Source organism: Octopus sinensis, linkage group LG4, assembly GCF_006345805.1.
Source record: "Octopus sinensis linkage group LG4, ASM634580v1, whole genome shotgun sequence".
Taxonomy (NCBI): domain Eukaryota; kingdom Metazoa; phylum Mollusca; class Cephalopoda; order Octopoda; family Octopodidae; genus Octopus; species Octopus sinensis.
Genome location: NC_043000.1, coordinates 21,691,384 through 21,811,383, shown reverse-complemented (window position 1 = coordinate 21,811,383; position 120,000 = coordinate 21,691,384). Strand labels below are relative to the sequence as shown.

The 120,000-nt window shown below is 38.8% G+C and overlaps 2 protein-coding genes and 1 long non-coding RNA gene across 4 annotated transcripts; 1 reads left to right on the top strand and 2 right to left on the bottom strand.

Annotated features, from left to right (window-relative positions):
* Window positions 1–23,748: 23,748 nt before the first annotated feature.
* On the bottom strand, window positions 23,749–57,048 carry LOC115210847 (beta-1,2-xylosyltransferase RCN11-like). Its single transcript, XM_036501887.1, has 4 exons — window positions 56,646–57,048; window positions 56,261–56,533; window positions 30,756–32,412; window positions 23,749–24,678 (listed from the first exon to the last, which is right to left on the bottom strand). Exon 3 carries the CDS (start codon window positions 32,388–32,390, stop codon window positions 30,978–30,980), a length of 1,413 nt encoding a protein of 470 aa, XP_036357780.1. The 5' UTR covers window positions 32,391–32,412; window positions 56,261–56,533; window positions 56,646–57,048; the 3' UTR covers window positions 23,749–24,678; window positions 30,756–30,977.
* Window positions 56,136–105,689, top strand: LOC115211045 (uncharacterized protein C3orf84-like). Of its 2 annotated transcripts, none has more exons than XM_036501888.1 (4): window positions 56,136–56,266; window positions 97,023–97,139; window positions 101,960–102,037; window positions 104,972–105,689. In XM_036501888.1, exons 2-4 carry the CDS (start codon window positions 97,125–97,127, stop codon window positions 105,425–105,427), a joined length of 549 nt encoding a protein of 182 aa, XP_036357781.1. In that variant the 5' UTR covers window positions 56,136–56,266; window positions 97,023–97,124; the 3' UTR covers window positions 105,428–105,689. The 2 variants fall into 2 exon arrangements, with proteins under 2 accessions (XP_036357781.1, XP_029635775.1); XM_029779915.2 differs by lacking the exon at window positions 56,136–56,266 and adding an exon at window positions 89,364–89,603.
* LOC118762894 lies at window positions 91,884–108,395 on the bottom strand. The gene is made up of 3 exons (XR_004998645.1): window positions 108,385–108,395; window positions 93,952–93,957; window positions 91,884–92,032 (listed from the first exon to the last, which is right to left on the bottom strand). It is a non-coding gene; the product is annotated as an uncharacterized LOC118762894 (long non-coding RNA).
* Window positions 108,396–120,000: the final 11,605 nt, after the last annotated feature.

The following is a 120,000-nucleotide window of genomic DNA, read 5'->3' as shown; positions in this document are numbered from 1 at the left end:
TTCAGTTATCTCTCTTTGACACATTACTCTCTCTGTCTCTTCGCACACACTAACAGAAGCACTTCACTTACACAACATACTGTCTGTCTCCCACACCCCATCAAACACACACACGGAGACTTCAAAAAGAAATTCCCTCGTCATAAAATCGCTTCCTCTTAGTCTTTTTCGCTCTCATTACTTCAAATATTCCCACAAAGCCATATGTAAAAAAATAAAAGTTTTTTACGGAAATCGACGGAAACGTGTGCTACGACAAACGAAACTTCGCCCAGACAAGAAAAACATGTGACAAAAACAGACAAGAAAAACATGTGACAAAAACAGGACGTAAAAACGATACAAATGCAAAATAAAATACAAGATAAAAATACACGTACAAGAAAATACAAAACGAGAAATAAAAAGAAAATACAATACGAGAAATCAAAAGACAAGAAAACAAACGAGAAAAACAAAACGAAAAGGCCTTTGTTTGGCAAGACGAGGATGTTGTAGTAGTAGTGCAAGGGAACACGTCCTTTCAGCTCGAAAGCAGGAGGCAAAAGGAAGTGGCCAGGAGTGTCGAAGATGAGGAAGAGAGAGGGAGAGATAGAAGAAGAGAAGCGGCAAGAGAGAGAAGGGGAATACACATGCATATATATATATATATATATATATATATATATATACACATGCATATATATATATACACATGCATATATATATATATATATATATATACACATGCATATATATATACACATGCATATATATATATATATATATATAGGTGTAGGAGTGGCTGTGTGGTGAGTAGCTTGCTTATGAACCACATGGTTTCGGGTTCAGTCCCACTGCGTGGCAACTTGGGCAAGTGTCTTCTACTATAGCCTCAGGCCAACCAAAGCCCTGTGAGTGGATTTGGTTGACAGAAACTGAAAGAAGCCCGTTGTATATATGTATGTGTGTGTGCATACATTTGTGTGTCTGTGTTTGTCCCCACAACCGGTGCTGTTGTGTTTACATCCCCATAACTTAGCGGTTTGGCAAAAGAGGCTGACAGAATAAGTACTAGGATTTGATCGACTAAAGGTGGTGCTTCAGCATGGCCGCAACTGAATAAAAGAATGCAGTGCATGACTAGCATATCTCAACTGCATACCACTGATATATATATATATATATATATATACATACACACACACTGTATATATACACACACACACACACACTGTGTATATATATATATATATAAAAGATGAATATATATAAATTCCTTTCGAGTGTTGGACCTCACAGATGCAAAGTGGCTGAGTTCCTTTTGAGTGTTAGGCCTCACAGAAGCAATGACCGAGACCTTTGGCATTATATCATGCTTGAGAAGAAGACCCATCAACCCGAGCAAAATCGCAGTTGTGGCAGATACCAGTGTCATGCAAATTGGCACTCATGCCAGTGGCACATAAACATATATATATATATATATATATATATATATATATATATATACATACATACATATATATATATAATCATCATCGTCATTTAACGTTTGTTGTCCATGCTGGCATGGGTTGGACAGTTTGATTGGGCTGGCATGCTGGAAGGATGCACCAGACTCCAGTCTGATTTGGCATGGTTTTCTACAGCTGGATTCCCTTTCTAATGCCAACCACTTTGAGAGTGTAATGGGTGCTTTTATGTGCCACTGACATAGAGGTACCATTTGCATGACACTGGGGTGTGTTTATGTGGTAAATACTCTAATGCTTTATAAGACAAAGCATTAAATACCACACCTGTTTTTTCTCTCTCTCTCTCTCTCTCTCAATATGTGTGTGTGTGGGGGGGGGGAGGTTGAAAAGGAACACACGAGTTGATATATATGGAAAAAAAGTCAAGATAGAAAATGCTAAGATGATTTTATGAAAAACATTTCAGTACCAGTTTCAACTGTAAGTATGGAAGACAATTAAATTTTGGAAAAATTAAAAGAAAAGTTTTTTTAAAAGAATATTTACATAGTCTTCAAATACAAGTGGCATTTTCCTTGTTTCTGCCCGTCTCTGTCTCTCTTGTTTACATACATACATACATACATACAGCAGCAGCAGCAGCACCATAGTCAACTGCTACAAAGGTAAAAGTGATGCTTTAGATACAAATAATTACAGAGGTACCAAGTTGTTGGATCAGGTAATGGAGGTCATGGAGAGGGTCATAGCCCAGTTAATTAGGGAGAGATTCAGTTTAGAAGAGATGCAGTTTGGGCTTGTGCCACTGATGCTATATTTCTGGTAAGGCAGCTGCAGGAGAAATACCTAACCAAAGATAAACCTCTGTACCTGGCTTTCGTTGACATGGAGAAAGCCTTTGACAGGGTCCCCCGATCACTTATCAGGGGGTCAATGAGGAAACTAGGGATAAATGAATGGTAAGTGAGAGGTGTGCAAGCCATGTACAGGGATGCTGTCAGTAAGGTGAGGGTTGGCAACAAGTGCAGTGAAGAATTCCAGGTAGAGGTAGGGGTCCACCAAGGTTCAGTCCTCAGCCCCCTCCTACTTATCATAGTCCTCCAGGCAATAACAGAAGAATTCAAGACAGTATGTCCCTGTGAGCTCCTCTATGCTGATGACCTTGCTCTAATTGCTGAGTCACTATCAGAACTAGAGGAAAAGTTTCAGGTGTGGAAGCATGGATTAGAACCGAAGGGTCTTAAGTCAACCTAGCTAAAACCAAAGTCTTAATAAGTAGGAAGGTAGACAAACCACAAATCCCTTCGGGTAGATGGCCCTGCTTGATCTGTAGAAAAGGCGTAGGTAGAAACTCTATAAGATGTACCCAGTGTAAGCTATGGAGACATAAGAGGTGCAGCAATATCAAAGTGAGGCTAACTGGGAAGATATTTTTTTTTATGTGGCAAATGCTCAGGTGCTATAAACACAGAAAATGTGCAGAGAACAGCTTCTGTCACATTCCAGGGAGAAAATTAATTACTCTCTTTTACTCTTTTACTTGTTTCAGTCATTTGACTGCGGCCATGCTGGAGCACCGCCTTTAGTCGACCAAATCGACCCCGGGACTTATTTTTTGTAAGCCCAGTACTTATTCTATCGGTCTCCTTTGCCGAACCGCTAAGTGACGGGGACGTGAACACACCAGCATCGGTTGTCAAGCAATGCTAGGGGGACAAACACAGACACACAAACAAATATATACATATATACGACAGGCTTCTTTCAGTTTCCGTCTACCAAATCCACCCACAAGGCATTGGTCGGCCCAGGGCTATAGCAGAAGACACTTGCCCAAGATACCACGCAGTGGGACTGAACCCGGAACCATGTGGTTGGTTAGCAAGCTACTTACCACACAGCCACTCCTGTGCCTATATTTAGATATACCACAGCCACTCCTGTGCCTAATGTTACAATTATTAGAGAGTTTACATTTAGTCTTATTACGGCATGAACATTTTTCTATATGTTGATCAAGACTTCTATCACTATCGGTTATATTATTGCTAGAGCTATTATTTATTATGCTATTATAATAATTATTTAATTTCTTATTATTTATAGAGGAAATGATATTACCTACATTTCTTGATATTGAGTATCCCACTCTTATGGTTTTATTGGAAAATATACTTGAATAACTTTTTAAAAACCATTTTTACAATTTTAAGTGTTTCCTTATTATTATTCTGAAATATCGTATCAGACTATGGATGATTAAATTACAACAGTTATTATAGTCCGTTGTTTGTATTATAGGGCATTGTTGTGTCATTCAAAACATTTTATTCTTTACAAACAATACACAATGCTTCAAGCGAACTACAATACTCTCCTATATATATATATATATATATATATATATATCTTTTACTTGTTTCAGTCATTTGACTGTGGCCATGCTGGAGCACCGCCTTTAGTCGAGGAAATCGAAACCAGGACTTAATCTTTGTAAGCCTAGTACTTATTCTATCAGTCTCTTGTGCTGAACCGCTAAGTTACGAAGATGTAAACACACCAGCATCAGTTGTCAAGCAATGGTGGGGGGACAAACACAGACACACACACATATATATATATACATTTATACGACGGGCTTCTTTCAGTTTCCGTCTACCAAATCCACTCACAATGCTTTGGTTGGCCCGAGGCTATAGTAGAAGACACTTGCCCAAGGTGCCATGCAGTGGGACTGAACCTGAAGCCATGTGGTTGGTAAGCAAGCTACTTACCACACAGCCACTCCTGTGCCTATTATATATATATATAATCACAAGCAATTCAAATTTTAAAGTGAATTTGCATGTTCTAGTAAATAGGGCAGATTTTCTATATCTCAGGAAATGCACCTTGAATAAATAAACTTTAAAGTGACAAAGTCAAAAGGACACTTAAGAGCTGATCTGTGATCAGAAGTATTGTATTTGCTTTTTTCCTTTACACATACATACTCATTAGGTACCAACACTGTTTGATTTTTTTTATTCCTTTGTGCATGTTTCTTTGTTAGATAAGTAATTTGTTAACCTAGTTTGTTGCAAACTTGTGACAGGATAGGTTGTCTTTTGTGAGCTTGAGATCATCCTGAAAATGGAAAACCAAAATAAACATTATTAACATGTCATACTTCTTTATTTAAAAAAAAAAAAGAAATAGGCACAGGAGTGGCTGTGGTAGGTAGCATGTTTACCAACCACATGGTTCCGGGTTCAGTCCCACTGCGTGGAACCTTGGGCAAGCGTCTTCTGCTATAGCCTCGGGCCGACCAAAGCCTTGTGAGTGGATTTGGTAGACGGAAACTGAAAGAAGCCCGTCGTATATATGTATATATATATATATATGCGTGTGTGTGTTTGTGTCTGTGTTTATCTTCCTAGCATTGCTTGACAACCGATGCTGGTGTGTTTATGTCCCCGTTACTTAGCGGTTCGGCAAAAGAGACCGATAGAATAAGTACTGGGTTTACAAAAGAATAAGTCCCGGGGTCGAGTTGCTCGATTAAAGGTGGTGCTCCAGCATGGCCGCAGTCAAATGACTGAAACAAGTAAAAGAATAAAAGAAAAGAATAAATAAAGCAGCAGAAACTTGCCAGAAGATATGTGTTGCATATAGAGAAGATGACTGGTGTCCGTGCTAGCAGGGTGCAAAGAGCACCATACGAGCGTGATCACTGACAGAGCGGCTAACCAGCTTCCATGCCAGTGGCACTTAAAGGGCACCATTCGAGTGTGATCATTACCAGCATTGCCTTACTGGCATTTGTGCCCATGCTAGCAGGGTGCCAAGAGCACCATCCGAGCGTGATTGTTGCCAGAGCAGCCAACTGGCTTCTCTGCCAGTGGCACGTAAAAGGGCACCATTTGAGCGTGATCATTACCAGCGTCGCCTTACTGGCACCTGTGCTGGTGGCATGTGTAAAAAGATTTGAGTGAGGTCATTGCCAGTACCGCCTGACTGGCCCCAGTGCTGGTGGCATGTAAAAAGCACCAACTGATCGTGGCCATTTCCAGCCCCCCCTGGCACCTGTGCTGGTGGCACATAAAAAGCACTCACTACACTCTTGGACTGGTTGGTGTTAGGAAGGGCATCCAGCTGTAGAAATTCTGCCAAATCAAGATTGGAGCCTGGTGCAGCCTTCTGGTTCGCCGGCCCTCAGTCAAAATTGTCCAACCCATGCTAGCATGGAAAGAGGATGTGAAACGACGATGATGATGATGATGTTATGGAACACGTGTGCCAGAAGTGATTTTCAACATTTTAGCCAAAAAAATTTTCTGTTCAAGATGCATCTTGCTCAGGCCTACTAAGATTAACAGTGACAAAGTGAAGGAATTAGTTGAATTGAACCTCACTATATGACTGGGATGATTGCAGATATTCTCCAAATATCCAAATTGAGTGTTGGTTTTTTCAAAATTCATTGAATAGACAAACCTTCAGTTCTGAAGATGTAAAAATTCACCTGAAAAAGTTCTGCACCAGGTGAGACAGGAAATTCTTTGAGCAGAGAATAATAGATCTGTCCATAAGATAGCAGAAGATACTAAAACTAAATGTCAATTATATCACTGATTGAATAAATGCTTTATGTTTAAAACTTGTGTCTTATTTTCTATTAAAAAGTGAATGGATAACATTGTAAACAAAATTTTTTCCCTGCATTCTTTCGCTAAATCAGTTATTGATAACTGCTGTACATAAAAAGGTTAGCTTCGAAACTAGGAAGCTTCATAAGGAATACTTGTTCAATAAAAATTAGTCGACTAAGAATGATAGATTTGAAATTCTTTACTGAAAGGTTATTCCATGTTTATTTCACACACACAAACACATGAAGGTGTGCACACACACACACACACATGTACACAAAAAACATATTTTAATATTTTTTCAGTCAAAAGTTTAAAAGACCAAACAAAATTGCACACTTTTTTTTTAATGTGAAAGGGTTTATTGCATAGATAAATGTTTGAAAAGCAAATATGAGAAAATATAAATATTATACTGATGAAGTTCAATGGCTGTGAAGATAAGATGCATGTTTCTGTGTTCAAACCTTATTATTACAGTCATTAGGTTATGTTTGCTTCAGTCTGAATGATTTATAAGTAAAAATACCAGTAAAAAAAAAAAAAAGGAGAAGGAAAAATACTAAATTTGGATAAGCTATCTCACCCAAGCTAGCATGGAGAAATTGATGTAAAACAGTCAAAAATTTAGACAGTGATCAAATTTTAATTATAAATCATAAAAAGAAATGCAAGAGGTTGTTGAAGCCAAAATTTCAGGTTAACATAGGCACTGCTGGTAGTAAATAAACTTATATAAAACATGACCTGCAATTCTCTATGGTGAAAGCTGGTAGTATCTTATTAGTGACTACAAGAATAAAAAATTGTAAAAAGTTTCAATAAACTTTAAAAAAAAAAAACAATTGTTCCTAAATCATTTTCTAACAATGACCTCATTATCTATTATTGATCATGAAAATAAGTAGTATTAAAATATAAGAAAGAATTAGTTGAATTCATGCATGTAAAAGGATGGCACTCTTTTTTTCTTCAGAATTACAGCATGATAGCCTCATATTAGTCATTCAGAAGCACACAAAGACTGTTAACTTTCGTTAAACATTTATTATTTGCTGCCAACATTTTTGTTGCACCAACTGCAACCTGGTCCCTGATGCAGTTCCACTGAAATGCAGTGAGACTAGATCAGTGACCAGGTTGTATGTGGTGTGAGGAAAATTTTAACCCCAAAGAATAAATGCTTAACTCTTTAACTGTGAAATTAAATTTCATGGTTAATCTTGTAATATTGAATATCAACCAAAAAATAAAACTGATATTTTCTGCAAATCATGTTATTGCCATAAACTTGACATACCTCAACACGATGTTGCTTGACAAAAGATAGCTTGGTGGGATCTTTTCGGTTTGAACAGCAGTTTTTTCTAGCGGTGTCATATGAAATTGTCACCATAATTATGACCCTAGTATCGATCTATTGCATTTCAATCCCTTTTAGGGTTAGTGTTAGGGGTGGGGGGAAGGGTATCTATTTTTCTTCAGAAATGTAAATAAACCCAATCTGTTCCTTAAACAAGAGACATATTCATACGGCACAGAATGCTTTTTACCTCAATGGATGTCAGTGATTGGTTGAAATTGCAGAAATTGAAGAAAAACAAATATCTTAGAAACTATAGAATTTTCTCAATAAAGCCAAGAGAAAAAGATGTTTTATAAACACATTCTACCAGTATACGAAGTTTAAAATTTTTTAGTTACCTAGAAATTATGTTAAAAACTGCCGTTCAAACCGAAAAGATCCACTTGGTGTATAAAACTGCTTTCTGCAGTTAAGGATAATATAATTTTGAGTTGATACATATCTGATTGATGCAATAAGGTCAACAGCCTTTGTGTATTTCTGAATGGGTACTGTGTGTTGTTCATGCTGTAACTGCTTTAATTTCAGTCTTAGATCAAATCACTTGCCTGGTAGCTACACTACCAAAATCCGTTTTTTTTTGTTTTTGGAAAAAGTCAACAGAAAAGAGCCCACACTTGAAAATCTAGTTTTCGAGATAAACTATCTTGGATTTGTGTTTATATTTGTTATGAAAAACCTTAACAAGATTATTTAGAAAAAAAGACAAGAAAAACAAACAAAAATAGAAACACCATTTGAATTGTGGTATAATACTGAATATAAGAACAAGAATAGAACATATACAAGAAAGAAAAAAATGTAAAATAATACATGGAAAAAAGTGTCAGGATTGTTATTTTACAAAATTAAGTGTAACTTGACCTGTAAATTAATTGGATCCTTTGCAGGAAAATAATTATTTCTAAATATTTCAAAAATATAAAGCTACATATATATATCCTCATTTAACATCCATGGTTCCATGGTGGCATGGATTGGACGATTTTACATGATCTGATTGGTTCAAGGACACCACTGTGCTCTCAAAACAAGAGCATATATATAATTTTTTTTATTATTAATTGGCAAAAGTTACAATATGGCTCAAAAGCTGAGAGTTTCATCAAGTAGCAATTATCAACTTGCATTTGATAAGTGCCAAATCGTGAAACTCTTGGCTCTTGTATCACTCTGTAACTACTGTTGATCAATAATAATAATAACAACAACAACAACAACAACAACAACAACAACAATATAAATGTATATATACACATACATACACACACGAATTACAAATGACTTAATCCTGAATTGTCAGGTTCGTTTTTAGTGACAGTATGTAAGATCAAAGGAAAAGGAAAATTTAGTATTTTTGTAAGTGCTAGAACTTCAAGTGGGTCGTCATCCATTGACATTTTTACTTGGGTCTGTTTGTCTTTCATCATGATTTTTGTTCACTTTGTCAATTTGATTTCACTATAGATATCATTTTAAACAAGTATAAGATCATCTAACTATATGGATGGGTAGAGCTAACAGAACTGATTCTAGTGCCATCATCATTTAATGTTTGTTTTCTATGCTGGCATGGGTTGGACAGGGCAACAGGAGCTGGGGAGTCAAAGGACTGCATCAAGCTCAAATGTCTGCTTTCGCATGGTTCCTATGGTTAAATGCTCTTCCAAGTGCCAACCACTCTACAGAGTCCTCCATGTGGGTACTTTTTACATGGTACTGTGCATTCCACAGAGTCCTCCATGTGGGGGTTATCAAGCAGTTTGCAAGCAATATCGCTCAACTGAGGGTTGGAGCAGTATTAACCCTTTAGCATTCAAACTGGCCATGTCCGGCCTGGACATTTTGCCTGTTTTATGTTCAAACCAGTCAGATCTAGCCTATCACACCTATCCTACAATGTCCTTCTAAAAATAAACAATCACACATCGAAAATCTCAAAGCTACAAGATGATACATGACTAATTCAAAACAATGTGAATAAATAAGCATTAGATTTGACCCTTTAGATGTGAATGCTAAGAGTCAAGGGAAGCAGCTTTGGTGCCAGGCAATAGTGATGAGAGATTAAAGTATGATAAAGGAACAGAAACTAGTGTCTTGCAGTAGAGGGCATATATGGCTAAATAAAGAGAGGTGGTATGAGTAAGTAAATTCATTGGAGTGTGAGGGGTAAATGATAGATGGTTAGGGGGAGATGCAGCAAGTGGTCAACACAGATGAAAGCAAAGTTAAACATGAGTATTTAATTGAATATAGAAGAATTGATAATAGGCAGAGTGGTTCCAGGCTTCATTGGAACTTGAAGTTAATACTTAAGTGGTGTCTGGTATTTTAATGATTTGAACAGCTTGCTGTGTGATTACTTTGTCTATCTTTTATAGTTGGGGACAAACCAACACTGATTGTCAGGTGGTGGGATGAACAAACATTAAAACACACAATACAAAACTGATATTTATTTTGTCCACCTCATAAAGATGGAAGACAAAATTGACCTTGGTAGGGTATAATCCAGAAGTGAAATATTGACAAGAGACTTCAAAGTTAAATAGCTTGGGGCTGAATGGCTAAAACCTATGCTGTTACCACTGTCACCACCACTACCACCACTATCATCATCTTACATCAGACTTTCTATATCAGTGGTTTTCAATCAGTGTTCCTATGACCCTTTGTGGTCCATACAAGTAAAATAGTAAATTGGGTCCACAAGTAGTATGTTATGGGTTCATAAAAATGTTTTGCTTTCGATGTATTTATTACAAAAAACAGCTAGGTTTCTTTCTCTGAAGTTTTACATAATTCAATCTACACAAATCTGTTAAAGAGAGTAGGCAAAAAACGTAAAAGATTTTCTCACCTTCCCGAGTGTTAAACTAAAACACCTGTTTGTTGTTTATACACCTGCCTTTGTCTTTTGTCTTTTGTAAACAATATTCATACATCACAAGGATAAACATGTGACTGATAACACATAACTCTAACAGCACAATACGTGCTTGAAGGCATGAAAATCAATGGTAGAATTCTGGTGGTAAAGTCTCTATAAATAAAAGTTTTCTGTTATAAAAAGAGGCAGAAAAGAAGCCAACAATATTTCATGTCCTGATAATGAGGCTGAGATAGTTTAGAAATGTCAGTGATGTTGAATTTAGGAAGTTTATTATTTCAACACACAACAAGGAACTTAAACATTATATGAGGTTATTTTCAGATGATCATTTGTAAACATTGGTTTAATATCCATATGAAATAAATACAAAGATTAAAACCAACAAAATTGTTTTCTGTATACATTTTCAAAGAATCTATCTCCATATGACTGTGGAATAAAAGCTTGGTAAATATTCCACCATTGTCAGACATGAAGATGGAAAACCTGTTTCTGTATGCTAGCAAAAGGTGATAGCTTTGCAATATGGTGTATCATGATTATTGTTACTAAGGTTTAATGAAAGTGTACGGCTTAATGGTTAGAGTATTTGGCTCATGATTCTAAGGTCTTGAGTCTATTACTCAGCGATACATTGAGTCCTTGAGCAAGACACTTTATTTCACATTGCTCCAAACCACTCTGCAAGCAAAAATGTATAGTACCTGTATTTCACACCTTGTCACGATGAATCTCCCTGCGAACAATGTTAAGGACATGTGTGCCCGTGGAGTGCTCAGTCACATCAACTGGAACCCTATTTATTGTAACTGACCCCGTGCCAGTTTACTAGAGTTCAAAGTTGTTAAATTAACCAGAACAACTTCTGATCTATTCTTGATGGTTCCCATACACTGAAGTAGTCTTCACCATCAATTCTCAGCAGGTTTTGAGAATACAGAAACTTGCCAAATATTGTTTTCTACTCTAGGCAGAAGGCCTGAAATTTTTGGGGAGGTGAGCGGGGGACAGTCAATTAGATTGACCACAGTATGCAACTGGTACTTAATTTGTCAACCCCGAAAGGATGAAAGGCAAAGTCGATCTCGGTGGAATTTGAACTCAGAACATAAAGACTGACAAAATACTGCTAAGCTCTTCCCCTGGCATGCTAACATTTCTGTCAGCTTGCCGCCTTGAAACTTGCCAGATATTGGTGTGAGTGTATATGCCACATGCATGCATGTAACTTATTTTGTCAGGGTGTGACTGTGTTTAAGAAGCTTACTGGCCAACCATTTGGTCTTAGGTTCAGTTCCACTGCATAGCACTTTGGGCAAGGGTCTTCTACTATAACCCTGAGTATATCAAAGCCATGTGAGTGGATTTGGTATACAGAAACTGAAAGAAACTTGTTGAGTGTGTGTGTGTGTTTGTGTATACCCTTGTCCAGACATTGTGTGATAGTTGTAAATGAGCAAATATCATCATACAACAAAGGTTATTCCTTTCCAGTCTTCCATGAAAAACGTATCTAGCTATGAGTCTGTCACCTTGCTTGAAAGCAGATAAGGGCTGGTGACAGGTAGAACATCCAGCTGTAGAAAATCTGTCTCAACAAATTCCGCCCTGACCCTTGCAAGAATGGAAAAGTGGACGTTAAATGAAGATGTGGTGGTGATGATGATGATAGTGAAAATAAAAGTTACTTCCTTGCAGCTTAACCAGAAATATCGAACTTCATCTATTATTGTTTCCTCAACCATGTTAATTACCTAATGCGAATGAACATATCGTCTCTGTTCTTGCTCTGTCTGCCTGGATGAAATTAGGTTTCACATCTTGCTCATGATTGCAAGATCTAAGCCAGTGGTTCCCAAGGTGGGCGGTACTTCCACCTTGGGGTGGTGGAAAGATCTAGGGAGGTATTGAAGGAAAGTGGGGCGATGGATGTAAAAAAAAGCCTAAAATTATGGGTTAATAAGGGTAAGTTTTATTTGTGAAATACAACTGTTTTGAATTTGCTACAGAAAGTGGTCTATGCTTGTGGTAGGGGTAGGGGTGGAGGCGCTAGGAATGCGGCCCGGGTGCCAAGAGTGTGGCAGCCTGAAAGAGTTTGAGAATCACTGATCTAAGCTAACGAAGTGTCTACAAATATATTTGTCAAATTCCTGATGTTAAGTAGTATTGTCAGTCATTCCAATGCTTTCTGGAACTTAGATATCCTTCCTAAATATCTATTATAGATCTATTTGTTGATATGACCAAGATGAGGTAATATCTATATTGTGTCTTTTATATCCACTGTCAATCTTTCAATCATAAGGACAATTATTTTCCTGTTTTCTTTTTATTATTCTTATAATTAAGTGGATGGTGTTTATAAGCCATTTAAGAAACACAAAAACCGTTAAATTCACTTCAACATTTAAATTTAAGGGAGTTTTGTCAGCGAACAGGTCGTGGTCTCAAAGCGACAAAAATATTTTGACAAATTAAATTTAAATGTTGAAGTGAATCTAACAGTTTTTGTGTGTTTCTTAAATGGCTTATAAACACCTACCATGCTGCAATTGTTTTCGTTCCAGCACATGATCTCATATCAGGTCACTTGCTATGCAAGTACATCTCCGTAATTATAATTAAGTGTTGAAGTATATATCATAAATGCAGTGCAAAGACGTTTTTAAGGACGGATTATGGCATGCTATTATAATTACCAGTTATATATGTGTGCAAGAAAAATTAAATACAAATATGAAGGTTTTTTTGGTGTTGAAAAAAAAAACAAAACAAAACAGGAAGCTCAATCTCCTTTGTTATCAAAATAATTACATCACATTTGAAAGATACGAGGTGGTATCAAAAAGTTCCTGGACTAGTTCTGTAGCATGCCAACAGATAGCAGCACATGTTTGTGTGTACAATGAGAACTAGCAGGGGCCTTCATGTGTGCTGAGTGACATCGCTGCGTTGACTTTGCAAGTTGTGAAATTTGTGATCATGTGTACGCTGTAGTCAGTAATTTTGTCATGGACGGGAACAAAGAACCAATGTGAAGTCTGCTGCAAAGACATTCAGTATGCTTCAACAAGCTTACAGTGACGAGGTAATGGATCAATGGCAATGTCTTGAGTGGCACGGGTGCTTCAAAAGTGGAAGAATATCCTTGGAAAATAATGAGCAGTCTGGAAGACCTGCCAGAAGTGTCACCCCTGGAAATGTGGTATTGTGCATCAAGAATTTGTCCACTATGAGGTGGACATTTGAAGAAAGTGACCGGATCTGTAGAGTGCGAAGAATTGAATTCTTCATGATGACAATGCATCCTATCACTAAGCTCTCCTCACTCGTGAGTTTCTCGCCAAAAACAACATGGCATCGCTTCTGCACCTACCTTATTTACCAGATTTTTCTCCTGCAGACTTCCATCTCTTCCCCAAGATGAAAATGAAGCTCAAAGGTTGCCGTTTTAATACAGTTGTTATAGAAATTCCTTGTCTTGCTTACAGAAAATGACTTCCAGGCCTGATTCCAAAAGTGGCAGGAATGCCTGAACAGATGACTACTTTGAAGGAGATGTTAAAATTTAGGTAAATAAGTTATTTTTTATTAAACACTACTAGTCTGGGAACCTTTTGATACCACTTCATATGTATGCATAATATGTATATATATGCATATAAATATATATATATATATATAAATATATATGCATATAAATATATATGCATATAAATATATATATATGCATATAAATATATATGCATATAAATATATATATATATATATATATATATAAATATATATGCATATAAATATATATATATATGTATGTACGTATATATGTATGTATATATATGTGTGTGTATATATATATACACATGTATGTATATGTATATATATATATATATATATATGTATATATGTGTGTGTATGTATATATATATATATATATATATATATGTTATAAAATGAGATAGGGGTTGAAAATTCAACCCACCATGGGATAACATATATCCAATATACTGCTAGAGAGGTACCCAACAAGACTAATACATAGATGTTAAAAATTGCCAAGCAATTAGTTCATCTACTGTATTATATGGGCAAAGGTAAAAATATTACCGTAAATTAATACTACAAAATTAGAAAATGGAGAAACATACTTAAATCAATAAAACATCAACCATCAGATGATACCCAATCAATACTTTATTACACCATTACATAACAGTAAAGGCATTATACAAAATATATTGTAAATATAAATAGACAAATTATTACAATATATTTTGTATAATGCCTTTACTGTTATGTAATGGTGTAATAAAGTATTGATTGGGTATCATCTGATGGTTGATGTTTTATTGATTTAAGTATGTTTCTCCATTTTCTAATTTTGTAGTATATATATATATGTATATATACATGTATGTATGTATATGTATGTATATATATATATATATATATATATGCATGTGTATCTATATATGTGTGTGTGTATGTATGTGTATATATATATATATATACATATTAGAGAATATAAGTAAGAAAAGTTATATCTTAAAAATCACAGTAGAGGTAAATTCATAATATAAGCAATATTGTACAGATAAAGTACAATATTGTATAAAGTACAGCTATGATCAGTAAAAAATTTTTTTAAGTTTTGAAAGTTCTTATGATTGTTACATGAACACTACACCTGATTTTCTCCCCTCCATACACACACAAGCATGCATCTGACTCATACATTGTTCGCTTTCCAGACATTTGTACATTACTGCATATACTCTGACAAGTTGTGGTGCACCTGAGCACTGTATACAAAAATTTCATTTGAGCTAAAAATTTTGAAAAGTAAAATAAATCCATGGTAAAAAAAAATCTGTGTTAAGAATCTGTAATGGCTGTGAAGAGACAGAATTCCCATAATCCATTTCTTCTTCTGTGTATAATCCATAAATGTAAGAGAAATTTTTTAATGAACATAGCTCTACTTTATCTATTTATTTCTAAATACAATAATGCTTATATTGCATTAATAAATAAATTGCTTATATTGGGCAATAAACTGCACTTGCGGAAACCTGTTAAGTCAGGTGAAGTTATTGGCGTGGCCAATGACAGTACCACCTGATTGACACCTGTGCTGGTGGCACGTAAAAAGCACCATTCGAATGTGGTCGATGCCAATGCCACCTGACTGGTCCTGTATGAGTGACACGTAAAATGTACCATTTGAGCCAGTGCCGCTTGACTGGCTCCCGTGCCAGTGGCACATAAAAAACACCATTTGAGTGTGGTCATTGCCAGTGGCACCTGACTGGCTCCCGTGCTGGTGGCACCATTCAAGGGTGGTCAATGCCAGTACTGCCTGACTGGCCCTTGTGCCGGTGGCATGTAAAAAAGCACCCACTACACTCTCAGAGTGGTTGGCATTAGGAAGGACATCCAGCTGTAGAAACTATGCCAGTCCACAGTCAAACAGTCCAACCCATGCCAGCATGGAAAGCTGACGTTAAACGACAATGATGATGATGATGATTGCTTATATTATGTACTTATCTCTATTTTGTGATTTTAAGATATAACTTTTCTTACTTTTATTAGTATGTAATTGCTCTCATTGAATTTCTAAATATCTTTTTAAGGTTTTTGACATTTCTCATACCAAGAGCACTTATTTGAAATCCTGTACAACCTGTTTTCAAAGGACATATTTGATTTACTATATATATATATATCATCATCATCATAACCCATGCTAGCATGGAAAGCGGACATTAAACGATGATGATGATGATGATATATATATATATGTATATATATGCACACATACACAGATATACATAAAGAAAGACATTAGATTAAAAAGTTTTATGAAGATTAGGTTAGGAACAGTATAAAATTTTAGCAAAAGCATATTTTCCTGTCACATAGCATAAACAAATTGAACATATTAAAATTTAAAATTAATAATTTTTTGGGAACCGATTTGGATGGTACTTACGATAACTCAATGTTATATTTAAAAAAATATATTGCTATTTTTAAAAAAATGTAACAAATAAATCATTTGCAAAAAAGAAAAATAGAGTAAACAAAATACATCAGTAACATTCAAAATGTCATTCGTATTGGAAATAACAACAATAAAATAGACATATGTTCAGTAACACATGATAATGTGAAAATGTCTTTAACAGTTCGTTGTACTGTGTAAATTCACACAGATTAAAAAAAAATACTAGGAAATGAATAAACCAAATAGTGAAAATAACAAGTAAAAATCTCAGCAGAAATAAAGGAAGTGTGGGTTTCTACAGATATAATAATGTTTCTAGCGCCATATGTCTGGTGCTTAGTAAAAGGCAAAAAAAATTTATATTTACATGCTGTTAGGTGTTAGCAATAAAGTTATGTATAGATTAGTGACTCATAATTAAGGCTGGAATATGACATATAAAGGTGCTTATAATTAGAATTTTAAATTTGGAATAAATCTCACTAAGGATGTTTTCTAATACAGAAGAATTTGTTTTAGTCAAGATTTTATCTCCCCAAAACCCAAGCTCAGGAACATCTTATTTTGTTCTTGTTTTAGAATATGATAAACAACTGTTCAGAGCATTCAGATTACTCTGTCAAGTTTGAATTAATCATGCATTATCTCCTAACTCTTGAAATTTTGATGAAATGATCACTTATTTTTAGAATGTCATTGCTGGGTAAGTATAAGAGGCTGGATCTTGTTAGTTTGAACATAGAGCAGGTAGAATATTTGAGTCAGGTATGGTTGGTTTCAATGCTTAAAGAGTATTGGAATAAAAGTTTTGAATTAAAGGTGATAAGGGATATGGCATGAACAAAATATTTTAAATTTTAAAAACTAAACGAAAGTGACTCATCTCATCTTGACCACTGAGTATATTGTTCCCACAATAAGCAATTTATGGTGTATAGTTTCACCAATGATCCGGCATCGTTCACTTGAAATAATGATTAGCTTATTAGAGAAGATAGTAGCTCAGTGGTCTGTCATCAACATGAGTTATATTAGTAAATTATTTTAAGGATCTGAGTTTTAAATCTTCTGGTACTGATAATATTTAATTTTAACTGGGATAATATAAAATAAAACCAGAGTAATTGATTTAATAGGCCAAGGAATAATTCTTTTGTACTTTTAGATTAAAAACAAAAAAAAAAGGGAATTTACTGGTAATTTAGGGAAATTAAAATACTGTTAACATGACAAGTAGTCAAACTTACAAAAACATATAAATCCAAGTCTTTTGGAAGATATATTTCATGAAATAAAAATTATATGGTAGATCACATAAAAAGCACCAGACGAACGTGGCCGATGCCAGCGCCGCCCCGACTGGTTCCTGTGTCGGTGGCACATAAAAAGATCATCTGAACGTTGCCAGCGCCGCCTTGGCTGGCTTCCGTGCCGCTGGCACGTTAAAAGCTCCAACCGATCGTGACCGATGCCAGAATCCCTCCTGCACCTGTGCAGGTGGCACGTAAAAAGCACCCACTACACTCGCGGAGTGGTTGGCGTTAGGAAGGGCATCCAGCCGTAGAAACTCTGCCAGATTAGACTGGAGCCTGGAGCAGCCCCTGGCTTCCCAGACCCCCGGTCGGACCGTTCAACCCGTGCTAGCGCGGAAAACGGACGTTAAACGATGATGATGATTGTTAAGAAGTGAAAAAAAAAATTAATATAGAAGAATGATAAACATCTGATGTAGTTGTTATTGAGCTAAAATAGTTGAAGAAACACAATTTTGAAGAGTGTGGGGGATGACATCAGCATACAGCGTACATGTTAATACTGAAGACAATGAAGAATAGTAAAATGACGCAGCAATAATAATAACCACTTATATACTTTATATATCAAATATAAGTTGTTTGTTCAAAATAAATTTGCTTTTATTTTATTTTAATTTAGTTATTTAAATAGTCATTGATATTTTGAGTATAGACTATTTGTTAGGGTGATTTTTTCTTCAGGGTGGGGATTCAGTTTAACAAGTGGGTAAAAATATAAAAAATAAAAACAATAGAGAATATTAATAGGATTTAGTATATCTTTTTAAAGAATTTCAATATTCTTGCTTATATTCTAAGAGAGGCAGTGTAAATAGTTTTGGTCAAAAAAAAAATTCAGCAATGATAAACAACAAGTTATGAGATTGGTATATATAATCAAACAGTTGTAGCCGAGAAGTTTGCTTGCCAACCATGTAGTCTTGGGTTCTTGAGATCAATTTCAGTGTGTGGTACCTTGGGCCAACAAAAGCCTTTTTAGTAGATTTAATAAACTAAAACTGAAAGATGCTTATTGCACACTCACACACACATGTGTGTGTGTATATATATATATATATATATATATATATATATCACATGATCGACCAGACTATCAGATGTTGTTATACATCGCTGGTTACAATGCACTTTGCATCGTTTTAGCTTTCGAATGATGCCACCCCACTGGCTAGATGAGTAGGCTAACATTAACCCTGATCAGAAGACTAGTCTGTCACAGGGTTACGGATTTACAGGTTAGTGAACTGGAGTAACGTGAAATGAAGTGTTTTGCTCCGTTTGGGAATTGAACTCACAATGTAATGATCATGAGGGCAGAACCTTAACCACTAGGCCACACACCTTCATACACACACACACACATATCCAATTACTGTTGGCTGTCAGAAAAAAGAGTACACAAAACCATAGCAAAGATTAATGATATTATATTCCCGTGAAGTCATTCTCTTGAACTTGTCTAGGTGAAACTCAGAGTAGCAACAGACTGACTTGAACAGAATAATGTGTATGTGTGTGTACCTTTGCCTCAGCATCATGTGATGGATGAGAGCTGAACAGCGGGTCTTCAGAGAAGAAAAGGCTTCTTACCACTATCCATCATGTGGTATCTATACAAGAGTATGCAAACGAGCATCACAATCATACAAGCAATGTTGCTCATTACCAATTCTCTATGTAAAACATAATATGGGCCATGGGGGCAATACCATTTTGCTTGGAAACAGGTGAAGGTTAGTGACAGGAAGTATATCCAGCTGTAGAAAATCTGCCTCAACAAATTTCATCTGACTCATGCAAGCATGGAGAAGTGGAGGTTAAAATGATAATGATGATTAATAACAAGTTCTGATGTTTGTACATAACCACACATTTTAGGGGAGAGATAAACTTCATAGAATCAACCCCAGAACATGTTTGGTACTTGCATTATTGACCTCAAAGCAAAGTCAACTCTGGTGGCAACTCAGAACTTATCTGAGAACTTATCAGATAGGGTGAAAACTAAATACTCAAGGTATCTGGTCTTAGAGTCATACATTTGCCACAATGGTCAAAATTTCTAAGCTTCAAATTTAGGGAAAGAGGACCAGTCAGATGAAATGGATTGCAAGTACTTGACGAGTATTTTATTTTACTAATTCTGGAAGGATGAAAGGCAAAGTTAATCATGGCAGGATTTAAATTCAGAACATAGAACTAGGACAATTATCACAAAAACTTTCTTTCTGGTGTTCTTAGATGCATCATCATCATTTAACACCGGCCTTCCATGCTGGTATGGGTTGGACAGTTTGACAGGAGCTAGCCAAGCATAAGACTGCACCAGACTTCTGTGTGTGCTTTGGCATGGTTTCCTAGCAACAAACACCCTGCAGAGCGAGTCACCATGACACATTTTATGTCACTCAGATTGGTGACTAACTTTCCCAAGATGTTAAATAAAGCTGTAGGGATTTTATTGATCGTTTCAACTTACCCTTATACCTAAAGTTGGGTCTTTCTTTAATATGGAATCTCTTTACTTGTTGGCCATACAAAGAATTTTCAGAATGCTATCATCTTGCATTCAAACAACATGTCCAGTGGATTTGCACTGAATTCTCAACAGGATGCTTTTAATACTGGAAATATCACATTTTACTAAAATCTGGATATTTGATATTTTGCAATAATAATAATTAGTGCATCAGTTGCAACATCCAAACTACTACCTAACAGAAAGGTATTAATACTGAGACATTGTTGGCCTGCAGAAAGGTGCAACCTTGTATTTAGTAAGAATCCTAAGTAAGATTTGAGGAGACTTGTTGTCAACAAACTTCAGGGCAACACACCTGTTAACTAATAAAGCATGTTATGATGTTGATGATGATGAACGATTATGATGATGATGATGATATGTGTATTGGGATGTTAACTGAGTGTGTGGCTTGAAATAACAGGAAAGTGGTATGAGATTGTGATAGAGAGCAAGGGTGAAGGATGAGGGTGATGATACAAAGACATAAAATGTGGGGTTTACATATAATGAAATAATAAAAAAAAAGGAGAAAGTAAGTATACATGGTATACACTGAAAAAGAAGGGATATATATATACATAGCATACAAAGGTTAGCAAACAGAAGGTGGAGGGAAGGATAATAGAGATGTAGCCCTCCTGATACAGGAAGACCTCTAGGGATAATCGAGAAACCCAACTGTCCAAGATTTCTCTGAACACCAAGGGCAAGTGCCCTCTCCAACTTAATAATTTCTAACATAGGCACAAAAGGCCTGATATTTCAAGGTAAGTGATTTAAATCAACCACTGTACTTGATTGTGAGAATAGAGAAGTTAAAAGTCTTGATCCTGCCAGTTATCACCGGGGCCTTGAGAACTGTGACAAAAGATTTAAGAGCAAGTCTTGGAAAGCTGGACCTTAAACTGGGAACAGATATAAAAGTAGAATATCTATTTATTTGGTTCAACAAGAATTATGTGGAGAGTCCTGGATACAAAGTAAGAACAGAACGAACAACATAAAAGAACTTCTATAGGAGATGGAATAAACAAGTGCTCTTCATCCTAGGCCTTGAATTTTGGTCTGATAGGAAACATAATCAAAATGGTTATAACTTCAATACCATGTAACAACAATATCATCGTCATAACAACAACAACAACAGCAGAGAGAAATGACGATGAAGATGATTCTCTACATTAGTGCAAGGCTATTGAGCTATAGAAGAAAGACACATTGAAATTATTATTATTAGTGTTATTTGGCACAAGGCCAACAATTTAAGGGCAAGAGTAGGTAGATTACATCAGCCTCTGTACTCAACTGGTACTAAAATAAGTACCAGTTAAGTACTGGGGGCTGATGTAATAGACTTGTCCCTTCCCTCAAAATTGTTGACCTGGTGCCAAAATTTGAAATCGAGCTGGCAGAATCATTAGCACACCAGGCAAAATTCTTCGCAACGTTTTGTCCGTCCTTACATTCTGAGTTCAAATTCCACTGAGGTCGGCTTTGTCTTTCATCCTTTCAGGGTCGATGAAATAAGTACCAGTTGTACAGTGGGATCGATGCAATTGACTGGCCCCCTCCCACAACATCCAGGCCTTGTGCCTATAGTAGAAAGGATTATTATTATTACGATTTAGCTGTCTTATTTTTATTGAATGTGGAGGCACAATGGCCCATTGGTTAGGGCAGCAGACTTGCAGTTGTAGGATTGCGGTTCCAATTCTCAGACCAGGTGTTGTGGGTGTTTATTGAGCGAAAAACACCTAAAGTTCCATGAGGCTCTGGCAGGGAGTGGCGGCGAACCCTGCTGCATTCTTTCACCACAACTTTCTCTGACTCTTTCTTTCTGTTTCTGTTGTACTTGTATTTCTGGGGCCAGCCTTGTCACACTCTGTGTCATGCTGGATCTCCTCAAGAACTACATCAAGGGTACACGTGTCGGTGGAGTGCTCAGCCACTTGAATGTTAATTTCATAAGCAGGCTGTTCCATTGATCAGATCAACTGGAACCCTCGTTGTCGTAACTGACGGAGTACCGTGACTTTTATTGGCTGCTTTCACTGCATTACTGAACAAAGTTCTGTGTGCTTTGAGCATGTTTGGTTTGGTATTTTTTACAATGTTAAAAGTACCCTACATGTGTTATGTTTATTACTATTATTGCTGATAGAATTGTTAGCACACCAGACAAAATGCTGCTAACAATTTTGTCTAACTTTACATTCTGAGTTCAAACTCTGCCGAGGTTGATAAAATAAGTACCAGTTGCACACTGGGGTCTATGTAATCAACTATCCCTTTCCCCATAAATTTCAGGCCTTGTGTCTATAGTAGAAAGGATTATTATTATTATAATTTATCTCTCTGATATATCTATTATTTCTCAAATAATCCAAGCAACAAGGAGTTTGGGAATTTTCTGTGAGAAGAGAAAAAACATTTTGAAAGGAAAATAGTGTTAGAACAATTAAAAAAAAAAAGATCAAAGGAATTGGTACTAGTATATCACAGGTACTCATTTACTCATTTTATCATGCTCATAGGGTTGAAAAACAACAAATGGGGACATCTGAACTCAAAGAAATGTAACCAAACCCCACAAAAATATTTGGTTTAGCACTTTGCCATTTCTACAAATACTTGACACTGGGAACTAAAATAACAGAATTTAGAATTGCTGTAAAGTTGTTGTCATCCTGGTTGTAATAGGAGCTTCAGGAACTGTGGTAAGAAGTTTAAATGGATGGCTGAAGGTGCTGCATATTGAGGTAAAGTACTCACGTCTAGAGAGATTGTTTGCTTTGCATAGCGAGAACATAAGAAACTGTACTAAATAACTGCTGGATGCAGCTTGTAATAAAATAATCTAAATATTGCCAGAACAACAATAAAGAAGGATGATGATGATGATGATGATAATAATAGTAATAATAATAATAATAATAAGGCATATGATATGATGTCTCTTTCTTGGATCGTTGAATGCCTGCAGATGTTTGGTGTTACTGACATCACAAATTTTCTGATGCATAACATGAAAGAGTAGAAAACCAAATTGTACTCAAGTAGTGTATTCCTTGGCGAAGATAATATTAAAAGAGGAATCTTCCAAAAGTACACTCGTTTTCTCCACTACTTTTTGTATTAGTGCTAATACTCATAACAATGACACTTAGGAAAGTTAAGATGGGTTACTGATGTGGGAAGAAAGGCCCATCATTGAACCATCTTCGGTTTATGGATGACCTGAAATTGTTTGGGAAATCTGAAAAACAGATAGATTCCTTAACCAAAAACAGTCCAGAAGTGTGGTAGGGACATCGGTATGGAATTTGGGACTACAAAATGCTCAGTACTTAATGTGGAAAGAGGCGATGAGCTGTCAGAAATGTTAACACGCTGGGTGATATGCTTAGCAATATTTTGTCTGTCTTTACGTTAGTCTGCTGGTTGTGGACAGCTGACAGTTTCCATCATACCCAGCAAAATAGAGATGAGGTTTTTCATGATGAAGATGATGAAAATAATCCTTTCTACTAAGGGTGCAAGGCCTGAAATTTGATGGGAGGGGACTAGTCAATTACATCGACCCAGTGTTTCACTGGTACTTAACTTATCGACCCTGAAAGATGATGGTAATAATAATTAGTAATAGTGTAATAAAAGATAAAAAAGCAGAGAGCTTTTTACAATGCAAAGAAAGAAGTTGGAAAATCTTTATATATTTCAAGCACAAAGGTCCATTAATAGAAGAATATTCTTTTCTACTTTAAGCACAAGGCCCAAAATTTTTGGGGAGGGTTCCAGTCAATTAGATCGACTCCAGTATGCAACTGGTACTTAATTTATCGACTGCAAAAAGATGAAAGGCTAAGTTGACCTCGGCAGAATTTGAACTCAGAACGTAAAAATTCCGTCATATGGATAGCCAAATGGGCAGTAGCCCTGTTGAGTCTTGTGACTGTGATAGCAGCAACAGTTTCCCAAAATATGGTGTTGCTGGTGGCCACAGTAAGGGTGGTAGTGGATGGATGGCTGTAGAGGGGAAGGTAATTGTCAACGGTGATGTTGTTGGCAGTGGTGGTACATGTCCTTGTAGTAGTTGGTGACAAGGTGGTGGTAGGTAGCCGCAATAATCCTTGTCATGACAGGCAATGGTGGTGGGTTGTCATGGTGGCACACAGGATAACTGTAGGCAACAGTATCAATCATCATTGTAGTGGAAGGTGCCACTGGCCCAACAAGGATTCTTTGATATGGAGAATTCCTATATTCCTCTCTGTGACCAGTTGATACTGTTGCCACATTTAAGTATGTGCTTGCAGAAATGAGATACATTTATTGCCAGGTTTTCCTTCAGTTGGATGTGTAGGGTTGAACCGTACTGCTGATGCAATAGATGCTGCATTTGGGACACCGTATCTGGTAAACTACACATGCTTGCAGACGCTTGCTTGTGTTGCTGATATGACAGTTTATTAAGCATGCTTGGTTGTCGTTCCACATGAGATCTCTTCATTGACTGGTGTCAATGCAGGGATGGTCCCAAGTGGGCTAGCAAACTGTCAGATCTTTCCTGCAAATGACCTTAAAGATGGCAATGATGGTCTTCTCGTTAAAGTGGAGAAATTTCAGGAAGCAGGTGCTAGAGAGATTCCTCTTGCCATGTTTATTTGGCTTGTATCCATGCAGGGTGTTTTTAATGAATGCTGGGTACTTGTTGATTCCAAGAATCTTGAACTGTGTGATCCTCATTGTCCTGGCTAGCACCATCACTGCATCTGTTATGAATATGAGCAATCTCATTTTGTATGTAACTGAACTTAGCAATGAGAGAGAGAGAGAGAGAGAGCATGAGCGAGTGAGAGAGAGGGAGAGAGAGTCAACTTGTAGTGAATGAAGAGGTTAGGTCAGGCTGATTCATGGTAGATCACTGTGTCAATTTTTACCCATCTATAATGCTCAATTGAAAAGTCAAATAAGGTTAGGGATCCCTCATTGTAGGGGTGTTCAATGGTGAATTTGTTGTGTTGGTCTAAGCTATTAAAGGTCTCCAGTATTGGCGAGACATCCTCTTGAGAGAGAGTGGACATGAGGATGTCATCATGATGAAGAAGGAGAATGAGTGACAAGTACTGAGTGCTCTGCATTCTAAACCAGTCTAAGTAATAGCAAATAGACAGGCTGATACACTGTTTGTATATTGGGCTGAGGAAATAAAAGTGTGTTTTAGCAACTATGACTGACAATAGCTGAAGGCTATTGGAAGTAGTAAGGCCAAAACAGTGTAAATCCAAAGAGGTGATGCATTTTATCAACAGGTCAACTGTGAGAAGGGTAGGTACTGAGGAGCATAGTGAGACCATGTTCAGGCTGAAAATGTATCTGTTGCATCTAAGGGTGTCAGTCTTGAGTTAGTGTAACCATTAAATGACCTTATCTGGGCATGATGATAGTAGGGGCCTCAGGATTCTGAGGAGGAGCTATGAGATTTTGTAAAATGCTGGGGACAAGGAACTGAAGTGGAGATTAGGTCTCTGTTTATGCATCAAAACTAGATGGTAAAATGTAGGTATCCTGCTACTGACAGTGATAGCAGCAGCAGTTCTCCAAAAGATGGTGTTGTTGGTGGCCATAGAGAGGTCACAGTGGGGGATGGTGGTGGAAGGCTGGCTGTAAGTTGGCAGTGGAGAAGATGATTGCCAACATTGATGGCGATGGTGGTAAAAACAATGGTAGTAGTCAGTGACAAGGTGGTGGCAGGCACACTTGGAATGGTAACTACTAATCTCAAAGCATGGTTAGATAAGTTATAACTCAAACATAGTAGTACATGGAGCTGCCGTGAAAGGAGGCATTTCAGTAAGGATTGTAAGAAGAGTGTTTGAGACTTGAGGCAGTTGGGCATAGCATGCTCTTAAAAAGAAATTATACCAGTTCAGTATTCTCACACTCAGATAATTCAGTAGTAGTAGTAGTAGTAGCAGTAGTAGTAGAAATAATAATAATAATCCTTTCTACTGGAGGAACAAGGCCTCGAATTTCATGGGAGGGGACGAGGCGATTACATTGATCCCAGTGTTTCACTGGTACTTAATTTATCGACCCTGAAAGGATGAATGGCAAAGTCGACCTCAGTTGGAAGTATCAACACTCAGCTGCCAACATGACTGAAAAAGTTTGGTACAAATATGAAGACAGAACACCTACAAAAATCACCATTGCTTGAAACTGCAAGAGTCCTCCACAGAGTTTTTGAAGCATGAGCAGTAAACAAATGTCACCTTAGTCTACTGGTTGTGGACAGTCAACACTTTCCATCACATCCAGCAAAAAAAGTCGTCAGTTTTCATCAAACAACAATGTTTTTTTACGTTGGTACAAGGCCCAAACTATATTTGGACAGAATGAAGATGTAGTCAGCCTCACAAGTATCTTATTTCATCAAACTTTAAAGAATAAACGGCAAGGTTCACCCAAGTGGGATTTGAACTCAAGAAGTAAAGAGCCATAATAATCTCTAAATCTAGGCACAGTTCATACATTCTGGAGGATGATGTAGTTGATTGTCTCAGCTCCAGTACTTGACTGGTTTGTATTTTATTGGCTCTGAAAGAATGAAAGGGAAAGTCACCACTTGAAAAACAAAGAAAAGCAAGTAAGGAAAGTAGGGAGCCGATAGCTCACAAAATGATTGACGTGAATGAGTCAATGGAAGATAAAAAATAGGGTCAAAATTATGGAAGGTAAGGGAAGGATCAATTGAATTTATCTCAGTGTTTAATCTTATATCTTCTATTTGTTTAGTCATTAGACTGCGGCCATGTTGGGATACTGCTTTAAAGAATTTTTAGCTGAATGAATCTACCCCAATACTTATTTTATTTGTCTCTTTTGCTGAACTGTTAAGTTATGAGAACATAAACACACCAATACCAGTTGTTGAGTAGTTGGCAGGGGAGGAGGAATGATACAAGGACATATACACACACACACACATGATGGGTTTCTTTCAGTTCCTATCTACCAAATCCGCCCCCAAGGCTTTGGTCACCCTGAACCCAAGATAGGAGATATCTACCCAAGGTGCCATGCAGTAGGATTGAACCTGAAACTATGTGGTTGGGAAGCAAACTTCTTACCACACAGACATGTCCGCACCTATAAAAATTAGGTAAGGAATTAGTTAAGTAGAAGATTATTCTATTGGCCTATTGGCCCTGGATGGATTAAAGATTAAATGGCAGGATTTGAACTTATCATGTAGAAGGATGTGATGAAATATTGCATGGCAAGGTGTCTGACATTCAAGTGATTCTGGTACTCATCAAACGTTTTTTCTACTCTAGGCAAATGGCCCAAAATTTTTGGGGAGAGAGCCAGTCAATTAGATTGATTCCAGTAGGCAACTGGTACTTAATTTATCAACCCCAAAAGAATGAAAGGCAAAGTCAACTGTTATGGAATATGAACTCAGAACATAAAGAGGGATGAAATACGGCTAAGCATTTCGCCCCGCGTGCTAACATTTCTGCCAGCTCGCCGCTTTAATCCTTTCTACTCTAGGCACAAGGCCCAAAATTTGGGGAAAGGGGATGAGTCGATTACATCGACTCCAGTGCATAACTGGTACCTAATTTATTGACCCCTGCAAGGATGAAAGGCAAAGTTGGCCCCGGCGGCATTTGAACTCAGAACATGAAGACAGAGAAATACCTATTTCTTTACTACCCACAAGGGGCTAAACACAGAGAGAACAAACAAGGACAGACAAACGGATTAAGTCAATTATATTGACCCCAGTGCGTAACTGGTACTTAATTTTTCATCGACCTCGAAAGGATGAAAGGCAAAATTGACCTTGGTGGAATTTGAACTCAGAACATAGCAACAGGTGAAATACTGCTAAGCATTTCATTCAGTGTGCTAATGATTCTGCCAACTCACTGCCTAATAATAATAGTAATAATAATAATAATAATAATAATAATAATAATAATAATAATGGTAATAATGATTCCTTTCTTCTATAGGCACAAGGCTTGGAATTTGTGGGAGGGTGGCTAGTCGATTACATCAACCCCAGTAGTCAACTGGTACTTATTTCATATTTCATCGACCTTGAAAGGATGAAAGGCAAAGTCAACCTTGGTGAAATTTCAATTCAGCTACCAAACATTTTGTCTGGCATGCTAACAATTCTGCCAGCTTGCAGCTTGTCTTTCTACTATTGGCACAAAGCCAGCAATTTTGTGGGGAGGGAATTAATTGATTATATTTTATTGACCCTGAAAGAATAAAAGGCAAAATTAACCTCAGTAACATTTGAACTCAGAATGTCATGAACTAGAAGACTTACTAGGTATTCTGTCCAATGCTCTAAGGAATAATCACAGTATTGACCAGACCATCAGATGTTGTTATACACCGCTGGTCACAATGCACTTCCAATCCTGTCTTGATTGCACCATTCTTTTCCATCATGGTCCTAATTGCCTGACCAAATCATCTTCCTGTCATCATGGAGGCCTTCCAAGTGACTTTTTCCAGTCTCTTGGTGGCAATTCGGCAACTGCATGGGTCCACCTGCTGACTGTGAACCTTGTGACATGTCTGGCCCAGGCGAATTTCTGCTTTTGGTATTCTATGATCCCATTGTTTATTCTACTGTGCTCTAGAATTATCTCATTTTGAATGTGCCCTCAGACAATACTTCTAGCAGAGATCTTTCCATAGCAAGGAATAATAATAATAATAATTCTTTTATTCTTTTACTTGTTTCAGTCATATGACTGCGACCATGCCAGAGTACTGCCTTTAGTCGAACAAGTCGGCCCGGGTCTTATTCTTTGTAAGCCTGGTACTTATTCTATCAGTCTCTTTTGCTGAACCATGAAATTACGGGGGATGTCAACACACAAACACCGGTTGTCAAGTGATGGAGTGGGGGACAAACACAGACACACAAACATATATATATATATATATATATATATATGTATGTATATATAATACATGTATATAAATTAGAGAAGAACCACCATGTAGCAATTCAACAATGATATACTTAAATCATACCATATAGAAAAAAATTAAAGATATGATAAAACATTTACTTAGAACTAAATAAAGTACAAAATAATAAATATATAGTACATAATTAGTAAATAGACTACACATGTTTCATGGTTATATTTTCAAACATGTATATATATATATATACACGACAAGCTTCTTTCCATTTCTGTCTACCAAAATCCACTTACAAGGCTTTGGTTGGCCTGAGGCTATAGAAGAAGACACTTGCCCAAGGTACCACACAGTGGGACTGAACCCAGAACCATATGGTTGGGAAGTAAACTTCAAACCACACAGCCACATAATGATTTCAGATTTTGGCCAGCAAGTTTGGGGCAGGGGATAAGTTGATTAGATCGACCCCAGTGATCAACTGGTACTTATTTTATCGACCCTAGAAGGATGAAAAGTAAAATTGACCTTAGCAGAATTTGAACTCAGAACATAAAGACAAACAAAATGCTGTTAAGCATTTTGCTTGGCATGCTAACAGTTCTGTCTGGCATATTAACAATGCCTTAATAATAATAATAATAACACTACACAGCTAATAATAATAATTAGAATAGGAAAATTGAAAAGGTTGTGCCTGTTATAAGTGGAACACTAAGGATTGTGAGTAAAGATATAGAGAACTGGTTGAAAGAGATTGGAATAGAATGTCCTGAAGAGCTTCTGCAGAAAGTTTACTTCTTAGGGGTAGGAAAGATCGTCAGAAGGGTTTTGAGCACTTGAAAGATTATTGAATGCTTGTGGATATTTAAGTTCACAAGTCGTAAATTCTACAAAGAATACAAACAAACCTGAGTCAAATTGACTAATAAATAATAATAATAATAACAACAACAACAACAATAATAATGATAACAAATCACAGCACATACCCAAGACACAGAGCTGTGCTTGGTAGTGAAGTGAAAGCACACTATAAAAATAAAACTACTGAATAATAATAATAATAATAATAATAATAATGATAATAATAATACTAATAATAATAATAATAATAATAATAATAACAATAATAATATCTAACTGCAGCAGAAGGCTACATATTTTTGTAGGGGAGAGGTAGTATACATTGGAGTGGGATAATTCCTGCACTTGCCTTTTACTTATGTTATTGATCCCTGAAGAATAAAAGGCAAACTTGACTCAGTGGGATTTGAACATGGAACATAAAAGTATATGATTGAAAACACAGGTATTTTTTTCCAGCAGTGTGATTCCTGTTGAAGTAAATTGAAATGATTCTGAGCGCAGATTGAAACTAGATTATCATACTAGTTTCTTAAGAGCTTATTGCTCGCACACATATGCATGCACACACACACACACACACATACACACACTCATACTCATACAATGAAATATAATGGTAAAAACATAATTGAATACATATTTTGATATGTTTGGAAAAAAAAAAGAATTAATTAATTGTTGGCAAGTTCATGACTCAATGCCACATAAAAAGCACTAAGTCCACTCTGCTGAGTGGTTGGTATTAAAAAGGGCATCCAGCTGTAAAAATCCTGCCAAAACAGTCACAGAAGTCTGGTGCAGGCTTTGGCCTGGCTGGCTCTTGTGAAACTGTCCCACCCATGCTAGCATGGGAGGCGAACGTTAAACACTGATGATAAGTCTTGTGCATCATTCTGAATTTGAGATCTTTCATTGTACAAACTATTTAGATGATGTCAAATGACTGTTATAAATGAGGACATAGTTTATTTTGGGCTTCTTTGACCATTTTGCCAAGAACAACAGGTGGAATATAAGTGTAATAATATTTTTTTTCATACAGGTAATCAACATTTTGCCAACTAAGATATGTAAGGTTCCGCCAATGTGCCATGCTGCGGAAATGAAGATTGGTTGTTGGCCAGTAGCGGGGATAGAGTTCCAAAAGAGCAGCATGGTCTGGCAAAAAAAGGCTAAAAGATAAAGCAGCACCGTGCATGCCAATCAAAATATCAGTTGTGGAAATTAAAGAAAGTTGCTCCTTAACAGGGAGTTTATCAAGCTGTACCCCTCTTACAAGATGTCCTTTGAGAAGATTCTGAATCTTTACTGATAGTTCATTTTCATTTTTTATTTTTCTAGTAATGAGCCCTGAAGGATTATATATATGTGAAATATAGTCCCGGCGCCATATAAATAAAACCGAAAGGTTTTGACAGTTCAGATTCTTATAGTCTCGAATATGGTACTGTCCAAGAAAGAATTTTTTAAAATGAGACAAATATGAGATTAATGAATTTGTGTACATCCATAAGGGTGTCCAGTCATTCAGTATACTAAAGGCTATTTGAGATAATATTGGTGTTTTTCCACAAGGATAAAGAGGACTGTTGTAGCCCATAATACTCCAAACTAGATTGTTATATGTAGTAGGTTCCTTGATGTCTTTAGCGAAGATAACATTGTTAAACAACTGGTCCCATATGCTATAAAGTAGACCTTTAGGATGGTAATCAAGAAGTAAAATATTTGTTTCAGCAGGTGTACTATTGAAAATCTTCATCATTAAAAAGGCATTGTAAAAATCAGTCATGGAATGAAAAAGATTTGCATATTCATAACGTTCAACAGCTATTGTAAGACGTGGTTCTATCTTTGCAGTTTTACTAATGTCTGGCTGAAAACGAGTAACAGAAAACCATTTGTTGAGATGGTTATTTCCTCTAAATTCATATGATGGCTTTTTTTTACATTTTACAGAGAAATAGCCATCAGAAAAAACTATTTTTTTTGGTGCTGTCCACTGTTTGTCAGCGGTTTCCTGAACAAATTCAGCATTTTTAAAAGGGTTCAAAACAATATTTTTGAAAAATGCTAACTCATTTCCATAGCCAACAAAAGAGCCGTCACATGCAGATACATTTTGTTTTAGCAGAGACAAGATAGCATCTCCATTGCCATCATAACCAAAACCTTTGTTTTGTCCAGAATATTGAGATTTCCTTGCAAAATCTACAATTGATGTCACATTTACCTGTAACAGAAGCCATAGTACGAAGAAAAGAAACAGAACACCTGCAAGGTTATGATGTTTGCGTCCAAAGTGTTTTGCAGCAATGCCAAAACATAACACCTGAGAATATTTGTGGAACAATTTCATTAGAATTCTCTCACTTGGATCACTGAAATGAAAAAAAAGAAAAGAAAAGATAAAGAAAATTAAATTGTAAATATATAAAGAGATTAAGAGAAGCAACAATACTTATAAGTCAATTTTTATTATTCTATTCATTAAGCAAACACACTTACCAACCACTTAAACATACTAAGTAGATAATATATTGGTAATTAATCATAAATAGCTCAATGGAATAGAATATAAATATAGTAATAGAATATAATCGAAGTCTGGCTCTTGTAGGAGTGGTTTACAAGGAAAAAAAAAAGAAAAAAACTTTCCAAATCATTCCCAATCTGAGAAGATTAAATAAGCAATATATTGATGTGACTGAATGTAGTATATAAGCTTAAAACAGGAATAGAATCACCTGCAAAAAAAAAAAAAAAAGAATTATGCAACAGGTGTAGCTGTATGTTAAGAAGCTTGCTTCCCAGCCACATGGTTCTGGGTTCAGTCCCACTGTGTGGCACCTTGGCCAAGTGTTTTGTACCATAGCCTCAAGCTGACCAAAAACCTTGTGAGTAGATTTGGTAGATGGAAATTGAAAGAAGCCCATCATATATGTGTATGTATATCAATGTCTCTGTTTGTTGCCCCACTGCCTTCTGTCTGTGTTTGTCTCTCCACCCCCACCTTCTGCCTGTGTTTTTCCCCACCCCACCACTTGACAACTGTTGTTGGGGTGTTTGCATCCCTGTAACTTAGCAGTTTGGTAAAAGAGACCAATAGAATAAATAATAGGCTTAAAAAATAAGTATTAGGGTCAATTCATTTGATCAAAAATTCAAGGCAGTGCTCCAGCATGGCCACAGACTATTGACTGAAACAAGTAAGACATAAAATAAAATCAAAAAATAATACTAAAAATATCAAAAATTGAACCTTAAAACTCAAACAATAGGTTTCATAGAAATATAGATCCTTAACCCTTTGAACCCCTAATACCAGTTTACCGGTGGATGGCTTATTTTTCTCTATACCATAGTACCACTCTACCGGTGGAGGACTGGTAGAGTGCCAGGTATATGGTCAAACAAGGAGGCGAGCTGGCAGAAATGTTAGCACGCCGGGTGAAATGCGTAGCCGTATTTCGTCTGCCGTTACATTCTGAGTTCAAATTCCGCTGAGGTCAACTTTGCCTTTCATCCTTTCGGGGTCGATAAATTAAGTACCAGTTATGCACTGGGGTCGATGTAATCGACTTAATCCCTTTGTCTGTCCTTGTTTGTCCCCTCTGTGTTTAGCCCCTTGTGGGTAGTAAAGAAATAGGTATTTCGTCTGCTGCTGCATTCTGAGTTCAAATTCCCTTGAGGTCAACTTTGCCATTCATCCTTTTGGGGTTGATTAAATAAGTACCAGTTACACACTGGGGTCGATATAATCGACTTTATCTGTTTGTCTGTCCTTGTTTGTCCCCTCTGTATGTAGCCGCTTGTGGGCAGTAAAGAAATAAGTACATGGTCAAATAAGGTTCAGGAGGTCAGGGTTCAAAGGGTTAATGAAGGCAAGAAATTACATTTTAATTGAAGCTGGTACATAACTCATCACAGCCACATTATACAATGTTGGGAATGGAAAAAAAACAAAAACAGAGAAACGGTTCCAAATGTTGGCGGAAGGGGCTAAGTTGGTTGCATTGATTACAACGTTCATTGACCCCCGCAAAAAGATGAAAGGCAATGCCAACCTTTACAGTATTTGCACTCAGACCGAAATGTCAGAAGAAATGTCACTACGCATTTTGTCTGGTTATAGAAGAACATCAGCTGACAAGAGTAGTCAGTATAGAAATGGTTTAGTTCCAGTGCTTTAGTTAAAATACCAAAACGTTTATTGTGTAAGACAATGATATAAGATAAATCATGATAGGGCGGAGAGGCTACAATGGCAAGTAATACTTGGGTTCAGAGATGAAGATGCATGGCCTAGTGATTAGTGTGGTGCACTCACAATTGAGAGATCATGGTTTCAATTCCTGGACTGGCTGTATGTTGCATTCATGAGCAAAACACTTCATTTCATATTGCTCCAGTCCATCATCATTGCCGTTGTCATCGTTTAATGTTTTTTTTCCATGCTGGCATGTGTTGGACAATTTGACCAAGAACTGGCAAGCCGGGTGGTTGCACCAGGCTCCAGTCTGATTTGACAAGGTTTCTACAGCTGGATGCCCTTCCTAATGCCATCCACTCTGAGAGTGTAGTGCCAAATGAGTAACCCAGCAAGGGTGAAATGGTGACTCAGGAAAAATCACCTGAAAGGAAATTTCATGATCTTGATCTTGAGACAGCATTCACCCAGGGTGGGTTGAGCTGGTTTCATTCATTCTTAATGCTGCATCTCTCACAAACGCCGACCAGACCTGGCGATTTGAGGCTAACGACCGCGTGATCTCCAACTACTCCCTATTCCAGCGGCGAACACTGTAGATATGGGAGCCTAGGTTGGGTTCCAGATCAGCCTTGACTGTCATCAGCCAGGTTTTTCGTTGTCCACCACATCACTTTCACCAACCCTGAAGGGGAGCTGGAGCAATTGTTTCGTAGATGAATTCTCCTGGTTGACGATGGAGGGCACGAGCCACATTTTGTATTCAGCAATTGAAAGGATGAATACAACAACCCATACTGAGAATCCTGAAAAGTCATCATCATCATCATCATCACTGAGATGAGAAATAGGTGAAAAGTATTTGTAGAATTGGTGAGTTGATCACATAAGGATACTAACTGATGTAAACAGATAAGGGTAACAAAAAAGATTTGATTTCTACACAATCAGTGTCAGTGTGAGAGAACCAAAAGGAGATGTGTAATTGAAGGAAGTCACTGAGAATGATAATTCCAGTGAGAAGTAAGCTGAAACACAGGTCGACAATGCCAGATGAGGGGGCAGTAAAACAACCACTGGAGGTCAGGGAGTTGTTGTTTAGATCTAAGTCCATCCTGGTTGAGCAGATGTATGATCAAATGCATTCCAGTGGGGACTGTCTGTCTTTTTAGGGGTTATCTGAGACTGGAATGAAATGATTAGGTGCAGCTTTTTGGACACTTGACTATTTGACCTGGCTGGACTGGACATTCATCCTATTTTAGTGACAGTCCTTTTTGGCACTGGAGGGAGACAAACATACACTCACACAGATAGAGAGGGGGTGGGGGAGAGAAAGAGGGAGATGGGAGAGAGATGAGAAAGAAAGGGAAAGAGAGAAAGATAGAGAGGGGTAGGAAAGAAAAGGGGAGAGAGAGATGGGAGAGAAAGTGAGAGACACTGCAATTTATTAAATGAACACAGTTGACATAAACACTTTCCCATCCCCTCAGACACAGAAAGAAATAGGTCCACACACACATACATAAACAGAGAGAGAGAGAGAAGGAGGGAAGCATTAAAATGTCAGTTGTCAAATAAGTCAGTATCAAGTCCGCAATAAGAGGTGCTAAAATGGCTGCAGTTGAGTGGGATTTGGCTGCTATTTCTAGCAGGTCAAGTGACTATGTAGACGCTCCTTTGTAGGGATAGAAGATGATTTTAGAGGTTTAAAGCTGACAGGATGTAAGGCAAAGAAGACATTAGTAGAATTTGAGCTCAGAATGTAAAGACAGACGAAATACTGTTAAGTATTCTGTTCAGCATGCTAATAATTCTGCCAACTCCCCACCTTAATAATAATAATGATATAATAATAATAATAATAATAATAATAATAATAATAATAATAATAATAATAATAAAAGAAATGGAGAAACTTTCAAAATACAAAGACCTGGAAATAGAGGTAACTCAAATGTGGAATCTAAAAACAGAAACAATTCCTATCATAGTAGGCATATTAGGTATGATAAAAAATATTCTGACATATACATAACAAAAACACCAGGACTTACAAATATATATAACATACAGAAAAAAAAAAAGAAAATTGCACTACTGGGCACTGCACACATCCTACGCAAAACACTTTCAATACAGTAACCATTAGAGCATCACAGCAAACCACAGCACATACCCAAGGTACACAGAGCTGTGCTCAGTAGTGAAGTGAAAGCACGCTATAAAAATAAAACTACTGAATAATAATAAGGTTTCAAATTTTGGCACAGAACCAGCAGTTTTTAGGGGGGGGGGGCAAGTCGATTACTTTGTCCTCCCCCCCAGTACTTAAATGGTATGTATTTTATTGACCCTAAAAGAATAAAACGCAAACTGAGGAAGAAATAATGAAATAGGTTGCATCAAGAAAGTTATCAAGTATAAGATGGGCACAGATGTGGCTGTGTGGTTAAGAAGCTTGTTTCTTAATCATGTGGTCTCAGGTTTAGTCCCATAGTGCAGAACCTTGGGCAAGTGTCTCCTTACTGAAGCTTCAGGCCAGCCAAAGCCTTGTGAGCAGATTTGGAAGACAGAAACTGAAAGAAGCCCATCAAACACTTACAATGAAGAAATTAGTAAAGGAACAATTTTTCAAACCCAAAATGTCTTGGAAGATGAAAGGTGTCTTGAGAAAAGAACATTCAAGCTGGCAACAACAGTTGGCAACAAGCTGGGAGTATCAGCAAGAGAGTGCCATTTGCTGTCTGGCTTTTACTCAGTACACATTTCTGCATGAATTTGCCAGGCCTTCTCTTGGAAACTTGTGCATTAAAACTGCTTGGAGATTTCATCAAGTTGTAATTCCACTCTGTTGACTCAGCTTTCAAACTTATGCTCAATTAGCCTAAAAGCTGCACTAAGTGCAGACTTTTGAGCTAAGAGAGCTAAATAGCATGACTATAATACATCTATAATGACTACATGCTCCTGGTGGTGTTTAACCAGCAGTTAAGGTCTGACAAGAATTAATTCTGTAATGCAATCATTATATTGTTCCAGTCTCAAGTTGAATTCCAACTGTCGGCCAATTTGTCCCAAAGTTCTCATCTCAAATGTAAAATTAATGAAGCAAATGTCATTTATCTAACCCTTGATCTCTGATGCCATCTGAGAAATGCCAACAAAGATCACATGAATCAGCCAAGCTTTACCAGCTAGAAATATCAACCCAAATGCTTTTAAATCAGAACCCAATGCTAGATGTTCAAGAACCAAACGTAAGGTAGATTTTCAATCCTGGGATCATCCTGATTCCAAAAAGGTATATGTCTATTCAGACAGGGCTGGCTCAAGGTACTGGCAACTCAGGCAGTCACTTGGGGTGCCATGTGCTAGAGGGCACCAAGGAGGGCATGACAAAGACAAGGAAATTTCCATGACCGTCAGCTTGCCTGGGGCACCAGCAACCTTAGGGCCGGCCCTGCATGTAAAGCAAGTGTACACTGAGATACTGGGGTCCCAGAATTCCACTTCTATTATCATAGAAGAAATAACAGTTGCCATAGTAATGGTGAAACATGAACACGATCATAATGACTCACTCAGTCACTTCCCTTAAGATTAAAGGTTGTTTTTATTCTGCCCTGACTAGACCCTTGTGCCTGTGTGCATATATGTATGTATGTATATACAGGCGGCGAGCTGGCAGAAACGTTAGCATGTCGGGCGAAATGCGTAGCCGTATTTCATCTGCCGTTACGTTCTGAGTTCAAATTCCGCCGAGGTCAACTTTGCCTTTCATCCTTTCGGGGTCGATGTAATCGACTTAATCCGTTTGTCTGTCCTTGTTTGTCCCCTCTGTGTTTAGCCCCTTGTGGGTAGTAAAGAAATAATATATGTATGTATATATATGCATGTATGTGTGTGTGTTTGCCTCTCCTTGTCTTGACATCACGTGATGGTTGTAAATGAATGTCACCATCATACAAGCAGTGTTGTTCATTTCCAATCTTCCACAAAAATCATGTCCAGGCATGGAGAACTACACCTTGTTTTGAAGCAAGAGAGTGTCGGCAACAAGAAAGGTATCCAACCATAGAAAATCTGCCTCAGTGAATTCCATCTGACCCATGCGAGCATGGAAAAAGGGATGTTGAAATGATGATGATGACGATGATGATGATGATGACGATGATGATGATGATGATGATGATAGAAAAATAGATCAACTTTCAACTTCCAACAAGAAAGATGGCATCATGTTTATTGTAGATAATGAGCTTGATGACATCCTGATAACGTAAGTTGCAAATAAAATGTCATAAGTCACCTTGTATATTTGATGCTTTGCTGGAAATTGACATATACACAATGTATATTTTAATAACAATTATGCACAATCTTGGGGTTTCTGCTATGAAAAGAATAGCCATCTTTGCAGCGAAATGTCTAAATGTCAGAGAAGTTTAGATTATTAATAACGATTAAAAATCACAAAAACAACTCAAAACAAATCAGCTCTGAATTTCTATGAAGCTTTCAACTAGTGATTCATAACTATATGGTATAGGTTGTTGTTTAGCCCAAGGTCAGTATGACTGAGCAGACCTATGATCAAAGCTTTGATGTTTCCTATATTCAGTGTATTCTTTGTTTCATATAATCCGAAAGTGATTTGGTTGTTATTTTTAGCAAGTTGAGTGTCTGAGTAAATGTTCCCATTAAGTGTGGGTGTTGTTTAGCCACAGGTCATCCTTATTTGAAAAGACCTTTGATGAAAGGCAGTCTTATCATTTTGACTACCTTTTATCAAAATGATGACCATCTTACCTTTTTATTTTCCACGAACAAGGTGTGAGGGGGTGTTGAAAAGTTCCTGGCTTAAAGGGTATCGTGAAAGGCCTTGCTGGAGGCCCAAACTTCCAAGTTCTTTTACAGGGCTTAGAAAATATGAAGGACTGTTGCGAAAAGTGTGTGAATCTGAGTGGGGAATCATCATCATCATCATCATCATTTAGCGTCCGCTTTCCATGCTAGCATGGGTTGGACGGGTCAACTGGGGTCTGTGAAGCTGGAAGGCTTCGTCAGGCCCAGTCAGATCTGGCAGTGTTTCTACGGCTGGATGCCCTTCCTAATGCCAACCACTCCGCGAGTGTAGTGGGTGTTTTTTACGTGCCACCTGCACAGGTGCCAGACAGAGCTGGCGAATGGCCACGAACGGTTGGTGCTTTTACGTGTCACCGGCACGGGGCCAGGCGATGCTGGCAATGGACACGAACGGATGGTGCTTTTACGTGCCACCGACACGGGGCCAGACAGAGCTGGCAAACGGCCACGAACGGACGGTGCTTTTACGTGTCACCGGCACGGGGGCCAGCCGAGGCTGGCAACGGACACGAACGGACGAAAATCATTATTAACTGATCCTCCTGTATTTTTTTTTACACAAAACCAAGAACTTTCCAGCATCTCATCATATATTGGACTACAGTATCCAGCATCTCCTTTTATTGTTTTTATCCTCACCTATAGTCATGAATGTCGGATAATAATTGAAAAGATACAATTACCATAAATACTAACGGCTAGAATGAGGTTCCTCTGAAGGATCTCTGGAGTAACATTACTCGACAGGGTGTGTAGCTGAGAAACCAGGGAGTCTCTCCAGGCTGACTCCTTAATTCTGCATCGTTAGATCATAGCCCTGGTACTATGGACATGTGATTAGAATGTTGCAAAAAAGGATCACAAGAAGACAGATTCTTCAAGCCAAACCAACCTGCAGGACCAAGAATAACAAGGTTGAGCAATATACATAGTCTCAGTTTGCCATGTTTGGGAATCCAGCTGGGAAGTGTAATGGCAGTTGCTTCTGAGAGGAACCTACGGAGAAGATCGCTTGAGGACTTTACCCTTACAACCCTCCCATGAATAGTGGATAGGGAAAATGGATGGATGGAAAGTGTGGTTTGAGAAAAACTTGACTGTTTATAGGTGTAGGAGCGGCTGCGTGGTAAGTAGCTTGCTTACAAACCACATAGTCCCAGGTTCAGTCCCACTGTGTGGCACCTTGGGCAAGTGTCTTCTACTATAGCCTCAGGCTGACCAAAGCCTTGTGATGGAAACTGAAAGAAGCCTGTCATATATATGTATATATATCTATATATATGTGTGTGTGTGTATGTTTGTGTGTCTGTGTTTGTCTCCCAAACATCGCTTGATAACCAATGCTGGTATGTTTACATCCCCGTAACTTAGCGGTTCAGCAAAAAAGAACTGATAGAATAAGTACTAGGCTTACAAAGAATAAGTCCTGGGGTCGATTTGCTCGACTAAAGGCGGTGCTCCAGCATGACCACAGTCAAATGACTGAAACAAGTAAAAGAGTAAAAAGAGTCATTTCCAGCAAGTTGAGTAACAGTATAAATGTTCCTTCTCTTGCCCAATATTAATTATGTGACTGTATTTCATAGAAATAAAAATATTTGAATGTAAAATTGTTCATAGTACCATTTAGATGTTGCTACTGACATTAGTAAATGAAAGGAAAAACAACTGCTGCTACATAGCAACTTCAACTATGGACAAGCTCATATTTTAAAAAAGATATTATCTCTATTATTCTTTTATTTGATTCAATCATTTGACTGTGGCCATGCTGGAGCACCACTTTTAGTTGAGCAAATCAACCCCAGGACTTATTCTTTGTAAGCCTAGTACTTATTCTATCAATCTCTCTTGCCAAACCACTAAGTTACGGGAACGTAAACACACCAGCATCAGTTGTCAAGCGATGTTGGGGGGACAAACACAGACACACTAACATATATACACACACATACATATATATATATACACACCCTATACGATGGGTTTCTTTCAGTTCCGTCTACCAAATCCACTCACAAGGCTTTGGTTGTCCTAAGGCTGTAGTAGAAGACACTTGCCCAAGGTGCCATGCAGCAGGACTGAATCCAGAACCATGTGGCTGGTAAGCAAGCTACTTACCACACAGCCACTCCTGTACCTCCATACAGCTACTCCTGCACCTATTGTTCAAAATATTTTTCCTTACCAAGTGTGAACCAAACCTCTATGATCTCAGAAGCATCTAAGCATGTGGTTCTGTTAGAACTCTTCATTTCCTCAGATGACTGCATCAAGAAGGCAAACAGGAGTAAGAGGAAGACATATGTTGAGCAAAGGGTAGCAAGTATGGTGAGAGCCCATCAAGGTGGAATGCAGAGAGTTTGCATGCCAGTTCCTCTGCAGAGCTTACAACATCCTTGGCAACACAGGGGCCAATAGGCAGAGGGCTGTAGAGGTTGTAGATCAGAGGTGCAAGCCTTGGGAGGAGCAGTGCTACCAAATTGGACACAAGATGGAACTTGTTCAAGCCTGGCTGAGGGTGTCAGATGTTGAAAGACCTGAAACACTTACTGACCCCAGGAAACCTCACTGATGATGGGTCTAGGTGCATCATAGAATAATATATAGGAAAACTATCTGATGGGAAAAGAGAGACAAAGAACACAAAACGCAGTGAGCTGGCAGAAACATTAGCACGCTGGGCGAAATGCTTAGTGGTATTTCGTCTGCCGTTAAATTCAGAGTTCAAATTCTGCCAAGGTCGACTTTGCCTTTCATCCTTTTGGGGTTAATAAATTAAGTACCAGTTACACACTGGGGTCAATATAATTGACTTAATCCGTTTGCCTGTCCTTGTTTGTCCTCACTGTGTTTAGCCCCTTGTGAGTAGTAAAGAAGTAGGTATTTTGTCTGCCATTACATTCTGAGTTCAAATTCTGCTGAGGTCGACTTTGCCTTTCATCCTATCGGGGTCGATAAATTAAGTACCAGTTATGCACTGGGGTCGATACAATCGACTTAATCCCTTTGTCTGTCCTCTCTATGTTTAGCCCCTTGTGGGCAATAAAGCAATAAGAACACAATAGGTAACTCAATATCAAGTTTAGATCCCCAGTTGACTGTTATAACTGTGTATTACAGTTAACCGATATTATCTGAGCAGCACCCTAAAACTATTCTCAAATGGAAATAGCAAACATTTCATTCATGTCCCTTGTTTACTGTGAATATGTACCAATTAATGAGAGAAAAAAAACCCAAAAAACATGGAATTATATAGAATATGATAATAAATATGTCAGAATTTTTTGATTGTCATCCTCAGCAAAAAATCATTAAACTCATTAGAATTCAGTCAATATAATGCTTGTATATTCACTTTGTTTAGATTTAATCATGCCTCATCTCATAACTTCAAGATGCGTATGATGTGATTGTTTATTTTAAGAGTGACATTATAGCATAGATGTGAGAAGCTGGATCTGGCCAGTTTGAACATAAAACTGACAAAATATCTAGGCTGGATATGGTTGGTTTCAATGCTAAATGGTTAAATTCTGCTGTTTTTCTTCTTAAAATTGTGACCTGCTAATGGGCTGATGCCATACCTTCCCCATACCAAATAATTCCATTTTTTCTTGCTTTACTCTCTCATTTGTGAAGGCGCATGGCTCAGTGGTTCGAGCGTAGAGCTTATGATCATGAGGTTGTAAGTTCGATTCCCGGACCGGGCTGTGTGTTGTGTTCTTGAGCAAGACACTTTATTTTACGTTGCTCCAGTTAACTCAGCTGTAGAAATGAGTTGCGACATCACTAGTGCCAAACTGTATCAGCCTTTGCTTTTCCCTTGGATAACATCAGTGGTGTGGTGAGGAGAGGATGGTATGCATGGGTGACTTCCATAAACAATCTTGCCCTGACTTGTGCCTCGGAGGGTAACTTTCTAGGTGCAATCCCATGATCATTCATGACCAAAGGGGGTCTCCTCTTCCTCCTGTCTTCCACTCTCTCTTTTACTAACAGCATTATGCTACAATTCTAGTTGTGCGTACAGACATTGTTGACTAAGCTACCACTATTTCCTTCACCCAGAAAGTTGGCAAGTCAAGCCATACTTTATTATCTTATCATACAATATTGTCTCTAATGTACAAAAAGACTGGGTGGTCATGGCTGGAATGCCTGTGATCAGAGCTACCTTGAAGCTAAACAACAAATTTTTATCTCTTGAAAAACATAATTTAAGCTTAATGGTTTAACTAATTACGGGACCAAAGGCTAAACTGAAGTAGCTCTGGTAAAAAAATGGATTAAGTTAGTGGCAAAGAAATCATAACACTGTTAAATGAAGAAAGTATCTGAGAATCCATGTTCACCTCACACTGTATTTTTCTCTATCACTGTCTCTATCCATCAGCCGCTCTCCTTTCACACTCTCACATACTTACTTACCAGCTCACTGACCTTGTCCAATTCTCTGGTCTTCTCTTTATTCACCTTCCTCTAATTTAAGGGTATGCCTAAGGCGGTGAGCTGGCAGAAGCGTTAGCACACTGGGTGAAATGTTTAGCGGTATTTCGTCTGCCGTTACGTTCTGAGTTCAATTTCCGCTGAGGTCGACTTTGCCTTTTATCCTTTCAAGGTCGATTAAATAAGTACCAGTTACGCACTAGGGTCGATATAATTGACCTAATCCGTTTGTCTGTCCTTGCTTATCCACTCTGTGTGTAGCCCCTTCTGGGTAGTGAAGAAATAGGTATTTTGTCTGCCATTACGTTCTGAGTTCAAATTCCGCCGAGGTCGACTTTGCCTTTCATCCTTTCAGGGTTGATAAATTAAGTACCAGTTATGCACAGGGGCTGATGTAATCGACTTAATCCCTTTGTCTGTCCCCTCTATGTTTAGTCCCTTGTGGGCAGTAAAGAAATAAGAAACATTAACATGCCAGGTGAACTGCTTAGCAGTATTTCGTCTGTCTTTATGTTCTGAGTTCAAATTTCGCCAAGGTCAACTTTGCCTTTCATCCTTTTATACAGGGGTCAATCTAATTGACTGGCCCCCTCCCCCAAAATTTCAGGCCTTGTGCCTAGAGTAGAAAATAATTTAAGAGTATGCCTTAGCACATCTTCCTCATTTTTTCTCCTTTTCCAACTGAGATGCTGGCATCCATGCCGGTGGCACATAAAAAGCACCAACCGATCGTGGCCGTTGCCAGCCTCCTCTGTCCCGTGCCAGTAGCATGTAAAAAGCATCCACTACACTCACGGAGTGGTTGGCATTAGGAAACACTGCCAGATCAGACTGGAGCCTGGTGCAGCCTCCTGGCTTCCCAGACCCAGGTTGAACCATCCAACCCATGCTAGCATGGAAAATGGACGTTAAACAATGATGATGATGATAGCCATATCTCTCTACTGCAAGACACTTGTTTTTGTTGCCTTAGTCATATCTTAACCTCTCATCACCCTAGAATAAAGCTGATTCCTTTAACATTTTACCATTCAATTTGGTCACATCTGGCCTAAATAGTCTACCCATTTCATGTCCAAACTGGCCAGATCTAACCTCTGACACCTATCCTACAGTGCCATTCTAAAACTAAACAATCACATCATTGAAATTTCAAAGCTTTGAGATAATACCCGATTAATTCAAAGCAATGCATTTAACAAAGTAATCTGAATGCTAAAGAATTAATACTACCCCCACTATCAGCTGAGTGGGGGTCTTGTTTTGCAAGTCACATGGTGACCTCACTTGTGGGAGTGCCATGTGCGAGAGAACATCTGGCTATAGAAACCATGCCAAAGCAGACACTGGAGTTTAGCAGTCTTCTAGCTCACCAGTTCCTATCAAATCATCCAACCCATGCCAGCATGGAAAACAGAAGTTAAGAGGTGATGATGACAATGATGAAATTATTCCAAGAGTAGTAATGAGAAATAGGAAGTATCTAGTCAATGAGATGATGTAGAGTATATATACATTACTTGGATCTTTTCAAATTTGTGGCCAGGACCCCAGATCTTTCTAGTTAACTAAATAATTTGAAACTTTGTGTACTCATAGAGTGGAACTAGTTTATTCGCCAGTTGGAACTAGTTTATTTGAGAAAAATCTATTTTATGACTTTAATCGTAGATTAAAACTGCGAATTTTAACCAATGAGATTGCTTGTTTTCATATCTAAAACGTTACTGCGATCTGTTAGTGTGACGTTGAAAGCAGTTTTGTGACGTAGTTGAAGACGGCTTATAAGCACGTCTGCTATTTCTAAAAAGCTTTGTGTGTGGTAAAGTAATTTTTTTACTTTACCATATTTTTATAACATATATCGGAGAATCCATGTGATTTTTCGTTGTTTTTCTCTTATACGTATGTGAATTATTTCTGAGTATGCATTGTCTGGGAGACTTTTTCTTGCAGTTGAGAAATTTTTGGCTGCTATTTCTAAAAAGCTCGGTGTGTGGTTAAGTAATTTTTTTACTTTACCATATTTTTATAAATTAATATATATATAATATATATATATATATATATAATTTTTTTTACTCGGTGTATGTGTATATGTATGTCTGCATGTGTGTGTGTATGTATGTGTGTGTGTGTGTAAGTATGTGTAAAAAATTACATTGAATTGGCCATACATACATACATACATACATACACATATACATACACACATACATTCAGGCATATACACATACACCGAGTAAAAAATTTCAGTTATCTCTCTCTTTCACACATTACTCTCTCTGTCTCTTCACACACACTAACAGAAGCACTTCACTTACACAACATACTGTCTCCCACACCCCATCAAACACCACACACACACATATACATCAATGCTTCCCCTAGACGGTAACTTCAAAGACAAACTTTTGTTATTAGAAGGTGGCTGACTATAGCTTGTTTACATTTAAGATGTTTAACACGTCACGAAATTGGTGGTCGAGACGGAGTAAATAAAATAAAGCCGAATGACGGAATATCATTGGTTAAAATTCTAATTATAAACAACGTTAAACTTAGAAGTTACAATTCCGTTTTCATTCTGGTTTACAATTAAGTTTACTTTTGACACATTCTACCAGTATACGAAGTTTCAAATTGTTTGGTTCAGTAGGAAAAATTTGAAAAAACTGGCTTCAGAATAGAAAAGATCCCATTACTTTAATCCACAGTGAGTGTCAATACAACCATGTGCAAATCATAAAGCAAAATTATGAATGAGTCAAAAGTTCATTTATCTAGTGCAGAGCAGTGATATAATGAAATAAACCAAAGAATAAGAAGAAATAAAGCACAGAAGTAATAAGGCGGCCTTGAAATGCCTTCTTAATCCAGCTGCAAAAATAAACTTATGTTTTAAACTAACAAATCCTGACTGCAGTTGAAGGATAATCTATAAACAACACAGCTGACATTGCAAGGAATATGTAAAGACAGACGAAACACCGCTAAGCATTTTGCCTGGGGTGTTAACATCTCTGCCAGCTCGCCGCATTACGAAACCAAAATATTAAGTCTTCAGCAATGAGGTAGTGCTTATGATGATGATGATAATAATAATATTGAATACTCTGATGCAGTACCAGGCAGTGACTCTCATGCCTTCTGATCTTAACTAATTGGAAGTGTTATCATGTACATTGTTTTGTCTTGGTATAAAAGATGGGCTACAGCAAATATTCTGCTCAATACCAAAGATTTGCTTGTCAGTTGTTTGACCATAACCAGTTGAGCATGTTCCTTAGTGGCTGACAATATGTGCATCTCTGATCATGAGCAGGAGTGGGGGAGCATCACTGCCAAGTGTTGAGAGGAATTCTTTGGGGTTTGGATAATTCACCTCTGAAAACATGGGTGTTTTGTTCAATATTTTTAAACAACCTTTATTCAAGGACCTTTTGAGTGGGATGGGCTACTCAACCTGAAGAAAATTCTAACTGGGACCCACCTGCAAGGTCATGTGCTGTTTATCTTGATACAAGATCACGATGTTGTGCACATATGGCCGTGATGCATGTGCCTAGAGTACCCTTATCAGACGGGTAGTCATGATGGGTATACTGGGCTTCGTATATTTTATCCCAGTGTTACTTTGATGGCATGCTCTGCTCTCTCACTCACTCAATAATAATAATAATAATAATAATAATAATAATAATAATAATAATAATGATGATGATGATTATAATGAGGATGATGATGATGAGGGCTGTGGTGGCAGTCTTAAGAGGCTGAAGAATATCAGAATTGATACTTCCGCAGTTGGATTGCTGCTTTGTACATCGACATTGAGTCTGCAGCCAAAGTAAATGGATTCTTCTTGAAACCATTCAGGATCGAATGCTCAGTGCATCAGGGATGTCCCCTGACTCCGCTTTTGAATGTACTAGTTCTTGAGCTATTGCTGCAGAAGTTGGAAGCACTAGGAGGCGCACTGAATGATCTGTGGTGCGGGGTGGAGCTACGGCATATGCGGATGACATCTCCATCATCGTAGTGGATGAGAGCCAGCTTCCAGTGGTGGAAGAGGCCACCAAAAGTTACGAGGTGGTGGCAGGAGCAAAGATTAACAAGGACAAGTCAGTCGGTTTGCAACTCGGCACCTGGAGAGGCAAGCCGATGACGTCCAATAACGTCATAGGGCATTGGACAGAAGGACCTCTTAAGCTGCTTGGGGTCTGGTTTGGATCAGACCTCCAGATAGAGAAAAATTGGAGTGAGGTAGCCAGTAAGGTGACTGCTCTAACCCAGACTTAGTCTGGATGGGCATTATCCTTGCTAGGGAAGGCAGAAGTGGTGCAGATGTTTATAGCATCTGTTATCACCTACCGTCTGACTGTGGTGCCTTGCCCTGATTTGTGGCTGAACAAGTTGGAGAGAATCCTTTCTGTGGAAAGGAGGAAAGCCTCTTGTGAAGCGCTCTGTCTGCTGCCAGAAGCCACTAAAGGGTGGGCTAAGGATGCCTTGGCTGAGGATGCGAAAATTCGCATTAAGGCTGAGGCACCTCTGGCTTTACCTGGATGGAGAAACAAGTTGCAGCATCACTGATGCCAAGTTGTATCAGCCTTTGCCTTTCCCTTGGTTAACATCAGTGGCATGGATAGGGGAGGCTGATATGCATGGGTGAAAGACGGCGAGCAGGCAGAAACATTAGCATGCCGGGCAAAATGCTTAGCGGTATTTCGTCTGCTGCTACGTTCTGAGTCAAATTCCGCCGAGGTTGACTTTGCCTTTCATCCTTTTGGGGTCGATTAAATAAGTACCAGTTATGCACTGGGGTCAATATAATCGACTTAATCCGTTTGTCGGTCCTTGTTTGTCCTCTCTGTGTTTAGCCCCTTGTGGGTAGTAAAGAAATAGGTATACATGGGTGACTGCTGGTCTTCCACAATCTTGCTTGGATTTGTGCCTTGGAGGGGAACTTTAAAGTTGAAATTGCACCGTCATTCATACTCGAAGGGGGTCTTTAGTCTTTACTCTATCAAATGTAAGGCTTATTTATACATATTGCTTTGCAGTAATCATGCATTATCTCACAGCATTAATATTTTGATGGTGTGATGGTTTACTTTTAGAATGACATTGTATGGTAGGTGTGAGAGGCAGGATCCGGTTGGTTTGAACATTAAACAGGAAGAATATTTGGGCTGGATACGACCAGTTTAAATGCTAAAGGGTTGATGAAGAAGAAACACTGGATGCCTTCCTGAAGACCTCCCTCATCTAATACAGAACCAAGATGGATGGTGTGTGCGAGTTAAAAATGATGATGAATGAAGAAGAAAGGAAATGCTCATGACCATTTACAAAGCCTTCTAAGCTGGTGGAAGTGTCAGGTGAGGTGACTGTATGAAATGACAGGGACTATGAGGCTTAGCAGTTGCGGTGGCAACAAGATGTGATCCTTGCATGTCCAGGTTTGTCTTTCATCATCATCATCATCATCATCGTTTAGCGTCCGTTTTCCATGCTAGCATGGGTTGGACGGTTCAACTGGGGTCTGTGAAGCCGGAAGGCTTCATCAGGCCTAGTCAGATCTGGCAGTGTTTCTACGGCTGGATGCCCTTCCTAACGCCAACCACTCCGTGAGTGTAGTGGGTGCTTTTTACGTGCCACCCGCACAGGTGCCAGACAGAGCTGGCAAACGGCCACGAATGGATGGTGATTTTTATGTGCCACCGGCACGGGGGCCAGGCGAGGCTGGCAACGGACACGAACGGATGGTGCTTTTTACGTGCCACCGGCACGAGGCCAGTCGGGGCAGCGCTGGCAACGGTCATGAATGGATGGTTCTCTTACATGCCACCGGCACTGGTAGCACATCTGCAATTTCCATTGATCGATTTCAATTCTGATCCTCACTTGCCTCAACAGGTCTTCACAAGTAGAGTTTTGTGTCCCAAGAAGGGAAGGTATGCATACGTAGGCTGGCTCCATCCCATGTAGAAGGCCACAGGTTATGGTCTCACTTGTCCTGCCGGGTCTTCTCGCGCACAGCACACTTTCAGAGGTCTCGGTCTCTAGTCATTTCCTCAGTGAGACCAGTGTGTATATATATATATATATACTCTTTCACTTGTTTCAGTCATTTGAATGTGGCCATGCTGGAGTACCACCTTTAGTTGAGCAAATCGACCCCAGGACTTATTCTTTGTAAGCTTAGTACTTATTCTATAGGTCTCTTTTGCCGAACCACTAAATTACGGGGACGTAAACACACCAGCATCGGTTGTCAAACGATGTTGGGGGACAAACATATACACATATATATATACATATATATACACATATACATATATATACACATATATACACATATACATACACATATACATATATACACATATACATATATATACACATATACATATATATACACATATATATATACATATATATACCAAATCCACTCACAAGGCTTTGGTTGGCCCAAAGCTATAGTAGAAGACACTTGCCCAAGGTGCCATGCAGTGGGAATGAACCCGGAACCATGTGGTTGGTAAGCAAGCTACTTACCACACAACCACTCCTGTGCCTATGGGATAGAATATATATCTATCTATATATATATATATGTAAACTGGAGAAATTGTACAAAATGTATAAATGGATGATATGTAAAGCATGCTCACAATGAGTAGATAGACAGCCGACAACTGATGAAGGGTCCTTTCTCTGTTTACTTGTCCTGTTTGCCATTTTTTCTTGTTTGTGTATTTCATGCTATTAGCACAGTTGGTGATGTCCTGTACCCATATATCCATGTATATATATATATATATATATATACTCTTTCACTTGTTTCAGTCATTTGAATGTGGCCATGCTGGAGTACCACCTTTAGTTGAGCAAATCGACCCCAGGACTTATTCTTTGTAAGCTTAGTACTTATTCTATAGGTCTCTTTTGCCGAACCACTAAATTACGGGGACGTAAACACACCAGCATCGGTTGTCAAACGATGTTGGGGGACAAACATATACACATATATATATACATATATATATACACATATACATATATATACACATATATATATATATACACATATACATATATATACACATATATACACATATACATATATATACACATATATATATACATATATATACCAAATCCACTCACAAGGCTTTGGTTGGCCCAAAGCTATAGTAGAAGACACTTGCCCAAGGTGCCATGCAGTGGGAATGAACCCGGAACCATGTGGTTGGTAAGCAAGCTACTTACCACACAACCACTCCTGTGCCTATGGGATAGAATATATATCTATCTATATATATATATGTAAACTGGAGAAATTGTACAAAATGTATAAATGGATGATATGTAAAGCATGCTCACAATGAGTAGATAGACAGCCAACAACTGATGAAGGGTCCTTTCTCTGTTTACTTGTCCTGTTTGCCATTTTTTCTTGTTTGTGTATTTCATGCTATTAGCACAGTTGGTGATGTCCTGTACCCATATATCCATGTATATATATATATAATATATATATATATATATACACACACACATATTTAGTAACTTCTAAGCTGAAGAGATGACAACATGCTCTTTGTCTATCTCCTTACCTTCTTGGAGGTTTTAGGTAAAATTATACAAATGTGTCCATCTGTTTTAATTTGATTTAATTCTATGTATTTATGCAACTGAGGATTGCTCTGCATTTAAACTGATGTAATGGCTGCATTGTTCAATTAAATGGAGTCGCTTGAAACGATTGTACTGCATTACCTCTGGATATCCTGTTGCTTATTTTGATTTTAATCACCTTATTTTGAAACTGTATGGATAATACTGTACTAAATTCTGGTGCCTCAACTTATGCAGCTAATTCATCTAAATCTAAATTTTTGCTTAACTACACACATATATATATTTGAAAAAATGAATAGAAATGGCTTTACTGATAATTTTCCCACATTAATAGAGGTGTATAAATATATAGAAAGGTGACTGACTGGAATTTATAGCTTAAGATCAGTTTTCAAACTGATATTTGAGAGTTTGTTACTCATTGTTTAAATAGGATGTATTTAACTGCTAACACACACACATACATACATCACACACCCACGCACACAAATATACATATACCCATACATAAACATATATAGAGGGAGATGTACACACACATACATATGCACACATAAACATGTACACACACAAAAATATAGGACTTCACACAAACATAAATGCAGAGAAACACAAACACATAGGCGCAGGAGTGGCTGTGTGGTAAGTAGCTTGCTAACCAACCACATGGTTCCGGGTTCAGTCCCACTGCGTGGCATCTTGGGCAAGTGTCTTCTGCTATAGCCTCGGGCCGACCAATGCCTTGTGAGTGGTTTTGGTAGACGGAAACTGAAAGAAGCCTGTCGTATATATGTATATATATATGTGTGTGTATGTGTATGTGTGTGTGTGTTTGTCCCCCTAGCATTGCTTGACAACCGATGCTGGTGTGTTTACGTCCCCGTCACTTAGCGGTTCGGCAAAAGAGACCGATAGAATAAGTACTAGGCTTACAAAGAATAAGTCCCGGGGTCGATTTGCTCGACTAAAGGCAGTGCTCCAGCATGGCCGCAGTCAAATGACTGAAACAAGTAAAAGAGAGTAAAAAAAAAGAGAGTATATAATAAAAGAACACATACATATGTATTCATTCACATATATTCATACACATACACAAATAAAGAAAGAAAAAAGAATTAAGTAGATCAAGAAGAAAGAAAGGGAATTTTTTGGTGTGGTCATTTTGATATGAAATCTATATATATAAAACTGTAGTTGTGTGAGTGTCTGTCCCCTTCGATTTAGATTCCTAACTACTCCCACATTTTGCGGTGCAGTTTAACCAAATTCGGGTATCTTATAGTCGTGATTCATATCGAGCCCGTCTGGGTATTAGCGCGCGTCTACGATGAGTCTACGATTTTAATGCATAATTTTTTATTCCATTTTAATGCATAATTTTTCGTGTGTCGATGGCGGAGGAGTTGGCGTCCATGGTCACACCTGCACCTGTTTGCTTCTCCCCCTTCTTCCCTCCCTCGTGAAGCTGTGGGGAAGGGAGTGTAAGGAAATCAACGTCGTAAAGCGTTGTCAAGGAGACCAGCGTTCTTTTAGAACAACGACTTCATGGCTTGAAGACACCAAAACAGAAATGGCTAAGAAAGCCCGAATTGGCATCTATATGGGAAGTAACTCTCTAAAAATGCTTATATAGTCATTTCCCTTACAAACCCGAGCAACGCCGGGCGATACTGCTAGTGGGTCTATAAAATGTTTACGAAGTTTTATAGACCCATTTCAATGTTTATACAATGGATTCCTTCTACAAGACCAGTCAAGTGTCCAAATGTTTGTATCAAAAAATAGTACTGCAAAAGCATTCTGGGATATTATCTTAGAAGGGGAAAGTTCTAAGTGTCATATTTTTCTAAGTCTGGTGTAAAGAATATTACACCAGACTTAGAAAAATATGACACTTAGAACTTTCCTCTTCCAAGATAATATCCCAGGTCTTCGTGTGATATATTTTCATCAATGCTTAGATATTTTTTTTGTTTTATTCTTTGAATAGAAAAGTAATGTTAGAGAGACCATTGTCGTACAGGTTGGGCATTTGGGGGTGGGTGGATGATTTTTCACATTCAACAATTGAATACAAATACTTAATTTGACCGAAATTTCTTAACTAGCTGTTTTTGACATTCTAAATATTTTTTAGTATAAACCTTCAGGTTATCCACAAAGAAATTATGAGTTACAAGTGTGTGTGCATGCACGTGTGTTTGTCCTTCCTACAAATTTCGGAAGAGAATAAGTATGGGAGTAAATTTGATTAATTGAAAGCCTTCAGGGTGGTGCTCCAGCATGGTATGGCCACAGTCAAACCACTGAAACAAGTAAAATAAAATAAAAAAGCAAACGAACTAAAAGAACAGAACAGATGCGATACCATATCTTGTTTCAGTTATTGGACAGCAACCACGCCGAGACAAAGCAATTTCAAGCCCGCGAACAGAAGAATCTCACTAATTTTTCTCAGGCATTGTTTACTGTATCTATGACTACAATATCTAAAGGGAGTTTCGAAAAAGCTGCCCTTTGAAGTATCATACCTCATTCGAAGAAAAAAAAAAGGAGTACGGAAACCAGGGATCAAAAATGCGAAAATAATCGAAATATTAGGAAAAAATTACATTTGGAAAATTTATGATTTTTTTTCAATCCTCACTCTCACCACCCAACTCTGGACTGATTTTGGCCAATTTTTTTGGCACTACGCAGTTAAAACCCATGGGTGAAACCTTTTCGGTTAAAAACAACAAAAAATCTGTGAATATTTCCAGAGGAAAAAGTGTGTGATTTAAGGGAGATTTGGCTGTTGTTTCTAACACATCCTAAGACCACCACATAACTTCCAGAAAAATGAATACTTTTTAACGAAATTTTCAACAAAATCCGAAGGTACATATCGATTGCTTAACGACCGGGTCACCCACTACAATAACTATTGTTTATTATTTATCTATTTATTCATCGGCAATAGGAAATCTGAAATGAGTCATAGCTTAAAGCTTTAATCAATGAGTTACATATAATAGAGGAGTGGTTCATAAGCTATGAGTGGCTCAAGTTCGTCACGCTGACTGTAGTCTCTTCAGCGGTGCATTAACGAACCCAAAATGTAAAGGATATTTTCTAGTGTACGACTTTCTAGGTTATACGGTAATTGTCCTTTTCCATGCCCCAATAATTATTCTTATAATTAAAGACTCATTCAATTCGTGCCCATCATCTGATACTATTTTTACATAACCTACGTAAGTGACAGATATTTAATGAAAAGTAGACTGCTTCGTATGTGCTGAAAGAGTATGTTACGAAATCTGAGTGTGACACTACTGAAATTGAACACACACACATACAGAGTCTGTGTAGATTACTAGAAAATTTAGGAACAAATCCAGCAATTTTAAGGAGCAGGGGATTATTTTGTACCACCATTCTTACTTCATTGGAAGGTACATTATTTTATCGACTCCAGAAAAATGAAAAGCAAAGTCGACCTCGGCTTGATTTGAACTCAGATTGTGAAGACCCTGTAGAAATAGCACAACACATTTATCCTTGCATTCTAATGATTCTGCCAACTCGCGAGACCTTCCCTATCGGCGATCTTTAATTCGCACTTTTATTTACATAAGAAGCAAAGATCGCCGACATATCTTTTTGACCTTATCCTTAATGTTATTATTTTAAGGGCCGGCTAAGCTGTATACCAGGCTATTTAATTCACTGACTCCGGATTGACGCAAAATAAATTCGATTTCATCGAAATATAACAAATTAAACACTGAAACTTTTATTCAACTTCAATTATTTAGTAAAGCGGTGAATAAGAACTTCGGTCAATTTCTCCAGCCCTTTTACACCCAAAAGAAAAGGATCTTTTCTTAAGACTCTCTCGTATTTGGCGACACGAGTTGTTGTTTAGCCCTAGGCCTGCCCCAAACTAGTAGACTTATAAACATTTCACAGATGACCAGCCTATCTGTGACCATCCTATTTGCTTTTTTTCTTCAGGCCTATGTTTTTCTCTTTTTTCAAAACAGCAGGGTCTGACACAGAAGGAAATTGGCCGATATTTTTAGCAGTCAGACAACCATATAGAGGTTTCCTCGAAATGAAATGACAGGCATTAAGAATTAATATTTTAGAGTAGTCCCACAAATCTCAGAACAAACATAATTTCCCGAGCTAAACCCAATAACTTTGCCGCTAAATATAACTTTGATACCAATGCTTTAAATCAAAGCAAATCATAAGACGATGCACGAGGTTGACCTGCATGGCAGGGTTCGAGTCACATTTGTATAGCAGCCGATAGAGAGAGGATGAGGAAGAATAAATGGCTACAAGTAAAATACAGGATAAGCTGATAGACAATTGTTAATTCCCATCCTCATAAATAAACCTGGAGGTACGTTAGGATAAATATCTCAGAAGCAGTTATGAACGTAGCGCGAAGGGGGAGGGTAAATAAAGTTGGAATTACAATAAAATTGACCAGAGGAGTCAAGCAATTAAAACGGCACCGACTCACTAAAGTGCGATGATGGTGCGATAAGAATTGCTAAGTACTACATGCAGTTACGTGGTCTAATTCCACAGTCAAAAGTTGTACCCTTTTCTTTGTTAAACTGGTAAGAAATAACTAAAACAAAAACAAAAAGGTATTTTTGAAAATGAATACCATCAATTTTAATTAAGGAGTAAGAAAACACATTTTCGCAGGCATTTCTAAAGTGCTGTGATGATATGAACAGTTTATCATTTAATTAGAAACAATCAACACGGAATATTATATAAATAAAGCAGCTTCCAGCTAATTATCATAATGGTAGAAACCAAAATAGAAATTTAGACGTCTCTGGCAGACAGTCACTATATACATATTTCAACCGTTGTCACCTGTTAAGTTTAATCATTCCTAAATACCCACCAAAGAAACATCATCAAATTGTAAATAAACCATGTTGAATAATATCTTTAGATTGGTTTATTTCACACAAGAATCCCAATAACAGTGCAACGCAAAAGTATATGAAGAACCGTATATTAAAAGACAAACTCACCGTAAGGTAAAAGATTTCTTTATTAGCCACGCAGGTAAAGATAACCTTCTAATGTATAAGCAATCCACATTTATTTCCCTCACAAATAAAATCCATTGGTATGGAGATGTACTTTCACGGCAAGTGTTTTCATGCGAGATAGTGTGTTGAAAGTAAAACCATCACAACGTGCTAGTACATGTTAGCCTTCCAGAAACCGTTAATTTCACTTAAACATTTGTTGTTAGTAATATGGTACCAAAATTTCCGTCGCGCGAAATTGCGACCTGGTCACTAGCTGTTTGTTTTATTATTACCCACTAGGGGCTACATAGATGGGACAATACAATCGGGAAAATGAATTATGAAGTTAGTACAATGTGGTGCAATGCCCACTTCTGGTCACTAGCTGTTGCGCTGCATCCAAATTGTGGGCTTATATGGTGATATATATACATATAATTTGTAAGATTCAGTGATCTGTTTTGTTTTTGTTTTATTGGCATAGGTCAGTCGTTCTGGTTGGATGCTCAGCTTATCAGTTACCATTGATTTATTATTTTCTTTTTTATATTTAGCTGCCTTTCATGTACTGTTATTTTTTCTCTTTCTTTTTTCGCATCCTGTTTAGAAAAAACTACAATGTGAGAAGGAAGATTAAAGGTTTCAAGTTGCGGCTTTATGAGCAGGGCAAGTTTTAATAGTAGTAGTAATAGTAGTAATACTACTAGCAGCAGTAGTAGCTGTTGTAGTTATCGTGGTGGTGATAGTAGCAGTAGTAGTAGTGGTAGTTGCTATTGCAGTAGCGGTGCCCGTGACGGCGGAAGCAATAGTCTACACACACGCACACACATACGCACGCACGCTCAGACGTATCTATGTATGTATATGTGTGTGTGTGAATGTATTGATTGATAATAATAATAACAATAATAATAATAATAGTAATAATAATTCTTTCTTTATTAGCCACAAGGACCGACAAAAATCAGATTGGACATTACAAAACCTGAAGGACAAAGTGGGGTTACTTAAAGTGTCGCGTAAAAAGTCGATAACAATGAAAAATATGACGAAAGAATGTCAACAAGAGGCAAGCAACTCAGAGCTACTCATGGAGACCCCCCCCCCCCACGAAAATACACAAGTGCTCCGACCACTAGGGCAAGAACCCGCTCCCCATCTTTCTTTCTCTCTCGTCCTTGGAAGCTCAAAAGCGCATGCTCAAAGTAGGCCCATTGATACGGACCATCTTCGTGACATTCACCCACCTTTTAACAAATATGCTGGAAGTTAGCACTTCTCTTTCAACCCTCACTTTCCTTTTCTGATGATATCTGAAAAAGTTGATGTGGGGTAGGTCAAAGAAAAAAGTACCTGTCTTCAGCCTTTTCAGTCTCGACCACCACACAACCTCTTTCGCTACAGCCACAAAACAGATGTAAATTGCCTCCCCTTGCCGGCCAAAGGAAGGCGGCAGGGCAATTTTCATGATGGAATCAGCTGACAAGCGGACACATCCTATATGTGACAGCAGGTATTCAACATAAAAGGCAGCGAGCTGGCAGAATCGTTAGCATGCTGGGCGAAATGCTTTATGGTATTTCGTCTGCCGCTACATTCTGAGTTCAAATTCCGCCGAGGTCGACTTTGCCTTTCATCCTTTCAGGGTCGATTAAATAAGTACCAGTTATGCACTGGGGTTGATATAATCGACTTAATCCATTTGTTTGTCCTCTCTGTGTTTAGCCCCTTGTGGGTAGTAAAGAAATAGGTATTCAACATAAACCCCTATATCAGATATGCTTGGGTATTGGACAAGTGTGTGCAGAACGGTTTCATCGCTCGGTACACGTCTTGGGCAGGTCTGACTGACGGCACTTCCATGCCTGTAGAGTTTATCTCAAACAGGCAAAGCCCCACCCCCTGGTAGCACTGCCAGGCCAGGGATTTCTGGAAGTCATCCATATGCCCCTGCCCAAAAGTCTTCTGGAACAGACTGGTGAGTTGAAATTCATCGACGCCTAGAGTCTCCCCGAGAATGTCATCGTTTCCTTTCACCACTAACTCTCTATACAATGCCATATAGAACTTCCGTGAACCGCATTGCTCGACTGGCTGAAGAGCGTGAGCGCCTGGTGACACTCAAAGTGTCAGACCCCCAGCCTCAGTCTACGCTTGATCTGAGATTGCAGCTCAGTCAAAGAGACGAGCTGTGGGAAAGCGAGTCTGACAAACGGCGACCACACCTCCTCACTGTTGTCGAGGAAACGCTGGATGTGCCGCAGCCTTAGCGCAGGTCTGCCCATCAATAGTCACAGCATACTCAGCCCACCGTTTATAGAGTGTTGACAGCAAATGGAGCACCTGACCAGCTACAAACTGGGGCAAGGCATGATGGTGAGGTGGTAGTAAATGACCGAGGGGTTGTATGAGTTCCCCACCTCTGCTGGGCCTTTCAAGGATAGCTTTCTCTTGGCCCATTTCTGGGTGAGACTGGCTACCTGGCTCGTCACATCGCTCCACTTCTCCAGTTGGAGATCCGATCCAAACCAGACCCTGAACAATTTTAAGGTCTAGCCACATGAGACCACAATTCCTTCTATAATGTTGACCTGATGTAGAACATGCACCACAATTCCATCTATAATGGTGACCTGACTTAGAACATGCATTCGTTTCCATAGTTCATTGCCAGCTTCCATTTTATTTCAATGACCAACTGTTCTTTGTAATATACAGTTTTAAATAGATAGCTGGAGAGTGTCTGACAAAGTTCTTGCTGAGGGATGCTAAGACATCTTCAGCCTTCTTGACAATCTTGGAGATGTGGTTTGTCCAATGCAGATTGCCGTTTGCAATAATTTCCAGATCATGTTCACTAACAGACTTTTTAAGATTGGTGTTGTTGAAGGAGTATGTAAAAACTGGGTTTTTCCTCCCAAAGTGCTACCTTGAGTTGCCAGTCAGTAATCCATTTCTACATTATGTTCAGTTCTGATTGCAGGAAAGATCTATAGTGCATAGGATCTTTTTTTTTTATTCCAAGGTACAGCTTAACACTAATATAATCAACAAACAATAGGGGTCCAAGAATGGATTCCTGTGGTACACCAGCTGTCCTCTCATGGAGTGCAGAATGATGTCCTAGAACTGTAACTACCTCTTTTCAATTGAGAATGAAGGACTTCAGCCAGTTACAGAGATTATCCTTCACCTCCATTGCAGAGAATTTTGTAATGAGTTGTTTGTGTGGCACAGAATTGAAGGCTTTAGTAAAGTCAAGATAGATGACACCCACTATCAGTAATTTGGGTGATATCCTCAAGAAACTTGATAAGTTGGCTACAGCAGCTGGAGTTAGGGATAAATCCAAATTGTGAGAGGCCAATAAGGCTGTGAGAGCTCCAGAAGTTCACAGAACTCCATCAGTTTGGGGATGCAGCTAGTAAAACTGATTGGATGGTAGCTGGGAGGTGATGTGCGATTACCCTTCTTGAACAGGGGAATGACACTGGTAATTTTGCACCACTCTTGAGTGACACAGTTATTGTGGCAGAATTGAAAGTATTGTTTCCAGAATAAGAGTGGTGGAAGTTCAGAGAGGTATTACCTCTGTTGCCAACAAAAGGACTCTCTCTCAGACTGTATGATGCTTATGTGTGAACAGCTATACTCCATGGTAGTGAGACAAGGGCTTTGAATGCAGAAGACATGCATAGACTGGAGAGAAATGAAGGTAGTATGCTCCGTTGGATGTTAACTATCAGTGTGCATATACAACAAAATGCAAATGTATTAAGAGAAAAGTTCATCAAAAAAGAGGAATCAAATGCAGCATGCAAGAAAGAAGACTATGTTGGTTTGGACATGTGATGTGTATGAATGAGGACAGCTGCATAAAGAAGTACTGATCACTGAAAGTGGATGGTACCCATGGAAGAGGGAGACCCAGGAAGACATGGGATGAAGTGGTAAGGACCAATCTAAGAATGTTGGGCCTCACAGAGAAAATGACAATGGACCGAGATGTCTCGTGATATGAATTTCTTGAAAAGACCCGCCCACATCAGTGAAATTGAGTTCAAGAAGTGCTGTATTTTCCACCCATACTTAAGAAGAAAACTTCTCATACACCATACCACAACAAACCAAATTACATCTCTACATTTATACTTCTTCTTTTCCTTGCTTTTCCACTTCATGCACTATGCTTATTCCCACTCCCCAATCCTGTCCTCTTGACCCTGTCTCACCATATCATTGCAATCTGCTAGCCTGTGTGTTCCACTCACATGTAACAAGAAAACTTTTCACACACCCTACCCTAACAAACCAATCTACATCTCTGCATCTCTTCTCTTCGTCACATTTCCTCCTTCATACACTATACTTACCTCTCACTTCCAAATCCTGTCCTCACGGCCCTGTTTCTCTGTATCATTGCTATCAGTTAGCCCAACCTCTATATACATCCAGGTTTTCACCACTCACCCCCCCTCTCTAATCATGCTTCTTTCCAATATCCTGCCACGTATATTATGATGTTCGAATCTCAAAGGTATGCCCTGGCATTTAACAATCTATATCTCTCTTACCCTTTACTCAACCATCCCATTTATATTTTGATCTCTGTCCTTTGTGAGTATGCCTGGCACTTTGCCATTATCTCTACATCAGCTCCTTTGCTTTCCAAGGAGTCTTCTACTCTGTTTATTAAATCAACAGAGACCATGGGTCACTGGACTAAACATTTTTCTGAACTCCTAAACCATAAGTTAGTCGCCAATGGAGCCGCAAGTGTAAAGTACAAGGTGGTCTTGAGTGCACAATGTTCCTAAAAGTCAGTAATGGTTTTTCCTTGGTCGCGAGTGGGTGGCCATTATGTATGTATATGTGTGTGTGTGTCTTTATCTGTGTCTGTGTGTGTATGTACCTCACACACACATAAACACTAACTGAAAGTTACTTAAGGAACTAAATAAACAAATAATTAAATAACAAAAATAACAAGAGCTGCTTTTAATTTGTAACTTAATTCTCTTTCTCATGTGCTACACCTCAGCACATCTGCAAATAAACTTTACTTTATTTGCATACAAGTTCCATACCAGTGATTCATTTAATTTTGGGATGGTCTCAGTGCTTGGTATTGATGGTAAAATATTGGCATCTACCATTCTTGATCACTCTGAGGCATGTTGTCTTGCCTGGTCTAGGACATTCAGTATTCTTTAACAATTGGTGTTGCATAGCAAGTTTTACCCGGACACTATCCAACAGCAAATAGGTGTTTAAGCAAAATATACACTATGAATGAAGAGATGCTAAAAAGTTCCTGGCTTTAAGGGTATTACAAAAGTTCTAATTGATGCCCAACCCTCTGAGTTCTTTTACAGGGCGTAGACAAAATGAGGGACTGCTGCATTAAGTGTGTGAATCTAAAAGAATTCATCAAGGTATCTTTTTACGTCATCCAAGGAATTGAAATTTTTACCATTAAGACTATTCTGCAGAGACCTGAATAAGTGGAAATCCGAAGGAGCAATATCTGGTGAATATGGAGGGTGGGGTAACACATCCAAGCTGAGCTGCAGCAATTTTTGCCTGGTTCCCAAAGCATCAAGTGCCGAAAATGAACTTTCTTATCTTCCATTTTAAAGGGTTACAGAATTAACACAGGTTATAGGAACATAAACCTTCTTCCATGAAAAGATAGCTTAAACTGTGCTCTAAATGGAGGTGTAGTCAAATCCTATTTTATGGACTCAACCATGTTCTAAAATAAGTCGAAATATAAGCTACTATAAATTGGCACGGACTTTTTGGACAACCTAATACATATAATTCATTTTATTAAAATTTTTTAGGTAGTAGGTGTCATGAAGTATGTTAGCTAATGCATACGTGTGTTTATCTATCTGTCTGTCTGTCTATCTGCCTATTAATGTATGTATGCACCTGTGTGTGTGTATGTATATATGTATGTATGTATGTAGGCATGTACATATGTATGTATCTATCTATTTAGCTACTTAGATATCTTTCTCTATCTATCTATCTATCTATCCACCTACCTATCTACCTACTTGTCTATCTATAATCTATTCATCTATCTGTATGCTTAACTACATAGTTATTTCAAGTAAGCTTATTTAATGCCTTGTCACCATGCAATAAATATGTTTGCACTAAATTATCTACTACAGTTGGCTCGCACTTGGCTAATTGTCCAACTCTATAACTGTCTTTAACTTGTACAGTTACAATACATCACAAGTTCTCTCGAGACATATGGGGAATTAGGTCACATGAAATATGGCAGTTTCACTTTAAATCTTACTATCATGGCAGATTGCATCAAAGTGCAGCGAAAGAGTCATAACTTTAGCCATTTATTTCTTTACTCTCTTGTTGCTTTCAGTCAATGGGTTGCGGCCATGTTGTGATATCACCTTGAGGGTTTTAGCAGATCACATCTAGCCTGGCATTTATTACAATCTGGTATTCATTTTATCCAATTTTGTTTCGTGAATCATTAAGGTAGAGGTTCACATTAAAAGGTATACCTTAAAACACTTACAGATTATATTTGATTATATATACATACTTACACTCTGTCGACTATGAACACTGACATTACACATCCAAAGGAGCATACTAGCTTCATTTCTCACGAGCTTACGCATGTCCTCAGCAGTCACGGCCCATGTTTCACTGCCATGTAGCATGGCTGTTCGTACACATGCATCATACAGTCTGCCTTTTACTCTGAGCGAGAGGCCTTTAGTCACCAACAGAGGTAAGAGCTCCCTAAACTTTGCCCAGGCTATTCTTACTCTAGCAGTTACACTTTCAGCACACCCACCCCCACTACTGACTTGGTCACCAAGATAACGGAAGCTATCAACTACTTCTAGTTTTTCCCCCTGGAAAGTGACGGAAGTTGTTTTCTGCAGATTTTCAGAGGTTAATGCTCCCGAGCATCTGCCACATACAAAAACCATCTTCCTAGTTAGCCTTGAGAGAAAAGTACCTTGAGAGTAAGTACCTTGAGAGTAAGTACCTTGAGAGAAAAGTTGGACCTAAGAGGAATCAGATGTTGTGTGCAAGAGAGACGATTGCGCTGGTATGGTCATGTGGTGAGAATGGATGAAGATAGGTGTGTGAAAAAGTGCCACACCCTGGCAGTTGAGGGGACCTGTGGAAGAGGTAGACCCAGGAAAACCTGGGTCGAGGTGGTGAAGCACGACCTTCGAACTCTAGGTCTCACCAAGGAAATGACCAGAGACCGAGACCTATGGAAGTATGCTGTGCGTGAGAAGACCCGGCAAGACCAGTGAGAACAATCAAAATCAAATCATATATCAGAAAGAAGGGGTTAAGTGACCCATCTGTTCGTGTCCGCTGTCAGCCTCGTCTGGCACCCGTGCCGGTGATACGTAAAAGCACCATTCGCTCATGGCCGTTTGCCAGCTCTGCCTGGCCCCGTGTCGGTGGCACATAAAAGCACCATCCGTTCGTGTTCGTTGCCAGCCTCGCCTGGCCCCGTGCGGTGACACGTAAAAGCACCGTCCGTTCGTGGCCGTTGGCCAGCTCTGTCTGGCCCCGTGTCGGTGGCACGTAAAAGCACCATCCGTTCGTGGCCGTTTGCCAGCTCTGTCTGGCATCCGTGTCGGTGGCACGTAAAAGCACCATCCGTTCGCGTCCGTTGCCAGCCTCAGCTGGCCCCCGTGCCGGTGACACGTAAAAGCATCATCCGTTCGTGGCCGTTTGCCAGCTCTGTCTGGCCCCGTGTCGGTGGCACGTAAAAGCACCATCCGTCCGTGTCCGTTGCCAGCCTCGGCTGGCCCCCGTGCCGGTGACACGTAAAAGCACCGTCCGCTCGTGGCCATTTGCCAGCTCTGTCTGGCAACCGTGTCGGTGGCACGTAAAAGCACCATCCGTTCGCGTCCGTTGCCAGCCTCGGCTGGCCCCCGTGCCGGTGACACGTAAAAGCACCGTCTGTTCGTGGCCGGTTGCCAGCTCTGTCTGGCCCCGTGTCGGTGGCATGTAAAAGCACCATCCGTTCGTGTCCGTTGCCAGCATCGCCTGGCCCCGTGCCGGTGACACTGCCAGATCTGACTAGGCCTGATGAAGCCTTCCAGCTTCACAGACCCCAGTTGACCCGTCCAACCCATGCTAGCATGGAAAGCGGACGCTAAACGATGATGATGATGATGATGATGATACATACATAAAGAAATAATTGAGATTCAGTTGAATTAGGTACCTAAGGTGAAGCACCAAGGCACCAAGTCAGTCCAGTATTATCCACACAGCTCAAAGTAAGGTGAATAAAATAAAAAAAGCAACAGGATTTCAAGTAATGATGCTGTCTGACCATTTCAAGCATCTCCACTTAATTGAATAATGCAATCATTACATCAATTTATAGACAGCTACTTATATCCAACTGACTACTCCTAAAGTGTTATTTCCTCCCTGAGGGAAAGGAGTACATATGATAATATTTATGACCATACCTAGCCATGAGCTGTCAACTCACTCTTGTCCTTTATTCAAGGAGTGGCAGGTAATGAATACTAAGAATCAAGGAGAGTATTGTTGTTCGCTTGAAGCATTGTGTCTTGTTTATAAAGAATATAAAGTTTTGTATGGTACAACAATGCACTATAATGCAGACAATGGGCTATATAGCTGTTGTAATTTAGTCATCCATAGTCTGATATGACATTTCGGAATAAAAATTCCTTCTTCAGATATTCTTAGATGGAGTCTCTGCTATAATCGGTTTTCCAATGGCTTTTCTTCTTTATTATATTTTTTTGAAGCGTCTCAGCAGTGGTCTCACGAATGTCCTTCCAGGATTCCTCATGAGAAGTGCATGAGGTCGGCCATGTCTCAGTCTCGTGTGCGCTGGTACATCCGTAGCGCTGCTTGTAAGTTATGTATTTTAACTATTCTCAGGGCATTTTCAACTTCTATTATATGTGTGTGTATGTATGCATGTATGTGTGCATGCATGTATATATATATGTATGTATGTATATATATGTATGTATATATGTATATATATATATGTATGTCTACATACATACATACATACACATATATATATATCATCATCATCATCATCGTCATTTAACGTCCGTTCTCCATGCTAGCATGGGTTGGACGGTTCGACCGGGGTTCTGGGAAGCCAGAAGGCTGCACCAGGCTCCAGTCTAATCTGGCAATGTTTCTACAGCTGGATGCCCTTCCTAACGCCAACCACTCCGTGAGTGTAGTGGGTGCTTTTTACGTGCCACCTGCACAGGTGCCAGGTGGGGCTGGCAACGGCCACGGTCAGATTGGTGTATTTTATGTGCCACCGGCACGGAAGCCAGTCGAGGCGGTGCTGGCATCGGCCACGAGTCGGATAGTGCTTTTAGTACCACCAGACCAGGGATCCTGGCTGGTTCAATTCGATTTCGATTTCGCTTGCCCCAACATGTCTTCACAAGCAAAGGGGGTTGGCATGGGTGCCTGTCGTACGGTCGCATTGGAGTATTTTACGTGCCACGGCCACGAGTTGGATAGTGCTTTTTACGTACCACCAGACCAGGGATCCTGGCTGGTTCAATTCGATTTCGATTTCGCTTGCCCCAACATGTCTTCACAAGCAAAGGGGGTTGGCATGGGTGCCTGTCGTACGGTCGCATTGGAGTATTTTACGTGCCACGGCCACGAGTCGGATAGTGCTTTTTACGTACCACCAGGCCAGGGATCCTGGCTGGTTCAATTCGGTTATATATAATATATATATATATATATATATATATATATATATATATATAATACAAAATGGGACAAGAACACAAAACATCCAGGTAGATGATACAAAGAAAACAAGGACTGGTCATTCAAAGTTTTCTTTCCTCAGTCAAGTACCCGATATCTTCACAATTTTGGCTAATTAAACTCAAGATTGCTCCAATCTGGTCAGCTCCAAGGAAAAACTAAGCTAAGAGCATTAGATTCCTTGGAAGAAAGCAGTGAATGTATACAAAAACAAGGACAGAAAAAACACGGACAATGTTACAGAAATGCAATAAAAGCAAACGGGTGTCTTTTGACTAAGGACAAATTAATTTAAGCTGGCATGCGTGGAAATGAAGCCTCATGGTAGGGATTCAAGATTTCACAGGCACAGAGAGGAATATTGATGTTGCACAGATAATGGCCAGACCAAGAAAGAAAGTTCAGGCTTGGCCAAACGCTGGATATATATTACTCGTTTACTTGTTTCAGTCATTTGACTGTGGCCATGCTGGAGTACCGCCTTTAGTCAAGCAAATCGACCCCAGGACTTATTCTTTGTAAGCCTTGTACTTATTCTATCAGTCTCTTTTGCTGAACTGCTAAGTTACAGGGACGTAAACATACCAGCATAGGTTGTCAAGCGATGTTGTGGGGACAAACACAGACACACAAATGCATACATACACATACATACATACATACATATATATATATATATATATATATATATATATATATATGATGGGCTTCTTTCAGTTTCCATCTGCCAAATCCACTCACAAGGCTTTAGTCGGCCCGAGGCTATAGTAGAAGACACTTGCCCAAGGTGCCATGCAGTGGGACTGAACCTGGAACCATGTGGTTTTTAAGCAAGCTTCTTACCACACAGCCACTTCTACGCCTATATATACATATGTATATATTTTATCCTTTTGGGGTCAATAAAATAAGTATCAGTTGAGTACTGGGTTTCAATGTAATCGACTTACCCCTTCCCCTGAAATTGCTGGCCTTGTGCCAAAATCTGAAAGCAATATTAGCATCTGGAAGATGGGTCTCTGTAAGAAAGAGAGGAAGAGAATTGTAGATGGGAATGTCAGAGGGGTTTGGTTAAAGAGCATATGTATATAGGGAAGTTCAGAGCTGCAGAAGTCATTTCATTATTATTATTATTATTATTATTATTATTATTATTAGTAGTAGTAGTAGTAGTAGTAGTAGTAGTAGTAGCAGCAGCAGCCTAGCAGACAATGGATGCAGTGCAACCTGTAAACTAATGATTTAAGCTTGTTGTTGATTGATTGATCCGTGGATATTTTGTTAAAACTTTATGCTTTTGAGTTTCATCATACAAAGCAAGCTATTCATAAACCCATGTTATATTTTTATCTACTTAGATATTAAGATAATCTGCTAAGAGATTTAGTTAATACAGTGTTTGTGGATAAAACTAATTTAATTCAATAATTATTATTTAAAAAAAAAATTAAATTAGATTACTCATGTAATTAATTTAATTATTCACAAATGTAAGAATGGAAATTTATCTAAAGCTATGAAATCACCATCATTATCATTATATTAACTAGCACCGTGCTAATTAACTAAAGTACTCAGCCAGTGGACATGCTGATATGCAAATGAGTAGAATCAACAAATGCTATTCATAGCATTTTTGCTAAATGGCTGTGAGATGCTTCATTTCTCTGTAATCTGGAAGAGTGTAGACATTCTCAATAAAATGGCACAAAAACTAGGCGAAGTTAATCCAGTTGAGCTGTTTTTCTGGTCTGTTCTGCAGAGGGAAGTTCTGTAAGTTAAGTGCAAACTGGTTATGTAGCTATAAATATCATCGCTGTTGTCATTATCATCACTGCTGCTCCCACCATCACTGCCATCACCATCACCTCCATCATCATTTTAACATGCAGTTTTCCATTGAAGAAGATTTCCTTCAGCCAGATGGTCTTTCTGTTACTAGTCCTCATCTGTTTCCAAATAAGCTAATATTTCCCCACAACCAAACATGGAAGACTGGAAACAAAGAATGCTGCTTGTATGACGGTGACGCTCATTTACACCTATTACACAATAGGAGACTGTAACAAACATTCATCCATGTATATGTGTGTATATATAAGTGTCTATCTATCTATCTATCTATCTATCTATCTATCTATCTATCTATCTATCTATCTACCTATCTATCTGTTTGTCTGTCTGTCTACCTATCTACCTACTTATCCACCTACCTACCTTTCTGTCTGTCTGTCTGTCCATCCGACCATCTGTCCTTCTGTCTGTCTGTCTATCTATCACCATTTGTGTGTGGCCGTTGTGAGTACCACCTGACTGGCCCTCGTACCGGTGGCACGTAAAAGCACCCGCTACACTCTCGGAGTGGTTGGTATTAGGAAGGGCATCCAGCTGTAGAAACTCTGCCAGATCAGATTGGAGCCTGGTGCAGCCATCTGGTTCGCCAGTCCTCAGTCAAATTGTCCAACCCATGCTAGCATGGAAAGCAGACGTTAAATGATTAAGGAGTATTTCATCTACCGCTGTGTTCTGAGTTCAAATTCTGCTGAGGTCAACTTCACTTTTCATCCTTTTGGGGTTGATAAATTAAGAATCAGCTACGTACTGGGGTCGATGTAATCAACTTAGTGCCTTCCTCCAAATTTGACGCCTTGTGCTCCCAGTAGAAACGATTATTATTATTATTATTGTAAAGGCGGTGAGCTGGCAGAATCATTAGCATGCCAGGTGAAATGCTCAGCAGTATTTCATCTACTGCTGCGTTCTGAGTTCAACTTCCGCCGAGGTCACCTTTGCCTTTCATCTTTTCAGGGTCGATAAAATAAGTACCATATATGTACTGGGGTCAATGAAATCAACTAGACCCTTTCCCCCAAAATTTTCAAGGCCTTGTGTCTAAGTAATAATTATTATTGTAAGGCTGTGAGCTGACAGAATTGATAACATGTAGGGTGAAATGCTTATCAGTATTTTGTTTGTCTTTACATTCATCCTTTTGGAGTCAGTAAAATAAGTACCTGTTGAGTACCTTCCCCAAAATTTCAGGTCTTGTGCCAGTGGACAAGAAATTGTTTGTTGTGTGTTAATGAGTGAGTTTTTCCAATCGGATGGTTTTCTTTTGAATGCAGTCAAGGCTGTATGTGTGTGTACATGTGTGTATGTGTGTGTGTGTGTGTTTGTGTGTGCAGTGCTGGATTAAACATTAAGCAAAATAAACACATTCTTAGGGTATCAAGGGAGTGGGGGGGGAGCACCTCAGAAATCGTAAATGGTCTACGGCACGAAAAGAGATCACTTTAACCCTTTAGTGTTCGCATTATTCCGCCAAAATTAATCCTTTTTTATCCACATTACCTTGAACTAATCAGGCATTATCTTGGAGCTATGAGATTTTGATGAGGTAGCTGTTAATTTTTAAAACGATATTGTAGGGTTGGTGCGAGAGACCAGATCTGGCCAGTTTGAACATAAAACAGGCAGAATACTTTTGGCTGGATACGGCCGGTTTAAATGCTAAAGGGTTAAACATGCTGAAATAATATTCAAAGTGTTCATGCTGTCATAGTGAGAATCTGATCAAAGACTTTGCAATGAAAGAAAAAAAAAAGTTGGTGGGGAGAAGAAAACTTTCAAAATATAAATAAAGTAAAAGTAAACAAAAATAAACATTATTTCTCATCTTACTTTTAGTTTTGTTTCATTTTGAAAAATATAAATAACTAGCAGTATTGCCTGGCGTTGCTCGGGTTTGTTTCGACCCTTTAGAATTGGAATTTTTGAAAAGTAAAAATTTTGCATTATGTAGCTTGTTATTCTCTTTAAGTGAACATTTTCTGGTTGAAATACACCTAAAAATGGTGACACAGCAGTAAAAAAATCGTAAAAAATAGGGATTTTCATAGAAAGAAAGCACCTTTGTGATGTAAATAATTTTTGGTGTTGACATGGTCCGATTTGAATATTTTCTTCTATGGAAGGAAGAGCAAGCCTTCTTCTATCATACTCTCACTTTTGGTCAACTTGTGCCACAGGGTCTCGGAGGAGATAATGTTAGTTGAAGGCTACCAAACCTGCAATACACAAACAACTTCAGCTTTATATATAGAGAGATTGAATTTTTTATTATTGTTTATCTATTGAATTATATATACATCTGGGAACAGCAAAACTTTTTAAGTGCTTAGGGCCTGTATGAGTCTTAATCTGGCCTTGTGTGTGTAGCAGCAGCACAGACCCAAAGGCCGGGGGGGGGGGGCACACAGTAGTGTGAGTGTTATCAGGTTGTCAAGAGAAATGATCAGAAATTGTGAGGGTTTATTATTGTTCATAGTTAAGGAGTTGAAAGAGAAGAGATTGTAAATTACACCCTTGACGTGAGTTGTAATTGTTTCTTTTTTTTTTTTGTATTGTTGAAAGAGATTAGCTTATCTTGGAGGCCACTGTTTACAAAGGTCGTGCAGATATGATGTGAGCTGTTTAAGTTGCTTGTGGATGATACCTATGAGGAGAAGATCAGAGCAAAGATTGATAGCATACATAGGACTTAGTGTTGTTAGATGTGACAGTAAGTAGGTCATTAACATACAGGAAAAATATCACTAACATACTGGACATAGCTGAACTTTAAGATGGGCAAGCGTTAATATTGTTCTGATGGCGAATGTCCTGTCAGCATGTGCTGCAATGATGTATAGACAGAAGACAGGAGAATGAAATTCATAGAGAAACAGTTTAGCGAAGAGATTCTCATGTCAGATACAGTAGAAGGCTTTAGTGAATTTTTATGAAGTAAATAATTCACAAAGATGAGAATTTAAATATAACAAGAAACAGTGCAACAGGTCACATTTATAGAACAAAAAAGATAGTAATAATAATAACAATACACAAACAGGTGCAGTCACATGACTGAAACAAGTAAAAGAAAACCATAATTAATGTAGTGTAATCTGCATGGAAGATAGATGCTGCTGCTGCTGCCACTGGTGCTGCTGCTGCTGATCAAGATAATTTCCTAAACTGTTACTATTTATGGAACACTTATCATGATGTAGGGTTTCTTGTCCTTCACAACCACTTGTAACACCCAGTTACACAACCTGCTCTTTCTTTCTCTCCTTCTCCCTTCCTGTTTATTATATACATACATGATGGCTGCCCCCTCGTTATCGAGTATGGCCATTGCACGAAGCTTAACTGTTATTGGTGCTGTGATTGAATGTGACTTTTATTTGCTTTTTTAAGGCTACAGCCAGCCATTCAGTTGAGATTCACAGCACCATCAACAATCATGAACAATGTTGTTATTGTGCAATGCCTGTGCAAGAAGATTTTTTTAAAGTGAGAAAAGGCTGTGCACTGAGTCAATCCCACTCACTAAGCAACAGCAGCCATAATCCGAAAAGAAGAACAAGTCAACATCATCGGTAACCACTGAACCGCAGGTTTTATGTCGGAGTTATCCCAGTTACCTGAGTTACCTTCTCCTAGAAGGATGCCCTAACAAAGGCTAGGAGTCCTTCACTCCCAATGGTTTAACCGTGTGATCGGGTATTCAGTCCGATTATTTCTATGTCCCCGCGCATGATACAGCCTTAAGCTTTAAGAGAAAAAAAAATACACATTTATCGGATGGCCGTTGACTCTCAAGAGTTCCTCCGCCCTTTGACGGGTTTTGTCTTTCATCCCGCAGGGTGTCCAATAATCACCCTCTTCACCAAGCAAGTTTGGTGGGGTTGCCAGTTTAGTCGCCGATGGCCCAAACATGCAACAGGTTGTACTGGATTACATGTTACCAGTAGCACTCGAAAGTGACCTGACATAAATAGACATACATACATACATATATATATATATATAAAAAATTAGAAAGAACCACCTTTTATCAATTCAAAATGAACAATTAAATTACACCATCTAGAAAATTACATATAATAGAAATATTAAAATTAAAATAACAATAAAATTATATACGTTTTTATTATTGTTTTGAAATTTACTTAATCATCGGTATTTTATTGTTATTTTAATTTTAATATTTCTATTATATGTAATTTTCTAGATGGTGTAATTTAATTGTTCATTGCGCCAATGAAGCTGCACCGGCAATATTGCGACATTTCACTTGCAACAGTGAGTAGTCACGGCAACAGAAACACATGCAGGTATTATAATAAGCTGTATATATAACTATAAAGTAAATTTTGTGGATGAACAAGTTTCCATGCTCTTTATTACTCGGGTAAGAGTGTGGTTGTTACTTTCTGTTGCTTCCTTTCAGCACGTAAAAAGTACCATCCGAACGTGGCCGATAGGCAGCGCCGCCTTGACTGGCTTCTGTGCCGGTGGCACGTAAAAAGCACCAACCGATCGTGGCCACTGCGAGCCCCCCTGGCACCTGTGCCGGCGGCACGAAAAAAGCACCCACTACGCTCACAGAGTGGTTGGCATTAGGAAGGGCATCAACCTGTAGAAACACTGCCAGATCAGACTGGAGCCTGGTGCAGCCTCCTGGCTTCCCAGACCCCGGTCACACTGTCCAACCCGTGCTAGCACGGAAAACGGATGTTAAACGACGATGATGATGATGATGATGATGATTCTCCCTCTTTGTTTCTCTCTCCTTTCTCTCTCACTTTCCCCACTCTCTTACTCTTCCTTTCTCTCGGACACTCCCTCGCTTTCTCTTACTCTCTATCTTTATCCCTCTCTCTCCCATTTATAAACAACAAAAGATCTTGAGTAAGTTGAGAAATAAAATATTTGGAAAGATCAAATCATAAATATCAGGCAGTGGCAACACAAAGGTCTGCTTCAAGGCAGACAGCAAAACGCTAACATTTAAAAGGGACAGACGAACTTGTGAGCTGAATAAAAATAATAAAATATTGGAAACCAAAGTTTGAAGGGATAGAATCTGAGGATAGTAGAATCACCATGGCTGGCATTTCTTAACGACGGACAGCAACGTTTTGACAGTTTAACGGCTGGCGTAAAATTTTGAACTTGATGTAAAATAAAATTCGTAAACACCAAGTTTTGAAGTGATTCTTTCTCACGACAGTAGACTCACCATGGCAAGCATTCAAAACTTCTTCATCATGGACGGCAACACATTGATGATTAAAAGGCTGGCACAAATTTTTTAGCTTGATGTAACAGAGAATTCCTAAACACCCGCTCCTTTAAATATTAATCCCCTTCCAGCCCCATTTAGACCCCTTTTCACATTTTGGTTAATATAACCCGATTTCATTCGGGTGTACTGGGGCCACATTTTATAAGATGAGGAATTTTGTCCTAGAGGTCACACCTTTCATTTGAGGAAAAAAAATATTTGTCATGCAAACTTGCCAGCACTTTTAACATAGGTCTGCATATTTTCAGCTCAACCGACCACATAATGCACACATTATATATATATATATATGTATAGATGTGTGTGTGTGTTGGAGTTTCTGTCATACGTGAGCGTTGACGCTGAATTCGACTGGTAAGCAGGTAACCTTGTCTTTGTTGAAATAGTTGTGAGCTGCTGGAGTTATTTGTCTGACGGGTAATAGGAATTTCCATATCCTCCGAGGAAACGAACTGTTGACCCAGACAATTAGAATTAATTTTAATAAAAGCATCAATTTAAGAAAAGATAATAAAGTAGTAACAAATGAAAATTTAGCATGAAAAATTTGCAGGGTTCTAAATAAATGTTAAAATGTAATAGATACGAAAAACCTACATTATCACCAGAACACGAACGCTCGTGGGTGTGTTCTGTTTGTATTTGCTTGATCGGCGCGTTGACAGGCAGACAATAGAATGCAATGGCGAGATTCATAATATTTGTTGCCATGATTGTGTGTTGGTTGTGGCGATGGTAATTCTCTCTATGAATGCAGACAGATACATAAAAGAATGCTGAAGTGATGGGAAGGTAGGAAATAGAGTGAGTGAAAAAGTGCTGGGAAGAGAGGAAATAGCGAGAGTGAGTTGAGGAAGACAGATACATTAAAGAACGGAGTGGACTTGTCAAAGTGGGTTTTTGGCCCTAGCAACGACACCTTTTAAGATAGGGATTTCTAAGGTAGCCCACGGGCATTGTCACCTGATTTTACATGTCCCTGTAAATTTTGGAGTGAATCAGACGGGATGTAGTGGCCTTGAAAGCGATCCAAGAGGTGGAAACGCATTTCAGTTTTATATATAGAGATATATATAAATATATATATATGTGTGTGTGCGTGTGTGTGTGTGTGTGTTTGTGTGTATATTTTTGTGTATCTGTGTTTGTCCCCCCAACATCGCTTGACAACTGATGATGATGTGTTTATGTCCCCGTAATCTAGCGGTTGGGCAAAAGAGACCGATAGAATAAGTACTAGGCATCCAAAAAATAAGTCCTGGGGTCGATTCGCTCGACTAACAGAGGTCCTCCAGCATGGCCACAGTCAAATGACTGAAACAAGTAAAAGAGTAAACAAATAAAGGTAAACAAATTTTAGTTTTGGCACAATTGTGACAGTTGAATTTATGGCTATGTTTACCGTGACAGTTTCTCTAGATTATAACCAACTTCAACAAATCATAATATCAAATTATGACAAGAAGGAATGTAAACACATTAAAAAAATATGTCAACTAAATGTCACACAATGAAGGCACTTGACCAAGTGGTTAGAGTGTTGTGTTTGTGATCACAAGTTCATGGGTTCAATTCTCTAGCTGGGTGGTATGTCATGTCCTTGAGCAAGACTCTTCATTTCCTTTTGCTCCATTACACTAAGCTAAAAATTGGCACCAGTGGCACTGAAGGATCAACTCTGAAGCAGACTGGCATCGGGTTCAGGGGTAGTCATGTTCTCTTAGTCTAAATCCCTTAAAAACCCATTTAAGGTCCAGTTTCATGAGTCTAAAGTTCAAGCCAGTCTCACTTTTTATGTCAGGCTGAAAACACTTCTTTTGTTTTCTTTTCTTCTTTTACTTCTTTCTGTGATTGGAGTGTGGCCATGCTGGGGCATTGCCTTGAAGGGTTTTAGTCAAACAAATCAACCCCAGTATTTATTTTTTTTTTTTTCTTGTCTGGTACTCACTCTATCAGATTTTCTGTTTTTTGGTGAAAGGGCATGTCATTGATGAGGTTATGAATGGCAACAAAAGGACTTAATTGATTTATTGACTTAGCAATTAATCACACAATTGTTTAGTTAATTAGTTAAATGGTTAACCAACAATAATAAAAGAAGTGAAATAGAATGAGTGTGTGTATTTATTATTGACATAATGACCCTCCAAGAGACAGCAAAACCTGTTGTAACATGAGTTCATATCATGAATCTTGCAAACCAGTTACAAAAGTGAAATATTTTAAGCTCTAGCTTAAGTTAGAAAGACTGGAAAACACTGTTCTGCTATCTTTTGGTCAGAATAACCATTTGACACTTCACTTCAACTACAAAAATGAAACAAGTTTACAAATGCCCAAATTTTAAATAGAATTCATGCAAACTAATTATTTATTATCTGATAATCAAAATAATTGTTGTGCTAATCAAGTTTAAAGGGTTATTTATTATTCAAGAGAACATATGTATGCAAACAAAATAACTGATTTGTTATATATAGAACAAACCCCACACATATGATTTTTATCTTAACAAAGTTGCTAAGAGACAATAAAGCAAATGAAAGACATGGTTTCATTGATAGTAATCAGAAGAAAGGTGATAACTGGCCTAAATAAATGATTGAGATATAGCTGAAATTAATTCTTGATAATCTACAAAAAAGCATATCACATTCTTTGTCTGTCTGCATGTTATGATAATGGAAGCATCGTGTCTGGTTGCTATAATGATTGTGAAGTAATTTAAAACAGCTCTACTTTCTAATCCAGTGGTTCTTAACCAGTGCAGTAATTCCTTCTTAGGAATGCTGTGAGACCACAAAAATGTAGCAAATGTCAAGTGGTGAGGTACTGAGTGTTTAGAAGGTTCATGGTTTTTCTTAAAAATCATCATTCGTTTAATGTCCGTTTTCTATGCTAGCATGGGTTGGATGATTTTACTGAGGGCTGACGAACCAGATGGCTGCACCAGGCTCCAATCTTGATCTGGCAGAGTTTCTACAGCTGGATGCCCTTCCTAACGCCAACCAGTCCGAGAGTGTAGTGGGTGCTTTTTACAAGCCACCAGCACGGGGGCCAGTCAGGCGGTACTGGCAATGACCTCGCTCGAATCTTTTTACACATGCCACCGGCACAAGTGCCAGTAAGGCGACGTTGATAACGATCACACTCAAATGGTGCCCTTTTACATGTCACGGCATGGGGGCCAGTCAGGCAGTACTGGCAAAATATTCAAACCAGATATAATAATACTTATAGTTTAGACACATTTTTGAAAACATTTTTGTCAGGTGTTTTCGGTTTTAAGTTATCTTGACAGAATTTAGCACCAACATCATCATCGTTTAACATCCGTTTTCCACGCTAGCAACACTGAAAGATAAATTAGAAGTGATTGAATCACTCTGCTACAGAAATGAAGGCTGCCATATTAACTATATTGTTCTTTGTTCCTTCTTGAGCCATGCCTGGCTCATAGGGCCAGTTTCCCGGTTTCCTTGGCGTACAGATTCCCCACCTGGATGGGACTCCAGTCCATCACAGGTAAGCTGCAATATGCAGGAGGAAAGAGGGAGAGAAAGTTGTTGTGAAAGAGTCAGCAGAAGTTCACCATTACCTTCACGTGGAACTTAGGTGTTTCGCTCATAAACACACACATCGCCTGGTCTGAGATTCAAACCCGCGATCCCTCAACCATGAATCCGCTGCTCTAACTACTAGGCCATGTGCCTCCACATATTAACTATATACTTGGTAGTATATTACTGTTGCATAATGAAGTACAGTGTCCCTACCAGCCATTAATACATATGTTTGTGGAGGCGCGTGGCTTAGTGGTTAGGGTGTCAGCACCATGATCATAAGATTGTGGTTTCGATTCCTGGACTGGGCGACGTGTTGTGTTGTTGAGCAAAGCACTTCATTTTCCCACCTGACTGGCCCCGTGCTGGTGGCACATAAAAAGCACCCACTACACTCTCGGAGTGGTTGGCGTTAGGAAGGGCATCAAGGTGTAGAAACTCTGTCAGATCAAGATTGGAGCCTGGTGCAGCCATCTGGTTCGCCAGCCCTCAGTCAAAATTGTCCAACCCATGCTCGCAGGGAAAGCAGACGTTAAACAATGATGATGATGTTTCAGTTACAAAGAATGTGTTTAATGTGTAAATTGGTATATCCAATAGTGTTACATCTCTAAATTTATTTAAGCAATGTGTTTGTGGATGATTAATGGGTAGGATGTTGTGCTGAAGCAGGAGTAATAACTCCAAAATAAGCATATACACCCATATACCTATTTTTCTATCTTTGATAGTGTTATAAACCCAAACTCGAATATCAAAGTTTAAAAAGTTTTAATCAACTAAAGATACAGCAATATACAATACAAACAAAGATTGCTAAATTGTAAGCAAAACCAAACTTCAACGCAATAACATTTTTTATGCAGCGAGTTTCTACATTCTCGACTAACTAAAATCAACGCTGAACATGTTGTCTGCAAACAGAACAGAACTCCGCGCAGTCGCAGTGCAGGCATATAACAGCAATCAAGACAATCAAAATCATGTAATCAAAACTAAAATCACAACTGATAGTATTGTTTACATGAATGTTTTCATATACAAAACGTCATAACTTTCAGTGCTGACTCTAAATTCTATCGAAAATCTTTAGAGGTAAACTTAAAACTGACTGAATTGCATTGCTAACACAAAAGGACACAGTACTGACTCATAATACTTCAATATACTTGGTAATATATCATGGTTGCAAAACAAAATATGGCAGCGTTTCTCAACCAGGGTTCCACAAGAGGTTCCGAGGGGTTCTGTGAGAAAGAGTGAGATAAGCTAACGCTAATTTTATGATTGTAATATTACTATACATGCACAACATATTATTGGTTATTGAAATAATTGTAATATAGACATCATCCTATCTAACCTATTATATTACCCCAAAAATATAACAACCATTGGGGATATATTTAGTGATGTCTGTAATTTATGGACACCCTATATATATATATCACCATCATCATCATCATCATTTAACGTCCGTTTAATGTTCGTTTTCCATGCTAACATGGGCTGGATGGTTTGACTGGGGTCTGGGAAGCCAGGAGGCTGCACCATGCTCCAGTCTGATCTGGCAGTGTTTCTACAGCTTGATGCCCTTCCTAACGCCAACCACTCTGTGAGTGTAGTGGGTGCTTTTCATGTGCCACCGACATGGACGCCAGTCAGGGTGGTGCTGGCATCGGGCACATTCGGGTATTACAAATACAATTTCCATTTGATTTTTATTTTGTTGTTGATGTACTTGACTCAATAGGTCTCCTCAAGCACAGCAGGTTGCCCTACGATCCAAAGTAAGCACAGCAGGCCGTCCTGTGAGCCATGAACTCACTTTATTTGTCAGGTCTTTGCAGTCACAGCATATTTCCAGAGGTCTTGGTGTTTCGTTATTGCCTCTGTGAGGCCCAACATTCGAAGATCATGCTTGACCACCTCATCCCATGACTTCCTGGGTCTACCTCTACCTCAGATTCCTTCAACTGTTTGGGAGTGGCACTTTTCTTCACACATCTCTCCTGATCCATCCGTAGTACATGACCATAGATATATATGTGTGTGTGTGTGTGTGTGTGCGCACATATAAGCGTGCATATGTGCATGCGTGTGTGTATATATATATATATATATATATATATATATATATATGATATTTACTGTGTAAACTACGATGTAAAAAATGAGAAAGATATGGTCTATAATATTTCTTGTGCAGGGGTTCCTTGAGACATGTAATTCATTTTAAGGGTTAAGCAAGGGTAAAATGGTTGAGGAACACTGAAATACGGTGTCCCTACCAGCAGTTGAAATTGTGTTATTAGTGAACAGAAAACAGCTGATGATGCACCAAGGTTCTGTATAATTGCTACAATAATTTTTGCCAAATCTCTATATATATAAAGCTGAGGTTGTTTGTGTATGGCAGGTTTGGTAGCCTTCAACTAACACTATCTCCTCTGAGACCCTGCGGCGCAAGTTGACCAAAATTAAGAGTATGATAGATGAAGGCTTGCTCTTCCTTCTGTAGAAGAAAAAATTCAAATTGGACCATGTTAAGACCAAAAATTATTTACATCAAAAAGGTGCTTTTTTTCTATGAAAATCCCTATTTTTTACGATTTTTTTGACTGCTGAGCCGCTACCTTTCGGTGTATTTCAACCAGTAAAATGTTCACTTAAAGAGAATAACAAGCTACATAATGCAAAGTTTTTACTTTTCAAAAATTCCAATTCTAAAGGGTCGAAACAAACCCAAGCAATGCCGGGCGATACTGCTAGTCTATCTATAATGTAATTCCCAGTTTTGTTTGCAGCCACTCATCTCTCTTGCTCCTGCCCTCTGTCTGTCTGTCACAGACACACACATATTTATCATTACAATCTTTTAAGGCATGAAGCTACTACTTTCAGAAATGATATATTCCTTTTTTTTTTAAATGTTTATTACAATCAGTAAGAAAATGATAAACTTCTGTTTTTCAAATTTCTTTTAAGAAAACTTATGAATAAGTATTTGTTTTTCTGTTAAATTTTAATAAGTTATTTTCTTCCCAATAGGAAATGCCATCTAATTGTTTGTCTACCTGCCTGCAAGCTAGCCTACCTACGTACCTACCTGCCTACATACATACATACCTACCTACCTACCTACCTACCTGCCTACACACCTACCTACCTACCTACCTACCTGCCTGCCTACCTACCTGCCTTCCTACCAACCTACCTACCTACCTGTCTGCCTACCTACATACCTACCTGCCTACCAACCTACCTACCAACCAGCCTACCTACATACCTACTTACCTACCTACCTACCTGCCTGCCTATATACCTACCTACCTGCCTACCTATCAACCAACCTACCTACCAACCAACATATCTACCTACCAACCTACCTACCTACCTACCTACCACCAGCATACCTACCTACCTACCTGCCTGCCTAGCTACCTACCAACTTACCACCAACCTACCAACCTGTCTTCCTACCAACCTACCTACCTACCAACCAACCTACCTACCTAGCTACCAACCTAGCTACCTACCTACCACCAACCTACCTACTTACCTACATACCTACCTTTGTACCTGCCTTCCTACCAACCTACCTACCTACCTACCTGCCTGTCTACCTACCTATCTGCCTGTCTACCTACCTACCTACCTGTCTGCCTGCCTACCTACATACCTACCTGCCTACCTACCAACCAACCTACCTACTTACCTACTTACCTACCAACCTGCATCCCTACCTACCTACCTGCCGGCCTATATACCTACCTACCTGCCTGCCTACCTACCTACCTACCTACCAACCAACCTACCTACCAACCTATCTACCTACCTACCTACCAACCAACCTACCTGCCTGCCTACCTACCTACTTACCTACCTACCTACCTACCTACCTACCAACCTGCCTCCCTACCTACCTACCTGCCTGCCTATATACCTACCTACCTGTCTGCCTACCTACCTACCTACGGGATAAGCTCTACAGACATGGCTCAAGAAACACGGGGCCGACCTGCCCGAGATGCGGTCAGAACGACGAAACCGTTCTGCACGCACTCGTGCAGTGTCCAACAATTTCCGACCTGTGGGCTTATGTCGAACAACTGCTGTCACGTGTGGGACGAGTCGGTTTATCAGCTGAGTCTATCGTCAATATTGTCACGCCTCCTTCCTTCAAACGGGAAGGAAGAGCTATTTTCATCATCCTTGTGGCTATGGCAAAAGAATGTATCTGGTGGACGCGTCTGAAAGGATTGGAGACAAGCACTTTCCTCTCTGGTCAATCTCTCATCAACTTCTTCAAGGACCACTTGAAAAGGAAAGTGAGAGTAGAGAGGCAAGTTTTGTCTAGCGAATGTTTTAAAAAAAGATGGGTGAATGTAGCAAGGATGGCACGTATGAATGACGAAGCCACCTTGAGCATAATCCTATGAACCCAGAAATTGAAAACAGAGGGTTACCCACTTGCAAACAAATGTGGTAACATATAACAATATTGACCAAGGTTACCGTGGTCTTTTTCGTAGGCTTTTCTTCCCACGGATAAACCTTACTTGCTTTCCCCTTTACACCATATATCATAACACTGTGATACACGATCCCTATTGATCGTTTTTTTCCCTCTTCCCCTTTTTTCTTATTTTTTCATTTCTCTTTTCTTTTGTTCCTTTTCCTTTTTTTTCTTTTTTCTTTTATTTATTTCTTTATTTTTCTTTTTTCTTTTTGTTCTTTTCTTCCCTTTTACGATCCCTCTTGATCGAAAACCTACGCCACCCCCTTTTTTGTTTTTGTTTTTCTCATCCCCCAAAAGAAAAGCTCTACCTTGTAACTTGTCCCATCTGTGTGCAGCCCTGTGTGGCCAATAAAGAAACTTACCTACCTACTTACCTACCACCAACCTACCTACTTACCTACATACCTACCAACCTACCTACATACCAACCTAGCTACCTACCTACCTAGCTACCTACCTACCACCAACCTACCAACCTACCTGCCTGCCTACCTACCTAGCTACCTACCTACCAACCTACCTACAAACCTACCTACCTGCCTGTCTACATACCTACCTGCCTGCCTACCTACCTACCTACCAACCTACCTACCACCAACCTACCTGCCTGCCTACCTACCTACCTACCAACCTACCTGCCTACATACCTGCCTGCCTACCTACCTACCAGCCTACCTACCAACCTACCTACCTACCTACCTACCTACAACCAACCTACCTACCAACCTACCTACCTACCTACCTACCTACCTGCCTGCCTACATACCTACCTGCCTGCCTACCTACCTACCTACCAACCAACCTACCTACCTACCTACCTACCAATCTACCTACCTAGCTACCTACCTACCTAACTACCACCAACCTACCTACCTGCCAGCCTACATACCTACCTACCTACCTATTTATCTGTCTATGACTATTTTTATCTTCCCATATTTCTATTGCAGTCTTTTATCTTAATCTCTGACCCAATATATAAGTAATTTAGACAACTCAGACGTAGCACACCTTAGTTTCTTCTATTCAATCATTTCAGAAAATAGTTGGACGATTATTTTCTTCTGGCTGCCATTTTAAAATTCATTATTGAACAGCTCGTCATGAATGAAAAGGGTGTAATGTCACAAAGTGAAGCAAGCTGTCACTATTTTTATCTTAATTCCTAACCAACACACACACATGCACACTCTCTCATCCACTCTCTCTCTCGTCCACTCTCTCTTTGTATGCATGTATGTATAGTCAGGTCACTTGTGACGTTTCTCATGGAATCCAATACATCCTGTTGCATGGTCGGGTTTTTGGCGACCTTCCCTAACTATTAATAATATATAGAAAACCATCCGAACGTGGCCGTAGCCAGTACCGCATCGACTGGCCTCCGTGCTGTGGGAACATGGTGGCACATAAAAACACCATCCGAAGACCCGGCAAGACTAGTCAGGTCATAACCCGTGGGCCCTACCTGGGACGTAGTCAGTCCACCTGTACATACCTTCCTTCTTGTGACACTTGTGAAGACCTGCTGAGGCAAGTGAAAATCAAATCAAATCAAAACAATCAAAATAGATGAACATCAATGGAATTTGTATCCTTGTGGTACCAGTGCCGGTGGCACACAAGAATCCATCCGAACGTGGCCGTAGTCAGTACCGCTTGTAGTACCAGTGCCGGTGGCACACAAGAATCCATCCGAACGTGGCCGTAGTCAGTACCGCTTGTGGTACCAGTGCCGGTGGCACACAAGAATCCATCCGAACGTGGCCGTAGTCAGTACCGCATCACTCGCCATCGTGCTGTGGGCACATAACAAACACCATCCGGTCGTGGCCGTTCGCCAGCCTCATCTAGCACCTGTGTCGGTGGCACATAAAAAGTAGTCAGTACCGCTTGTGGTACCAGTGCCGGTGGCACACAAGAATCCATCCGAACATGGCCGTAGTCAGTACCGCATCACTGGCCATCGTGCTGTGGGCACATAACAAACACCATCCGGTCGTGGCCGTTCGCCAGCCTCATCTAGCACCTGTGTCGGTGGCACATAAAAACACCATCCGAAGACCCGGCAAGACTAGTCAGGCCATAAACCATGGCCCCTACCTGGGACGTAGTCAGTCCACCTGTGCATACCTTCCTCCTTGTGATACTTGTGAAGGCCTGTTGAGGCAAGTGAAAATCAAATCAAAATCAAATCAAAACAAATCAAAATAGATGAACATCAATGGAATTTGTATCTTTGTGGTACCAGTGCCGGTGGCACACAAGAGAAAACCATCCGAAAGTGGCCGTAGCCAGTACCGCATCGACTGGCCTCCGTGCTGTGGGCACATGACAAACACCATCCGATCGTGGCCGTTCGCCAGCCTCATCTAGCACCTGTGTCGGTGGCACATAAAAACACCATCCGAAGACCCGGCAAGACTAGTCAGGCCATAACCCATGGCCCCTACCTGGGACGTAGTCAGTCCACCTGTGCATACCTTCTTCTTGTGACACTTGTGAAGACCTGTTGAGGCAAGTGAAAATCAAATCAAAACAAATCAAAATAGATGAACATCAATGGAATCTGTATCTTTGTGGTACCAGTGCCGGTGGCACACACTTTGTGGTACCAGTGCCGGTGGCACACAAGAGAACCATCCGAACGTGGCCGTAGCCAGTTCCGCATCGACCGGCCTCCGTGCTGTGGGCACGTAACAAACACCATCCGATCATGGCCGTTCGCCAGCCTCATCTGGCACCTGTGTCGGTGGCACATAAAAACACCTTCCGAAGACCCGGCAAGACTAGTCAGTCCACCTGTGCATACCTTCCTTCTTGTGACACTTGTGAAGACCGGTTGAGGCAAGTGAAAATCAAATCAAATCAAAATAGACAAAATAGATGAACATCAATGGAATTTGTATCTTTGTGGTACCAGTGCCGGTGGCACGTGGCACATAAGAAAACCATCCGAACGTGGCCGTAGCCAGTACCGCATCGACTGGCCTCCGTGCTGTGGGCACGTAACAAGCACCATCCGATCGTGGCCGTTTGCCAGCCTCATCTGGCACCTGTGTCGGTGGCACATAAAAACACCATCCGAGCGTGGCCGTCTGCCAGCCTCGTCTGGCACCTGTGTCGGTGGCACATAAAAAACATCATCCGAGCGTGGCCGTCTGCCAGCCTCGTCTGGCACCTGTGTCGGTGGCACATAAAAACACCATCCGAGCGTGGCCGTTTGCCAGCCTCGTCTGGCACCTGTGTCGGTGGCACATAAAATCACCCACTACACTCTCGGAGTGGTTGGCGTTAGGAAGGGCATCCAGCTGTAGAAACACTGCCAGATCTGACTGGACTGGTGCAGCTTTCGGGCTCCCCAGACCCCAGTTGAACCGTCCAACCCATGCTAGCATGGAAAGCGGACGTTAAATGATGATGATGATGATGATGATGATGATATATCATATATTAATATATATATATATATATATATATATATATATATATATATATATATATATCATGGTTTATGATCCTTCATAGGAAAGTAAGAAAATGGAGATATAGTATTTACTCTTTTACTTGTGTCAGTCATGTGACTGTGGCCATGCTGGAGCACCACCTTTAGTCGAGTAAATCAACCCCAGGACTTATTCTTTGTAAGCCTAGTACTTATTCTATTGTGTGAGAGAGAATCATGATGTGGTAGGAGAGAAATGTGTTCACATGGATGATGGTTCACTTGCGCTAAATGAGGATGCAAAGAGAGAGGTTTGGAGATGTCACTATGAAAGGTTGCTGAATAAAGAAAATGAATGGGATAAAGAGAGTCTGCTGAATGTCGACCCAACAGAGGGACCAGCTATCCGAGTTGACAGTTCTTTGGTAGTTAAGGCAATCAGAAGCATGAAGACAGGGAAAGCCCCAGGCCCATCAGGAATTACTGCAGAGATGCTCAAAATATCTGGCAGTGTCGGCTATGGCCTAGTCACCTGTATAGTTAACCAGGTGATACACGAAGGAGTCATACCCAATGACTGGTGTAGCAGCATAATAGTCAACTGCTACAAAGGTAAAGGTGACACCCTAGATACAAATAATTACAGAGGTATCAAGCTGTTGGATCAGGTAATGAAGGTTACGGAGAGGGTCATAGCCCAACTGATTAAGGAGAGAGTCAACTTGGATGAGATGCAGTTTGGTTTCGTGCCAGGAAAAAGCACTACTGATGCCATATTTCTGGTGAGACAGCTGCAGGAATAAATACCTAGCCAAAGATAAATCTCTGTACCTGGCTTTCGTTGACATGGAGAAAGCCTTTGACAGGGTCCCCCGATCCCTTATCTGGTGGAAACTAGGGATAGATGAATGGTTAGCAAGAGCTGTATGAGCCATGTACTGGGACGCTGTTAGTAAGGTGAGGGTTGGCAACGAGTACAGCTAAGAATTCCGGGTAGAGGTTGGGGTCCACCAAGGTTCAGTCCTCAACCCCCTCCTATTTATCATAGTCCTCCAAGCAATAACGGAGGAATTCAAGACAGGATGCCCCTGGTGTCACACAGCCACTCCTACACCTACTAATTCATTATCGGCAAAAATCAAACATAGTACCTTACAGCTGTTTCAATTAAGCCTAAGAGATTAAATAGCAAATAGGAATATTCATGAGCTCACTTTCTCATATCAAGCACACTGCAGCTTAGCATTTCAACTGGAATGGCTGCAATCTCACTACAGTTGCTTTGTTTTAAGTTCCACTGCTGTGTGAGGCCTTCATGTGTATACTCTAACCCAGAGCTAGCCCAGGGTTGCTGGCACCCCAGGCACAAAGCTGAACTTTGGTGTGTACAAGCTGATGGTTGTGGGAATTTCCTTGTCTTTGTCATGCCCTCCTTGGCATACCCCAGCACATGATGCCCCAGGAAACTGCCTGTGTTGCCAGTACCTTGAGCCAGCCCTGACCCTATCCCACAGAAAGTAGTCCACTGAGGTTAGATATGATGATATGGATGGCCAGCAGATATCACCAAATCTCAAAATGAGATGTTCTGGGAATTGTTCTTGATGAATTGTCATTGATAGTCACACTCTATGACTAGTTGCACCATCTTGTTGCATCCACATTTATGTAACTTGTAAGGCGGCGAGCTGGCAGAATCGTTAGCACGTCAGGCAAAATGCTTAATGGTATTTCGTATGTCTTTACGTTCTGAGTTCAATTTCTGCTGAGGTTGACTTTGCCTTTCATCCTTTCGGGGTTGATAAATTAAGTACCAGTTATGCTCTGGGGTCGATGTAATTGACTTAATCCCGTTGTCTGTCCTTGTTTGTCCCCTCTATCTTTAGCCCCCTGAGAGCAATAAAGAGATAAGTCTTTGTAACTTGGGAAAGAACAAGGTCTTCAATATATGGTTGTAGTGTTCAGCAGTTACCATTACAGCTGCACCATGTTTGTCTTCAAAAAAGCAAGGACCAGTCACACATGCATAAGTCACTGCACACCACTCTGTAGCCCTCTCACAGTGCAAAGACCTTTCATGCATGATTTGAGGACTTTCACTACTGCAAAACCTACAATTTTGCTTATCAACATAGCCAAAAAGGTTAAAATGAACTTCATCTGATGTGAGTAATGAGTAAGTGATAGATAAAGTCTTCTTCCTCTCTGCATATATTGACAAACCAACCACTAAAACTATTTCTTTGCATCTTATTTGGTGGGAGCAATTGCTGCCCTAATTATATCTAATATGGATACCAGAGTAGGTCTTGTTTAAAAATCCTTTTGACACTGGTATCTGAAATATTCAACAGTTGAGCCAATCAATGTGTGGGCTTTGGGAGACTTAATAGCATTCCTCACACTCTGGCAGTTCTCTGCACTACAAAGTATCTGAGGCAGCAAGCTGACAGAAACGTTAGCATGGTGGGCAAAATGCTTAGCAGTATTTCACCTGCCGTTACGTTCTGAGTTCAAATTCCACTGAGGTTGACTTTGCCTTTCATCCTTCCGGGGTCAATAAATTAAGTACCAGTTACGTACTGTCGATGTAATCGACTTAATCTCCTTGTCTGTCCTTGTTTGTCCCCTCTATGTTTAGCCCCTTGTGGGCAATAAAGAAATAATATATCTGAGGTTCATCTAGGGATTTTTTTTTCTTGGTGTTGTCTATCTTACAAAAGTTTGTAACAGCATGCAGATCACCTTTTGGGATGGTTCCTGTTGCTTCCCAAAACACTGCTGGAATTTTCTTTGGGCTGTTACGATGGATCTTTGGCTGGTGAAGTATGCTTTCACCATGTATGCAATTTCTTTTGGAGTCCACAACATTATGAGGGTCACCAACATCAACTACCTGTAGAAAATAGAGAAGTCTTTGATAATATGCTGAATTCCTGTATATCAGTTACGTAATAAATATATTTGGCACCCTGTCATTTTTATAATCCAAGATACTAGCATTTAAAATGTGTCCCATCATTATGGCCTACCCTGTATCCCTGTATATATATATATATATATGCCAAATGCGAGCTTTCTTTTCAGATGCATCCCCCATCCCAGGGTCTCGCTGGCCCACACTTTCTACACCCTCAGAATTGGCACACTTAATGGTGGCACAATGAAAGGTAGGTCCGGTGAGATTGTCAAGATACTTGAACAGAGACATGTTGATTTGTGTTGCATCCAAGAAGTAAGGTGGAGAGGAAGTTCTGCTAGGTTCCTCACAGGCAAAGAACACAGATATAAGATTTTCTGGGTAGGAAACATTGATGGGGTTGGGGTCATGGGTATCCTTCTTGCAGAGGAATGGGTTGATAAGGTAATTGAGGTAGTCAGAGTCTGTGACAGAATGCTTAAGCTTAGATTAGTGCTGCAACATGGATTAGCAACCATTATCTCGGCCTATGCCCCTCAGCCGGGGCTACCTGATGAACAGAAGGACCGATTTTATGACATCCTCTTGCAGACTACCTCATTGATGAATGACTGAGACCTTCTCTTTGTGGCTGGTGAATTCAACGGGTATGCTGGACAACATCCAGAGAGCTTCCATGGTGTTCATGGTGGCTACAGATTTGGTTCCCGCAACGAGGAGGGAACCAGGTTGCTGGAGTTCTGTGATGCAAATGATTTTAAGCTCTTTAATACTAACTTCAGGAAATCTGCCAGTCAACTGTTCACTTACCAGTCTGGTGGACACACTAGTCAGATTAACTACATTCTTGCCAGGAAATGGGAAAGATGGCTGCTTATAAAGGCAAAACTTTCCCAGGTGAAGAATGCAACCCACAACATATGTTAGTAGTTAGTGTCTTTAGGATCAGGGCTAAATGGCTCCCATGCAGGTGGCATATAAAAAGCACCATTCATGTGTGGTTGATGTCAGTGCTGCCTGACTGGCTTCTGTGCCAGTGGTATGTAAAAAGCAGCATTGGAGCGTGGTCAATGCCAGTACCGCCAGACTGCCCCCTCCCCCGTGCTGGTGGCACGTAAAAAGCAGCCACTGTACACCCAGAGTGGTTGGCGTTAGGAAGAGCATCCAGCAGTAGAAACCTTGCCAGATCAGACTGGAGCCTGCTGTAAGCCTCCTGGCTTGTCAGCCTTCAGTCAAACCGTCCAACTCATGCCAGCATGGAAAGTAGACGTTAAACGATGATAATGATGATATATATATATATATATAATATATATATATATATACACAGAGAGAGAAAGAAAGAGGGATATATATATATATATATATATATATATATATATATATATTATATATATATATATATATATATAGATAGATAGATAGATAGATAAAGGAGACAGATTAGATAGATATATGCTCACACACACAAACACACCCAGGGAAACCCACTCCCAAAAGTTTAGCTTGTAAATGTTTTGGGTTACTAAATGATAGATTTAAAACTTTTCTTTTTTTTCTGTTTTGTTTTAGAAAACTGGAAACATGGGGAAACGAAAACAAAACAAAGTCAAATCAAACCCTATCATAGAAAAGAGCAAAAGAACTTAGTTTAACTGTCTTGTTGCCATGGCAGCAGCAATGTAAACAAGTGTGTGTCGAGTGACTTGACGTTTATTTAACTTTTAAGACGTGGAGTGACTCCTTTTAATGTTTTTGTATATATACTTTTTATTAACTTGTATTAAGTGAAAACACAACAATTTAATTAATGGCTGAACAACCAAGAACAATGCCAAGTGAATGAAAGTGTGACAGGGACGAAGTATATACAAGATTTATAAATCAATATTTGAATTTAACGTTGGTTATGACAAGCAATATAACAGGTACCTGGGTAAGTTGAAATAACAGTCGTTTTGATAGAAGAGTTTTGTTTAACCAAAGCATTCTTTTAAAGAAAACTTTTTTGCTTTATAAATATATTTTATACATACATGTCCTCGTCGTAGGTATCTCTCAAGAATTTGATTCCATTGAGTTTATTCATGTTCTGAGATGGCTTGTATGGGCCTAACATTGATATAAAAATGTCCTTATGGCAATGAAGACACAAGAATTGGAGCATGAATGGGTGTAAAAGACCACATTGTCAGCTTACTGTCCTCCCTTTTCTTCTGGGACCACTTCTCAAACCTTTCCAGAACCTCTTTTTCACGTTTACAATTATTGCGTTTAAATTCTTTGTGATTTACATGTATTTATGACAACCATATAAAAATATAGACGGAAACAAGAAGTATTCCAAAGACATACACTCGCAAAATAGATGACCCATTGACGAAAGAATTCTTATTCTTTTGTCAATGAGTAGTCTAATATTCGAAGGAATTTCCGTTACATAAATATATCTGTAATATCCTATCTTTTTTTCTTTAAATTGTTTTGGTCATTGGACTGTGTCCATGCTGGGACACTAACATAAAGAGTTTCAGTTGAATGAATCGATCCCAGTGCATTTTTTCTTCAAGCCTGGTACATATTCTATCGGTCTGTTTTGTCCAATCGCTAAGTTACAGGGATGTAAACAAACCAGCACGGATTGTCTAGCGGTTGCGGAGGGCAAACACAGACACACACAGAGACACGTACGCATGCGCGCGCGTGCATGTGTGTACGACGAGCTTCTTTCAGTTTTTGTCTACCAAATCCGTTGACAAGATTTTAGTCATCCTAAGGCAGCCGTAAAAGACGCTTGCTCAAGATGCCCCGCAGTGGAACTGAATCATATGGTTGCAAAGCAAATTTTTACCACACAGCTACGCCTGTGTGCATTAATGTTTTTGCTTTGAAAATTTCTTTGGCGAAGATTTTCAACAACAAAAAAAAAAAAATAAAGTTTTCTTGAGCGGGTTTAGACAACATCAACAAGGTAGAAATACAAGTGTGTGCGTGTGTATGTGTGTGTGGACACGCTTGCGTGTGCGCACACAAACACACACCTTAAAGGTAAAAAGAAATAAATTTTATTATGCTATATTGTCTTAAGACATATTGTGGCTGATATTGTTCAGATATTCTATTGAGAAGATAAATTGTTAGTTAATTTAACTGTTAGAAATTTTCCTATAATTTATATTTAGATTCAGTGGAGCTAAGATTTTGATTTTTCAATTTTCTTACACTCACCTCATTCCATCAGCCATCATCATCATCATCATCATTTTATGTCCGCTTTCCATGCTAGCATGGGTTGGACGATTTGACTGAGGTCTGGCGAACCAAACTCCAATCTGATCAGCAGAGTTTCTACAGCTTGATGCCCTTTCTAACGCCAACCACTCTGAGAGTGTAGTGGGTGCTTTTACGTGCCACCGGCACGAGGGCCAGTTTGGTGGAACTGGCAACAGCCACACCAAAATGGTGCTTTTTATTTGTCACCTGCACAGGAGCCAGTCCAGCGGCACTGGCAACAACCTCGCTCGGATATTTCACATGCCACCACCACAAGTGTGCTAGTAAGGCGACGCGGTAACGATCATGGCATGTCTATACAAAGGAGATTTCTGGTTTTAAATTTTCTGTCACATTGAGACCCCTCAAAAAACTTGGATGTAACCAATATCTCATCTTGTCTCTGTGACCTTCTAAGAGTTTAAATGACATGCTTCCTACTAATTCAAACTATATGCTATTATCTTCCATGTTTCCATCTTTTATTGATATCAAAACATAAAAACAAAAGCAGGCATCCATTATGTGAATACTGTGAAAGACAACAATTAAAACTAAGGAAAAGTTTCCTAATATCCACCAATCTTGTAGATGTTTCACAAGAATTTATCTACATATAGGCGTAGGAGTGGCTGTGTGGTAAGTAGCTTGCTTACCAACCACATGGTTTCAGGTTCAGTCCCACTGCATGGCACCTTGGGCAAGTGACTTCTACTATAGCCTTGGGCCAACCAAAGCCTTGTGAGTGGATTCGGTACACGGAAACTGAAAGAAGCCTGTCGTATATATGTATATATATATATATATATATATATATATATATGTGTGTGTGTGTATATGTTTGTGTGTCTGTGTTTGTCCCTCCACCCAACATTACTTGACAACCGATGCTGGTGTATTTATGTCCCTGTAACTTAGCGGTTCGGCAAAAAAAACCCGATAGAATAAGTACTAGGCTTACAAAGAATAAGTCCTGGGGTCGATTTGCTCGACTAAAGGCGGTGCTCCAGCATGGCCACAGTCAAATGACTGAGACAAGTAAAAAAGTAAAGAGTAGATAGAGATATGAAGTCTGATCAAAAGGTGTCAAGACTGTTGCTATGGTAACAGAGTTAAAGTAAGCAGAGTGTAGAAGTTGCTTGGTACAGATTAACCTTGAACTCTTGCTCATTTCCATTGTTTGTAGCAGTTCTTGGAAGTAAAGTGTGTGGCGTGTGAACAGCTCATTGAGAAAAATCTGCATGGAATTTTGCTTGGTGATATCTGTGCAGAGACCTATACAAAGTTGCCGAAAGTGTATAGAGAAGAATGTATGAACTGGACACAACTGGACAAGTGGTTCAAATGCTTCCAAGATGGTTGACAAAATGTTGCCAGCGACACCACATGTTCTGGGAGACCCACAACCAGCAGAACTGATGAAAGCATCACATTGTTCATCATGAGTATTACTCCACCTGGTCGGACAGTAAACAAGGAGTACCACTGTGATCTGTTGCAGTGTTTGTAGGATGCTGTTTGTCAGAAAATGACAGAATTGGATGTGTCTGGCGAGTGGCAACTCCACTATGACAATGCACCTGGACATTCAGTGCAGCCTGTGCAGGAGTTTTGGGCCAAACACATTTCCCAGGACCGACAACCACCATATCCCCCAGATCTTGCCTCTTGCGAGCTGGCAGAAACGTTAGCACGCCGGACAAAATGCTTAGCAGTGTTTCATTTGCCATTACGTTCTGAGTTCAAATTCTGCCGAGGTCAACTTTGCCTTTCATCCTTTTGGAGTCGATAAATTAAGTACCAGTTATGCACTGGGGTCGATATAATCGAATTAATCCCTTTGTCTGTCCTTGTTTGCTCCCTCTATGTTTAGCCCCTTGTGGGCAATAAAGAAATAAGAAATAAGATCTTGCCTCTTGCCACTTTTCCTCTTTCCAAAAAGCAAATTCCACTTGAAAGGAACAAGATTTTAAGACATTGAGGAAATCCAAGAGAATGTGGCAAGGCAGCCACTCACTATCCCAGAAAAGGAGTTCCAGGAAGGCTTCCATCAATAGGAACGATGCTGGATAAATTGTGTGGCTTCAGAAGGGAACTACTTCAAAGATTAAATGCTGAACTGACATGTGTTGCAGTTTTCTTTTTTTATAGCACCAGTCCCAATACATTTCATCAGACCTTGTACAATTATTTGAAGGAAAAGACTGTTAGCCTTTTCAGCTATACTAGACACGAAGATGGAGGTAGCAGAAAAATTGTCAAAAGACTGAGTTCAAATGGAGTAAGTGAAAACGGCTTATTTGACTTCTCATTGGACTTGCTTAACCAAATACTTTGAAGTGGAAGCATCAAACTCATTTGGCTTTGTGAGCTGCATTGAGGCAAAAACTAGATCTCATGAGCTGATTAAGGACAATTATTTCTGAAAACCCTATTTATAATACAGGCCAGCGTAAATGGATAAAGGGGTCAAAAGTACGAAGTGTTAGGTTGGGTGCAAAGGTGTGTGGAAAAATTCATTCACATACAGTTCTGTTAAACAGAATTCTCAGTCTGAAAATAGAGATAGAAATTGTCCAGATAAATGCATGCAGTTTTTGAAAGTTCTTAATGTGCCTTAAAAGAGAGATTAATGCCTGATAGAAAGCTTGCCCTGTTTCAGTTACAAAACCTCTCAACATCATTCATATCACCAGGGTTGGTCTAGCCGTTGCTGAGAGCTGGATCCAACCTGCAGGCTCTATGCTGGCCCCCTCTCCTGCATTAAAGGGAAATGCAAACATGCTGTGGAATCCCCTTTCTGTGACACGAGGACAGTAGGTACCTGTAGGTTTACTTGATGGGTTCCTTTTTGTTTGGATGTTTTAGAAATAACAAAGATAATGTAAAAAAAAAATTAGAAATATTGATTACTCTTCATCTCAGTGGAGAGGTCTTGTCTTGTGAGTTACTTTTTATGTAACACAGACATTCATGGCATGTTGGGGCTATGTAAAAAGGACCCAGTATACTCAGGGCTGGATTAAGACCCATCAAGGCCTTAAGCACTTAAAAGATTTTGGTACCCCCATAAAGATAATGTAATTTAAAATATATACAATAACAAACCATAAATATTTTTTTTATTTTTCAAAATGAAACAAAACATTAAGAGGGAAAATAATGTTTATTTTTGTATACTTCCGCTTTATTTATATTTGAAAAGTTTCCTCCTACTTTTCTGAATTACAAAGTCTTTGATAAGATCTTCAAAATTAATCTTAGGTAACACATCTGAACCTATATTTAGTAGAGATAAAGGCATCCCGAATATTATTTTAGCAAGTTTAAAGTAATTTCTTTTGTGCTGTAAACCATTTACCATTTCTGTGGTGCCCCCTCCTTCCCTTGATGCCCTAAGCATGTGCTTATTTTGCTTAATGGTTAATCCAGCACTGAGAACATGCTGTAAAGTGGTTGGCATTATGAAGGGCATCCAGGTGTAAAATCAAAGCCAAAGCAGGCACTGAAATTTGATGCAGTCCTCTGGTTTTCCAGTTCCTGTCAGACTGTCCAACCCATGCCAGTATGGAAAGCAGATATCAAATGACAGAGATGATGATGATGATGATGGAAGAGGAATAAAATACCAGCTTGAAGCTCTTGCTTTTTAATAGGGATTGGTAGATAAAGGATCTCCCTATTGCTGACCAGACTAACATGTCTGTTATCTTCTGCTCTTGACATGTCCGTCAAACTACACCTCATGACTTTGTCCGTCAAACTACACCTCATGACTTTGAAATTTACTTTGCATGTCGAGTGCTCTCAGTTATAATAATCTTTGCCCAACCAATGCCTTGTGAATGGCAGACAGAAACTGTGTGAAAGCACTCATCACTACTTGAAGGCGGTGAGCTGGCAGAAACGTTAGCATGCCGGATGAAATGCTTAGCAGTGTTTCATCTGCCATTACGTTCTGAGTTCAAATTCTGCCGAGGTCGACTTTACCTTTCATCCTTTCGTGGTCAATAAATTAAGTACCAGTGATGCACTGGGGTTGATGTAATTGACTTAATCTCTTTGCCTGTCTTTGTTTGTCCCCCCTGTGTTTATCTCCTTGTGTGTGTGTGTGTGTGTGTGTGTGATTCCATGTTTGTCTCTCGTCACTACTTGACAACTAGTGTTGATTTGTTTGACTAGACTCTTTAAGCTGGTGTCCCAGCATGACCAATAACTGAAACAAGTAAAAAAGATAAAATGATTAAAAAAAAAGCAATTTCACAAATTTTCCTTTGACCATAGAATAGACTATTTCTGCTTAACCCTTTCATTACTGTATTTATTTTGAGGTGCTCTGTGTTTCTTTCAATTACTTTAAATATAACAAAGAATTTAGTAAAATAACTTAGTTATCATTAAGCTAGTGTTAGGAGCATAAACTGTGACTAAGGTTTGGTGGAAGATTTTAATTTAAAACTTATGAAAACAAGGCATTTGTACTACAAAACCGGAGGCGGTTTCAGCCGGGTTGGTAACAAAAGGGTTAAAGTTTTAATTTGCCAAAGACTAAAACTCTAATTAGCTGGAAAACAAGACTGCACACTAATCCCTTCAGGTAAATGGCCCTGTTTTACACGTAGACAAGGTGAAGGTAGAACTCCCATACAGTGTACTCAATGCAGACTATGAACACATAAGAGGTTCTGTGGAATCAAAGTCAGATTAACAGAGAAAGTGGAATTTGTTTGGGGAAGGTGTGCAGGAGTAATTCATTCGAATATATATTTACCAGACTTGACCAATATCTGGCATCTTCTGCAGCTACATGGATGATCTGAACATATTCATGAGTGGAGAAGTGGTAAGTATACTTGGGACTAGGTATTTGCTTCTGGAAAAGCCCAGACACAGCAGAAGTGGTTGAATTATTGTCTCTGCAATATCATAAACCAATGACAAAAAACCCAACTGCAAACCATTTCTTCAATCCAGTTATCCTTGAATTACACTGTATAACAACATTAAAATTTTTTTGGATCTTCACCTTTTGACCTACAGATTTAAAAAATAATTTTTTGTAACTAAACACTTTCAAACTCTGGCCACTGGTAGAATGTGTCATATAAAACATCTTTTACTCTTAGCATTTTTGAGGAAAACTTACATTTACGAAGTTATTTCACGTTAAAGTTCTTGTATTTCGGTAATTTCAACTAATCAATGACATGTATTCAGCTGAATAAAATTACTGCCGTTGTTTGTCAACAACTATCAGCGGTTTATTTTTCGTTTGTCACTGTTATTTATGACATTGTTCGAGCGTTTGTACTGGTTTTAAGGTTTTAGGGTGTTAGGGTTAGGGTTTTGGGGTTAGGGTTTTAGGGTTAGGGTTAGTGTTTTAGGATTAGGGTTGTCATAAATAACAGTGACAAACGAAAAATACACCACTGATAGTAAGAGTAAAAGATGTTTTATATGACACATTCTGCCAGTGTCTGAAGTTTGAAAGTGTTTAGTTACAAAAAATTACTTTTTAAATCTGTCGGTCAAAAGGTAAAGATCCATTTTTTTTTGTCTTTGGTCAGTAAGTGTTATTTCTTATTTGCTTTTATCCAGAAATCAAAAGAAATGACTACTATTCCCTTTGCTTTTGTGACCTGGTCATCAATGGTTTGAAACTGACCTATTTTTCCATTACGTTTCAGACAGATTCAGCACTGAGTTGCTGAAGCAGAAATATCATTATAGCAAATATCCCGCCCAATACTACAGATTTGCTTGCCAGTTATTTGACCGTAACCACTTGAGCATGTCCCTCAGAGGCTGACAATATGTGCATCTCTGATCGTGAGCAGGATCAGTGGGGGAGCATCATAGCCATGAGAGGGATTGTTTGGGGCTTGAACAAATGTAACAAAAGCAAAGTTTGAAGGAAATATTAGCCATTTCTCACAGTTTCAAGGGGTCTGCAGATAGAAAATTACAGTTGCTACCCAAGGACAAAATCATGTTAAACAGTGTTACCTGTCATATAATTTCAGTTGTGTTTTGTTTTTCTACATGCATCATCAGTCTCTTTCTTTATTTCTTTTTTATTTAGTTTCCTTCTGGTTTCCATGGTTATACCAAAATCGCTGAGTCTCGGAATGATGTAAATACTTTATATCGGCAACTAGCCAAACCTCTTCCACCAAACAAATTCATGTGGAGAGTAACGGTAACATAAAGTGAATTATTTCCAAAGCATTTTGTTATAAATGAAATTGTGTGTTTTGAATAAATAATGTATCTGGGTTGGGTTAATTAACAAAACCCCGTGACAAGTAGAATTCCTGTAAGAGAATTCCTTGCAAGCTTGCTTTCTAAGCTAAACTAAGGAAACTTTTATAGAAAGATCTGCTTCTTGTAAGAGATTGCATGTACACAACATCTCTTTTTGTCTTTTTTATTGTTTATTTGTTTCAGTCATTGGTGTGAGGCTCAGCTGGAGCACTGCCTGGAAGGGTTTTAGTGGAACAAATCAATCCCAATACTTTAATTTTAAGGCCCGGCACTTATTTTGTCAGTCTCTATTGCCAAACTGCTAAGCTATGGGAAGACAAGGAAACCAACACCAGTTGTCAAGTGATGGTGGGCGACAAAGACACACACACACACACACACACACACACACACACACACTCAAACACACACACAAACACACACACATACACGCACACACACTTCTTCTTCTCCTCCTCCTCCTCCTTGCCCGGTGGCAAATAAAACAAACCATTATTATCATTATTTGTTATATTATTAACCATTATTATTATTGTTGTTTTTTTTGCTGTTGTTGTTGTTGTTGCTATTATTATTATAAGAAATGGCACACAATTGAAACCTCAAATTGATTTTGTTCAATTTGGTTTGTTTCAAAGGGGTTTATTCATATTTTTTTTTTGTTGTACCATATTGTTAATGAACTGACAAACCTTTTGTGATGTTAGCTTCATTCAATTTTAGCCCTTCAGCATCTGGAATTGCATTTTCTTCTTTAAAATCATAGCATTGAATCTTTCAACAAATAGCAAGGTGACAGGAAAACAAAAGTTTTGATCCAGCTTTCAAACTGTTATCTCAGACCAACACTACCAGCAACAGTGCCACAGCCAGTGCTGGCTGAAGCAACAACAACAGCAATAACAACAGTGGTGACAACAACAACAACAGCGGTGACAACAACAACAACAGCAATAACAACAGTGGTGACAACAACAACAGCAAAACAAATGAAAAAAAATCGTAAAAACAATAACATCTACAAAAAAATCTACAATATCAAACAGGAGAATTAAGACATACTCTTTACTTGTTTCAGTTATGTGACTGTGGCCATGCTGGAGCACCACCTTTAGTCGAGCAAATCAACCCCAGGACTTATTCTTTGTAAGCCTAGTACTTATTCTATCGGTCTCTTTTGCCGAACCGCTAAGCTATGGGGTCGTAAACACACCAGCATCGGTTGTCAAGCAATGTTGGGTGGACAAACACAGACACACAAACATATACACATACATAGATATATATACATACACATATATACGACGGGATTCTTTCAGTTTCCATCCACCAAATCCACTCACAAGGCTTTGGTCAGCCCGTGGCTATAGTAGAAGACATTTGCCCAAGGTGCCACACAGTGGGACTGAACCCGGAACCATGTGGTTTGTAAGCAAGCTACTTACCACGCAGCCACTCCCACGCCTATCAAAAATTTTAATTGTCTAACCAACACATCGGCAATTTCCACCTTTGCTGTTATCACCACAAGAAGACACAATGTACAATTTCCTCACTTGCCACCTTTTCCAACATTGCTCACTGAGTGCAAGATGAAATCACTATCCTGGTGGATGAATTGAAACAAGCAAGGCATATGTTGACAAAAGCAAAAAATATATCAAATAAAGAGACAAGATCTAAAACATTATCTACATACCTGTAGGTTTAAAGACAAAAGATGATACAAGACATAGAAAAATGTTTCAGACCTATCTGGAGTATCAAAACTTGGGAGAAATGAGATTGCCAACTGAAGAAGGGGTCAAAAGAGAACCCACAACAAACACTAAGGACTGGTGCTCACATGGATTCATTGATTGACCAAATGATTAATCATATATAGCCTCGGGCCGACCAAATCCTTGTGAGTGGATTTGGTAGACGGAAACTGAAAGAAGCCCGTCGTATATATGTATACATATATGTTTGTGTGTCTGTGTTTGTCCCCCCCAACATCGCTTGACAATCGATGGTGGTGTGTTTATGTCCCTGTAACTTAGCGGTTCAGCAAAAGAGACTGATAGAATAACCACTAGGCTTACAAAGAATAAGTCCTAGGGCCGATTTGTTCAACTCAAGCATGGCCACAGTCAAATGACTGAAACAAGTAAAAGAATATACAATTGATCAGTTAACTGGTTAAAAGGTTAACTAGTAATTGTTTCAAATTTTGGCACAAGGTCAGCGATTTCAGGTAGTGGGTAAGTTGATTACATCAACCCCAGTACTCAACTGGTACTTATTTTAGTGACCCCAAAAGGATGAAAGACAAAGTTGACCTTGGCAGAATTTGAACTCAGAACGTAAAGACAGACGAAATGCCACTGAGCAATTTGCCTGGTGTGCTAATGGTTCTGCCAGCTCACCACCTTAAAAGAGAAACAGGCTTCAGGAGGATTTGAACCATCCACCTCCAGTTTACTAGATTTTTGCTCTGACCAACTGAGCTATGGGGACAAAACACAGGAGTATTTGGAAGCCAAATACAAAAAGTTGATATGATTTGTTGGATCAAAACATTTTCTTGGTGAGAGAAAATATTGGGTCAGAGGATTGATAGAGGAAAGCATAGAGAAAGAGAGAGAGAGAGAGAGAGAGGGTGAAAGAGAAATAGAGAGAGAGAGATATAGAGATATAGTGAGAATTTACAAAAAAACAAAAGATGAAGACGGGTGTGTAAACAACAAAGAGATGTATTAGTTTAACGCTCAGGAAATGAGAAAGTCTTTTACGTTTCGAGCCTATGCTCTTTGACAGAAAGGAACACAAATAAACAGGGAGAGAAAATAGAAAAAGGTTTAAAGACAGATAGAGAGAGGGCAATAGAAAGAAAGATATAGAAAGAGATAGAGATTGAAAGAGAGAGAGAAAGAAGGAGAAACAGAAAGAGAGAGACAGTGATATATAGAGAGGGAGAGATAGAAGGAGAAATAGAGAGAGAGAGAGGGAAAGAAACAGAGATATATAGAAAGAGAGGGAGTGATAGAAAGAGAGAGAGAGACAGAGAGAGAGAGGGAAAGAGAAATAGAAAGAGAGAGACAGAGATATATAGAAAGACAGGTAGAGAGAAGGTAATAGAAAGAAAGATATAGAAAGAGATAGAGATTGAAAGAGAGAAAGAGAAATAGACAGAGAGAAAGACAAAGATATATAGAAAGAGAAGGAGAGATAGAAAGAAAGAGAAAGACAGAGATAGAGAGACAGACAGACGGATAGAGAGAGAGAGAGAGAGCTATACTAAGAGAGATAAAAAGAGAGTTAGGGAAATAGAAAGAGTGAGAGATAAAAATAGCTATAGAAAGACAGAGAGAAATAGATAGAAAGAGAGAAAGGGGGTCATGTGTTAACAATGAAAACAAGACAAAAAAAAATGATGCAATGAAAGAACCATGATCATGAAACAAATGACTGACTGAGGTGGTTGTTAAATGGTTGTGTGTAGTATATTAGATTAGTGTGTATTCAGAATAAATGAAAGCTAATTTCATGTCAGAATTTAATGAGTCAGATAGGAAGCCATGGCGAGATATGAAGTTTAGATAATCTGAAATCTTAGTCAGAGATTTCACAATGCACAATTACTGCAGGCATTGCAATCTTCTTACATGTATGTATTAAGCTGGTATATAAGCAAACGTGCTGTCCATACTCAAGAGTGTTGTGCCCACATGACCTAATTAATAAAGCTTGCCTCACCCTCATTAGCTTGGCTTAAGATCTTCCATGCAAAATTGTAATGCACTTTGTAGTTTAGTATTTTACTCTTCATTATACCAGTCTCACTCATACCAGTTTCACTCATACCAGTCTCACTCATACCAGTCTCACTCATACCAGTTTCACTCATACCAGTTTCACTCGTACCTGTCTCACTCGTACCAGTCTCACTCGTACCAATCTCACTCATACCAGTCTCACTCATACCAGTCTCACTCATACCAGTCTCACTCATACCAGTTTCACTTATACCAGTCTCACTCAAGCCAGTCTCACTCATATCAATGTCACTCATACCAGTTTCACTCATACCAGTTTACTCATACCAGTCTCACTCATACCAGTTTCACTCATACCAGTCTCACTCATACCAGTCTCACTCATACCAATCTCACTCATACCAGTCTCACCCATACCAGTCTCACTCATACCAGTCTCACCCATACCAGTCTCACTCATACCAGTCTCACTCATACCAGTCTCACTCATACCAGTCTCACTCATACCAGTCTCACTCATGCCCGTCTCACTCATACCAGTTTCACTCATGCCAGTCTCACTCATACCAGTCTCACTCATACCAGTTTCACTCATAGATTGCATCCTATCTAACAGCTGTTTCTGCTCCCAATGTATTGCCATTGATATACTAAAAATATTTATCATATTTGGTAATAAAACTGATCAGAAACACGGAGCTTCATCAGAGTGAAGAATAAATATAAAAGGAGTAGAGCCTAGAGAAGAAAAAGGAAAAGTTGAATATGATTGTAATCATACCATTTTGTCTGTGTATCTCTTTGGGATGTACATGCCTACATACACATGCACATACACTCACTCACACACATATACACACACATATATGATTGTTGGAATAATAATCAAAGTTTATGTATAAACAACTGAACTTGAATCCTAAGTATTGATGTTTGAATTAATTAGCAAATAATTTATATTAATTACTCAAGTCAAATTATTTGTATTCTGTTTTAGCAACCCCCGTCAAAACATGTTTTTTCCATTCATGATAACCGAAAGGCATTTAAAGGGGATGCTCATATCTTTGGCAAGGTAAGATGTTTTTATTCTAAATTCTCTAAATAATTAACAGGACCAAAAAATACTCATTCAGGCCAATGGTATTGAATTGCCTCTTTCCCCTACTTTTCCATGATTTTGGTTTCTCTATCAGACTCGTTCACTTTCCTCATTCACCCCTTTTGTTAACACTTTTAGCAACATTTGTATTGGACAAATGGAAACAACTTAACCCTTTTGTTACCGTATTTCTGTTAAGATGCTCTGTGTTTCTTTCAATTAATTCTAAATTTTGATGACTGGCATCCATGCTAGTGGAGCGCTAAGAATACCATCTGAGCGTGATTGTTCCCAGAGCAACAAACTGGGTTCTGTGCTGGTGGCACGTAAAAAGCACCATTCGAGCGCGATCATTTACTGCGTCGCTTTACTGACACTTTTGCTGGTGGCACGCGAAAAAATATTCGAGCGAGGTCGTTACCAGTGCAGGTGGCACATAAAAAGTACCATTTGAGCATAGCCGTTGCCAGTACTGCCTGACTGGCCCTCATGCCGGTGGCACGTAAAAGCACCCACTACACTCTTGGAGTGGTTGGTGTTAGGAAGGGCATCCAGCTGTAGAAACTCTGCCAGATCAGATTGGAGCTTGGTGCAGCCATCTAGTTCACCAGTCCTCAGTCAAATTGTCCAACCCATGCTAGCATGGAAAGCAGACATTAAACGATGATGATGATGATGATGATGATGATGATGATGATGATGATGATGACAAAGAATTTAGTAAAATGACATAGTTATCTTTAAGCTAGTATTAGGAACATAAATTGTAACTAAGGTTTGGTGGAAGATTTTAATTCAAAACTTATGAAAACAAGACATTTGTACTACAGAGCCAGAGCCGGTTTCAGCTGGGTTGGTATTCGAAAGGGTTAAACACCTCTACATTTGTTAACCCTTTTGTCACCATATTTCTGTTAAGATGTTCTGTGTTTTAAACATAACAATTTAATTTTAAGCATAACAAAGGATTTAGTAAAATAACATAGTTATCATTAAACTAGTGTTAGGAACATAAATTGTCACTAAGGTTTGGTGGAAGATTTGAAATCAATACTTATGAAAACAAGACATTTATATTACAGAGCCAGAAGTGGTTTCAGCCAGGTTGGTATTGAAAAGGTTAAAATAGAGTGAACTCTTTAGTTTGTGGGAGACAAGGCAGACTTTCTAGTGTGGGTGCTATGATAAGATACACCCAGTACATCTTGTAAAGTGGTGGTTGTTAAGAAGGGCATCCAGCTGTAGAAACCATGCCAAAGAATGGAAAGTATGAAGTGAGACATGGTTGATTCATCTTTTAAGGCAATTACTCCAAATGTAAACTGACTGGGATCATAAGAATCTATTCAAGTCATGCCACCCTGAAAAGTAGACATAAAGCATTGATGATGCTAACGATGATGATGACGATGATGATGATAGAATATTGAAGCTGAAAATTTTGAGGAGACATTACTCTACTGGTGACGACAATTGTGTATGTGTGTATGTATGTGTGTGTGTGTGTGAGTGTGTGTGTATGTGTGTGTGTGTGTGTGTGTATGTGTAAGTATATATCAAAACAGAATTCTGTGATCATATAATTTTATGGGAGACAGACTTAAATTGACTATTTTAATTTTATGATTTCGCACTGGGGTCGATGTAATTGACTTAATCCCTTTGTCTGTCCTTGTTTGTTCCCTCTATGTTTAGCCCCTTGTGGACAATAAAGAAATATGTTACTAATATCCAGTTGATAGAGCTTAATATACTTACGTCTTAGTTGAGTAAAAAAGTGTCAGGAGAGTACAGAGTGTAATATTAATCAATGACTCACAAAAGAATGGGATTTATGTAATCATTTCATTATCTTACAACTGTTTCTGCTGTGGGAATTTCAACCATGTTTCGTGGTCTGCTACCACAACAGCTCCTTTATAGGATTCAGTTAGCTGAAGACATCATCAGGAGGAACCACGTCCATTTCGGCCCCTACTCCTCTACCGTTTTGACGTGGTAGCCCGCTTCCTTTCAGAGATGTCTTCAGCTCTGGTGTAGAGTAGCATGTCTTCTTTCTCCTTCTTTCTTCTGTTCCCTGGCCTCTTCGATGTAATGTCAATGAGTGTCAGTGGGCGAATGCCTGCCTTGTCAAATTTCCCTTTAAATACCTGGTGATAGGCTCCAGCAGGCAGCCCCAGCACGTTGTTACATGACACTGTCTAAACTTTAACTGACCAATGGAGGGCACATAGTCTTAGCCCACACATTCTCTAAATGAGACCATCACTTGTCAGTCAGCGAAGCTACTTCAGTGTCAGCCTGTCTCACCTAGGGATGCTATTTTCCTGCCGGCATGTTATGACTTTCAAGCCATTTTTGGTCTTCCCGCTTCAGCCATATATAGAAGCTGGCTTTTTCGACTGCCTCCTGTATTCTCCTTATTCAGAGCTAAGTGCATGTTCAACATCCTATAATTTTCTTGGAGTCTTTACTTTTACAATTATAAATATTATAGTATGCAATGTCATTTACACTCATTTAAGTGTGGCAAATAACACAAGACTATTGTAGCCCTCTTACACAATCTGTGACAAATAATACAGGGCTGTTGTAGCCCTTTTTTGTAATCTGTACTTGAAATTAATAGCTACTCTCAAACTTGATAAGATCTTTTCAGACAATGAACAATATGTCCAGTATTAGAGAATTTTCAATAAAACAAAAGGAAGCATATTAATGGTAATAAAATATGCTGCCAATCCTATGATATTTTGCCTAGTTGCTTCTGCAAAAATAAAATGTCTCTAAATAAGATATTTGGTTGAAGAGGTTAGATTTCCTAGCAGAATGTATCAATAATGCAAGTCTTTAAAGTAAATGCTATATATATCATATATCTTGGCAGTTTTTTTTTCTTTTTTTCAGGGTTTGGGTCGAAAACACATAGACTCAGCATATTACTGTTCTTATGATGGAGTATTGCCACGGAAATTTGATACAACTCACTTGGATTCTTCGTGGCCTTACCTTTCAACCTATAAAAAGACGTTCCACCTGGATCACCACAAATATCCCCCACCAAATATTTTTCATGTGACAGCATCAACTTTACATAACCAGCGATACGGAATAACTACATATCAAATTTCACATGGTAATGCAAATCCTTACGACGAATTCATTCAAAAGAAGGAGCAAGATTTGGGTCACAAGTGTAAACCACCTTTTCAGCGTCCCAAAACTGCTCCCCCCATTCTTCAGGAAAGTGTTGCTCTGTGTTTAAGGTGGGAGAAACCTCATGTACAACGGCCTGCTAAAGAGAATGCTTCTACATCTACAACATCTTTAATAGTATCAAAAGACAAAGCCACTCAGATCTGAAGGTTTGAAAGTTCTCTCATCTTAATTAAACATAGGAAAATAGAAATTGTGAAATATAATTTGACAATATATATTTTTTTTATTGGTGATAGAAAAACTGTGTATCTTTACACAATGTGAATAAAATAAATAGATCAATTGTTTTTCTTTGAAAACTGATATCAGCAGAGAAGAGATAGGTTTGGAAACATTAATGAAATCATTGACAACTTATAATATGTGTCTAAAATTGATCCTTCTGATTAAAAATTATAAATGTTTATATAATGTTATTATTTTAAATAACAGTTACTGATGGTGTAATTTATACTGTGAGTAGAGCCAACTTGATCTTCAAAATAAATTAAGATTGTGCCAGCCTCCCCTGGCACCTGTGCCGGTGGCACGTAAAAAGCACCCACTAAACTCACGGAGTGGTTGGCGTTAGGAAGGGCATCCAGCTGTAGAAACACTGCCAGATCAGACTGGAGCCTGGTGCAGCCTCCTGCCCCCCCCCCAGACCCCAGTCAAACCGTCCAACCCATGCTAGCATGGAAAACGGACGTTAAATGATGATTATGATGACGATATCTTAAAAGCATTTCATGACAGTATTTCTAATTACTAGAATGCTTTGTGTTTTAATTGATTTATAATATAATTAAGATTCTGAAGGGGTGCGTTGAAATATCTGAAACTTTATATGGAAGCATATACAATGTTGGTTTTGTCCAACTGAAACCTTATTCTATCATTCCCCATGATATTTTAATTACAATATGAATACTTTCATAGGATGGTCTCAAATGGGTTGGAAATAAAAAGGTTAATTGTATTCCATTTATCTATTATGAGGTGGCGAGCTGACAGTAACGCTAGCGCGCCGGGCGAAATGCTTAGCGGTATTTCATCTGTCGTTATGTTCTGAGTTCAAATTCCGCCGAGGTCGACTTTGCCTTTCACCCTCTCGGGGTCGATAAATAAAGTACCAGTTTCGCACTGGGTCGATGTAATCGACTTAATCCCTTTGTCTGTCCTTGTTTGTCCCCTCTATGTTTAGCCCCTTGTGGGTAGTAAAGAAATATATCCATTTATCTATTAAATTAAAATTTTTTTCAGGATAGTTTTTTTTTCTTAGCCTATGACAAAATTGAAGAATTTAAATTGTATTACAAGATGTGTAATTTTATTACACACTAAAATATTTGAAGAAAATTCTGATAAAATTAGTTACTTATGCGTAGACAGATTCAAGTTCACCACACTGTTATGTATAATGTCCTTAAAAAATTTTCTAAAAAAAATGACAAAAAGTTCTCATTAATTTAAAAATCTATTAAATTAGCTATTATTGACAACAGCAGTATTTGTAATGAGTAATAATAAACACACCCAACTTAAATTGGGTGTGTTGTCTATATTACACTTAAACTGCTATTAACATTCAAAGATACCATCTCATGTTAATGACATGTGCTCATTAAGCATTGACTGTATTGACTGATGAAATGATTATCTGATATAGTGAATAGCACTACTGTATCCTGTGATTTCACCATTGCTGCAGATCATCAGTGGCACCTCAGCCTTGCACTGAATGTCCAAATAGCTGGACTGCCACTGATGATCTGCAGAAATTGTGAAACCATGAGATACAGTAGTACCAGAAACGTTAGGACGCTGGGTGAAATGCTTAGCAGTATTTCGTCTGCTGTTATGTTCTGAGTTCAAATTCCACCAAGGTCGACTTTGCCTTTCATCCTTTCATCATCATCATCATCATCATCATTTAGCGTCCGTTTTCCATGCTAGCATGGGTTGGACGGGTCAACTGGGGTCTGTGAAGCTGGAAGGCTTCATCAGGCCCAGTCAGATCTGGCAGTGTTTCTATGGCTGGATGCCCTTCCTAACGCCAACCACTCCGTGAGTGTAGTGGGTGCTTTTTACGTGCCACCCGCACAGGTGCCAGACAGAGCTGGCAAACGGCCATATATATATACATATATATATATATATATATACATATATACATATATATATATATATATACATATATATATATACGGCCATATATATATATATACATATATATATATACGGCCATATATATATATATACATATATACATATACACATATATATATATATATATATATTATAATATATATATATATATATATATATATATATATATATATATATAATATATATATATGTATATATGTATGTACATGTGTATATGTGTATATATATATATTATATATATATATATATACACCTTGCGATGTTAGTCAAATCAGAATTCGGACACCATGTTCCACCCAAGTAGAGAGTTATAGTTTACAGAGACATATCTTGGTAAACGAAGTTTATTCGGGATTTTTTGAAGGAATTTTTCCAGAGACTTCTTGAACTTTATGGGGTCTGTTTCTGCTTTAATGTGTTTTGATATCATATTAAAGAGAGTGGGGCCACTTGATGTGAAATAATTGTGCCAAATTGTTATTTGGAGAAGAGAAGGATAATGGTGAGGATATCAGGATATCTCTCGACTGGAAAAATCTGAGAATCCTGGAACACATTCTGCTGACCATGTTAACTTTGCTGTGTATATGAGTGGTCCAACTTCTATATATATGTATATCTATCTGTCTGTCTGTGTGTCTATCTACGTATCTATCTATTTATATATATATATATATATATATATATATTATATATATATATATATATATATATTATATATATATAAAATAGAAAGATGAATAATCTTGTAGTAGATTAATCAAAAGTTTAACCGATACCTTAGTAGCAAAAATCACAGCAGTAAACAGCACGGTTGGAGGTACAACCATCTGGCGTTACAACCGTGCGTTGGTGCGGATAATTGAAATTAAAACATTATTTCTTCAATTCACCAATAATGTTATATATATATATATATATATATACACACATACATACACATATATATAGACATACATGTAAATATATGTATATACAATTATTTCATATATATATTGAGTATACGTTCCATATATACATATATATATATTGTATGTATATATATATATATATATATCTATATATATATATATATTATGTATGTATATATATATATATCTATATATATATAGTTATGTAAATATACACACACACACACACACATATATATCTCTTATTATAAAAGGCAGATTTTATCTGCCTCCCTTTGTATCTTATAGAAATCTACAATATAGGATTTCTTCAATTACAATTTACCTAGCATTTTTAAGAGTAGAATGCATCGGGTCGTGCCAGGTCCAGTTTTTAAAATTTCAACCCCAATTAAGCAAAATTTAGAGAAAACTCACATTGTGGTGTCTAAGTCAAATGCTTCTCTTAGTGTGGCCTACACCACACGCACACGCACACACACAGTGTGCAACGAATAAAGTGAAAGTAATTCACTTTTTGTAGTGAGTGACTCTTTCACTCTGCCACTTCCTCTTACACACATAGACATGCAAATATATAAATAAAATTGTAAGCTAACGTGTGTGTGTGCGTGTGTGTGTGTGTGTGTGTGTGTGTGTGTGTGTGTGTGTGAGGGTGCGTGTGTGTGTGTGTGTGTGTGCGTGTGCGTGAGTGTGTGACAGGAAAGTTTTTTATCTTATTATAAAAGGCAGATTTTATCTGCCTCCCTTTGTATCTTATAGAAATCTACAATATAGGATTTCTTCAATTACAATTTACCTAGCATTTTTAAGAGTAGAATGCATTGGGTCGTGCCAGGTCCAGTTTTTAAAATTTCAACCCCAATTAAGCAAAATCTAGAGAAAACTCACATTGTGGTGTCTAAGTCAAATGCTTCTCTTAGTGTGGCCTACACCACACGCACACGCACACACACAGTGTGCAACGAATAAAGTGAAAGTAATTCACTTTTTGTAGTGAGTGACTCTTTCACTCTGCCACTTCCTCTTTACACACATAGACATGCAAATATATAAATAAAATTGTAAGCTAACGTGTGTGTGTGCGTGTGTGTGAGTGTGTATGTGTGTGCGTGTGTGTGTGTGTGAGGGTGCGTGTGTGTGTGTGTGTGTGCGTGTGCGTGAGTGTGTGACAGGAAAGTTTTTTATCTCTTATTATAAAAGGCAGATTTTATCTGCCTCCCTTTGTATCTTATAGAAATCTACAATATAGGATTTCTTCAATTACAATTTACCTAGCATTTTTAAGAGTAGAATGCATTGGGTCGTGCCAGGTCCAGTTTTTAAAATTTCAACCCCAATTAAGCAAAATCTAGAGAAAACTCACATTGTGGTGTCTAAGTCAAATGCTTCTCTTAGTGTGGCCTACACCACACGCACACGCCACACACACAGTGTGCAACGAATAAAGTGAAAGTAATTCACTTTTTGTAGTGAGTGACTCTTTCACTCTGCAACTTCCTCTTTACACACATAGACATGCAAATATATAATAAAATTGTAAGCTAACGTGTGTGTGTGCGTGTGTGTGAGTGTGTATGTGTGTGCGTGTGTGTGTGTGTGAGGGTGCGTGGTGTGTGTGTGTGTGCGTGTGCGTGAGTGTGTGACAGGAAAGTTTTTTATCTCTTATTATAAAAGGCAGATTTTATCTGCCTCCCTTTGTATCTTATAGAAATCTACAATATAGGATTTCTTCAATTACAATTTACCTAGCATTTTTAAGAGTAGAATGCATCGGGTCGTGCCAGGTCCAGTTTTTAAAATTTCAACCCCAATTAAGCAAAATTTAGAGAAAACTCACATTGTGGTGTCTAAGTCAAATGCTTCTCTTAGTGTGGCCTACACCACACGCACACGCACACACACAGTGTGCAACGAATAAAGTGAAAGTAATTCACTTTTTGTAGTGAGTGACTCTTTCACTCTGCCACTTCCTCTTTACACACATAGACATGCAAATATATAAATAAAATTGTAAGCTAACGTGTGTGTGTGCGTGTGTGTGAGTGTGTATGTGTGTGCGTGTGTGTGTGTGTGAGGGTGCGTGTGTGTGTGTGTGTGTGCGTGTGCGTGAGTGTGTGACAGGAAAGTTTTTTATCTCTTATTATAAAAGGCAGATTTTATCTGCCTCCCTTTGTATCTTATAGAAATCTACAATATAGGATTTCTTCAATTACAATTTACCTAGCATTTTTAAGAGTAGAATGCATTGGGTCGTGCCAGGTCCAGTTTTTAAAATTTCAACCCCAATTAAGCAAAATTTAGAGAAAACTCACATTGTGGTGTCTAAGTCAAATGCTTCTCTTAGTGTGGCCTACACCACACGCACACGCACACACACAGTGTGCAACGAATAAAGTGAAAGTAATTCACTTTTTGTAGTGAGTGACTCTTTCACTCTGCCACTTCCTCTTTACACACATAGACACGCAAATATATAAATAAAATTGTAAGCTAACGTGTGTGTGTGTGAGTGTGTGTGTGTGCGTGTGTGTGTGTGAGGGTGCGTGTGTGTGTGTGTGTGTGCGTGTGCGTGAGTGTGTGACAGGAAAGTTTTTTAGGACGAATATAAGACCTATATCCAAGTAGCAGAAAGATCACCCAAAAGTGTATATAGATATTTAAATGTATTTATATATTCATCTATATACAGATGTATGTATAATGTGTGTGTATATATTTCCATACACGTAACCATTCACTCCGCACAAAGTTTTTTAGGACGAAAATAAGATCTAAAGTTATCTCTAAGTAGCACGAAGATCGCCCAAAAGTGTATATAGATATATAAATGTATTTATATATTCATCTATGCACACATGTATGTATAACGTGTATGTATATATTTCCATAGAGGTAACCATTCACTCCATACAAAGTTTTTTAGGACGAAAATAAGATCTAAAGTTATCTCTAAGAAACAGAAAGATCGCCCAAAAGTGTATATAGATATTTAAATGTATTTATATATTCATCTATACACACATGTATGTATAATGTGCATGTATATATTTCCATAGAGGTAACCATTCAATCCATACAAAGTTTTTTAGGACGAAAATATTTATATATAAAAGAAAGGTTGTGTGTCTGTCTACTCCGATTTAGATTCCTAACTACTCCCACATTTTGCGATGCAGTTTAACCAAAACCGGGTATCTTATAGTCGGGATTCATATCGAGCCCTTCTGGGTATTAGCGCGCGTCTACGATGAGTCTATGATTTTACAAATAATTTACCATAATTTTTTCCATTTTAATGCAAATTTTTTTAAATAAAGGGAAGTAACTCTCAAACTTCACACCAATATGCGTGCTCATATGCGACGTAATATCACATCAGCAGCATTTCCTCACACACTGGTATTTTGCCTTCGCCAAGTGCAAACTTGGCGAAGGCAAAATACCAGGGGATGAAAATGGTAATATTACCATCGATTCCATTTGTACCATTGTTAAGACGCCTTCTGATCTCAGAGATGCAGTGTTCCCAGATCTACAAGCTAATTATCAGAATATGGATTGGATTGGCAAAAAGGCTATACTGGCCCCGAGGAATAAAACTGTTCACCATATTAATGATGAAATGCTAAAACTCATTCCTGGGGAAGTCTGTGTATATCAGTCTATCGATACAACTCCTGACCCAGAGGACATCATAAACTATCCAATAGAGGTACTCAATTCCTTTGAGCACCCCGGACTACCACCACACTTTCTCAAACTTAAAGTTGGTGCCCCTATAATGCTCATCAGAAATTTGGTTCCCCCAAAACAATGCAATGGCACACGTTTGATCGTTAAGTCCTTATCTCCCACCGTAAGCTTATATCAATATTTGCCTGAATAATCATCATAATTCAGTGCAATCATTAACAGTACTTTCAACAATTCAGCCCCGAGCAACGCCGGGCAATTCTGCTAGTATATATATATATATATATATATGTATATAAGTATTATATACACTCATCCAAATGTATGTCAGTGTCTGCCTTTTCTTTAATTTGTTAAAATCATTGTCCGATTTTTTTTAGTTGTTGCTTTGTTATATCTCTCTATGCTTTATTGCACCCACCCTCTGCCTGTCTGTCTGCCTCTCTCTCCCTCCCCGCCCTCTCACTCTTAGTCTCTCCCTCTCATTTTCATAGTTAAGTCACGTTGCCGCTTTACTTAGGAAGTTAAATATTTAGAGGAGAAACAGATTAGATTTCTATTCAACAATGAATATGGTTCAATTTCATAAGATTTGTTAAACCACACCCTAGCTGGAGCATTTTAGATCATAAAACATACATATATATACACACACATAAATATACATGTATATGTATATATATATATATATATACATATATATATATATATATATATATATATATATATAATATATATATATATATATACACACACAATATATACATATATTGTGTGTATATATATATATGTGTGTGTGTGTGTATATATAATTTTTCATATATATATTGTGTATACATTCTATATATACATATATATATTGTGTGTGTATATATATATTATGTATGTATATGTATATATATATCTATATCTATCTATCTATCTATTATATATATATATATATATATATATATATATATATATATATTATGTATGTATATGTATATATATCTATCTATCTATATATATATATATATTATGTATGTATATGTATATATATATACATAGCTCCAGAAGGTCAGAAGCTCCAGAAGGTCATCAATGGCGTGGATGACCAAATAAACCTTCAGTCAGACCTACTGGCTGTTGTCCAATGGGCGGAAAAGAATAACATGTTGCTAAATGAAGACAAATTTGAACTGATCCACTTTGGAAGGGAGGACGCTCTGAAACTCCCATACTCTCTTCCTTCCGGAGAAATTCTCATGGCATCCAACAACATCAGAGACCTGGGAGTAGTAACAGTGGACAACAACATAAGCTGGGCTACACATATAAGCAGCAAAGTTGACATGGCCCGCAGAATGTGTTCCTGGATTCTCAGAACCTTCCAGTCGAGAGATTCCCACGCTATTATCCTTCTCTTCTCCACTTTTGCCCGACCCCACCTTGAATACTGCTGTCCACTGTGGTCTCCCTACACAAAACAAAAATTATGAGAATTGAAGCTCCCCAAAGGTCAATCACAAAAAAGATAGATGGCATGTCAGACCTTGACTACTGGGGTAGACTAGAGAAGCTGAAATTGTATTCACTCCAACGACGCCGTGAACGCTACATTATCTGTATGATGTGGAAAATATTCCACCAGCACTGTCCGAATGATGTTGGCATCACCTTCAAAATGCATCCAAGGCTTGGACCACGTGCCATCCGTCCACAACAAAAATCTAAATCGCATCACATAACGACAATACGGCACAACTATTTCACCTCAATTGGACCTGCTCTCTTCAACATTACACCAGGGCACGTCAAAAAAGAAACTGACCACACAAAATTCAAGAAGTCTTTGGACAAATTCCTTCAAACAGTACCGGACAAACCACCCACACCCAGATATGTCTCCGCAAACAATAACTCTCTGCTCGAATGGGCCTTGGTGCCCAAATCCTGAACTGAAAGACTTCACCAGGTGGTGCTATTAAGTTAGACATGGCCTGGGCCAATACTGGCCAAAACCTTTCTAAGTTATTCTAAGTTAAGTTATATCTATATCTATCTACCTATCTATCTATCTATCTATCTATCTATATATATATATATATATATATATATATATATATATATATACACATTTTATGCATGTATGTATATATATATATAAGTCTATAGGTATATGAATATGCAGAAGGAGTTGGAATCCATTTACAGATTAGCTGAGGATAATAATATGCAGTTTAATGCTGAAAAATTCCAAGCCCCACACCACCAGCAACAAAACCTAACTTACAGGGGACACTGGTCCACAGGGAATTTCAGTCCCAGAGCCTTAGTCAGTGAGGGACCTGGGTATAGACATGAGTTATGATACCTCTTTCCAAGTGCAAATTACCATGATGGCGACAAAGTGCAGACGACTGGCTGGATGGATCCTAAGAACATTCCGAACAAGAGATAAGGAAACCATGATGGTCCACTGGCGGACATTCGTCCTCAGCTACCTGGATTATTGCTCACAGCTATGGTCAGCCACCTGCGTGAAATTAACAGCAGACCTTGAAGCAATCCAGAGAAGATTCACAAAGAAAATCGTTTCTTTGTAACAGCTCAGCTACTGGGAAAGGTTGAAACACTTAAGACTCTACTCCCCGGAGAGAAGACAGGAGAGGTACGCAGTAATATATATCTGGAAGATCCTGCCCAGAAGGCTGCACCAGGCTCCTATCTGATCAGGTAGGGTTTCTACCGCTGGATGCCCTTCTAACACCTACCACTCCAAGAGTGTAATGGGTGCTTTTACGTGCCACTGGCACGAGAGCCAGCCATGTGGTACTGCCAATAGCCACACTCAAATGGTGTTTTTTTACATGCCACCAGAACAGGAGCTAGTACAGCGGCACTGACAACATTCATGCTCGGATGGTGCTTTTAGTATTCCACTGGTGTGGTTGCCAGTCAGGCGGTGCTATCATCGGTCATCTCAACGAATTTGATTTCACTTGCCTTAACAGGTCCTCAAAAATGAAGTTTAGTGTCCAATGAGAGACGTGTACAGATATATACATATACATATACACACATATATATATACATATATATATATATACATATATATATATATATTATATATATATATATATATATATATATATATATATATATATATATATATGTACACACACACAGAGTTTATATCCGTTTAAAAGGAAAAAAGAAGATGAGTCCATATATAACATCAAAAGGAGCAGCTTTTTTTCTTTGATGAAATTATACTCATGTCACATAAATGTAATATCAATGTACAAATTTGTAATTAATTTATTGAAACAATTGTAAGCAGCGAAGATGACCACTTTCTAAGCAATAAACAATTATCAACTTCCTTATCTCCATTTTCTTTTCTTTTTTGAAATGGATATAAACTATATTCTTAATATATACCTATTGTTTTAAGGGTATTTCATTGCCCCAAAATACTAGGTATTCAACCAGTGTTTTCTTGAATTCAACCATCCCTTCAAAAGGTTAACATATCCCCTAATTATATACTTATATGTCTATACATTCAATTTATATATATATGTATATATGAGTATATGCATGTATGTATAGACAGATAGATGAATTGAAGGAGAGGTGTGAGCATATACATATTTCGGTCTTACCTATTTTTTCTAAATACATACACCCACATACATTCATTCATGCGTGTTTCTAAATTGACACAAAAGGTTGACCTAAGATTTGAATAGGGATAAGAAATTTAATGACAATAAATTGAGATATTTTAGAATTTCTTTAGAATTGTTAAAAAAAGAAATAGTGTTTCATTGTGTAAGAAATAGCAGGTACGCAGATAGCTATGTATATGTACATATATGGATATAAATACGTGTGTATGAATGTATGTGGGTGTATGTGTACAGTTGTATTTGTATTTAACTATGTTGTTGTTTATGTTTGCACAGATATGTGTGTGTGTGTGTGTGTGTGTGTATACCTATGTTTGGATTTATATGTGTGTGTATGATTGTTTGTAGTTATGTATATATGTAAACATGAATTCTTCGTGTATGTATATATGTATTTATGTATATATGGTGATGATGACGATGGCTATCCACTCATGAGTAAAAAAGGTCATCACTGACCATCTACCATGTGAAATGTCTGCAAGGACAGTTCTAAGTAGTATTGTGTTCATGGTCAGCTTTATTCAGATTTGCAGCTGTGGCCTTCATGCATGCCGCAGGGCCCTCCTAATTGACCAAGCATCGTAAATGACTCTTACCTAGCGATTGTACGACCTAGAATTTTAAATCCAATAAGGTTGGGCTGATCCCTCACTGATCCTTTGCACCCTATTTACATGATCCAGAAACAAGCCAGGACAAGCTATCAAGTCCCAATGTGAGGGCACTATGATCCCATGCGCAAGAACCCCCCCCCCATAAATTGAGGTGCCTTTCACACACACACATACACAGAGGCACACATATACACATACATGCACTTATTATGGATGTATACATACATACTTCATCATTTTAAACACATATAGACACATTCTTTGGGGGAAGCAGTGGGAAGGTATGGTGTTTTGAGTAGTATAGTTTGTATATATAAATATATATTATATATATATACATATATATATATATATATATACATATATATATATTAAAGAAAATGAATGGGATAAAGAGAGTCTGCCGAATGTTGACCCAACAGAGGGACCAGCTATCCGAGTTGATAGTTCCGTGGTAGCTAAGGCAATTAGAAGCATGAAGACAGGGAAAGCCCCAGGCCCATCAGGAATTACTGCAGTGATGCTCAAAATATCTGGCAGTGTTGGCTAAAACCTAGTCACCCGTATAGTCAACCAGGTGATACACGAAGGAGTCATACCCAATGACTGGTGTAGCAGCATACTAGTCAACTGCTACAAAGGTAAAGGTGATGCCCTAGATACAAATAATTACAGAGGTATCAAGCTGTTGGATCAGGTAATGAATGTTACGGAGAGGGTCATAGCCCAACTAATTAGAGAGAGAGTTAGTTTAGATGAGATGCAGTTTGGGTTTGTCCCAGGGAAAAGCACCACTGATGCTATATTCCTGGTAAGGCAGCTGCAGGAGAAATACCTAGCCAAAGATAAGCCCCTGTACCTGGCTTTCGTTGACATGGAGAAAGCCTTTGATAGGGTCCCCCGATCCCTCATCTGGTGGTCAATGAGGAAACTAGGGATAGATGAATGGCTGGTGAGGGCTGTGCAAGCCATGTACAGAGATGCCATAAGTAAGGTTAGAGTTGGCAACATGTACACAGAAGAATTCAAAGTAGAGGTTGGGGTCCACCAGGGTTCAGTACCCAGCCCCCTCCTATTTATCATAGTCCTCCAGGCAATTGTGGAGGAATTCAAGACAGGTTGCCCCTGGGAGCTCCTCTATGCTGACGACCTCGCTCTAATTGCTGAGTCACTATCAGAACTGGAGGAGAAGTTCCAGGTGTGGAAGGAGGGTTTAGAATCGAGGGGCCTTAGAGTCAACCTAGCTAAAACTAAAGTACTAATAAGTAGAAAGGTAGACAATCCACAAATATCCTCAGGAAGATGGCCCTGCTCGATCTGTAGAAAAGGTGTAGGTAGAAACTCTATAAGATGTACCCAGTGTAAGCTATGGACACATAAGAGGTGCAGCAATGTCAAAGGTAGGCTAACTGGGAAGATAGTTTTTGTATGTGGCAGATGCTCTGGAGCATTGACCTCCGAAAATCTGCAGAAAACAACTTCCGTCACTTTCCGGGGGGAAAAACTAGAAGTAGTTGATAGCTTCCGCTATCTAGGTGACCAAGTCAGTAGTGGGGGTGGGTGCACTGAAAGTGTAACTGCTAGAATAAGAATAGCCTGGGCAAAGTTTAGGGAGCTCTTACCTCTGCTGGTGACTAAAGGCCTCTCGCTCAGAGTAAAAGGCAGACTGTATGATGCATGTGTTCGAACAGCTATGCTACATGGCAGTGAAACATGGGCCGTGACTGCTGAGGACATGCGTAAGCTCGTGAGGAACGAAGCCAGTATGCTCCGATGGATGTGTAATGTCAGTGTACTTACTCGACAGAGCGTTAGTACCTTGAGAGAAATGTTGTACCTAAGAAGCATCAGTTGTGGTGTGCAAGAGAGACGATTGCGCTGGTATGGTCATGTGGTGAGAATGGATGAAGATAGGTATGTGAGAAAGTGCCAATCCCTAGCAGTTGAGGGAACCCGTGGAAGAGGTAGACCTAGGAAAACCTGGGACGAGGTGGTGAAGCACGACCGTCGGACGTTAGGTCTCACCATGGAAATGACTAGAGACCGAGACCTATGGAAGTATGCTGTGCGTGAGAAGACCCGGCAAGACTAGTGAAGCCATAACCCGTGGCCCTTACCTGGGACGTAGTCAGTCCACCTGTGCATACCTTCCTTCTTGTGACACTTGTGAAGACCTGTTGAGGCAAGTGAGAATCGAATCAAATCAAATCAAATCGAACCAAATCAAAATAGATGAACATCAATGGGATTTGTATCCTTGTGGTACCAGTGGCGGTGGCACATAAGAAAACCATCCGAACGTGACCGTAGCCAGTACCGCAATGACTGGCCTCCGTGCTGAGGGCACGTAACAAACACCATCCGAGCGTTGCCGTCCGCCAGCCTCGTCTGGCACCTGTGTCGGTGGCACATAAAAAACACCATCCGAGCGTGGCCGTCAGCCAGCCTCGTCTGGCACCTGTGTCGGTGGCACATAAAAAACACCATCCGAGCGTGGCCGTCTGCCAGCCTCGTCTGGCACCTGTGTCGGTGGCACATAAAATCACCCACTACACTCTCGGAGTGGTTGGCGTTAAGAAGGGCATCCAGCTGTAGAAACACTGCCAGATCTGATTGGCCTGGTGCAGCCTTCGGGCTTGCCAGACCCCAGTTGAACAGTCCAACCGATGCTAGCAGGGAAAGCGGACGTTAAACGATGATGATGATGATGATGATGATATAAATATATATATATATATATATATATTATATATATATATATAATATATATATATATATATGTATATATATATATATTATATATATATATATATATATGTGTGTGTGTGTGTGTGTATGTATATGTATAATATATATATACATATATACGTCTATGTGTATACGTATATATGTATGTATATGTATATATGTATGTATATGTGTATATGTGTGTGTATATATATATATATATATATATATATATACACTTGGCGATTTTAGTCAAATCAGAAGTCGGACACCATGTCCCACCCAAGTAGAGAGTTATAGTTTACAGAGATATATCTTGGTGAACGAAGTTTATTCGGGATTTTTTGAAGGAGTTTTTCCTGAGACTTCTTGAACTTTATGGGGGTCTGTTTCTGCTTTAATGTGTTTTGATATCATGTTAAAGAGAGTGGGGCCACTTGATGTGAAATAATCGTGCCAAATTGTTATTATGAGATGCAAGTGGGATTTATGTGGTTGGTGGATCGCATGGGGCAGAAGTCTTGGGTGTATCTTAAAGGAGATGCCAGCATCATTCGGGAACTGCTGCTGGAATATTTTCCACCTCATGCAGATGATACAGCGCTCATGACGACATCGAAGAGAATAAAGCTTGAGCTTTTCTAGTCGACTCCAATGGTCAAGGACTGTCTTTTTGTAATTGACGTTTGAGGTGCTTCATGTTTCATGGGAATTTGTTCTATGAGGGGAGACCAAAGTGGACAACTGTATTGAAAGAGGGGTCAGGCAAAAGTGGAGAAGAGAAGGATAATGGTGAGGATATCAGGATATCTCTCGACTGGAAGTTCTGAGAATCCAGGAACACATTCTGCTGACCATGTTAACTTTGCTGTGTATATGAGCGGCCCACCTTCTATATATATGTATATATATCTATCTATCTATCTATCTATCTATCTATCTAT

What these genes read in the sequence shown, in the direction of transcription:
- LOC115210847 (XM_036501887.1), bottom strand. Translation starts at nt 32,390, where the DNA reads ATGAAATTGTTCCACAAATATTCTCAGGTGTTATGTTTTGGCATTGCT.
- LOC115211045 (XM_029779915.2), top strand. Translation starts at nt 89,577, where the DNA reads ATGACAAGCAATATAACAGGTACCTGG. An exon ending in AATTCATGTGGAGAGTAACG is followed by an intron (nt 97,140 to 101,959) that starts GTAACATAAAGT and finishes ATTCTGTTTTAG; the next exon opens with CAACCCCCGTCAAAACATGT. An exon ending in ATGCTCATATCTTTGGCAAG is followed by an intron (nt 102,038 to 104,971) that starts GTAAGATGTTTT and finishes TCTTTTTTTCAG; the next exon opens with GGTTTGGGTCGAAAACACAT.